The sequence below is a fragment of the Dipodomys merriami genome, unplaced genomic scaffold (assembly GCF_024711535.1).
Source record: "Dipodomys merriami isolate MVZ:Mamm:240054 unplaced genomic scaffold, mDipMer1.0.p SCAF_9, whole genome shotgun sequence".
Taxonomy (NCBI): domain Eukaryota; kingdom Metazoa; phylum Chordata; class Mammalia; order Rodentia; family Heteromyidae; genus Dipodomys; species Dipodomys merriami.
The window spans coordinates 14906346-15050135 of NW_027206512.1; the positions used below are offsets into that span (position 1 = coordinate 14906346).

The window sequence follows — 143790 nt, forward strand, 5'->3', positions numbered from 1 at the left end:
AACAGTGATCCTCAGATCTCAGCCTCCTGAGTAGCTAGGATTACAGATATGAGCCACAGGCACCCAGCTACTTTCTTCCTTTTAATCTTCACTTAGTCTTCTATGTCATGAAAAGTTAATACTTACCACCAGTTCCTATATACTCTTTCTACTCATTTTGTTTTTCTGAAACTAGTTCATTAATATATTTTTCAGAAAGGACTTATGAAACTGAATTCTTGCATACTCTTGGATGTTGATAATTGCCTATGTCTTTTATGTTTAAACATCAGTTTTGTTAGATCTGATCTAACAAATGAGAATATTAGGTGTGGTACTCCATTTTCTTGTGGCATGAACTACTGCAGAAAAATATCTGGTGAGAGGCAAGCATTATTGGCTCATGCCTGAAATCCTAACTACTCAGGAGGCTAAGATCTGAGAACTGCAGTTAAGAGCCAGGGCAGGCAGAAAACTCTGAGACTTTTATCTCCAACTAACCAGCAAACAGCCAGAAATGGAGCTGTGGCTCAAATGGTAAAACAGCAGCTTAAAGTGGAAAAGCTAAGGAACATTGTCTAGCCTGAGTTCAAGCCCCAGGACGGGTGCATGCACATGCATCTAAAGTCTAGTAGTTTTGGTATATGGTATCTTTATGTTGGTCATTGTAGGCTAATATTCTCAGGTACACTATGCTCTTTCAATATGTAATTTCAATATTTCTAACATTTTCTTTAGTTATAGGTATTAGATTTTCGGCCTACCTTATTCTTTTCTCCTTCCTTCATTCCTTTGTTCCTTTCTTCCTCTTTCTTCCTTGAAAATTTGTAATGCAGGATGCCCTTAAGCTCTCATTTCTCTTGCCTCACCTTCCCAGGATTCTTGTAATTCCCATACCTGGGATTATAGACTTGTGCCACCACACCAGGCTTGTTCTTTTCCTCTCCCTAGAAACTACTATTATCTATATGTTAGATCTTCTTTGCTTATCTTTAATCTTGGTCTCTTGATACTTTCCTAAAAACTATTTATCTTCTTTTGTCACATCTTTTTTAAAAAATTTCCCTTTTCAGTATTTCTCTTCAGCTATAATCTATTGTATTTATTCTTGGGTTCCCTCTAGTTTAGTCTTCAATACTAAAATAGTATTTTTAATTCTTTCCTGAGTCCTCCCAATTGTTCTGTATATTTATAATTCTAATGATGTTGTTCTTTTATGTTTTATTTTATTTTCTTCTCAGTTTAGCCAGTGTGAAATGTGTATTAAGGTAAAATTTTTAAAAGGAATATTATCTTTGAAAATTTTATTAGTGATTTATTCTTTTTAGTACAATACTTTTTTCTGTGTGTGTGCCAGTCCTAGGGCTCAAAATCAGGTTCTGGTGTTGTTCCTGAACTTTTTTGCTCAAGGCTAATAGTTTATCTCTTGAACCACAGTTCCACTTCTGGCTTTTTAAAGATTTTTTTTTTTTTTTTTTTTTTTGTCTGTTGTGGGGCTTGAACTCTGGGCCTGAATGCTGTCCCTCAGCTCTTCAGCTCAAGGCGAGCGCTCTACCACTTGAGTTACAGCACCACTTCCGGTTTTCTGGTGGTTTATTGGAGATAAGAGTTTCACGGACTTTCCTGCCTGGGCTGGCTTTGAACCTCGATCCTCAGATCTCAGCCTCCTGAGTAGCTAGGATTGATTACAGGTGTGAGCCACCAGCGCCCGGCATACTTCTGGCTTTTTTAGTGGTCTATTGGAGATTAGAATCTCAAAATTTTTCCTGTAGAGGATGGCTTTGAGCTGTCATCCACAGCACCTGAGTAGTTAGAATTACAGATATGAGCCACCAGTAACCAGTTAATTTTTTAAAATTAACTAAATGAGTGAAGAGTCTGTAATGTTTAAAGCAACAGTTTAATCTGGGGGCTGGGAAGGTAACTCAGTGGTAGAGTGCTTGCCTTGCATGCATGAGGCCCTGAGTTCAATTCCTCAGCACCACATTAAGCAGAAAAAGCCAGAAGTGGTGCTGTGGCTCAAGTGGTAGAGTGCTAGTCTTGAGCTGAAAAGCTGAGGGACAGCACCCAAGCCCAGAGTTCAGACCTCATGACAGAAAGAAAGAAAGAATATTTTAGTTGAAGGAAAGCAGGAAAAATAAATTAGAAAGAAAGATTATAAGAAGAAAATGCAAAAATAACAGAGAAATAAATCCACTTCAAAGATTATACAAATAAACATTACCTAACTTTTCTACCATTCAACACTTTTTCTCTAATATCTAATGAGAACAAGTTTTGTTATTTCCTTCCTTCTAGATACTTTCATCCTCATTATACCTTTATTATACCTCAGTAAATGAAAAGTCTTAGAATATTTATTTTCATACTCTTGATGCCTAGTTGAGGTCTATAACATATTAACATACTACTGCTTCATTTCTTTTTAACATACCTTTATTTATTTATTTATGTATTTATTTTTGTCGGTCGTGGGGCTTGAACTCTGGGCCTGGGCACTGTCCCTGCGCTCTTCAGCTCAAGGTAAGCACTCTACCGCTTGAGCCACAATGCCACTTATTGCTTCCTTTCTTTATCCCCACCTAATTCCTAGATTTTACTAAGATAGACTGGAAGGTTTTATTCCCTTTTAGCAAGGTTCTTCATGCAGCATGCTTCATCTATTTTAAGACTTGAAAACATTTATAATTTCCAGTTATGTTATGATTCCCATATCATTGTATATACTCAAAGCAATTTACCACAAATTCCCCATCTCTGCACTTTCTTTCTCTTGATATGAGGCCTGTGATATGCTTGTTTTAATGTTGGGTAGCATTCAGTCTGAAATTCCTAAGAAGCATATTGGTGAATCACTGCATATTTAGCAACTTCTATTACTTTGTTGGATGGGATTTTGGCAGAGTTCCCCTTGGTGACTTGTAAATGTTGTTCTGTGGTTTTCTAACTTCCAGAATTTCAGATAAGAAGTCTAATGCCAGTGTTCTATCACTCTGCCTTGTTCCTCTTGCCCCATGTGTGTATTATATAGTCCTTTCTTGTTCCCTTTGTTCTCCCTTCTCCACTCAGCATCCTCTCTCTTTTTTTCTCCTGTCATAAGTAACTTATTTGCGTGGTTGTTGTTGTTGTTGTTGGTGGTGGTGGTGGTGGTGGTGGTGGTGGTAGTGGTGGTGGTGTGTGTGTGTGTGTGTGTGTGTGTGTGTGTGTGTGTGTGTGTTAGTATATTTGTGCCAGCCCAGGGTCTTGAACTCAGGGCCTGGGGGCTTTTGCTGAGCTTCTTTTGCTCAAGGCTAGTACTCTACCACTTAAGCCACAGCTCCACTTTTGGCTTTTTTTTATTGGAGATGAGTCTTTTTTTTTGGGGGGGGGGTCCAGTCGTGGGGCTTGAACTCTGGGCCTGGGCGCTGTCCCTCAGCTCTTCAGCTCAAGGCTAACACGCTACCACTTGAGCCACAGTGCCACTTCTGGCTTTTTTTCTTTATGCTTATGTGGTGCTGAGGAATCGAACTCAGGGCCTTATTCATGCAAGGCAAGCACTCTACCACTGAGCCACCTTCCCAGCCCTGGAGATAAGAGTCTTACAGACTTTCCTGCCCAGGCTGATCTCAGATCAAAGCCTCTGAAGTAGCTAAGATTACAGGCATGAACCACTGGCATCTGGAAATAAATAACTTATTCTTGCCAGTAGCTGGCAAAAAGGAGGCTGAGAACGGAGGATAAAGATTGGAAGCAAACCCAAGCAGAAAAATCTCAGAGACTTATTTCAAATTCACCAGCAAAATTCCAGAAGGAGACTTATGGCTTGAGTTGTAGAACATTGGCCTTGAATGAAAAATCTAAGTGAGAGTACAAAGCCCTGAGTTCAAACCCTAGTACCAGTGTGTGTGTGTGTGTGTGTGTGTGTGTGTGAGAGAGAGAGAGAGAGAGAGAGAGAGAGAGAGAGAGAGAGAGAGAGAGAGAGAGAGAAAGAGAAAGAGAGAGAGAGAGAGTGTGTGAGTGTGTACATGCACACAAGTGCAGCGGTGCACAGACACAACATAATCTTTCCACCTGGACTTTGTATGTTTTTTGTTTGTTTTGTGTTAGTACTGGGGTTTAAACTCAGGGCCTTGAGTTCTCTCTGGCTTTCTTGCTTAGGGCTGGCACTCTGCCAGTTGAGCCATGCCTGCAATCTGACTTTTTCCAGGCTGTTTGGGTTTGAAGGACTTCTCTGCCTGGACTGGCTTTGGATCTCAATCTTCCAGGACTCCTCCTTCTGAGTATCTAGGATTACAGACACAGGCCACCAGTGCCTGGCTTTCACCTGGGCGTTTTTAACATCTCTTTACAGGAATTTCCTACACTATTCTCAGATGTATCTTCATGTGTTCAGAGATTTCAGTCACATACAATATGATTGAATCTCAAAAGCCCTCGACTGAGTCAAAAGAAGTTAGACATTTAAAATTATAGGCACTATAGGTCTATTTATATGAAGCTCTAAATTGGACAAAACTAATGGTATTTGGAGGAAGCAATGAGAAACAATGGGAACTTAAGGAAGTGGAAGAAGGTGATGGAAGGTTCTAATGTTGATACAAGTATGGGTTGCATGAGTGTATAGACTTACAGTATTCAACAAGCTATCCACATAAGACCAGTGCATCTCACTGAATATCAGACCTCAAAAAGAAAAGGAACAAAATCTTGCCTTTTAATCTATACTCTTTTATTCTATACTTGTGTGACGTATTAAATCTAGTCTTAAGTATTTATATCTGTGCACTTGTATTTATTTGCAATTTCAAGTCTGTCTGGGGTCTTTATTAGGTGTCACTGTTTTCATTGTGGCTGCTACCTCCTCTAAAGTACATTTCCATTTCTGTTGTCTACAGGACAGAGCTCAGGTTGGTTTGCAAGAGAACCTTAAATGTATTGATAATTAGTAGGAGTGACAGAAGGTGGTATTAAGTAAAGTAAGTAAATGCTGGGTGCTAATGGTTTACACCTATAATCTTAGCTACTCAATAAGCTGAAGTTAGAGGATTGATTCAAAGCCAGCCTATGCAGACAAATCTGAGAGACTCATCTCCAATAAGCCAGCAAAAAAATAGAAAAGGTATGGCTCAAGTGGTAGAGTGCTAGCCTTGAGCAAAAAGCTAAGTAAGACCATGAGACCTTGAGTTCAAGCCCAAGTATTGGCACAAACAAACAGGTAAAACTATCCTGGGTAAAAACTCAATGAGCCCTTTGTACCGTGGACCCTCCAACTACAGTGAAATATGGCCTGGAGGTACTCCTGCTTCTGTTCTAGGTATAAAAAGCTGAATAGAGTATTGCTCCCACATACCACAGTAGCAAATCAGATAAGTATTTGAGCCAATCAAGAAGCCTGAGGTCTCTGAGCTACTGAGTCTTGAAATCTAAGGAGACACAAGTGCTTCTAAAAAGATGAGAGTCAATATTGTAGAAGTATATTATATACATGTATAGAAAAAGTACAATGAAACCTCTTTGTACAGTTAATTCACAGTAATAAACTTTATTAAAAGGAAATGAGACACAAGCAATGTTTATATGTGGCAGAGCATGGAAAGGAAATGAACAGTCATATAAATAGGGAAGAAGCTCAGTTAAATTCTTCACTGGACAGAATACTGGGGAAAAATAATTTAAAAGCAGGAAGGAGTCAGGCTCTAGTGCCTATAATTCTAGGAGGAGGCTGAGATATGAGGATCATGGTTTGAATCCAGCCCAGGCAGGAAGGTCCATGACACTCTTATCTCCAATTAACAACTAGAAAACCAGAAGAAGTGGTGTTATGGCTCAAGTGGTAGAGTGCTAGCCTTGAGCTGAAGAGCTGAGGAACAGCCCCAGACCCAGAATTCAAGCCTCATGACCAACAACAAGGAGGAAGAGGAGGAAGAAGAGGAGGAGGAGGGGGGGAGGAGGAGCTGGAAGTGGAGGTATGGCTCAAGATGTACAATGCTATCCTTGAGCAATAAAGCTCAGGGACAGTGACAAGGCCTTGAGTTCAAGCCCTAGGACCAGCACACACACACACACACACACACACACACACACACACACACACACACACAGGGTTAGTTGGGCAAGGTAGTACATCTCTATAATCCCAGCACTTGGGAGGCTGAGGCAGGAGGATCATGAGCTTAAGGCTAGAGCTACATAATGAATTTAAGGCCAATCTAGTCTATATACTAAGATCTCATTTAAAAATACTAATAAATGAAAAATAAAAAACAGGAAAAATGTGTTTTGGTTCATGGTTCCAGTCCATGGCCACATGACCCAGGTGCTTCAGCAGGTCAGGGGCTTTGAAGCACATGGCAGAAGAACACTGAGCACTTAATGACATCATGGTGACTAGGAAGGAGGGAGACACAGAAGAAGGGAGGGGAGAGACAGAGAGGGAAAAAGAAAGAGAGAGAGGCTGAAGAAGGAAGAGAAGAAAGAGGAAGAAGAGGAGGAGGATGGGGTGGGGTGGGAGGGATAGGTTTGAAGAGGTTGGAATTCTGATACACCCTTCTGGGTCACACTTCCAATAATATAAACAGGAGCCCTAGCTCCTGTTTCCACCACCACCCAGCTCATAGCCTGTACCATGTATGTGGCCTTTGGGAGACATTTCATTTCCAAACCATAATGATGACTAAAAATTGAGTATGTGCTGGCATGCTGTAGAATTTCATGAGAGCCATGATCATAGAAGAGTTCACCACAACTGTGCTCTTCTCTATGGACCCCCACCAGGGTACTGAGAACAAAGACACAGCACTGTAGAAGAGAAGCACTGTAGAAGAGAAAGTCTAGTGGGATGATGGTAGTGGGAAGAGGCCAAAAGAATGGAATAGAAAGAGAAAAGCAAATTCCCTAAGCACAAAAGACTTAATTGATGGGAGGAGGCCTCGAATCTGGTTTCCCCCAAGGATTGGGTGGAGACCCATCATCATTGGAGGGATCCGAAAAGGAAAACTACTTTTACCTCTGGAGGAAAGACTGCAAACTATCTTAGGTCCAGACCATGAGGCTCTATGTTAGGGAAATCCAGCACAGAAAAAGTCCCATTCAAGATGCTGGGATACAAATCCTGCCAAAGACCAAAGTGGAACAAGATCACAGAAAAGCTATGTCCCTTCCTTCCTGACTCCACCCTCCCCGCCCCCCCCCCCCCAAACTCAAAGAGTCTAGCAAGCACCAAATAACAAGCAGTTTACTTAAAAAGAGATCCTGTCAGTCTCAGGAGCACAGAAAACATAAAGCTGAAAATGGAAGAGCAACAGTGAGAAAACAATCCTACCCCAATCATAAATACAGAATCCTAATCCTGGAGACTTTTTCTCAACCTATAGCTGGGTTCAGTGATGTGTACCTGTCATCCTAAGTATGTGGAAGGCTAAGAACAGGAGGATATGGCTCAAGGACAGCTTAAGCAGAAAAGTCCATGAGACTCCATATCCATGGAGGAAAACTGGACAAGGTGGCAAAATCAGAAAGAGGTTTAAGTGCCATTGTAATGAAGTTTCTATCTAACATCCAGTCTTTTTTACTGGCAGTTATCTTCTTTGAGGAAATTTGGTGGATATACTTCTTGAAACAATTTGTGTCCAGGTTGAAACATTTAAACATCAACAGCAAGGGCTAGAAAGAGGAAACTTCTCCCCTCTGTTAGTCTGAGTCCTCTTAAGTGTGCATATCCTGTATCAAGGTATTAATCTTCTCAGATGACTGACATTAACAATACCTACTTCCTTTGAGGGGAAACCCCATTCCAAATTATGACTGGTTATATCCCTAGCACATTAAGTATACCAGAGCATCATAGAGGATTCTGTACTTCACCTTAATCACCTAACAAAAAACCACCAACTACTAGAGGGATACAGAGATTTTTGTAGTTGTTGTTTTTCTGCCAGTCCTGGGGCTTGAACTCTCTGTGCTCAAGGCTGAAGCTCTACCACTTGAGCCACAGCACTGTTTCTTGCTTTTTCTGTGTATATGGTACTGTAGAAATGAACCCAGGGCTTCATGCTTGCTAGACAGGCACTCTAGCACTGAGCCATATTCCCAGACCCAATAAAGAGATCTTGAAGTTGGAATCACTAGTTCAATGGTCAATGACTCCTTTTACTGTAGTGAACAGGCAGAAGTGCAGAAGTGCAGTGGGGATTGTAATTCTTGCATTAAGGAAAATTTGTCATTTGGGTTTAAAAGTTTTTAAAGTGTATCTTTTAAAACAAGCAGCCAAGAGGCAATGAGTGACACCTAGCCTCAAGATTTCAAGAGATTTTTCAAAATGTAACTAAAAACTATGACAGTCAGCTGTCATACATGCTGGGACAGGCCCTGGGGAGGAGTCCACACATGGTGAAAGAAGGCAAACTGCCACAAATGCAATTCATCTAACCCTAAAGAGTTGGATTGGGTGTGTGCCCATTCCATAGGAGGGCCCGAGTGGCCCATCTTTGTCCTGTCCCTTTTCCCTGCAGAGAGACACTGGAAACATGATGGTTAAAATTAGTGATGTGATGATCTGATTAGTATTGCTAAAACTGCCCCTTGGATGTGTTAAAATTAAAAAGGCCTTAAAAAGATGGTTAAAAAGTTTATCTGTATAAGGTGATTTGCTCTCAATGATATTCTGCAAGTGGATATGTTTTTTTTTAAGACATAAAAGTTTTAAGCCTAGTTTCTTGGTCCAGTGGTGGTGATTGTAATTCTTGCATTAAGGAAAAATTATCATTTGAGTTTAAAAGTTTTTAATGTGTATCTGTTTTAAAACAAGCAGCCAAGAGACAATGAGTAACACCTAGCCTTGAGATTTCAAGAGATTTTTCAAAATGCAACTAAAAACTGAAGTATAAAATATTAAAACAGAGATTAATAAGAGGCTTAAAAACTAGGAATGGATTTCTGGATATAAAGTTTAAAAGTAAAATTGTTCTTAACATTTGCCTCCAAGTGCAAAAAGGAAAAATTAGGCTTACCAAAATAATTGCTTAATTGCTATTTCAGTTTGCTCTTATAGGTTTTTTAGTAACAGTTCCCAGCAGACCCACAAAAAGGAGTGAGGATTCTAGTAAGTTTGTCAGATATAACTTTGGCTCTTAATAAGTTCCAGGTAAGAGCATGCTTAAAAGTTACTTCTATGTTGACCACCTTGTTGCTTTTAATTGGAGTAAAGTAGCCTTTTATGGCTCATTGATCTACAAACTGGTTCAAAGCCAGCCTGTGCAAAGAAAGGTCCATGTGAGACTGTATCTCTAATCGGCCAGCATAGTCTGAAAAGTGGAGTTGCTTTGCAGCTCAAAGAGGCAGAATGCTAGCCTTGAGCTAGAGAGCTGAAGGACAGCACTTAGGCCCCAAGTTCAAGTCCAGTGACCAACTAAGGTAAATGCCAATGAGGCATTTATCCCAGTGTGGAGAAGACACTCCTGGGACAAAAGCAATGGTGGAGCATCCAGAGGCAGTAAGACACTGCTTGGATGGAAGAAATAATGCTAGATCCTAGAGCCATTTTTGTGTGACCCTTCAAAATTGGTCAGAGCCAGAGGGTCATGAGTTTGTAAGCATGCCTAATGTCCATGACTATCTACCTTGTAAGGGACAGGAACTTGCCAGTCTTCTGTGATAGTAGTAAAAAGCTAAGGTTGTAAAATGTGGGGGATAGTTTAAATCCCAACCCCTGTATGTGCCAAAAGCCCTAATTGACAGTAACTTTTGAGCTGACACCAGCTACATGAAATTCATCTGCGCAGGAAAAAGTTTGTAAACCTGAGAGTGTGTCCATATTGACATCTGTCTGAAGGCCTACACAGGTAACTTAGGCATTGTTAGGGTCACTGGAGATCAGGTTTCTAAGCCATCCAGAAAGATGCTTTTGCAAAACAGCATGCTAAACAAGTTACACTGCTGTAGCCAGAGAAAAGGTCTGCTGTTGTCAAAAGTTAAAATATTGTTCTTAATAACATCTAACCCTGGTAATCTCTTTGTAAATAGGCTGGGTAGGATCAATGCCCCTGATTCAGCTTGAAGAAGTTACAGAAGATGAATCTTCACCCATCATCCCCTTTTAAGATCAAGGGACCAGAGTCACTTTTGGATTGTCCTGGGTTATTGTCTAAACAGTCTTAAAAACCAGTGGGGCCACAGCCTGCCAAGCCTAGGTACTGTATCCTTAACCAGTCTGTGTAGGAATTTGCAGCCCAGCATGAGGTGTGACAGTCCCTTGGAGCCACTGAGAGACCCTGCTGCTGCTGCTGCTGCTGCTGCTGTACACACTAATAGGTAAAGTTCAACAACAGCCTGACAGTCACCTGGAGGAAATCTACATAGCCACCTGGACCACCTCCACCGTGGTAAAAGTAGACTGAACTCCTGCCTGATTCCATCACCTGCAACTGCTTCCTGATGGAAAGCTGCTTTGAGTCTGCTAAAACTAAGATCTTGTGGGACATTGTTTTGGTGATATCTGGTAACCCTCTCTACTCACACAGTGGATACTGGGGGGCAAGGACACCACTAGCTTAACTTAGGCACTTCGGGGCATAGGGACTGGAAGACTCAGCCCTGCTCTTAGCCTTAAAATCTAGCAAGCTTCTCCACCCCAGTGGTGCCTTGAGGCTGTTCTGAGATAACTTGGTTCCACAAGCAAAAGGGGGGAAAATGGGCAATTTTAAATTCAAGCCGCAAAGAAACTCAGGGAAAGAAGAGGGTAGTAAAGAAAGCCTTGGGAAAGAAAAAAAAATTTTGGTCTCCTGGTTAAGAAAGGATTTGAAAAGTAAGGATTGTCTTAAAATGTTTGTATCTTGTATCGAACTGAAAAGGGGAAGAAGACAAACCCCAGAAAGTTTAACTATGTAGCAAACAGTATGAGTGTGTCTTAAAAATGGAGCTTATGAGTACAGCTGGTATAAGTTAGCTGTGATATACAGAGTCAGGACTGGTAGAAGGAAAAAAAACAAAACATGAGGATCTTGGAAAACCTGAGTGAGGGGCTTTGTATACGTCCCACACCAACCTGGACATTGGATGGCTTTACAACCCTTATAGATAATGCCCAATAGATAATGCCTCTGGCTGGACTCCTGATATTGTTAATTCTGATACTCACAACTGGTCTTTGTGTGATTAACAGATTAGTAACAAGCGGTTAGTAAAGAGCGGTCCGGGTACTGGTTCTCAGATCTCAGTTCAGCCCATAGATGAAGTTAATATAAAACTAGATATCAAGGGACCGTGATTGGCCCCCTTAGTCACTAGTAGAGGGGGGAATGTGAAGCCTAAACAAAATACAGCAATTTTAGGTTTGGATTCGTTTTGTCCGGGAAATGTGTCAGCAACCCCTTGATCCCCTTGAGCCCAAATTCTTTATGGTAATTTCCACTAACTACATATAATCACCAGATAACAGGAAAAACCCAAAGTTCCAGATGCTCCTGCAAGTTAAAGACTACTCGGTCATGGTTTAGACCATCTGGTTTAGCCAATCATTTTGAAGAGCATCAACCCCATGAACCAGCCAATCCCCAGTACCTGGTCAGTTCCTGCCACCGGTTATGCTAATCATCTTTTAGAATTATTTTATGATTTTCCCATTGGTGTGATATCATTTGTTAAGTGTTACAATGATACATAGAAGTCCCTAAAAGCCCTATAAAAACCCTGCTAGAAGAAGGCTCTGGGCTCTCAACTCTCACTGGCTGCGTCAGTGATGGTTGTCTGTGGGGATCCTTATCGGAGCATAAGAATAGTGTTGGACAGGTCAGGATTTGCTGGGAGCTGGAGTTGCAGGCCTAGCAGAATATATCAGTGTCACTGGATGCCAAACAGTAATGCATTAAATCAACGATAACCCTCTTCTCAACAAAAAGCAAATAGAAAGAAAAGAAATATGCCGAACACGGTGGCAGATGCCTGTAATCCGAGCACCTGGGAGGCTAAGGCAAGATATTTACTTCAAGGACGTAGACTACACAGTGAGACCATGTCTCAAAAAACAAAACAACAACTACAAGGAACTAATGACAAAAAGGAAATATAGCTTCTCAAGATACTAAGATCTGGAGGATGATGGTTTGAGGGCAGTTTAGACAGAAAAAATAACTACACTCCATCTCCAAAATAACTAGCAAAAGGGATGGATGTATGGCTCAAGTGATAAGAGGGCTAGCCTCGCAAATGTGAAGGCTTGTGTTCAAATGACAGTACTAGCAAAGAATAAAGAAAAGAAACTGGTGGGTGCAGGTAGCTCATGCCTGTAATCCTAGCTACTCAGGAGGCTGAAATCTGGATCACAGTTGAAAGCCAGTCTGGGCAGGAAAGTCCCTGAGACTCTTATCTCCAATTAACCACCAGAAAACCCTAAGTGGCTCTGTGGCTCAAAGTGGTAGAGCCCTAGCTTTGAGCAAGAGTTCAGGGGCAGCACCCAAGCCCTGAGTTCAAGCCCCAAGAATAATTAACTGTAATTAATTGAATACTCCCCCCCCCTCTTCTCCCCTGCCACCCAGTCCTGGGGGTTAAACTCAGGGCCTGGGCACTTGTTCTGAGCTTCTTTTGCTCAAGGTTAGCACACTCCCCAGCACCACTTCTGGCTTCGTGCATGCTAGTCAAGCACTCTATTATTAAGTCACATTCCCAGTTAACCCCCCTGGTTTTTAGCTGAGTCACCAGTTGGATCTTATAAATACTGGGAAAAAAACAGATGAAGGAAAGGATGACTGAATGCAAACAAACAAAGGATAAAGGGGGAACCAATGCAACAGTGATACTCACAAGACACTACCTTGGAAATGATCTGTACAACTTGGCAGGGGGCGAAGAGGGAAAGTGGGAGAAACATGAGGGAGGGGGTAACAAGTTCGACAAGAAATGGACTCACTACCTTACTTATGTGACTGTAACTCCTATGTACATCAGTGGCCCTTAAAAAAAAGAAAAATCATTGTACTATCTTAGGAGTATATGTATTGAGAAAAAAGCAAAACATCCCTTTCAAAGAAGTCTCAATGGTCCCTTTTTGAAGATTGTTTTGAAATTCGTGTCTAAAAAGCAGAGTGATTTAGCATTTGCGAGTACTGATCAGCTCCTGATCCAAACACATCGAATATCAGGGGCGGCCGGAAACCTCGCCTATAGCCCAGACTGCCTAACAAGGATTGCCAGAAAGTGCGAGCGACAAGTCCCTCCCCACCGCAGGCGCGAACCCAGCCTCCCGTCGCCTCCTGCCCCGCCTCGTCTCAGTCAGGTGGACCATTCCGTGCCAAAGCCTGGACCAACCACAATCCCCCGCCTCGCCCCCCCCTCGCCGCCGAGTCACGTGCTGCTGGAGCGTAACTCGGAGCCTTGCGGAATGACGCGGGCTCCGGTTGTCAAGGGGCGGGGCCAGGGGTGCGGAAGGGGCGTGGCGGAGGAAGCCAGTCGGGGGAGGCGGGGCGTGGAGGGTAGGGGCTGGGCGGAGGGGTGGGCGGGGAGGGGCCGCGCGGGCGGGCCCAGCGTATTATGGGATGCGGCGGTGGAATGGCGCTGGGCGCGTGATTTTGAACAAACCCCGGTCTGTGTCTCGGAGGCGCCGCCGCCGCCGCGGCTGCTGGGAGCCCGGGGAACGCGGCGCGAGAAGAAGGCGGCGGCGCCGCCGGCTTTGGTGAGTGTCAGTCCCCGAATTGAGGGCTTGGGCGAGCGGGCGGGAAGGGGCGCCAGCCCCCGCTGCGTGCGGGCGCGCGGGCGGAGAGCGCCCGGCCGCTGTCTCCGGCTGCCCGGGGCCGGTGGGCCGCGGAGCGGGAACCCGCCGGTGGGGAGCGCCGGGCGGGGGGCGCGGAGGGCCCGCGGGGCCCCGGGAGCGCGGCTGTCACTCGGCCGGCCCCGCGGGCTGGAGGGAGGCGGCTGTTGACACGCACACGCAGCTCGGCCGGAGGAGCCGCGGCGGCGGCGGCCCCGGCTTCTGGAAATCGGTTTTGCTGCTGTGTCATTTCGTCGCAGCCCCTCCTTTCGCCGTCCCCGTCCACCTACCCCCCCCTCCGCCCCTTCGTATGGGCGCCCCTCGGTGTGGTGTCCGTTTCCCTCGCGGAGCCCACCAGCCAAATGTCACCGTGTCCCCGAGGTGCTCGGGCAGGGAGCGGGCTGGGACCGAGCTTGGCCAAGCAACGGTAAACAGCCCCCGGACTGCGGGCTGGACGCGGCGGTGGGTGGGCACGTCCAAGATTAAAGGTGAAGAGATTGGGAGCCCGGTGGCCCTCCGCGTCTAGCAGGCTGCATCCGCAAACGAGGCTCGGAGTGGGTGGTACATGGCCCTCAGTTAAGTCTCAACCTGCTGACCTTTTTCTATGGAGTTGTCATCCAGACAAGGTAGGGAAATGGAATGACTTCTGCTGACTCTTCTTACAGCAACTTAAAAAAAAAAAAGTGACAGTACTATGGCCTTGTTGGCAGCCTTGAAATTCAGTTTGCTCCCTTCAGCTAGGTCTTGTAGAGTTTATGTGTGTAGTTGAATGGACGACAGTTGTATGGGTGCTGATTAAATCTTCCTGAAAGTAACAGAGGTAGCTGACTCTGTCAAAAGGTCGGTCTTACCAGAAGGCTTGCGGGTCGTTTTCTTACCTGATGATTTAAAAAAATACTTTTGCTCTCGTAGTTGCTTGTTCAGCTGACTCGTGAAAGGGGCTGTTAGGGGGTGCACAGGTAATTCTGGGGTCCTGTTCTAAAACAGGCTGTGTGTTTTCACTGCAAATATGTCAGTGGCAGAGAGTGTTTAGTTTCGAGTTTTAGTTGAACAACATGGGGTGAATTTAGCTAACCGTCTATATTTTAGAATGAAAGTGTCCACAGTGGGAGCAACGCATTTTATATCCAGCGTCGCACTGTCATCCTAAATCACGGACAAGTTGGAAGTCAGTGTCCATAGACGAGGTAAATAAGTGGAGAGGAGAATGACCAGATAAGTGGAGAGGATAAGAGGATAAAAATAAATTTAGTAATCAAACATGTGGACCATTGTATCTGCTTAAGTATCCGTGCTTGTAATTCTCAGGGGTGCCAGAGATCAGACGTGCGTTGGGGGAAGAGCTCCTTGCTGTCAAAGTAGTTTCGATGGTGGAGTAGAATTTCAGAGTTAGCGAGTTGACATTAAAGGGCTCCATAGTGTCTTCCTGGTCTGAGATGGATACAGTGAATGAAACACTTCCCACTGGCTTTCAAGTGCCTTTCTGAAAATGAAAGTGTCTGGGTTCTTTATTGTCCTCGTACCACCTTCCTCAAGGCCAGGGCTTTGCTAAAAGGAAAGATGCCGGACATGGGACCCCGCGCAGTGCGACGCCGCTCGGCGCGCCCGCGGAGACCGGGTGTCTGGTCTGGGGGTGAAAGGTCTTGGCCCAGCCCCGCAGGTGAGCACTTGAACCCCGGCGCGCGTGTGAAGGCTGGCAGGGCCGGCGGGAGGTGTCCCCGGATATGTGGGTGTGCGCGGCGCGGCGCGGCGCGGCCGGGAGGGCGGGCCGGGGCGGGGAGGAGGAGGAAGAAGGGGGAGGTGACTGACGGCGGCGGCGCGCCGGCCCGGGCTGGGCTGCCGGGGAAGCTGCTGAGCTGTGATGGTGATGACGAGGTGAAAATGGCGGATCTTTCGAAATACAATCCCGGCCCCTGACATACCAGAGGCGGCGGCGGCGGCGACCTCGCCACCCGGGCTCCCTCCTCGGCTCCTGGTGACCCTGTAGCACTCCAGTCCGGGCCAAGTGGGAAAGGAAGCAACTGGGCAGAGCTACTGTACACGGGCAAAACAAGCACTACCCGGACTCGGGATTGCCCGGGACCTTCTGGAGCCCCCACCTCGGAGCCCCAGGGAGGAGCGAGCGGCAGCCGCTGGAGGTAGAGGAGGACGGGGTACCCGAGGACTTGGCTGTCTGGAGGTCGCTGTTATTTGGGGAGATGTGGGTGGGTGGAGGAGGAACTGCGTGTGATCCGGGAATGACTTGTCCGGAGTGCAAAGGATCGGTAGCCTCGTAATGACATCAACATTATTCTCTGAGTATCAAGAGGGCTCGAGTTTGCTTTTATACCTCAGGCTGCCGCTGAGGCCTAGAGGAACCGCTAGTGCTTATCATGATTTCCTGATGTGATACCAAAATATCCACTCTGACGGGTGTTGTGGGCTTGGTGGTATCCAGCAGTCTTATGGGGTTGCATGTTCCTTTAGGGAGGCAAAGCATTGGCATTTTCTTCTGCATTTTAGGTCCGACTTAGATCACAGTCTATAACTTGTTGGGGGTGTGGAGCCTCACGTTTTTTGAGCATATGGACCAGTTTTGTAGCAATCGATTAAAAACCGTTTTTGCCTTTCTTTATTTTTGATATTATGGGTCTGTCAACCAAAGAGTGGCCTTTATGCTCCTGCCAATTGGCAAATAATAATTGAGATACTGTCAGTCATATTTTATACCCATGCTGTTCAGGGAAATTCTTCACTCGTCCCTTCCAATTTCATGAATTCAGAGAACAAAGTTATGGAAGATTTTACACTAGGCTGTATTCCATGGGAAATTCAATTCAGGAATCTATTTTGGTCATGAGTTTTACTTCCATTGTCAAAGGGAGGCTGCCATGGCCTGATGGAAGCCTTGGTTGTGATTGGATGTGAGACCACTAAGTTGGTAGAGAAAGTGAGACCTCTGCTGTATTCTAAGAGATGATTGACCGTATAATGACACACTTTACATTTCTTAGATTATGTAAAGATGCATATGTATGTTGCAGGATCCCTAAGCAGTCTATTTCCTTGCACATGAAAGGAATGTTACTGAAAGGTTACATAGTAATCAATTTTTTATACATTAATTTAGGATCCTCTTTTATTCTCCACACCTTCAGCAGTGCAAGATTGGTCAGTAACGTTGAGTGTTTGAAAGTAACAGATTAATACTTAAGAAATGCCCAATAGTAACTAACACTTTTGCTTACCTGTAAATTCCCTTGTTCAAATTGTGGAAGATTAACAGACGTTATATAATGCTGTACATTGTATTTTGTACTTAGGAGGGAATTACTTTATGAAAATGTGTGAATAGTTCAGACTTCTGGCTTTTTTTTTTTTTTTTGGTTGGTTGTGGGGCTTGAACTCTGGGTCTGGGCGCTGTCCCTCAGCTCTTCAGCTCAAGGGAGCCCTCTACCACTTGAGCCATAGTGCCACTTCTGGTTTTCTAGAGGTTACCGAGGTAAGATGTCACGGACTTACCTGCCGGAGCTAGATTTGAGCCTCCTTAGTTGCTAAGATTATAGGCGTGAGCCACTGGCGCCCTGTGCTTCTGGCTTTTATTCACTATAAAAATTAATGACCCAAAAAGTTTCAGAGGAAATATTTGAGAAGTGCTTAGAATATCGAATAATTATTAAAATACATGGCATTAAATATTTAATATATCATGCTTAATATAAATATTTCATTAACATATAGTTTGATATTGCATTACATAACAGGAACTGGATCTTTCTTTTTTTCTTTTTTTCTTTTTTGTCGGTCGTGGGGCCTGAACTCTGGGCCTGGGCGCTGTCCCTCAGCTCTTCAGCTCAAGGCTAGTGTCCTACCACTTGAGCCACAACGCCATTTTGGCTCTTTTTCTGCTTATGTGGTGCTGAGGAATCAGACCCAGGGCCTCATGCATGGGAGGCAAGCACTCTACCACTGAGCCAACTTTCTAGCCCCTGGATCTTTGTTTTTTAATTATCCTTCTCATGTTGCAATTATTTGGTTCATGCCAACTGAGTTTATTTAGTAATAGAACTAAGATTTAAAAGCTAGATATATTAAAGTGTTTTCAAATTAGTTTACTTAGTTTGTTAGTTTGTTAGAGTCAGGTTTTTACTTATATTGCCCAGGCTAAATTCTGACTCACAAACTACCTGTCTGAACCTCCCAGGTGCTGGAATTTTAGGTGTGTACTACTATGCCCAGCTTTAGGTTTTCTTTCCTGTTTTGCAAACTGTTATATGTTGCACATCCTAATCTGAAACTCTAAGATCCAAAATGTTTTTACTCAGAAAGCTTCCGATTTGGGAGCATTTCAAATTTGCTGAGTTGGTTATGCTTAACAGTAAAGTTGATGCAAATATTCCAAAATCTGAAAACTTGGAATACTTCCTTTTTGAGAATGGATATTCAGCTTGCACTGGGTATCTTTTATGGGTCATACACTATGCTGGAGATAAGAGCTGAAAATAACCTCAATATGATCATCTCAGGGAGTTTTCAGTTTAAGAACAGTTAGCATGGGGCTCAGACCTGTGATCCCAGCCCTCAAGAGATGCAGTTAGGAGAATCAAAAGTTCTAGGCCAGCCTGAGCTACCCAGTGAGACCCTGTGTTAGAAGTCTTCCTCAAAAAGGGAAGGGAAAAGAGGGGGGCTTATTGCTAGAGGTTTTTGTTTGTTTGTTTTTGTTTTTATTTTCACTAGGATAGTGATAGTCTCCCGAATATTCCTAAGGAGATAAACTCAGTAAAGTTTAGGTGTATGGATGTATTGTAGATGAGGGGAGTCAGGGATAAAAATATCATAGTAGGCTCTAAGCTTTATAAATTACTGTTGGTTGCAGAGGGATATAGTCATTGAGAAGTTGTAATTTTATGTTATTTGAGATGTCACAGATGACACATTCTTAAACTCTGGTGTTTGATAGGATATTGGCTGTCATAAAATGTAGAAAAATCAGGAGAGGCTAATTTATTTATTTATTCGTTGTTTATTATTATTATTATTATTATTATTATTTGGGTCCAGTCGTGGGGCCTGAACTCTGGGCCTGGGTGCTGTCCCTCAGCTCTTCAGCTCAAGGCTAGCGCTCTACCACTTGAGCCACAACGCCACTTCCGGTTTTTTTCTTATTGCTTATGTGGTGCTGAGGAATTGAACCCAGGGCCCCAGGCATGCAAGGCAAGTGCTCTACTACTGAGCCACCTTCTCAGCCCCATGGAGAGGCTAATTTAGAGAAGCAGGAAAATAATTTGTGTTACAGTGTACCTATAATCGTCTTCATAGTGACTTGTAAATAAACTGAGGCTCAGATAATTGCCTGAGATTGCATGATAAGCAAGTAGGGGGTCCAAGATTTGAGAATGAGTCTTTATGATTAGACTCCTGTATTAATCTGTTTTTGTTTGTTTGACACATTTTCCTATGTAGCATAGGCTAAGTTCAAATTCATGATCTTCCTGCTTTAGCCTCAGTGTAGTAATCTCAGGGGTTTTTTGTTTGTTTTGGTGTCTGTTCTTGAGGTGTTGTCCCTGAGCTTTTGTTCTCAAGGCTAGCACTAGCACTTTACACTGCTTTAGCCATAGCTTCACTGATGCCTTTTCTTTGGCGATTAGTTGGCAAGAAGGGTCTTATAGTCTTTACTGCCTGGGCTGACTTTGTTTTTTGTTTTTTGTTTTTTTTTGGTCTGTTGTGGGGCCTGAGCTCTTCAGCTCAAGGCTAGCGCTCTACCACTTGAGCCACAGCACCACTTCCAGCTTTTTCTGCTTATGTGGTGCTGAGGAATGGAACCCAGGGCCTCATGCACGCAAGGCAAACACTCTACCACTGAGCCACCTTCCCAGCCCCTGCCTGGGCTGACTGAACAGAATTTGTCAGATCTCAGCATCCTGAGTGGCTAGGATTATAGGCGTGAGCCATGGGTGCTCAGCACAACTTCATTTCTAAAGGAAACAATTGTGAATCCCCAGTAGTCACCTAAATTATGAAGATATTTAGGTAAATTTTTAGATAAAGTAGCAAAACTATCAAATCAAATTTAGATTGATATTGTTTTACTGAAACTCAATCCTCCCCTCCCCCCTTTTGATACAGTGTCTTACTGTATAGCACAAACAGGCCTCAAACTCGTTATTTGCCTGCTTTACTGGTGCTGGGATTACAGGAATGCAATACTATGCCTGGCTTGTAACTAAATCTTTCTTTGTATTGTAAATATACTATTGTCTGCCTTGACAGACAGTATGCAGTTTTCTATATCATATTTATCCCATGTTTACTCAGTTCCTAAACCACTCTTCTACGTAGTTTGAACAGTACAGAACTTTTCTCTTTATGCTACACGTTAAATGGTTTGCCTTTTACTTGGCAAAAATGTCATTTACTTTACAGGTTCTGTCTCTTTTTCTCTAGTCTGTAGTCTTTCTCATATCCTTGAATTTTCACATCCTTGATTTTGACTGTAGAATGGCTATGTAACTGATTCAGATTATGCTTTTAAAAGAATGCTATCAAAATGAAAGTGTGGGCTGGCAATGTGGCTTAGTGGTAGAGTGCTTACCTAGCATGAAGCCCTGGGTTCGATTCCTCAGTACCACATACATAGAGAAAGCCAGAAAAGTGGCTCTGTGGCTCTAGTGGTAGAGTGCTAGGCTTGAGCAAAAGAAGCTCAGAGACAGTGCCCAGGCCTGAGTTCAAGCCTAGGGACTGACACCCCCTTTCCCCCTCCCCGGCCAAAAAAAAGGAAAGAAAAGAAAATGAAAGTGCTAATCTTTCAAATCTTCAGCAGAAATCAAGTGTAGTTCACTGTTTCCAGTTGAGTTTGAGAAATACAGTTTTGTACCTGCTTTTTGAATTGTTGGTGTTTGGGTTTAGAAAGCAAAGCTAAAATCTAAGTTGTATATATAACTAGTGCACTTAAATACTCACATCATTCTATCTAAACATATCACAGATTACTTGCTCATCAGTTCTACAGCAATGGATCTTGTTATATTCATGTTATGTACAAAAATGAAAATGTCCTCCCAGGTGCCTCTCCTCCTATATCTAAGAGAACATCATTTCTATAGTGGTAATATTCTGTTGTTTTTTGACCTTCTTAAAATATTATCTAGCTACCCAGGAGGCTGAGATCTGAGGCAGTTTGAAGCCGGGCAGGAAAGTGCATGAGACTCTTACCTCCAATTAATCACCAGAAAACAGGAAGTGGTTCTGTGGCTCAAAATGGTAGAGTGCTAGCTTTGAGCAAAAAGAGCTCAGAGACAGTGCCCAGGCCCCAAGTTCAAGCCCCCAGACTGAGCAAAAAAAACAAAATGTAAAAGCATAGAGCACTTGCCTTTTGTATCATATATTTTATTTATTTTACCTCTTTTTCATTATCATCCTAAATCATACTTTCTGTTTATTTTTATTTTGAACTGTTTAATGGCTCTTTCATTGATAAGCCTGTTGTCCCCAATTCAGTCCAATACTGAGATGAGGATGCTTCTCCCGAAGTACAGCTGTGATCATTGATTTCTCACCTGCTCAGGGTAAGGGCTTTAATTTCACAGCATTTCACAAAGTTGGGAAGCAATAACATTAGTTAAATGACTGAAAAAAAAGTTATAAGATAATTAATAAAACCTTGTAGATGTTTTAGATGAATATAATTGTAAAGGATATTATTTAAAATCAATCTTTTGGGAAATGTACTTGAAAACAGTTGCTTAGTTTGTTACTATGATTTATGGTGATGTGGAGACATGCTTACACAAATAGTTATATTTTAAGCCAAACAAATACTGAGTTTTTAATGATACTCTTTCTCTATGATTGTTCATATTTATATTGAGAGGTTATTACTACTTTTTGGTTGTATTGGATTTGAACTGAGGGCCTTGCACTTTAACTAGGCAGGCACTCTACTACATGGACTATACCCCAAGCATGTAAGAGATTATTGCTTGCCAGGTCTTGGTGATGGATAGGGATTTGGTGATGATGAAGACCAACCAGTATATATCCTGGTGTTGTTTGCATTCCAAATAATGGAGGAATAGTAACCACACTGTAAACAAAGAGTCTAGAGCTTTTTGGTGGTGATAGGTGCTATATAGGAATGCTGGAGTAGTGGGATGGAGTGCCTGGGCCTGTACAGATGGTTGTAGGGCTTGAACTCAGGGCCTGGGCACTTTCCTTGTGCCCTTTTGCTCAATGTTAGCACCTCTTGGAGCCACAGTGCCACACAGTTTTTGTGTAGTTATTTTGAGATAAAATTTTCACAGGGACTTTTCTGCCCGAGCTGGCTTTGAACCGAAATCTTCAGATCTCAGTCTCCTGAATAGCTAGGATTATAGGCGTGAGCCACAGCACTTGGCTGAAATTATTAGGTTTTTGACAAGAGTGGCCAAATCTCATTGGATTTAAACCCTTCAGCTGTGATCAACTGCGAAGGAGTAACAATTCATTGGCTTACTTTTTAAATTTAATTTAATTATTTGTTTATTTATTATTGTCAGTTGTGGGGCCTGAACTCTGGGCCTGGGCAGCCTGAACTCTGGGCCTAGGCGCTGTCCCTCAGCTCTTTAGCTCAGGCTAGTGCTCTACCATAGCACCACTTCCAGCTTTTTCTGCTTATGTGTTGCTGAGGAACCGAACCCAAGGCCTCATGCATGTAAGGCAAGCACTCTACCAGCCCCTTGGCTTACTTTTTATGTTACAAATTTTAGTGTTGGAGACATGAAGCATGCAGTGCATTTTTTTTTCTCTGTTCGTAGGGTTTGACCTCAGAGCCTGTCTCTGTCTCTGAGGTTTTTTTGGCTCAAGCCCGGTGCCCTACCACTTGAGGCACAGCTTTTTGGTGGTTAAAATTGGAGATAAGAGTCTTACAGAAGCTGGCACCGGTGGCTCACGCCTGTAATCTTAGCTACTTAGGAGGTTGAGATCTAAGGATCCGGGTTCAAAGCCAGTCCGTGAGACTCTAATCTCCAGTAAACCACTCAGAAAACCAGAAGTGGTTTTGTGACTTAAGTGGTAGAGCCCTAGCCTTGAGCTGAAGAGCTGAGGGACAGTGCCCAAGCCCAGAGTTCAAGCTCCACGACTGACCAAAAAAAAAAAAAAAAAGAGTCTTACAGATTTGTTTACCTAGGTTGATTTCAAACTTCAGTCCTCAGACCTCAGGCTTCTGAGTGTCTGGGCACCACTTTTTGGCTTCTTTTACAGGTAACTCCTCACCAAGTGAATTGATCTAAATCCTTAAGGCTCTCTGGCTCTCTAGTCCTCAACACTGATGATGAGGACACATGTGCTAGTACATAACTTCCATTCCTAAGGGATAAAATTAGGGTGATGATTCATGTAACTATGGTCATGCCTTTTCCTGTTGTGCTTACATGCTCCTTTTGAAAGTTATTTACCATGCCCTGTGTGTGTGACCCTGACTGAAATATATAATAAGGATATATAGTTATAAGGTGGTTGGTAGTCTGCTCAATGACTTCTGAGATACCATGGCTCCCACCTCTACACAGTCCTATATTTTATAGACTGGCTAAACCAGTCAGACCTTTTCTTATTAGAAGTTTGAACTAGTATTCTTTTTATTTTTTATTTTTGGGGTCTGGTCGCGGGGCCTGAACTCTGGGACTGGGTGCTGTCCCTTAGCTCTTCAGCTCAAGGCTAGTGCTCTACCACTTGAGCCACAGTGCCACTTCCGGCTTTTTTCTTTTTGCTTATGTGGTGCTGAGGACTCGAACCCAGGGCCTCAGGCATGCAAGGCAAGCGCTCTACCACTGAGCCACCTTCCCAGCCCTGAACTAGTATTCTTAATTCAAAGTTACTCCTGTAACTTTTGGACTCTTTATTTTTTCCTTGACAGAGTCTAGTTCAGGCTGGCCTTGAACTTACTTGAAATCCTCCTACCTCTTCTAACTCTCCTACCCTCTCAAGTGTTAGGATCACAGTGTGTTACCACACTGGGTTACTTTTAGAGTTTCTTCTACTTTAGGACAAGTAAAAACATTCTGTGTGCTAGAAGTGTGGCTCAAGCAGTAGAATTCCTGCCTAACAAGTATGAAATCAGTTCTGCAAAGAAGAAAAAGCGAAACCAAAAAAATTAGTAACAGCTTTAAAGTATATGAAGCAGAGTCACAAAACCATTACTCTTAGGGATTTTAACACTCTTTCAATAGTTGGTTGAATTATTAAGAACTCAGCAACTTACTTTTTTTTTTTTTTTTGGGTCTGGTCGTGGGGCCTGAACTCTGGGCCTGGGCGCTGTCCCTCAGCTCTTCAGCTCAAGGCTAGCACTCTACCACTTGAGCCACAGCGCCACTTCTGGCTTTTTTCTTTTTTGCTCATGTGGTGCTGAGGAATCGAACCCAGGGCCTCAGGCATGCAAGGCAAGTGCTCTACCACTGAGCCACCTTCCCAGCCCCAGCAACTTACTTTATTTGGATATAACACCCTTTTTGTAGCCTAGGAGCCTCCAGTTTATGATCCTTATTTCTTAGCGTATTGATTGCAGAGGTTACAGGAGTGTACCACCACATCCAGCTAAAAATTAGTGAAGATGTTAGAAGTCTGAAGAATACCATCCTACTGGATTAACACTTATAAAACACTTTGCTCAGTGAATACAGGATACATTTTCAAGTACACATGAAACATTCATAAAGACATATCATATACTGTGCCCTAAAATCTATTTCAAATGTGGAAAGATTCCCTGTATTGTGTTCTGTCAATAATAAAATTACATTAGGAATTGATAAGATACTTAGAATACCACCAGATATTTAAAAGTTAAATGCTGGCTGGGTGCCAGTGACTCACTCCTGTAAGCCTAGCTACTCAGGAGGCTGAGATCTGAGGATCACAGTTCAAAACCAGCCTGGGCAGGAAACTCCATGAGACTCTTACCTCCAATAACCCACCAGGAAACCAGAAGTGGCGCTGTGGCTCAAGTTGTAGAGCACTTGCCTTGAGCTGAAGAGCTGAGGGACAGCACCCAGGCCCAGAGTTCAAACCCCATGACCAAAAAAAAAAGTTAAATCCCACCACCTTTTAGCCTGCCATCCATGGATCATACTTGTAATTCTAGCTATTCAGGAGGCTTAGATCTGAAGATCATGGTTTAAAGCCAACCTGGGCAAACAGATTTGTGAGACTTCAATTAACCACCAAAAAGTCAAATGGCACTATGGCTCAAGTGGTAGAGCACCAGACTTGAGCAATAAAGCAAGGTAAGAGAGTTTAAGCCCTGCGGTGCACGTACCCCGCTCTCCCCCATCCCTCCAACAAAACCCAGTAACTTAGAATGCTTAAAGAAATGCAAAAAAGAAAATGGTTTCATAGTATAAAATCCCAACAAGAAAAAGAAAATAGGGGGATAATAAGAATATAAAGGTGAAACATAGCCGGGCAACAGTGTCTCACGCCTGTAATCCTAGCTCCTCAGGAGGCTGAGATCTGAGGATCTCGGTTCAAAGCCAGCCTGGGCAGGAAAGTCCATGAGACTCTTAGCTCCAATAAACCACTAGAAAGCCGGAAGTGGCACTGTGGCTCAAGCAGTAGAGTGCTGGCCTTGAGCTGGAGAGCACAGGGACAGCGCCCAAGCCCAGAGTGCAAGCCCCACGACCGACCAAAAAAAAAAAAGGTGAATCATAGCTTCTGTCTGAAGACAGAATATCTTGAGGCTTAGCTGGTAGCCAAGAAGTTTTGGTTTATGCAGGATAATTGATGGTGCTTTGGTGGTTGTTGCCTATACCAAACTCTATGGCTTCTGTTGAAAGGCAGTGGGGTTGTGGCTACCCAGAAAGGAAGAAGCCCTCAAAGCTTTGGGGGTGGGGGTGGGGGATGATGTCAGTCCTTTAATAGAGAACTTTGAGTTGAAAATCTTAGTTCATTTGAGCTAAAAGGGTAAGTGCTTCTTCTGTGTCTTGATTTTTCCTCCTTGCTGCTCCTTGACTTCTGCTTTAAGGAGAAAGATGCGTACAGATTGGGCAGAGGTAACCTGTCCTTGCAGAAGACCAGTGGCCAAACTGGTGTCCAAATATGCTAGGAGAACTTCAAAGAGAGGAAGGAGTAAAACTTTTTGGATATAGGCACCTGCGTCATCTTACCTCATTACATTTGTGGAGCACTCATATTGAGCTGATAGGGGTATAAGTAACCTGTGAAATAAGGGCGAGTCAGTGTGACATCTTGGGTAGAGTCCTTTTTGGCTTTCAGTGCCGAAGGACGAATAATTAGTGTTGGTGTTTTCATATGCTTATACAGTGAATAACCATAGAACCAAGTGGATTCTTCTCATCAAGAGTCATTTGTGAAGTGAGGCTGGAGATAGAATTTACCTAGGAAGCCTAAAGCCCTGGGTTTACTTCCTAGCCACCTGCCTTCCCCCCCCTCACCAGTATCCGCTCCCCCGAAAAAAAAAAAGGTTTAGTACTTTGGCATTCTGAATCTGTAGTGATTTCTTTGAGCTACGAGTTATTGCAACCGCATCCAATTCAACCAGAAGACTGAAAACTGTATTTAAAAATGGCAAAGACTTTAGCAGACACTTTTTAAATGAAGATACACTGTAGACAATGTGTACAAGAAAAGTTCTTTGGTATTAATCATCTGGGAGTTACAAAGTAAAACTACAAGGAAAGGTTTGGGGATATGTGACTCAATATAGAGCACATGCTAGGCAAGCACATACAAGATCAAAGAAAAAGACCTGTGTGTGGTGATACACACCAACAATCAGAGTGCTCTAGAGACTGATGGATGGAGAATATGAGTCCAACTTCATAATGAGAGCTTGTCTCAAAAAGAGAAGGAACTACAATGGTGTCTCACTTCATATACATTAGAATGTTTAAAACTTAGAAAGGGTAAGATGGCATATTTCTGTAATCTCAGCACTCAGGCAGCTGAGGTAGGAGGATTGTGAGTTTTAAAACAACCTGGGTTTACATAGAGAGACCCTGTCTCAAAAACAAAGTGATAAAGTGATAATTAAAAAAAAAAAGATGACACTAATTTTTTTTGGGGGGGGTCCCAGTCATGGGGCCTGAACTCTGGGCCTGGGTGCTGTCCCTCAGCTCTTCAGCTCAAGACTAGGGCTCTACCACCTGAGCCACAGCACTACTTCCAGCTTGTTTCTTTTTGCTTATGGGGTGCTGAGGAATCGAACCCAGGGCCTCATGCATGCAAGGCAAGCGCTCTACCACTGAGCCACCTTCCCAGCCCATCGATGACACTAATTTTTGATGAGCATATAGAGTGGCTAGAATTTTCATACTCATTGGTGGGTATTTAGATTATGTAATAATTTCGGTGTTTCATATATACTTAAAAATAAACTTTTTTTTATGACCCAACAGTTCCACTTCTAGATATTTATTCAAAAGCAATAAAAAAATACTAACAGGTTCATAGCATTATACATTATAGTTCTAAACTGTATAAACAGTTCAGATCCCTATTAAGGTGAATGGATATACAAATTGTAGATTAGTATCTACAATAATGTCTGCAGTATTATTCAGAACTTCTAGTCAGTGCAGCAATCAAGATAAATGTCAAAAAACATGCTGAGAGAAAAGCTCATGCTGTGTGATTATTTTATGTCACAATTATATAACACAAGAAGCCCCTGACTTACAGTAGTCTACCTATGATATATATATATATTTTGGTTAGATGGTTGTGGGACTTGAACTCTGGGCCTGGGCTCTCTCCTTGCGCTCTTCAGCTCAAGGCGAGTGCTCTACCGCTTGAGCCACAGCACCACTTCTGGTTTTCTAGTGGTTTATTGGAGACAAGAGTCTCATGGAGTTTCCTGCCTGGGCTGGCTTTGAACCATGACCCTCAGATGTCAGCCTTCTGAGTAGCTAGGATTATAGGCCTGAGCCACCAGTGCCCAGCTGCCTATGATTTTTGACCTTATAATGGCACAAAAATGTAAGTATAAAATATAAAAGTAAGGTATTGGATTTTGATTTTTTTCTTGGGTAAACAATAATGTTCTGCAATCATCCCTTTAGATACTATGCAGTGTATTGAGCACAGCTCCCTAGTCAGGCAGGTGATCACAAGACTGTGATTGCTTGTCTTGCCAAGCTATGCTTTGAGTAGGTTAGGTGTATTATGTGTGCTTTGACTTTTTTTTTTAAAGAATTTATTTTTATTAAAGAGGTGATATATAGAGGGGTTACATTTACTGAGTCAGGTAATGAGTACACTTCCTTTCATACTGTGTAATCTGTTCCTCATTCTCTTCCATTCCCTTCTTCCTATCTCCACCCACAAGTTATAGTTCGCTTTCATCAATGTTCAGTGTGCTCTACTGCTGTATTGTTTCACCCTGTTTTCTTGGATTCTGGTCCTCTTCCTCCAACCCCCTCCCCCCCTCAAATATGCATGTGAATACATATATCAGGTAAAGAATACAGAATCATAGGTTTACTGGGTTATGACCCCATCATAAGTTGAGGAGCATCTGTATATGATTCCACTTATATGAAGTGGAATCCTATAGGCAATGGAACATATTTAGTATGAGCAAAAAGGCCAAACTAGGGCTGGGAAGATGGCTCAGTGGTAGAGCACTTGCCTTGCATGCCTGAGGCCCTGGGTTCGATTCCTCAGCACCACATAAGCAAAATGAAAAAAGCCGGAAGTGGCGCTGTGGCTCAAGTGTTAGAGCGCTAGCCTTGAGCTGAAGAGCTGAGGGACAGCACCCAGGCCCAGAGTTCAGGCCCCATGACCGGACCCCCCCCCCCCCCCAAAAAAAAGGCCAAACTAGATATGGTCAGTAGTTGTGTAGGATGGGATTTCAGGATAATTAGTTAATTATAATTTTTTTCCCCACTTTGGAACACTAGTGGTAAGTGGTAAGAATTTAAAATAATATGATTTGTAATTAAAATGGTAAACTTTGGTTTGAAAACCTGAATTTGAATCATGGCTCAAACCAACTATTTGACCGTTCACTAGCTCTATGACCTTAGGCAAATTATTATTTAACCTTTTTAAAGTTTTCATCATCAAATGGAGATGAAAATGGATTGTCATGAGGATTAAGTTATGCCATCAATGCTACAGAATGTAGTAACTGCTCAGCATTGGTGATAATCGCAGTATTTACCAATGTTAATAAGCATACTTTGTTACTCATAAGTGTTACTTTGAATATTAGAATGGTTATTGTATTTTTATATGTTTACAAAGGTGCTGTAATTCCAGCACTCAGGAGACTGAGAAAGAAAGATGAGTTTGAGTCAATCTGTCTATATGTGGGGGTGGAGCTGGGAGGAAGAAAAGAAAAAGTTGCTGATTAGGTTCTTGTGGATCTTTGATGTTCTCTGATCACAGTAACATGTTACTGCTATTTAGTCTATCAGGAACGTGATGTACTGTAATACATGAAGACAATGGAACTCACTCTTTTACTGGATGTCCTATACGACTTTTGGCTAAAAGTCAAATAATTATTTTATTCAAGGGGATTGGCTGTACACTTCTTAAATAGTTCCTCTTGTAACACTTTGCATGGTGGAGTATGAACTGGGAGCCTGGGTGCTATCCCTGGGCTCTTTTGCTCAAGGCTGACGCTCTACCAATTGAGTCACAGTTCCACTTCTGGCTTTTTATGGTTAATTGGAGATGAGCCTTATAGACTTTCCTGCCTACTGGCTTCTAATCACAGTCCTCAGATCTCAGCCTTCTGAGTAGCTAGGATGACAAGTGTGATTCATTGGGGCTTGACTGTAATTGATTTTTTGGGGGGTGGGGGGATTGGTTGTGTGGCTTGAACAAAGGGCCTGGGTGCTGTCCCTGCACTCATTTTCCGCAAGACTAGTACGCTTTGAGCCACAGCATCACTTATGGTTTTCTGGTAGTTAATTTGAGATAAGAATCTCATAGATTTTCCTGCCTGGTTGGTTTTGAACCTCGATCCTCAGATCTCAGCCTGAGTAGCTAGGATTACAGGCATGAGCCACTGGTGCCCATCGGATTATTGGAGATTTAAAGTTATTTTCTTAGATGTTGGTATTTAAATCCTTCTTTGTGTAATTTAACAGTTTTCAAGTCTTGTAATGAGAGAAACATTGGAAAGAAATAAGATGATCAGGATAATGATAGACCAAAAGATTTTGTGATAGGGCATTGGAAAAGAATTGGGAATGATTTTGTAACATTGTTGTCTGAATGTGATGTTGCCTTTGAGTTGAAAATGATACATAAGAATGTTTGCTTCGGTTTTGCATTCCATATAGCTTACTTTAGATTCTTGAAGCTAAGAATTTGTTAAAAATGGGGTTAAACTAAATAAGCACCAGGAATATCTTTCATTTAATTGGATATCACCTTTAAAAATGGCTATTTTGTTATTTGAATTTTTCTGGATTTTTTTTCTCCTAAATCTGTTTTGAAAACTAGTAATTTACTCATTTTCAACTTTTATTACAGCACCTGATCACCTTTGTAGCAGGAGAACGATCATGGAGGTGGTGCCAGCTGAGGTGAATAGTTTGCTTCCAGAGGAGATAATGGACACTGGTATAACTTTAGTGGATGATGATAGTATTGAGGCTGTTATTGTTTCATCCCCAATTCCTATGGAGACAGAACTGGAAGAAATTGTCAACATACATTCTACTGGTGACTCTGCAGCCACGCCCATTTCCACGGAATCAATCACAGTGTACAGTAACCACACTAACCAAGTTGCAGTGAATACCACAATTACTAAAGCAGATTCTAATACCACAGTGAAACCAGCTTTTCCAAGTGGCCTTCAAAAACTTGGTGCTCAGACTCCTGTGACTATATCAGCCAATCAGATTATTTTAAACAAAGTATCACAGTCATCTGATCTTAAACTTGGCAATCAGACCCTTAAACCAGATGGACAGAAGTTAATTTTAACAACTTTGGGCAAGTCTGGTTCACCAATTGTTTTAGCACTACCCCATAGCCAACTACCCCAGGCTCAGAAAGTTACAACTCAGTCCCAGTCAGGAGATGCTAAGTTACCACCGCAGCAAATTAAAGTAGTTACCATTGGAGGGAGGCCAGATGTGAAACCTGTCATTGGTGTCTCAGCATTGACCCCAGGAAGTCAACTGATTAATACTACAACTCAGCCCTCTGTGTTACAGACCCAACAGTTAAAAACAGTACAGGTAAAAAAAAAAAAAAAAAAAAGAGGGGGCTTACTAATTAAAATGCATGTTAAAAATTAAACTAGTTCATAGATGTGTTATTAATTGCATAGCTGTTACTGAATTCTTTTGAATGTTGCTTTAAGTGTGGCTTATTTGTTCTTGTTCTCAAGTTTGAAATGCCTAATGCTTATGGAATTTTTTTTCCCAGAGAACCTAGAGAAAACTAAAATTTGGTTAAATTCCAAATTATTTTATTTATAGCCTTTTGTTATTTCAAAATGTGTTTTTATTTATTCTTAATGATAGTTTGGTTACATGGATGAGTTGCTGGTATAAAAATGTCAGATTTGCTCCATAAAATTGTTCAGACAAAAAAAAATTGTTTTGATTAACTCATGATCAAAGGCTCACAAGATTGCTGCCCTGAGAAACCCTGGAGCAGCAATAGTGTGTGGTAGCCTGTGTGTGTGGGGATGGGGTGGGGTAGCCTCTGTGTGTGTGTGTGTGTGTGTGAGATTTACAGTTTCACATCCATTGCTATCACTCATGTTTGTAATATGGAAAGAGACAGGGACACATAGGCCTTGTTCTCCAAAGCCTAGCCAACTAGCCATAAGTTACCCCATTCTATCCTGACACCTGTGCAGGGTAGCTTATGTCTCTGAAGTTTTGACCTTTTGAATATTTGAACATTGAAGAAAGAAATAATACTGTATAGTTCTTAAAACACTTTAAAAAAGATACTACCTCTTATTAGTGTGAATAGGATTCTAGATAGAACTTTTGAAGAGCATATATTAGTTTCTAGTTTTTCATGCCCCAAATGGCCTTTTTAGGCTACCACTAACTCTTAGAAATACAATAATTCACTTAAGACTGCATTTCCTGTTAGAAAGGTTTCCTTTTGAAGAAAGTAAGGCAGATTTAAAGGAAGTGTGTAAAGAAGTGGGAAAGTTTGGGAGAATTGTCCCTTCTCAGCTGATATTTAGAAGTGTTTTGGTTACTTTTGGGGCAAGAATTCAAAATTTACTTTTCATGGACTTTGCATTTAAGAACTGTGTAAGTTTTCTCAAACTTTGTAATTTTCCCATGTTCGTTCTGCCACAGTTAATGTGTCATGTTTCTTCTCCTTCACTGTTATTTCCCACTTTTTTTTGCTGAGGAACTATTGAATGAGTTATCCTATCCCCATAAAGCATCTTTTCTGAACTTTTGAATCTTATTTTCACTGGTTTGTCAGAGTTTAGTTGGCTTCTGCAATGTGGATAATAATCATGTTCATAAGAAACTAATAACAGAATCAGTATGTCTTATTTTTCACTTTTAAGATCACTGTGTGTGTGTATGTGTGTGTGTATATGTATATGTATATATATACATACATATATATATGTATATATATAGTTTCAGTCACAGGTGTATTTGTACCTACTAGTTTTCAACTATGATTTTCTACATAATGACAATAAAAGCTAAGACTGGGGTTGAATTCTTATGACTTGTTTTTTATTGTTGTTACTTTTATAAAACCAGATTTTATTTATTAAAAAAGAATTTTTTTTTTTGGTTGGTCGTGGGGCTTGAACTCTGGGCCTGGGCACTGTTCCTGAGCTCTTCAGCTCAAGGCAAGCCCTCTACCACTTGAGCCACAATACCACTTCTGGTTTTCTGATGGTTAATTGGAGACCAGAGTTTCATGGACTGCCGGGCTGGCTTTGAACCATGATCCTCACATCTTAGCCTCCTGAGTAGGTAGAATTTACAGGTGTGAGTCACCAGCACCTGGCTTAAAAAAGAATTTCTATTTACAGTTATAATAGAAACCCAAAAAAATCTGTTTAGAATATAATTCTATTTATCCAGTTATTTTAGGTAGCCAACTCAGATCCTCCCAAGTCAGAAGTAACTTACAAAGCTCTTAAATATTTTGGAAAACATAAAAACCTTTACCTATATTTTTTCCATTTTCAAACTTAGAATATTTGATTTGTTCCATGGTGTGAATATTTTTTTTTTTTTTTTGGTCAGTCGTGGGGCTTGAACTCTGGGCCTGAGCACTGTCCCTCAGCTCTTCAGCTCAAGGCTAGCGCTCTACCACTTGAGCTACAGTGCCACTTCCAGTTTTCTAGTGGTTTATTGGAGGTAAGAGTTTCACAGACTTTCCTGCCTGGGCTGGCTTTGAACCTCGATCCTCAGATCTCAGCCTCCTGTGTAGCTAGGATTACAGGCATGAGCCACCGGCGCCGGGCTGAATAATATTCTTTTGTTGTTTTCCTAGATAGTCCTGTTTTCTTTAATCAGAATGTTTGAGATTGTTGGGGTATGGCCAGCAGGACTACTGGAAAATAAACCCATCTTCAAAAGTGAAGAAAGAGGTGCTGATACCACAGGCAGTAAAGTATATAGGGATATTTATATTTACTCATATTTTGTGTGCCTGGTGTTCAGGAACAGTAAATAATGAATGAATCACTGGGATATAACGCTTTACTAGCTCCTGAATCTATCCAGCACAGTGTTAAAATTATTTACATAAATTATTTGAGGATATTTTCAGCTCCCTTTCTTTCTTTCTCTTTTTTTTTTTTCCCCTCCTTAATCTGCTGGCTGGATAAATTTGTTTAAAAATGGGCCTCATGGACTGGGAAGGTGGCTCAGTGGTAGAGCACTTGCCTTGCATGCATGAGGCCCTGGGTTCGATTCCTCAGCACCACATAAGCAATAAGAAAAAAGCCGGAAGTGGTGCTGTGGCTCAAGTGGTAGAGTGCTAGCCTGGAGCGGAAGAGCTGAGGGACAGCGCCCAGGCCCAGAGTTCAGGCTCCACGACTGGACTCCCCCCCCAAAAAAAATGGTCCTCATGCTTGGTTTTAGTTAGTAAAGGAATTTTTTTCTAAGGTAGTTTAGAATTCTATTTTTTTTTTTTTTTTTTGTCTATTATGGGGCTTGAACAGCCTGGGTGTTGTCCCTCAGCTCTTCAGCTCAAGGCTAGCACTCTACCACTTGATCCACAGTTCCACTTCCGGTTTTCTGGTCGTTTATTGGAGATAAGAATCTCATGTCCTTTCCTGCCTGGGCTGGCTTTGAACCGGGATCCCCAGATCTCAGCCTCCTGAGTAGCTAGAATTACAGGCATGAGCAATCAGCGCCCAGCTTGGCTTAGAATTCTTAATGCAAAAATTTTGGTTCTTTAATGGAACTGGCAGTTGTTATTTTCAGCAATATTCCCCTGAAGAAATTCAACCTCAGTGGCAGTATGACTTCATTTGAATAATTAATGTGTTTTTGTTTCTTTCTTATATTTTTCCATTTTGGTAAGTATTTGGAAAGAATATGAATATGAAAGTCAATTTAAAAGGGAGAAATACTTTAAGCTCTTTTTGTAGTGGAAGTGTTTTCTATCTATATATGTACTTCTAAAAGCATAACACCATAGCATCATTAATACTGTGTAAATAGATGAAATTCCAACTAGAGTTTTAGGTTACAAACATTTGGGATGTATGTATCTCTGGATTATATCCTCTGTCCAAAGTATAGTTTTGAATTCATTTTGGTATGTCATAGTTTTGTAAGCTGGGTATTTTTATTTATTAATGGATTTCCTCTTTAAAAAGTGTTTTGTATTTCTTTTGTTCTATAATTGTTATTCTTTTTTTTTTTTTTTTTTGGTCCAGTTGTGGGGCCTCAACTCTGGGCCTGGGCGCTGTCCCTCAGCTCTTCAGTTCAAGGCTAGCGCTCTACCACTTGAGCCACAACACCACTTCTGGCTTTTTTCTTTTTGCTTATGTGGTGCTGAGGAATCGAACCCAGGGCTCTACCACTGAGCCACCTTCCCAGCCCCTATAATTGTTATTCTTTTTTTTTTTTTTTTTTGTCGGTCATGGGGCTTGAACTCTGGGCTTGGGTGCTGTCCCTCAGCTCTTCAGCTCAAGGAGAGCGCTGTACCACTTGAGCTACAGCGCCACTTCCGGTTTTCTAGTGGTTTATTGGAGATAGGAGTCTCACGGTCTTTCCTGCCCGGGCTGGCTTTGAACCGCGATTCTCAGATCTCAGCCTCCTGAGTAGCTAGGATTGCAGGCGTGAGCCACCGGCGCCCGGCTATAATTGTTATTCTTACGTTTATTTTATTTTAATTTTATGGTCAAGATGATATACAGAGGGGTTACAGTTACATAAGTAAGGTAGTGAGTACATTTCTTGTCTGGTAGTGAGTACATTTCTTGTCTAACTTGTTAACCCCTCCCTCATTTTTCTTCCTTTTTCCCTCTCCCCTATTTTGTGTTTCATATACATCTTATCATGTGAGTATAAGAAAACAATGTATTTGAGTGCAAATTAATCTACTAATTTACAATTTGTGTACATAGAACTGGTATTTAGCTTTGTGGTCTGTTACAGGTTTTGGTATGTTTCTGTCATTCATTTGGTAATATTAATTTGAGTTATTTTCATTATAATAGTACTTCCAAGTCTTAGTTTTTGTATCTGTCAAAAGAGGAAGTTAACATTTCATGTACTTTACAGATTATAATTCTATGAGTTTTATGATAGGTAAATTTTCTGCTTTTGTCTTTCAGAAGCTTGTGGTGATAATTTCAATATAGAGACTTTGTTACTTCTGCTTTCATTGCCTTGAAATGAATTTTAGTTCAGGTTATTAATATGCTTAAATGTAACTTCAGATAGGTGAGGAGTGAAATATAGAATATCCTTCTTTGAAGGAATTTAAAGAGTAATAAACATTATTTTAGTAAATAATGTTTCAGAACTCTTGCTAATGCTCTACCACTTGCGCCACAGCACCACTTCGGAATAGTCTTTGTTCTATCAGATTTGTCTCTTTAACATAGGATTTGACCAATTCAGTTCTTCCTTTATCTACTTATGAAATAGAGACCTAACAGTGAAAATCTCATCAACAGTCTGTTTTAAAATGTGCTGGTATTTTGGATCAGGGGCCAGTGTAATCACACATATGTCTGTGTTGATTACTTTGTCATTTGTACTGTTGCTTTCCTAACTCAATCTTTTTGTTAATAAGTTGTTTTTAAGACTAATATTGCTGTGTCGTTTTTTTATAGTTCAGTATTAAATTGTTAATAATAATTTGGTTTTCATCATAGATATTTCCAAGAGACTATTTTATAGTAAGAATGCAAAGGTGTTGGTATATTTGGGCTTATGGATATGACCATATTGGTATTTTATGAATGGCTGCATTTTAAACGTTTTTAGCCTTAATAAATGTATATAATTGGTTAAATGAGCTGGTTTCACAAGTACTACTATATATGTATCTTTTGTCTAGTTTTGAATGACTAGGTATTTTAAGTAACAAATAGTCTTCAAAGTTATTTATATTTTTCAGATTGCTAAGAAGCCTCGAACACCAACCTCTGGTCCAGTGATCACGAAGCTGATCTTTGCAAAACCAATTAATAGTAAAGCAGTTACAGGACAGACAACTCAAGTATCACCACCGGTCATTGCAGGTTATATTTCTTTATAGTTTGTTATACTATGCATTTACTTTCCTTGAGGCTTAAAAGTGGCAGTCCTGCCATCTTAAAGTGTGTAGTACAACAAAGATAGCTTATTATTGAAGACCAAAGTAATTAGAAATGTTAAACTTGTTAAAGGAATGCTTCAAACAGAATGTCTTATAGAAAAATCATTCCTTTACCATAGTCTCCTTAGGTTTTACCATGAAAGCAGCCAAGTCTTGAACCTAAGTAAAATGGGTTATGTTTATATAGTGTTTAGTGTATGCTGTTCTAAAATCTTTACATATAATATCTTAAGTAGTTCTTTGGCAATCCTAAAAGGTGGGATTTTTTTGTGTGTGTGCTGTTTTTGCCAGTGTGAAAATGGAGCACTTAGTTGGTAAATGGCTGAGCTGGGATTTGATTTTTTTTTTTTTTGGTCCAGTCATGGGGCCTGAACTTTGGGCCTGGGCACTGTCCCTTAGCTCTTCAGCTCAAGGCTAGCATTCTACCACTTGAGCCACAGGGCCACTTCTGGCTTTTTTTTTTCTGCTTATGTGGTGCTGAGTAATTGAACCCAGGGCCTCATGCATACAAGGCAAGCACTCTACCACTGAGCTACCTTCCCAGCCCTGAGCTGGGATTTGAATTTAAGCAGTTCATCTCCAGATTATGTGTACTAAGTATAATAGGTTTAAATTATATTCACGAGAGTATATTATACATAGTTTCTGTTTGAATTTTGTCCAGATGTTTGTTGCAATGAGGTCTCACTAACTTTTTGCAAAGGCTGGCCTCAAGCTATAGTTTTTTGCCTCTGGGATTGTAGTCAGAGCCAATATGACCCACTCGGAGTGATTTTATTTTTACCATGTGTTTGCTTAAAATTTTCTTGACCACTAGGATTAAGTTCAAATGCCATTGTTTTATTAGCATCGTAGGTATTTTTTCTTTTTCTTTTTTTTTTGGTCAATTGTGGGGCTTGAACTCTGGGCCTGGGCACTGTCCTTCAGCTCTTCAGCTCAAGGTGAGCGCTCTACCACTTGAGCCACAGCACCACTTCTTGTTTTCTAGTTGTTTTTTGGAGATAAGTCTCAGTGACTTTTCTACCCGGGCTGGCTTTGAACTGCAATTCTCATAGCCTCCAGAGTAGCTAGTATTACAGGCCTAAGCCACTGGTGCCTGTCAGGATTTTTTCTTCATCAGATCCAAATATACTTTTTTTCCCCCTGTTCCTCATGGCTGATTCATCCACCTCATATTTTACAACATATTGGTTTTCTTATCTTTTCTTTTTTTTTTTTTTTAGATCCAGTCGTGGGGCCTGAACTCTGAGCCTGGGTGCTGTCTCTCAGCTCTTCAGCTCAAGGCTAGCGCTCTTACCACTTGAGCCACAGCGCCATTTCTGGCTTTTTTTTCTTTTTGCTTATGTGGTGCTGAGGAATCAAACCCAGGGCCTCAGGCATGCAAGGCAAGCGCTCTACCACTGAGCCACCTTCCCAGCCCAACATATTGGTTTTCTTATCTGTCTCTCCTACTGTACTTAGAATTTTTCTTTTTCTTTTTCTTTCTTTTAATTTTTACTGTAAAGATGATGTATAGAGGATTACAGTTACATAAGTCAGGTAATGAGTATGTTTCTTTTTGAATAGTGTCACTTCTTCCTTTATTTTCTCAGCTTTTTTCTTCCCAATCTCCCTTCCTTAGAACTTTTCTTTCTTTCCTTCTTTTTTTTTTTTTTTTCTCTTGTTAGTCATGGGGCTTGAACTCTGGGCTTGGGCTCTGTCCCACAGCTCTTCAGCTCAAGGCTAGCACTCTACTACTTGAGCCACAGTGCCACTTCCAGTTTTCTGGTGGTTAATTGGAAATAAGAGTCTCACAGAGTTTCCTGCCCAGAATAGCTTTGAATGGCATTCCTCATACCTCAGCTTCCTTAGTAGCTAGGATTACAGGCATGAGCCACTGGCCCAGCTAGAACTTTTCTTGATGATAGTTCCCCTCCCCCCCCCCCCCAGTCCCAGGACTTGAACTGAGGGGCTTGGACACTGTCCCTTAGCTGCTTTTGCTAAAGGCTAGTGTTCTACCATTTCTACTTCTAACTTTTTTGGTAATTTATTAGAAATGAGTCTCATGGACTTTTCTGCCCCGGTGGCTTTAAACTGCAACCCTCAGATCTCAGCCTCCTCAGTAACTAGTATTATAGGCATAAGCCACCGTTGCTTGACTATCTAGGTCTTTTTCTTTTTCTTTTTAACTTTTGTATGGGTACTGGTGTTAGAATTCTTGGCTTTATGCTCTCTTTAGGCCTTTTTTTGGCACTCTACCACTTGAGCCATGTATTCAAGTCTGGCTTTTTGTTGGTTAGTTCGAGGTAAGAATCCATCCAACTTTGTCTGAACCACAATCCTCAGATCTCAGCCTCCTGAGTTGGTAGGATTATAGGTGTGAGTCAGTAGTGCCTGTCTTGTCATCTAGTTCTTTTTTTTTTTTTTTTTTTTAGTTGGTCGTGGGGCTTGAACTCTGGGCTTGGGAGCTGTCCCTGCACTCTTCAGCTCAAGGTGAGCGCTCTACCACTTGAGCCACAGCGCCACTTCCTAGTTTTCTAGTGGTTTATTGGAGATCAGAGTCTCACAGACTTTTCTTGCCCAGGCTGGCTTTGAACTGTGATCCTCAGATCTCAGCCTCCTCAGTGGCTAGGATTACAGACGTGAGCCATTGGCGCCCGGCTCATCTAGTTCTTTAAAAGTTACTTTTTAAAAAGATTTTTATAAATAGTAGTTGTATGGGGTGGAAGGGATCTCATTGTAATATCACCCATCTATTGTATTGTATCCTGATCAAACCCCTGTGTCTCCTTCATCCCTTCTAATATTTCAACAGGTTTCACTGTTCTATTTTCATACAGGCATATAAATACTTTTACCATAGGAATTAATTTTTTTGTGAATCTTTAGAAAAAAATATTACAAAAGTGATGTATAGCTGGGCACCAGTGGCTCATGTCGATGATCCTAGGTTCTCAGGAGGCTGAGATCTGAGGATTGTGGATCAAAGCCAGCCCGGGCAGGAAAGGCTGAAACTCTTATCACTAGTAAGCTACTCAAAAAAACTGGAAGAGGCTCTGTGGCTCAAAGGTTAGAGTGGTACCCTTGAACATAGAAAGGCTCAGGAACAGAGCCCAGGTCCTGAGTTCAAGCCCCAGGACTGGCAAAAAAAACCAACCAAACAAACAAGTGATGTACAGTGGGGTAACAGCTACATATAAATCAAATGCTGAGTATATTTCTTTTTTGGACAATGTTGCCCAGGAATTAATTTTTTTTAAACTGGCATTTAAAGGAGGCTGAGATTGGAAGGTCATACTTCAAGACCAGCTGGAACAAAACAAAAAAAGGTTTGTGAGATCTATTCAACAGAAAAAACAAAAACAAAAACCTAAGTATAATGATGAAGTTGTCACCCCAACTACAATGGGAAGTGTAAATAGGGGAATCACAGTCCATGCCAGTGCAGTCAAAAAGCAAAATCTTGTCTCGGAACTAACCAAAGCAAAGAGTTGAAGGATTGTCTTAGGTGCTAGGGAACTTAGCAAGCAATCATGAAATCCTGAGTTCAAACCCCAGTACAACAACAACAAAAAAAAAATGGGTGGGGGTTATAGTTAACATTCAGGACTGGGATGGAACTCAGTGGTAGAGTATTTGCTTAGCATGTGCCAGGCCCTGAGTGTTCAATCCCCAGCATATCTCCCTCCCTCCCTCCTACTCTCTCTCTCTCTCTCTCTCTCTCTCTCTCTCTCTCTCTTTCTCTCTCTCCTGAGTGGCATTAAGTATATTCACACTGCTTTTCAGTATGTTGCCATTCCAGTCCATCTCCAGACTTTTTTTTTCATTTGTAGACTGAAACTTTGTAGTCATTAAATGCTATGAATTCCTGTTCCTTCCTAGTCTTCAACCCTGGCAACCATCATTCTACTTTCTCTGTAGATATGACCATTTGTATATGCCTCATACAAGTAGAATCATGTAGTATTTACTTTTTTATGACTGACTTATTTTGCTTGCCATGTCTTCACCATACTTAGCATGTTAGAATTTCTTTTTAAGGCAGAATGGTATTACATTGTATGAATGTACCATATTTATGACATTTCTGTATTTCTCTTTTATTCCATCTTTACTACCTAGCACAAATCCTTTTTTAAACTAGGATTTGTACTCAAGGCCTTGTACTTGCTAGGAAGGTGCTTTACCTCGTGAACCATACCTCTGTCCTTTTAGCCTTCTTTATTTGTTGAATAGGGCCATTGTATATGTTTTACAAGCCTGGACAGTGATTTATGCTTCTCACATAGCTAGGATGACAGTCACATACCACCGTGCCCAGCTGTTGAGGCTTCAAGCTTAGATTTGGTAATATCTTTGGAAAAGAGACTAAATATGCTAGGGATACTCAACAGTTTAGGTTGACTTTCTGGAAATAATTGATGTAGGTTCATTTCATTTGTATAGAACTGTCTTGCAAAACACTGGTGGCTCATACCTGTAATCCTTGGACTAAGGAGGCTGAGATCTGAGACTCAGTTTGGATCCAGACCATTTAGACAAATTGTTGAGATCTTGGTCTCTAATCAGTGAAAAAGCCAAATGGGAACATGAGACCCTGAGTTCAAGATCCCATACTAGCAAAAAACAACAAAGAAGAATTTAACTATGATTTTATATAGTTTTAAAACTCTAACCCTAAACAACACTCCCCTGCCCAGCCAACGAAAGAACACTAGCAGTACATTCAACAAGTCCCTTAAGGAATCAGTAAAATTGATGTAATTGTATTCTGCAAAGAAATTTTGAAACTTATATTTAAAATGATTTTGAAATTAGTAAGTGAAAACTTGACTTGGCATTGTTGGTAAGAAAATGACAAGGAAAAAAAATTACTCAAGCTACTTAGTACTCATATTTTTGTTTAAAGGGATTCTCTCACTTTTTCTTTCCTTCCTGTCCCTCTCTCCATCATCTCTAGCTGTTTACTCGGTAACTAGGAATATATTTGTACTATAACAGTCACTTAATTGGAAACGTTTGTTAGAAGGTCTTAGTGATAAGCTTAATTTTTGTTTCTGAACATTTAATGTGATAGATTGTAATTCCTCAAACTGATAGCCTAGATCAGTCAATATAATCTTGAATGTCCTACCCAGATCATTTCCTAAATGTAAGAATAAAAGTTTAAAATTTTTATTTATGCTTCATGAATATTTGTGTCTGTGGCAGATTTAAAGGGAGACTGTTCTCATCATGGTTAACAGAGGGGCCAGCATCTTCCTTTGTGGCAAAGGAGAAGTACATTGGGAAGCCTTGCTTAGAAGTTAATATTCCGGCCCAGAAATGAGATACCACTTACTTAAAACTCACTAATGACAAATAGTCATATACTCTTAACTACACAGGAGGAATGAGGGTTGGATAGGAAGTTCTACCATGTGCCTGGAGTAGGGAAGAAACAAAATATTTGCTGAGTAGCATAACAACTGTTATATAGTCTTTAAAGAATTTGGAGATTCTGTTCTTGCCTAGCATAAAATGTCCTGATTTTTTGCCTTATTGTAACATGACTTTTAGTTCTCTAGGCCATTTCTACTAACACTACAGTTTTTCAGTGTTGAACCTGAAGTGTTATTGCCCGGTAGAGAACACAATCTGGTCAGAATAGGTAGAAGAAATTGTAGGGGTTTTTGGTTTGTTTGTTTTGTTTTTTTCTTCCTTCTCCTCCCTTTTGGCAATCTGAAATCAGACTGTATGTAACCTGACAATATTCAGGTTGGTCTATCTAATAGGTATTTCATAAGTGAGGATTTAATTTTTCCTTTCATGATTTAAGTTCAGGTAGTCAAAGCATTGTAGAATACAGAGACTGAACTTTTAAAACTGACTTTCAGAAACTGTGTCATCAGGGCACATGCTTAATTGTCCCAATAAACAGATATTAAATATTCTTAAACAGTTTTGCTTTGTTTCTTTCTGTCTAGGTTTACCACAGCTCTTTAGGGACTTGCTTCAATGTTTAAGGTCTCATGTTGATACCTAAGAAATGATGAACACACATTGAAGTACTGTGGTGTAGATCATCATCATTTTTTTTGTTGTTGTTTTTTTATACCATTATTTTAAAAATTCAAACTGATGTACTGCTTCTCATTTTCAGGTAGGGTTCTTTCACAATCTACTCCTGGAACTCCATCAAAGACTATAACAATACCTGAGAGTGGTGTTATTGGATCAACTATAAATTCTACAACACAGACACCAAATAAAATAGCCATCTCACCTTTGAAATCGCCAAATAAGGTAAAAAAAAAAAAAAAAGAAAAGAAAAGAAAAAGACAAATATTGTGATTGATGCCTTTATTTTCTAACTAATCATTAAGATATTCTAGTTTTCATATATTTCCAGGGAAGTAATACACATTCAGTGAATCTTGAGTTTATTTTATAATCAAGGAATTTTAACAACAAAAATTACTTTTAAACACATGAGAACAGTAATCATTTTGCATGCTAAGATGTTTTTCATGCCAATATAAATATGAATGTAGGTTACATGTAGTTTTATGCAAAAATACTGTCTTTGGGTAAGTCACATATATAGTGATATCTAATGCATATATACTATTACATGAAATGTTAAAGTAACTTGATTTTATAGAGATTGAATTACATGATAAAACTCAGTGTTAGAAATTGCTATTGACTGCTGGTAACCTCATTTATCAGTGTTATGAAAACTTAAATATATTTCATTCATAGTATTTTAAAGTATTTTCATGATGTGTTTTCATTTTAAGGTGACAATTTTCTGTTTGGACTTCAGTCAGGTTTAGTAAGCAGTCTTAACTCATTCCCCAAAACATACAGATATCATAAAACCAGCATATAAAAATGCACAAAAAAGGTATGTTTTAAAAATTACATTGTTGCGGCTGGAAAGATGGCTCAGTGGTAGAGCACTTGCCTTGCATGCCTCTGAGGCCCTGGGTTCGATTCCTCAGCACCACATAAGCAAAAAGAAAAAAGCCAAAAGTGGCGCTGTGGCTCAAGTGTTAGAGCGCTAGCCTTGAGCTGAAGAGCTGAGGGACAGTGCCCAGGCCCAGAGTTCAGGCCCCACGACCGGACCCCCCCCCCAAAAAAAAAAAAAATTACATTGTTAAGGTAGAAATCCAAGCATTATTCTGTAAGGTGCCAGCCTCTCTTGTGATTCTGGACACTGAGTAGCAAACTGAGGATTACACTTTGAGGCCACCCCAGCCAGGAAAGTCTATGAGACTTTTATATTCAGTTGATCAAAAAGCTACAAGTGGAAGTGTGGCCATGAACAAAAAAGCTAAAGGGCAGTGCCCCAGGCTCTGAGTTCAAGCCAGAGTACCAGCAAAGCATGGGGGACGGAAGGGGCATGGAGAGAAAGAGGGAGAGAAGGAGGGAGGGACTCATAAATAAAACAAAACACTAAACATTTACCTTCCATATTATATAAATATAGTTTGTTAAAGTAGGCAGATGCCTGCCCAGTTAATATAGACAAACTTTTCTAAAATTGAATGAATTCAGATATTTAAATGCTTGCTGAATGAAATGTATAGTAATATGCACTTGGGCCAAACACCAGTAAGGTAAGTTTTTTAATTTCAAGGAATTTATTAAGGAAGTTTGAAGGAAAAAAATTAAAATTCTCCACAGAATTGTAATGATTAAAGTTGGCTTGAGCTCTGTTCTTTTTCTCTGTGTCTCTATGTATCTGTCTTTCTATATTTCTCTCTCTGTCTATGTATGTGTGTCTGTGTGTGTGTGTAAAGGTATATATAGAGAAGACAATTCAGGTTTTTGTGGTACTGGGGATTAAACTAGAGCCATATGCATGCTAAGCAAATTCTCTACTACTTGAGCATACCCCTAGCTTTTTTGTTTTATATTTTGTTTTTAAGATAGGGTCTTGCCTGGACTGGCCTCAAACTCTTGATTTTCCTACCTCCACCTACTAAGCAACTGGTATGACAAATGTGTACTACTCACTCTGTTCCGAGACTATTTGAATGATTACAAACCTTAATAGTAGGTGAGACTTATGTATGAATGAGCTTTTTGGGTTAAGATAATAGTTTATACAGAAATAAAAAGTGTGACTTATTTAGGGAGCTACACTGTTTTGGTAGTATAAGAGCTTGGGGTGCTAAGGTTAGATTGAAGATCTCATTGTCTTCAGAAATGCTTGTAGGGCAGTGGTTTTTACCCTTGTCTACACATTGTAGTTATCCAGGGAGGTTTTGATGACTGATTTTAATTCACAGTTATTCTGTTTCATCTCTTTTGAGTTTGGTCCAATATTAGCAACTGTGAGAGATAGTTTGGGTTAAGGAAGCCTGGGTTCTGGGAGAGAGTTCAGATTAGTAATCATCATCCCCCTACTGGGTTTACAGGCATGCTGGGTTTATAGGCATATACCACCACACCACCCTTACTTACCTTTTGAGATGAATTATTTTGAACTGTAGAACAGTCTTGGTTTTATTGGTCAAGATTCACAGGTATGAAAAGTTTTATTTAAAGCTGTTATTGACTTAAGCTTCCCCGGGCTCAGGGATTGGTAGTGAAGAAGATTGCACTCTCACTCTTCTACTCCCTTGTTGCCCCTTTCTTCATTTTCTCTTTCTGATTAGAAGGAAGATTTGAAGAGAAAGGATAAAGTGTTACATGACAGGGACTGTTGTTAATATAGCTGTTGCTAATATCTGTGTGTCAGGTGTCTAAATGGAACTTTAGAGTTGAATTCATAGGATGCTGTTTTGGGAGGTCCTTGTGGGTCTGTCCACAGTGCCTAGTTCTCTTGCAGCTACCTGTGCAACTTCCCTTTTAGCTCTTGCTTCCTGTAATCCATTCTATAGTCTGCTAACTGCAGGGTCCTATCAAGATGCCTTAGCCCTTGTTCTGTACTACTTGGCCAATGGAAACTCGTATAACCCCAGGGGTAGGGTGCAATTTACCTAACTGTTGTCTTCTACATTCTTTTCCTGTGATAGCTCCATCCATCTTATTTCTTTTGCTGACTTTTCAGGTCTGGGCCCAGTTTTCTGTGTTACATATTCCCCTATACTCCTGAGAATATGTGACAGCTACTCCTAAAGCCTCACTACATTGTATTGTTGTGATGGCCAAAATGGGCTTGACGGTTTATCTCAATAAGTTATGAACCAAAGATTCAATTGTCACTTGTCCCTTTTAAAATTACTGCCAGTCTTCCCAGAGGTCTTCTTGGATCACCCTTGCCTTTGTTCACTGGATTTTGTGAGAGCCCAGTTAGGTGAATGGTTCTCAGCTTTAGCTGTACTTTTTAAACACTTTGGGCCTCTTATTTCTTCTTCACCTTTCTTCTCCTTTATTCTTCTTCCTCCTCCCCCTCCTCCTCCTCTTTCTCCTTCTACTCCTTCATCCTCTTCTTCTTCCTCCCCCTCCTCCTCCTCCTTCTCCTTCTGCTCCTTCACCCTTTTCTTCTTCCTCCTCCACCTCCTCCTTTTTTTTTCCCCCCAGTCCTGGGGCTTTTAGAGTCTGGGAGTCCTAGGGCTTGAATTCAGAGTCTGGGCACTATCCTTGAGCTTCTTTTGCTCAAGGCTAGCACTCTACCATTTGAGCCACGGTGCCACTTCTGGCTTTTTTGTTTATGTGGTACTGAGGAGTGGAACCCAGGGCTTCATGCATGCCAGGCAAGCACTCTACCACTGGGCCACATTTCTAGCCCCATTTGGGTGCCTCTTCAAGATACTTATTTGCTGGCTTCTCTCCTGCCAGACCCCATTAATTCAGAACATCTAGAGCTGGACATAGGCACCAGATTTAATGTTTTAAGTGCCAACGTGTAGACCAAGGTAAAGAATCACAAAGTTGGAATATGATAGTATGAGCTAGACTAGAGCTATAGGGCTACTAGTGAAGTAAGATAGTAAGATATAAAACCCTAAAATCCTGTTATTCTCTATGTTTGTTTGTTTGAGAAAAGACTTAATGTGTAGCATTTTTTGAACCTCCTGTCTCCTGAGTGCTATGATTACAGCTGTGTACTACCACACTCAGCTTTTTTTTAAAGAAATATAAAATTATTGGGTCTGGGAAGGTGGCTCAGTGGTAGAGCGCTTGCCTTGCATGCATGAGGTCCTGGGTTTGATTCCTCAGCACCACGTAAGCAAAAAGAAAAAAGCCGGAAGTGGTGCTGTGGCTCAAGTGGTAGAGTGCTAGCCTTGAGCTGAAGAGCTGAGGGACAGTGCCCAGGCCCAGAGTTCAGGCCCCCACAACTGGACCACCCCCCCAAAAAAAAGAAATATAAAATTATTTACTACTGTTTACTACTATTCACTATTCCTAATAGAGAAAATGGTATACAATTGGGGATTATTCTGATTACAACAAAGTTGTTTTCCTGGCTTTCGCAGAACCAGTATCTCAAAACTGAAAAGACTGAGCCTCTGTGAAAGGAATGAGTTGGGGTAAAGAAAAAGCATGCAGATCAATAATGATAATTTATGTTATCAGGTCCTAAATTGTGAATATATCTAACCAGCTGATTTATTACATTTCCATGAGCCAAGCCTTAGATATTATAAGAATAAGGATGGCTTACTGCAGGCACCCTTAAATGTCTGCTTGGTCTTGCTTAGCTAATTGAAGAAAACCAAGATTTTTCTAATTTTCTGATCTGGGTGGGGAAATAGTTGATAACAACAAAATTTTTTCAGGGAATTTTGTAACTGTTTTGTAACTATTATGTTTATGTGTTTGTGGCAGAAGCAGGAAAATAAAAAATTTAGGGCCAGCCTGGGCTGCATAGAAAGTTCAAGGCTAGCCTGAGCTGTCTAGCAATTCTATCTCAAAGAAAGAAGGGCTGAGGTTGTAGATCAGAGGTACAGTGCTTGCCTACAATGTAGAATGAACCAGGTTTAATCTCTGAAACTTCAAAACAAACTTTCCCAAACAGAAACCTTCTCTGTAAATGTTTTATGTATACACACATAAATAAATGAAAACCAAATTTGGTCCTTTGATAGGGCCTTTAAAGATAAGTTCTGATTAAGTAATGACATTTAGAAAAACCAGTTATTGAATGCAGAGGAGCTGTACCATGGTATCAAATCTTTTTTCTAATGAAAGAAGCAAGTTGAAGAATCATTTATTGTTTTATTGAAAGTAACTGGTGCTTTTGATGCAAATAAATAATAAAATAATATAAAAAAGAAAACAGCTGCCTTAATATTCTGAACTACTTTCAAAACCAATGAATCCAATTTTCATTATTTTTCACTATTATTTCAAAGATTCAGATCTTACATGTGTTGTATATATGTATATATATTTGTGAGGATATATGTACATATATTTATAATACAATTATTAAGCTTTGTTTTGTGGACAAGAGTGTCTAGTTAGTCTCTCCATAAAAAAAAAATTGAGGAATCTTCTATTTCCTCTTTGCCAGCCACTGTCAGCCTCCTCTGAATCTTCTTTTTTGGGGGAGGTCCAGTCATGGGGCCTGAACTCTGGGCCTGGGCACTGTCCCTCAGCTCTTCAGCTCAAGGCTAGCGCTCTACCACTTGAGCCATAGTGCTACTTCCGGCTTTTTTCTTTTTGCTTATGTGGTGCTGGGGAATGGAACCCAGGGCCTCAGGCATGCAAGGCAAGCGCTCTACCACTGAGCCACCTTCCCAGCCCCTGAATCTTTTTTTTTTACATCATTTCTTTTACGTATTTATTTGCTACTGAAAATTATACTAAAGTATCAAAAATCTCCATTTATTACATCTGAAACATTTGAAAAGCAGAAAATAAGTCAGACATCTTCCTTACTTATTACCCAGTAGAGTTTCCATGGCTTCAAATGACCATTTCACCTTTCCTAGACTTTAGCCAACAAATTACCAACTGGCACTGAGGAAAAAGATCCATCATCCTCAGGTACCAAACTTAGAAACACTGGTGGGTGGGGCCAGGAGGGAAAACTGGGAGAGAGGGAGGGAAGAGGAGGATACTGTCCAAAAAGAAATGTACTGTTTACCTGACTTATAAAACTATAACCCTCTGTATATCACTTTTATAATAATAACTTTTTTCTTTGGCCAGTCCTGGGGCTTTAACTCAGGGCCTGAGCACTGACCCTGAGCTTCTTTTGCTCAAGGCTAGCACTCTACCACCTGAGCTACAATGCTCCTTTTGGCTTTTTCTGTGTATATGGTACTGAGGAATCCAACCCAGGGCTTCATGCATGTTAGGCAAGAGCACTTCACCACTAAGCCACATTCCCAGCCCAAAGCGTCTTTTTTTTTTTTTTTTCTTAAACCAGTCCTGGGGCTTGAACTCAGGGCCTGGGCACTGTCCCTGAGCTTTTGTGCTCAAGGCTAGCACTCTACCACTTGAGCCACAGTGCACTTCCTGCTTTTTCTGTTTATGTGGTACTGAGGAATCGAACCCAGGGCTTCATGCATGCTAAGCTAGGCAAGCACTCTATCACTAAGCCACATTCCCAGCCCATTATAAAAATTTTTTTTAAAGGCAAAAAAAACCAAAACACAAGAAACTAGAAAACTGAATCACAGTACACAAAAGATTTTCAAAATTCTGAGCATATAAAAGTTAGTGTTCTATAGCATTATGACCTTTGTTGACAACAGGCTGAATGTACTTATCAACAAGTGATTGACAGGTGTCAATCACTCCACTAGACACTGCCCTTATCAGCCCCTGAAGGTTCCTCATCTGTAGGTAGGTGGTAACTGCAGGTACATTGGAAGGGCCTTTCCTTCCTCGGAAAACTCCAGTGAGCCAGCTTTCTTTGCCGCCTTAGGGTCTCTCCCTCTCTGCCATTCTGGCTCTGGGCCCGCACGTCCAGCTTGCCAGCTTGGGCAAGATTATATAGCTGGCTGTTGAGAACAAAGCTCTGAATCAGTGCCACCACATTCTGTGAGGAGAACTTGAGGGGACGATGAGAACAGTGGGCCACGGCTCCACGCGTGGTGTTGTCTTCAGTGGACGTCTGAGAAGACGCCTGGTTCAAGGGTCCTGTAAGCACTTCAGTGGGGTCCTCCAGAAGCCCTTGTATCTGCAAAAATCTGTTTTTAAGTGCCAGCTTTTCTTCTGCTCCAGTATCACTCCCAGCCTTGGGAAAGGCAGTGTCAGCCGACTGGTTGTAAGAGCTGTTCTGTCCTTATGCTGGGGAGCTTATGCTGGAACTTCTGGCCCTGGAGACTGAGGCTGGTCCTGGAGTTCAGAGCAACTGCTGCATGTCAGTTGCTAAGGATCCTGAAGATTAGGGCCTCCTCCTCCTCAGCCATCAGGATAGCCCTGGGACTCAGGCTGGTGTTGAAGGTCTCTGAAGGGTCCATGGTGGCAAGGAAGCTGCTCACATGAAGCTCGGCAAAATTATGGGGTTCAAAAAAAGCCAGCTGAGCGTCTTTTTATTGCTTGAGACACATCAGTTGCACACTGCTGTCTGTGATACCAATTACTGATTCAGGATCCAGACCCTAGACAAAACCCCTTGGTTTGTCAGTAGCGTCTCTACTTTGATTTGCCATAATCGAATTCAGCCTGAAAAATATTTTCTTTTTTCATCATCTTTTTCTTTACCAGCTTTTTGAGAATTAAGAAATGATTTGAGGGGCTGGGAAGGTAGATAAGTGGTAGGGTGCTTGCCTTGCATGCATGAGGCGCTGGGTTTGATTCCTCAGCACCACATAAGCAGAAAAAGTCGGAAGTGGCGCTGTGGCTCAAGTGGTAGAACAGTAGCCTTGAGCTGAAGAGCTGAGGAACAGTGCCCAGGCCCAGAGTTCAGGTGCTGAGACTAGCAAAAAAAAAAAAAAAGAAAGATTTGATTAACTCTGGACAATTAACATTTTTTTCAGATTCCTGATATTGTCAATGTCTGTAAATCCCTTCCATTTAAAAAATATTCCACCTTCCCCTTCACTACTCATTGCACTAGTACTTTTTCCACCACCACAAATTCTTCAGGCTCTACCTCTCCAATTTTCTTTCTTTCTTTTCTTTACTTTTTTTTGGGTCTGGTTGTGGGGCCTGAACTCTGGGCCTGGGCGCTGTCCCTCAGCTCTTCAGCTCAAGGCTAGTGCTTTACCACTTGAGCCACAGCGCCACTTCCGGCTTTTTTTTCTTTTTGCTTATGTGGTGCTGAGGTATGGAACCCAGGGCCTCGTGCATGCAAGGCAAGCACTCTACCGCTGAGTCACCTTCCTAGCCCTTTACTTTTCTTTTTTTTGTTGATAATGGGGCTTGAACTTTGGGCCTGGGCTCTGTCCCTGGGCTCTTCAGCTCAAGGCTAGCGCTCTACCACTTGAGCCACAGTGCCATTTCAGGTTTTCTGGTGGTTTATTGGAGATCAGAGTTTCATGGCCTTCTTGCCCAGGCTGGCTTTGAACTGTGATGCTCAGATCTCAGCCTCCTGAGTAGCTAGGATTACAGGCGTGAGCCACCAGCGCCTGGCATCTCTTTGTTTTTTTTTCTGTTTTCTCCACTGAAGCTTTTGGAGGCAATTTTTCATTGCAGCCTGGATGCTCTCAGTCTCAAATTGAGGTCCTACAGCCTTTTTCCCTCCTTTTTCTTTTTTCTTTTTCTTTCTTCTTTTTAAGTAGGAGGTATGTGATGGGGAGGCTGTCTTTAGAGTGTGAAGAAGTTTATAGTTCTCAGCTGTGGAGCCTCACTTTGGCTGTATTTTAACGTAGTAGAATATGTACCATACTTACCTTTTTTTTTTTTCTTTTTTTTTTTTTGCCAGCTTGAACTTAAGACCTGGGTACTTTCCCTGAGCTTCTTTTGCTCTAGGCTAGCACTGTTATCATTTGAGCCACTGTGTCACTTCTGGCCTTGTCTGTTTATGTGGTACTGAGGAATCAAACTCAGGGCTTCATGCATGCTTGACAAGGACTCTACCATTAAGCCACATTCCCAGCCCCTGAGCTTCTTGTGCTCAAGGCTAGTGTTCTACCACTTGAACCACAGCACCACTTTTGATCTTTTCAGAGTAATTTATTGGAGATAAGAGTCTCACAGATTTTTTTTTTTTGCCTAGACTGGCTGAGAACCACGATCCTTAGATCTCAGCCTTCTGTGTAGCTAGGATTAGTAGGACAAGACTCTCTGGTTACCCCTTGTAATTGTTTGCCACTATTTTTTCCATTTTATAGTCTATCTTTATATTGTTGTTTTCTTTGCTGTGTAGAAGCTTTTTATTTAGTATTAGTTTATTGGCTACAAGTATCTCATAGACTTTTTTTTTTTTTTCTGGTCAGTCATGGAGCCTGCACTCTAGGCCTGGGCACAGTCCCTCAGCTCTTCAGCTCAAGGCTAGCGCTCTACCATTTGAGCCACAGCACCACTTCCGGCTTTTTCTGCTTATGTGGTGCTGAGGAATTGAACCCAGGGCCTCATGCATGAAAGTCAAGCACTCTACCACTGAGCCACCTTCCCAGCCCCAATGTAGAAGCTTTTTAATTAATCACTTTTGTCTACTTTGCTTTTGTTCTTTGGGCTTTTGGATATTGTTAATTCCATTGTCCTAAAACATTTTTCCTTTAGTAGTTTTATAGTTTCAGGTCTTTTTTTTTTTATATGTGATGATCTGTTTTGAGTTGAGTTTTGTAACTGATGAGACATAGGGATCTACGTTCTGCATATGGATATACACTTTTCCCAACACTTCCATTGAAAACATTTCTTCCTCCAATTCATGTTCTGAACAGTTTTGTCAAAGGTCACTTGGGTGCAGATTTGTGGATGTACTTCTAGTCCATTGGTATGTGTGTGTCTGTTTTTATGCCAATTCCATACTGTTTTGATTAGTATGTTTTGAAGTCAGTTGTGATGCCTACTGCTTTATTATTTTCCCTCAAGATTGCTTTGGCTGTTCAGTTGTGTGTGTGTCTCTGTGTGTGTTTCCACATAAATTTTAGGATTTTAAAAGTAATTCTACAAGTGTCATTGGTGTTCTTTAAAAGTATACAAAGGGGTTTCAATTCAACAAATCAGCTTATAATACATCTTCATCAGTGCACCTCTTCATTTGTTCTCTCCCATTTTTCTGAACCCATCCCCTTGCCATTAGTATTCTGATAGGGTAGTATGAGCTATCTTTCTCTCTCTCTTTACCCCCCCCCCTCTCTCTCTCTCTCTCTCTCTCTCTGTCTGTCTGTCTGTCTGTCTGTCTGTCTCTATCTATTTATAAGTATGGACATTTCAACAATAGTGTTTCTAAAAAAAAAAAATAGTGTTTCTTCCTTCCAAACCATGAACATGGATGTGTTATTTTATTTGTTTTGTTTTGATGCCTTCTAGTTTTTTCAATAAATTTTTTTTTTTTTTGTCGGTCGTGGGGCTTGAACTCTGGGCCTGGGCGCTGTCCCTCAGCTCTTCAGCTCAAGGCGAGCGCTCTACCACTTGAGCTACAGCGCCACTTCCGGTTTTTTGGTGGTTTATTGGAGATAGGAGTCTCACGGTCTCTCCTGCCTGGGCTGGCTTTGAACCACGATCCTCAGATCTCAGCCTTCTGAGTAGCTAGGATTACAGGCGTGAGCCACCAGCACCCGGCTTCAATAAAATTTTTAAATTTTGTTACTTTGATGTAGTTTGAGACGTTTCTAATAAGTTTAGATAATGAATGACTACAGATTACTAAAAATTCTTATGCATGCAGTTTAGATAGGGTCTAACTCTTTTGGAGGTGAGCTTCTTGAGTTCTCATAATAAAAATCTTTATGAGAAATGAAAAGTCATTTTTGATGGTAGAACACTGACTTTTGGCTTAAAACTGAAAAGTAATTGACATTAATATGTATGACAGTAAAATTCCTTCTGTTTATAAATGCTTGTCTGTAAGAACAATGTTTATATAGAGATTAGTATAATGTAGTCTTATGCTCTTTTACTCAAGCAACATTTAATAACAAAAATAGACATAATTTTTAAATGAGTTCCATTCATCAAATAAGATAATTCTATTTAACTCATTTTATGCTACAATAGTCATAATTTGTGTTATGTTAGTTAATTATATTAACTCAATATAAATGAAAAATTTTAATTTAAGTTGGTTTTTTTTTTTTTTTTTTTTTTTTTTTTTTTTTTGGTAGTGGGTCCTGAACTCTGGGCCTGGGTGCTGTCCCTCAGCTCTTCAGCTCAAGGCTAGAACTCTACCAAGTGCCACAGTGCCATTTCCGGCTTTTTGTGCTTATGTGGTGCTGAGGAATTGAACCCAAGGCCTCATGCATGCCAGGCTAGCAATCAACCACTGAGCCAACTTCCTAGCCCTTGGAAATGTTTTAAAATTTTCAATTTATATATCTTTTGCTTCAGAAAACATGGTAGAAAAATTTTGAGCATAAAATGCTGGATTGTGTTAACATTTTTAGAGAAGATAGAATTCAAATACAAGTTCACAGAGGGAGAAGAAAAATACACATTTTGACTGTTAAGTAACAGTTTAAAAAGAAAACTGGATTTATATTTATATTATCAATATTATCATTTGAATAAAATTATTATGTTATGGTCAGAAGGCTGAGGCAGGAAGATATGAGTTTGAGGCCAGGAAGATTATAGAGCTAAGACTATTTCAAAACTTTTTTTTTTTTTGCAAATTCTTTATTATGATTAAGTGATTGCATAATTTCCCAAATTTCACAGTATTGGGGGATAGTGATGCTTAGTTAAAGTCACAAACACATTCAAACTTTCATGAGGCAAATGGTCTATCATGGTCTATAAAATTTATGAGTTCTATGAGCTTTGACAATACAGTTATTTCTTCCACATCGGGTGATACGTACATTTCTTTTCTTTTGCATAGTGTCAGCTGTTCCCTCTTTCCCACTCATTCCCTCCCTCCCATCACTGCCATTGAGTTTTGCTTAGTTCGTTTTGATCAATGTCCAGTGCAGCTGATGGGTCCCACTGTTGTATGTTTTTCCCTGATTCCCTCTAATTCTGTGTCCTCCTCCTGGTTTCCCTCCGGTGTGCCATATCACATTTATGCCATATATGTGATCAGCAGCATGGGGTTATTTAGTAGTGATTTGACCAGATGAGTGGAGGTCTTTTGTTTCTCAAGTCTTAACTTTGTTGTATTACCTTACGTTTTGGATTTAACATCCACTTATCAGGGAGACCATGTGACCTTTGTCTCTTTGCTCTTGGCTTACCTCACTCGACATGATTTCTTTTAGTTCCATCCATTTCCCTGTAAATGGCATTATTTTGTCCTTTCTAATGGCTGCATAATGCATAATATTCCATTGTATCTAGATACCACAATTTTTGGATCCATTCATCTGTGGTGGGGAATCTGGGTTGTTTCCATATCCTGACTATTGTGAACAGTGCTGTAATAAAGATGGAGGTATATGTGTCCTTGTATATTGGTTCCTGTTGTTCAGGATAGATGCCTAGGAGTGGTATGGCTGGGTCATAGGGGAGGTCACTATTTAGCTTTCTGAGGATTCTCCAGACTGCTTTCCAAAGTGGTTGTATAAGTGTACATTCCCATCAGTAGTGTAATAGGGTTCCTCTTTCTCCACATACCCTCCAGCATTTGCCATTGGCTGACTTGAGGATGTGGGCCATTCTGACTGGGGTAAGGTGGTATCTCAGGGTTGTCTTTATTTGCATTTCCTTTACAACCAGGGATGGAGAACATTTCCTCATGTGTTTCTTTGCTGTTTTTATCTCTTCTTCTGAGAAGTCTCTCTTTAGTTCCCTTGCCCATTTAGTAATTGGTTTGTTAGGTTTGGGAGGGATTAGTTTCTTGAGTTCCCTGTATATACTGGATATTAACCCCTTGTCTGATAAATTGCTGGTAAATATTTTTTTCCCAGTTAGTTGGTTGTCTTTCTAGCTTGGTTGCTATAGCTTTAGCTGTGCAGAAACTTTTTATTTTAAGGTAGTCCCATTTGTTGAGTCTCTCTCCAATTTGTTGTGACCCTGGGACTCTGTTCAGGAAGTTCCTGCCTGTGCCTATAAGTTCAAGTGACTCTCCTACTCTGTCCTGCAGTAGTTTCAGAGATTCAGGTTTGATGTTAAGGTCTTTAATCCATTTTGAGTTGATGTTGGTGCATGGTGATAGGCTGGGGTCCACTTTTAGTTTTCTGCATGTGGCCACCCAGTTTTCCCAGCACCAGTAGTTGAAGAGGCTGTGCTTCTTCCACTGTACGTCTTTGGATCCTCTGTCAAATGTCAGCTGACTGTAGGCATGTGGTTTTATTTCTGGATCTTCTATTCTATTCCATTGGTCTTCGGGTCCATTTTTGTGCCAGTACCAGGCTGTCTTTGTTATTATGGCTCTATAATTTGAAGTCTGGCATCAAGATCCCTCCCATGTTGTCTTTTTTTTGCCTAGAATTGTTTTGGTTATTCTAGGTCTTTTCTTGTTCCATATGAATTTTTGGACCATTTTCTGTATTTCAGAAATGTACATCATTGAGATTTTAATGGAAATTGCATTGAATTTGTATATTAATTATGGCAGTATGGCCATTTTCACTATATTAAGTCTGCCTATCCAAGAGCATGGAAGATCTTTCTATTTCCTGGTGTCCTCTATAATTTCTTTAAGTTTTTATAGTTTTCATTAAATAGATCTTTTACATCTTTGGTTAGGTTAATTCCTAAATATTTTATTTTTGGGGAGGTTATTGTGAATGGGGTTGTTTCCTTTATTTCCCTTTCTGCTTGTACGTTGTTGGTGTACAGGAAGGCAACTGATTTTGTGGGTTGATTTTGTATCCTGCTTCTTTGCCGTAGTGGTTTTTGGTCAAAACTTTTTTTAAAAAGGGCTGGAGTGGCTTAATGGTAGAGTGCTCAAAATTAAAAAACAAAACAAAAACGTAGGCACCAATGGATCATGCCTATAATCCTAGCTACTCAGGAAGCTGAGATCCGAGGATCACAATTCAAAGCTAGCCAAGGCAGGAACATCCATTAGACTCTTATCTCCAATAAACTACTCAGACAAAGCCAGAAGGGCCACTATAGCTCAAGTGATAGAGCACTAACCTTAAGCATAAAAAGGCTCAGGGATACCCCCCAGGTCCTAATTTCCAGGGGAGCAGGGAACAAAAATAACAGAAGAAAAACAAAAAGTTACTGTGTTTATTTGTTTTGATTTGATGGAACATATTTTAAAAATGATGCAATAATTTTATTTTAAAATGTTAATATTTATAATAGACTAGGTTTTACAATTGGCTAAGTAAAACTTATGTTCTTTCCAGTGGTTAGTTATATTCTAGTGAATTGGGAGGGAAAAAGATGGGAAGGCAGCAGACCCAAAAGTATGTGCATTGTATCCATTCACTTCTCTAGGTAAAACTCAGTTACATGATCTAGCCTTACTGAAACAGAGATCAGGAAATATAATTTGGCTACAGACCTAGGAAGCAGAAGAGAATATGGATAGCAGTAAGCCATCTGCAGCATAATTGTTCAATATTATTTGCACAAATGTGCTTTATTACCATAGACAGTTGGCATTAGATAGGCAGGACACTGGGAGATTGAATAATGATGAAGCCTCCCTATTATGCAAAGATATTCTTCTAGCCTGTAATTACAGTGGCTATCAAGTAGTATTGCTGTCTGTGTGTGCCCTGGGCTGTGGCTATGGGAACTACAGAAAAGCTTACCGTGATTGGGCAGCTGAAATTGAATCCAAGTTAAATAATGGGTAATGCCATGATTGCTAAAGTGTGTGATGTAGAGGTGGTATAAAGTACGGAGAGGAAATAAGTCCTGGTAATCCAAAGTCTATAGCAAATGCCTACTATGTATTAGAGCTCATGCTCTTTTAGGGGAAATACTTGAGAGCAAAAATAAGACATGGAACCTAAAGTCTGTAGGTAGTGGGGAAGGGAGTATTACAGTAATGAATCAATAGTTGCACAAACATCAAACCATAAGATTAAGAAAAGGTCCATGATATCACAAGATTCTTTATACAGGGATTCGACTCCTGTTAAGATGGTTAGAGGAGGCATCCTTGAGTTAAGGCTTTATATGGATTTTTTTTTTTTTTTCTTTAGAGTAGATGATCCTTTAAAGTGAAGGAGCGAAGGGAAAGTCTGTGATGAACATATGGGACTGTAAGACACCACTTTGATTGGAATTGGTAACTCTTTGGAAGCATTGAAAAAGACTTAGGGCCAGATTATGATTATTCTACAAAACAAAGCAAATGTAGGCTTACTTTGTCATTAAATGGAATTTGGGATGATTCTGAGACAAGAGATAATAAACTGGGCACATTGGTAGCACGTGGAAAGCTGAGGCAGCAAGATTGCAAGTTTAAGACCAACCTGGACTAATAGTAAGATGTGTCTTAACAATCAAAAATGAGACACATAGTAAAGTAAGAAAGTGGAATTCACATCATATTTGTTACACTTGTGTGTCAGGTGTATCTAAAGCAAGCAGAGGCTATTGAGTATGTTTTGAACTATGGAAGCCATACTCAAAGGAAGTGATCTGTCCTGCAAAGCTGAAAGGTAACACAGGTTGGGGAAGAAAGTAGTTTCAGAAGTTGCTTGCAGGGGCTGGGAAGGTGGCTCAGCACCACATAAGCAAAAAGAAAAAAAGCTGGAAGTGGCTCTGTGGCTCAAGAGGTAGAGCACTAGTCTTGAGCGGAAGAGCTGAGGGACAGCGCCCAGGCCCAGAATTCAGGCCCCAGGACCGGACTCCCCCACCCCCCAAATAAAAAAGAAGTTGCTTGCTTTTGCTGTGAAGCTCTTACGTGATTAAATCATAGAGGTAATGAATACAAGTTTGGGATTTTTTGGTGGTGGGGAGGGAATAATACTTTGGTTTGAACTCAGGGTTTTGTCTTGTCTAGAAACATTCTTTAGGACTTAAGCCACTGTTTGAGTACCTGTTGGGTTCTAAAGCCATGTTATTTTGCTTTATTTTTCACATAAGGTCTTACAGTTTTGCCAGGGCCGGTGATCTGCCTGCCTATGCCTTTCATATAGCTGGGATTATCTACCTTGTTTAGCTTTTTTTTTGGAGATAGGATCTCACCAAATTTTGCCCAGGCTGGTCTCAAACTCAGTCTCTGTCTCTGGCACTTAGGTAGCTGGGGAGAAAAAAAAAATTCAACTGGTTTAAATCCTTTAGCTTTTAGGACTATGGACTTGGCCGATTGTCCTGCTTTCATCTCTGTTACTCTGCTTAGTTTGGAAAACTCCTGTGGCCTACAGGTCTCCTGTACTTTCAGGCCACGTGTTTTGTAGGTATTTTCTTCAAACCTGTGGCTGCACTTCTCATTTTCTGACAAGTAGGATTTTTTGTTTGTTTGTTTTCCAGTGCTGAAGATTTAGCTTAGAGCCTTATAAGAGGTTTGTTTGTTGGTTTGTTATGGCCAGTCATGGGTTTGAACCCAGAGCCTGTGCACTGTCCCTGAATTTTTCTACTCAAGGCTAGAGTCTACCACTTTTTTTTTGGGGGGGGGGTCCGGTCGTGGGGCCTGAACTCTGGGCCTGGGTGCTATCCCTCAGCTCTTCAGCTCAAGGCTAGCACTCTACCACTTGAGCCACAGCACCCACTTCCGGCTTTTTTCTTATGTGGTGCTGAGGAATCGAACCCAGGGCCTCGAGCATGCAAGGCAAGTGCTCTACCACTGAGCCACCTTCCCAGCTTGAGTCTACCACTTTGAGTCACAGCTCTACTTCTGGTGTTTTGGAGGCTAATTGGAGATCATAGACTTTCCTGCCTGGGCTGGTTTTGAACTATGATCCTCAGATCTCAGCCTCCTGAGATAGGCATGAGCCACCAGCACTCAGTGTTTTGTTTTTGTTTTAATTTAATGAAGTGTGATCTTCTGGCTTTTAAAAAATGGATTATGCTCTTGGTAGCACCATCATGAAAAGTCTGTGAAGATGGGGCTGGGAAGGGGGCTCAGTGGTGGAGTGCTTGCCTTGCATGCATGAGGCCCTGGGTTCAATTCCTCAGCACCATGTAAGCAAAAAGAAAAAACCAGAAGTGGCGCTGTGGCTCAAGTGGTAGAGCACTAGCCTTGAGCTGAAGAGCTGAGGAGCAGTGCCCAGGCCCAGAGTTCAGGACCCACGACCAACCAAAAAAAAAAAAGTCTGTAAAGAGTCATAGCTCTGATTCTGGAAAGTCATTCAACTTAAGATCAACTGAAATTTTTTCTACTTTAAGTCTTATGTGTTTTTTGTTTGTTTATTTTTGGTTTATTATCTTGTAAGAGAGTCTTACTATATAGCCCAGACTGGCCTCAAACTCTCAGCTTCCCAAATATTAAGATTAGGGGCTGGGAAGGTGGCTCAATGGTAGAGCGCTTACCTTGCATGCATGAGGCCCTGGGTTCGATTCCTCAGCACCATATAAGAAAAAAGAAAAAAGCCAGAAGTGGCGCTGTGGCTCAAGTTGTAGAGCAACTAGAGCTGAAGAGCTGAGGGACAGTGCCCAGTCCCAGAGTTCAGGCCCCATGACAGGATCCCCCCCCCCCAAAAAAAAAACCCCACAAAAACCAAATATTGAGATTATAAGTGTGTACTACTGTACCTGGCTTGACATTTTATAGCTTACATTTTATGTTGAATTTATGATCCAAAACTCTCAGTCCTCTTGCTTCAGCCTCCAAAATATTGAGATTATAGGCAAGTAGGAGCACTTGGGAGACTGAGGCCAGAGGATCTCAAATTCCAGGCCAGCTTAGGTTATATAGTAAGACCAGTCTAAAAAAGGAAAAAAAATTATACTTTAGTCAAAATATCAATAGTCTCTTCATGTATGCTTTCTCCCTTCCTGGAAACTGCTGTTCCATGCTCTGTATGATTTTCACTGCTTAAATTATCTCATAAAAGTGGACCAATAGTATTTGTCCTTAATTCATCCACATTATAGACATATCAGAATTTCCTTCATTTTTGATGCCAAACTGAAACTCACTGAAGGATGTTGAATAATAGAAAGTAAGGGGTTGGGGAAAGTGAGGCAATCAAGTGGGTCAGTCTGTTGAAAGAACTGCATAAGTATATTTGAAAAACCATAGTGAAAACCCCCTTTGAACAATTAGTATAGATCTTAAAAAATGAATGTAAAACAGATCCAGTGTGCATGTTGGTAGCAGTGGAAGTGGGAAGGGTAAGTGGAGAATATGGCTAAAATGCTTTTTTGTGCATGTGCAAAAATGGAGCTTCCTGAGACTGGTTTGGGAAGGAGAGAAGGAAGAGTGAGGGGAGAGTAAGTCTGATCAAGGTACATTGTGAGCATATATAATCCTGTGAGCAAGATAGCATCACCTTGCCTTAAAAAAAGGAAACAAGAAAAGAAAATTTTCTTGAATGTGCATGGAAAGTTTTTCTAGTAGCAGAGTATGTTCTGAGAAGTGTTCACATAAGGAATAGCCAACTTGTAACCATTCTTTCAAAGAGTGAAGTATTTCTATGCTGGCTGTCTTTATGCAGGCTTAAAGCATTAAACCTTAAAGGTTGCTTGGTATTTTAGCTGCTAAAAGTGAGGTTTTCCCCAGTGGTTGTTAAGGGTAAAGTATGACTACCTTCAAGGGAAATTCTGTTGTAGAACAATTTTTTCCCCTGATTGTGATGTTACTTACATGAATTTGTAAGTCATAAAATTATATAGAATAATACATAAAAAAGCACATATGAAAACTGGAAAAATCTAAACACAGTCTGGTCTTACAGTTCAGTCCATAGGTATTATTATACCTGATGTCAGTGTCCTGGTTTTGATAGTGTTTAGTAAGAAGTTATTCATTTGAGAGTATCAACTTTCTCAAAATACTGCTTATGCTTCTGTTTAATATTCTAAAAGTACATTTGTGTATCTTTGTAGCAAATGTGGAACTTCATTTGTTAAGAATGCTATTCAGTCAGTTAATAACTATTCATCTTACCTCTACAGTAGGAGGCAGTAGAATGTTTTTGTTAAGAGATTGGATTTTGGAGCTGGAGCTGGTTCACATCCTGGGCTGCGCTACTTGTTGGCTCTGTGACCCTGGGAAAGTTACTTAACTCTGAGATTTACTTTCTAGAATGACCATAAGAAAGATGATGCACATAGCGACTCACTTTACTGAGCATCGTAATATATGATAGGTTATCATTTGAGCTCTATAATTTAACTCATTCTGTCCTTCAAACAACCCTATGAAAAAGTACCATCTTCACACTTGCTGAAATTTCCATAGTCAAGATCACACAACTAGGAAACTGTGGAGCCTAGATTAAAACCTTGGCAGTCTGGATTTTCTGTTTTTGGCTATACAGAACTAGCTTGCTGAAGACCAACCTTCCTACCAAGGGAAACTAAAAAGCAGAAATATATTTTAAAAGTCTCTTTGGAGGTACTGTAGTCATCCCAAGGGAGCTAGGCTTTAGCAGAAGAGAGAATCCTAGAGAGTTTTCCTTCTAGACCATATGCTGATCTGTAGTTATGGGAGAAAGACTAAGAGAATAAGTGAAAGTGGCCATGGAGAAATTGAGGGCTGATCAGGACTGTCAGCCTGTAGGTCTCATTGACAAAAGTTAGAGTTCAGACCCTAAGAAGGAGAAAACCTTATAAACACCTAAGTCCTTTTACTGGGGGGGTCACTGAAGTGGTGGTCCATGGAGAAAGAATTGGTCTTTCAAGAATTAAAGCCCAGATTCTAATCCCCTCCATTTGTGATTAGCCTAGTAGAATCTGCCCTTAGTCTGAATTGCCAACCAGAAGGCAAAGTGACATCTTTTTAGCTAAATAACATCTGTTAGAGCCTCAGGTTATCTCCTGAATTTTTCACTAGTCAGCTGAGGAAATTATTCACAACTATAAGATAGATATAGGTATTAGAGTTATCAGACTCAGATGTTAATAAAAATAACTAGGATTAGCTGGGCGCAGGTGGCTCACACCTGTAATCCTAGCTACTCAGGAGGCTGAGATCTGAGAATCACAGTTCAAAGCCAGCCTGGGGAAGAAGGCCATGAAACTCTGATCTCCAATAAACTACCAGAAAACCAGAACTGGTCCGGTGCTGTGCATCAAGTGGTAGAGTGCTAGCCTTGAACTGAAGAGCCGAGGGCTGGGAAGGTGGCTCAGTGGTAGAGTGCTTGCCTTGAATGCATGAGGCCCTGGATTCGATTCCTCAGCACCACATAAGCAAAAAGAAAAAAGCCAGAAGTGGTGTTGTGGCTCAAGTGGTAGAGTGCTAGCCTTGAGCTGAAGAGCTGAGGGACAGCACCCAGCCCCAGAGTTCAGGCCCCACAACCGACAAAAAAACAAACAAACAAAAAGAACTGAAGAGCTGAAGGACAGTGCCCAGGCCCAGAGTTCAAGCCCCACGACCAATGACAACAACAACAACAACAACAACACCTAGGATTAACACATTCAAGAATATTTCCTCAAAAAATGAAAAATAAGACTACCATGTAATCCAACTCTGCCACTTTTGGAACTGTTTGTCATAATGCCAATCTGGATCTCCTGTTTCCCCTCCCTATTCAGAATAACCAAGGTGCCCATCAATTGGCTGAGACTGGGAAGATCATAATTCAAGGTGGTGATACATGCCTTAGGTCATACAATGTAGAAAGTATAGGATTTTGCCTGGGACTGACACTGGGTGGGTGATAACATTGTACTATATTGGAATTCCTGCTAAATGAGTAGATTTTTAGCTACTCTTGCCACAGAAGCACAAAAGAACTGTATGAGATTCTGGATTTGTTCATTTGCCTCACTGTTGTAACCATTTTTCTTTTGTATGTATTCTGGTAACATTATATTGTAGACTTAAAGTATACATAGTAAAATTCATTTATGAGGAAAGATATACTATGGAAACTTAGTAAGCCAGTCCTTGCATTTACTCTGTTTTTGGAACTGCCTCTGTGCCTGTTAAGTGTCCAATAACTACAGCTATGTTTGAAGCACTTTGTTCCTTAACCTAGTGCTATTTCCCACATTTGAGATGACCTGCAGCAAGGACTCTCTTGCACACAATTGAACACATTTGTCTTGTAGGTTGCTTATCTTTACAGTAGCTTACATGATTATACATATTACCTTTTATGTTTCAGTTTTCATTAATTTCAGTGACGGTTGTGCATACTGTTTTCTTTTATCCTTAACTTGATTCTGCCTTTTGGTTCTGCTGCCTAGTGATAACATGTGAGTTATTGTATGTGGATTTAGGGTCTGATACTAGAATTCTCCCCCCCCCCCCCCCCTGCCCTTCCTGGTTCTGGGGCTTGAACTCTGGGCCTGGGCACTATGAGCTTCTTTTGCTCAAGGTGAGTGCTCTACCACTTCAGCCACAGTACCACTTACTAGTTTTTGTTATTTTTTTTTTAGTAAGAGTCTCATGGGGACTTTTCTGCCCAGGCTGGCTTCTAACGCCAGTTCTCAAATCTCAGTGTCCTGAGTAGCTAGGATTACAGACATGAGGTACCTGCACCTAGCTGATACTAGAATTTTTTTTTTTGGGTCCGGTCGTGGGGCCTGAACTCTGGGCCTGGGCACTGTCCCTCAGCTCTTCAGCTCAAGACTAGTGCTCTACCACTTGAGCCACAGCGCCACTTCCAGCTTTTTTCTTTTTTCTTATGTGGTGCTGAGGAATCGAACCCAGGGCCTCATGTATGCAAGGCAAGCGCTCTACCACTGAGCCACCTTCCCAGCCCCTGATACTAGAATTTTTTAACTAAATAGTACTCCATTTTTTTTTCTGGGATTTTTCTGAACATGTTCAAAATGTCAGATTCTTTTTTTTTTTTTTTTTTTTTTTTTTTTTTTTTTTGGGGTCCGGTCGTGGGGCCTGAAAACTCTGAGCCTGGGTGCTGTCCCTCAGCTCTTTAGCTCAAGGCTAGCACTCTACCACTTGAGCCACAGCGCCACTTCCGGCTTTTTTCTTTTTGCTTATGTGGTGCTGAGGAATAGAACCCAGGGCCTCAGGCATGCAAGGCAAGTGCTCTACCACTGAACCACCTTCCCAGCCCCAGTAGTTGGTACTTTTGTACCTGGGGGATGGGTATATAATAAGCTTTTCAAAACTGACCAGACTTAAGGATACAAAAGGGGCCTTGTTTTCCTCTAGAACATGTTGAATATAAATTTTAGAGTAACTTTAGTAGAAATATATCTATTCTCTTCTCTCTCTGTTCAATGAAGTTTAGTTCTGAAAGTTTTAAAAATACATATTACAATTTTACCTGACAGTATCAAAGCTAGGTACCCATTCTTGCAAATTAACTAATTTCTTTCTAGCAAGTTTTCTGACCTGAACTATGGAGGAAATGAACTACTGGCAATTGAAGGTAGAACTTATTAATTTTGGTTTTACCCTTGTATTCATTAATGTTCTTTTTACTTTTTTTTTTTTTGTGACCAGGTTATTCCTTCCAAGAGCTTTTGATGACCTGCAGGAATACATTTTGAGCAATTATTTCAGCAATTGCAACCAGTTGCCATGAGGAGGAAGGCTAAGACCCAGATTAATGATAGCTGTGTTGTGTTGTGTTGTGTTGTTTAATAGGCAGTAAAGTCAGCTGTGCAGACCATCGCTGTTGGAGGAGTAAGCACATCACAGTTTAAGACAATTATTCCTCTGGCAACTGCTCCCAACGTCCAGCAGATTCAAGTGCCTGGAAGCAAGTTTCATTATGTACGGCTGGTTACTGCCACAACAGCCAGCAGCTCAACCCAGCCAGCCAGTCAGAATCCCAGTACGAACACTCAACCTCTTCAGCAAGGTTAGTCAAAAAAAAAAAAAAAAAAACAGCAATGGATGCCGCGCGCGCGCGTGTGTGTATTGGGGCTTGAACTCAGGACCTCACACTGCCCTTGACTTTGTTGTTCAAGGCTGGTATTTCTACCACTGAAACCATAGCTCCACTTCCAGCTTTTTATTGGTTAACTGGAGTCTCACAAACTTTTCTGTACAGGGTAGCTTTGAACCTTGATCTTTATATTTCAGCTTCCTGAGTAGCTGGGGGTTGCAGGCATGAGGCAACAATAGATGCTTTTAACATGATGAAAGAACATTGATCCTTTTCTTGCTGAACTCTTAATTAAGTGTGATCATTCAGCTGATAGTTTGAGTCAGCAATTGCTTCAGAAAATAGGGAAAAAGGATCCTATTGTATATGACTGTAAGGTTTTAGTCTGCCAAGAACTGATAGCTAGAGGGGCAATGTAATACCAGATAATCATATTTGTTCATTAACTTGTGGCTATTTTATTGCTGTTTTATATATTTATTATTTAGTTTTTTTGGTGGTATAATTTGAACTCAGAGATACTACAAATAGTACTCGAGTTAATCAAATATATTAACATGCTTTTTTGAAGATCTGCTTTTCCATAATAATTATTTTTAAAAATTATGATTACAAAGGTGATATACAGTGGGGTTACAGTTACATAAGTCAGGTGAAGTGTACTTTTTTTTTTTTTTTTGTCAGTTGTAGTGTTTGAACTCAAGCCTGGGCTCTGTCCCTGAGTTCTTTTGCTCAAGGCTAGCTCTACCACTTTGAGTCATAGCTCTACTTCCAGTTTTTGAGTAGTTAATTGGAGATAAGAGTCTCATGGGGACTTTTCTGTCCAGGCTGGCTTCAAACTACGATCCTTAGATCTCTGTCCCCTCAGTAGCTAGGATTACAGGTGTGAGCCACCAGTGCCTAGTAAGAGTACATTTCTCTTTGGACAGTGTCACCCCTTCTCTCGTACTATCCCAGTTTTTTCTCTACAATAATGATTTATTTAAATGCAAAGGGAATTAGGCTATGCATCTCACCCTAAAAACAACATTGACTGTAAGGTCCAACAGTACTAGCTGCTGACTCCTGCAGGCAGTGAAGTATGCTTACCTGACTGCTTCAGGATGATATGCTGTATTGTTGAAGGAACAAATCAATTTTAGGAAGTAAAAGCATCAAACACTTGCCAGAATGGTGAAACTAGTCTCAAGAATTATTTATAGTTCTTTCTAAAGACTAAAATATTGAAAATTGCACTAGCCTTTGTGAAAATTTCATCATTATTGGTAATGAAACGAGGAATAGTATAAAAGAAATTAACTCAGGGGGCTGGGAAGGTGGCTCAGTGGTAGAGCACTTGCCTTGCATGCTCGAGGCCCTGGGTTCGATTCCTCAGCACCACATAAGAAAAAAAGCCGGAAGTGGCGCTGTGGCTCAAGTGGTAGAGTGCTAGCCTTGAGCTGAAGAGCTGAGGGACAGCGCCCTGGCCCAGAGTTCAGGCCCCACAACCGGACCCTAAAAAAAAAAAAAAAGAAAGAAATTAACTCAGTAATATTTATACTTTCTCCTCTCTTGGGTATTATATAGTGTCTGTTTTCTGACCACTTCATTTCATGTAGTGTTCTTTCTCAGTCATTAAACACAGGCATGGCCAGGCAGGAGGATTGTGAATTCTAGGCCACCATGAGTTACATACTGAGACCTTGTTTCAAAAAAACAAGGAGGAGCCGGGTGTTGGTGGCTTATGCCTGTAATCCTAGCTACTCAGGAGGCTGAGATCTGAGGATCCTAGTTCAAAGCCAGCCTGGGCAGGAAAGTCCGTGAAACTCTTTTTTTTTGGGGGGGGGGTCTGGTCATGGGACCTGAACTCTGGGCCTGGGCACTGTCCCTCAGCTCTTCAGCTCAAGGCTAGCACTCTACCACTTGAGTCACAGCACCACTTCTGGCTTTTTTCTTTTTGCTTATGTGGTGCTGAGGCATCGAACCCAGGGCCTCATGCATTCAAGGCAAGCGCTCTACCACTGAGCCACCTTCCCAGCCCATCTGTGAAACTGTTATCTTCAATAAACCACCAGAAAACAGGCACTATAGCTCAAGTGGTGGAGTTCTCACCTTGAGCTAAAGAGCTGAGAGACAGTGCTCAGGCCCAGAGTTCAAGCCCTATGACCGACAAAAAAAAAAAAAAAAAAAGGAGGGGGGACAATTAACAAAGTGGTAGAGCACTTGCTTGTTCCTAGCATGTTGAAGACCCTGGGTTTAGTCCCCAGCAGAACTATCAAAATAAAAACTCAGTGTAAACTCAGTTTACTCATGTAAACTTGGATACCTGAGTTTTCTAGGGGTACACACACGCATGTTCCTGCATAGGCATGCATGCAGGCTCATGTGTGTGTGTTTGTGTGTGAAGTCTATAACATAATTCTTTTTTTTTTTTTGGGTCCGGTCATGGGGCCTGAACTCTGGGCCTGGGCGCTGCCCCTCAGCTCTTCAGCTCAAGGCTAGCGCTCTACCACTTGAGCCACAGCACCACTTCCGGCTTTTTTCTTATTGCTTATGTGGTGCTGAGGAATCTAACCCAGGGCCTCATGCATGCAAGGCAAGTGCTCTACCACTGAGCCACCTTCCCAGCCCCTATAACACAATTCTTACTGTTTAGTGGTTCCATCTCATTCCTTTCACTCTCACCAGGTCTGCACTTCCACTCTTAGTGTAGTTACCCCTGGTGCTCATCTCTTAAGCTCTTCTGCCTTATCTCTCCCACCCTCTCCTCACCCGCAGTCATGGGCCTTGAACTCTGTGCGCTGTCCCTCAGCTCTTCAGCTCAAGGCGAGTGTACTACCACTTGAGCTACAGCGCCACTTCCAGTTTTCTGGTGGTTTATTGGAGGTGGGAGTCTCAGGGTCTTTCCTGCCTGGGCTGGCTGATTCTCAGATCTCAGCCTCCTGTGTAGCTAGGATTACAGGCGTGAGCCACCGGCGCCCAGCTGCCTTATCTTATTCCTTGAAGTTGATTGTGTTTACATACTGTGGCCAAACACAGCTTTCAGTATTGTTCTAGTAATTTCAGTATTGTTCCAGTAATAGTTCTGTACTTAAAAATGCTTAGAGTGGTGCTGTGGCCCAAGTGGTAGAGCGCTACCCTTGAACATAGAGTCTTAGGGACAGTGTGCAGGCCCCAAGTTCATGCCCCACAACTGACACACACCAATAAAGAGAGTAAAGGAGACCTTTAGTTTTGGGGCTGGGGATGTGGCTTAGTGGTAGATTGCTTGCCTAGCATGCATGAAGTCCTGGGTACGATTCCTAAGTACCACATAAACAGAAAAGGCCAGAAATGGCAGTGTGGCTCAACTGGTAGAGTGCTAGCCTTGAGCAAAAGAACCTCAGGCACAGTGCCCAAGCCCCGTGTTCAAGTCCCAGGACTGGGAAAAAAAAATCCTCAGACACTTCTCATTGGCTATAAAGTTAAAACTATAGATGAAGTATACAAATACCTATTTTAGCATTCAGAGTCCTTGTGTTTGAGTAGATACAAACTCTAGATCCTAGCCAAAGTGTCTGTTCATGAACATGTTATGAATATGCATTATGGCTTGCCTATGTGCACAGAATGCCCTGCTGCAGCCCACATGCCCTCTTTCTGCATTCCCATCCTCTGCCAGTAAGGTGGATATTCTCTTTTGAAATCCCATAGCAGTTAGCTTCTTTAATAATATTTCATATATGTGGCCTCTTGCTTAATCTGATCTACTAGAGTATAATCTTGAGAGCAGGTGTCTTATTATTTGTTTTCCAGGAACACAGGTCACAGTGCCATTTATTTAATAATGTTTGGAATACTAACAGTAATAATAATGGCAACTGACATTTATTGAGCACTTACTATCTGGTTGGGCACTATTCTAATCAATTTTCACAAATTAATGTGCATAACCCTTTATATAAGGTACATACTCCCCATATTGCAGATGAGGGTACAGGCTAAAAGGTTTAAGTAGTTAGAAAGTAGAACACCCCTCCCCCCCTTCCCCCTTCCTCCATCCTCGCCCCCACCCCACCCCACCCCCACCCCAAAATAAAACTAATAAACCAATCAATAAATGAGCATTGCTAAGGAGAGACTTCTCAGGGAAGAAGAGGTAAGAATGGCAAAGAAACATAGGAGGAAATGCTCAACATCCCAGGTAATGCAAATCAAAACAACTCTGAGATTTCATATCACCCCAGTTAGATTGGCCAACATTATGAAGTTGAACAACAACAAATACTGGCAAGGATGCTGGGCAAAAAGGAACTGTACTTTGTACTGTTGGTGAGTATGTAAAATAGTTCAACCACTCTGGAAAATGGTTTGGAAATTCCTCAAAAAACTAAACAGAAGTCGGGCACCCATGGCTCATGCCTATAATCCTACCTTCTCAGGAGGCTGAAGTCTGAGAATCATGGTTCCAAGCCAGCATTGATAGAAGAGTCTGTGAGACTTTTTTTATTTCCAGTCCTGGGGCTTGAACTCAGGGCTTGGGCACTGTGCCTGAGGTTCTTTGGCTAAGGGTAGTACTCTACCACTTGAGCCATAGCACCACTTTCTACTTCTGTTTATGTGGTACTGAGGACTCCATCCCAGGGCTTGCATTCTACCACTAAACCACATTTCTAGCCCCTGTGAGACTCTTTATCTCCAATTAATCTCAGAAAAAGCCGGAAGTAGCACTGTGGCTCAAGCGGTAGAATGCTAGCCTTGAACAAAAGGATCCAGGGACAGCACCCAGGCCCAGAGTTCAAGCCTCATGACTGGCACAAAAACAAACAAACAAACAAAAAAACTAAACATAGAAGTTCCCTATGACCCAGCCATATCACTCTTGAGCATGTGCCCAGATCATTACAAGTCAGGATATAGTAAAGATGTTGCATATCCATGTTTATTGCTCTATTATTCATAGTAGTTAAGTTATGGAAACAGACCAGATGCCCTACAATAGATGAGTGGATCAAAAAAAATGTGTTACCTATACACATGGAATTTTACACAGATTAGAAAGAATAATACCATATAATTTTTAGGAAAATACATGTTAAGTGAGGTAAGACAAACTACACATTTTTTCTCATGTGGAAGCTAGATCTAAAATACAACTGGAGATGATAGCTTATATAGGGCTCTAGGCATTTACACACAAAACAGACTAAAAGAGGATACTGTTACAGGGCGAACCCAATGGTATAATTCTTCTGAAGATCTAAAATATTATTTATCAAAACAAGTTCCAGGAAATGGAAATAGATTTTTTTTGTTATTTGTTTTTGTTTTGGGTTGTTGTCTTTTTAGGGTGGGCAAAAGGGAGGCACAGAAATGGAGGGAGGAAGGGTGAACAAATGTAGTCATGGTATTCTTTATACTCTATGTGGGAAATAACAATGCAGCTTGTGGACAGGGACAGGAGGGAGAAACTGGGGGAAAGTGAAAGAAGGGGATGGTATTGTCCAAGAATTGTACTCATTACCTGACTTATCGAAAAGTAATCCTTCTGTCCAAGCAAATAATAATAGAATTTTTAAGAAAGAAAGTAAGCTAAGGGGGCTAAGGGCCTGGCTCAAGTGATAAGAGTGTGGGTTTAGGAATCTCAAGGCACTGAGTTCAAATCCCTATACCTCCCCCTCACCAAAAAAGAAAAAAAGAAACCCCAATACCATCCCCAAGAAAGTGAAAGGAGAGAAAAAAGCAGGGGGGGGGAGAAGGGGAGGTAGAAGAAGGGGAGGAAAGGAGAGGAGAAGAGGAGGAGGAAGGAACAAGCATGAAGAACTAGTGTTTGAATTCACAGTTTTAAGATTTTTGGAATCCATATTAATATGCTATGCTGCCTTTTAATTTTTATTCTATAAATACTGAATTGTACATGAGTGCCTTTTTCTCTGGTGTGAACAGAAACAGCAGTTACAAGTAGTAGCGTGAAACAGTGTTATTCTTCAGGCTCATGCATAGAAGCTCTTTTTTCATTTTCTAAATTTCCTTTGACTAGATTTAATGCTGAATGTATACACACCTCAATAAAATTCCTCAAACCTTTAAATATTTCCTCATAAAATATATAGATTGTTTAAGTTTTCTGGTAGATGGGGTAAATAATTTTGAAAGGTAACTATCCTAATCAAAGATTAGTCAAAATTGGAAACAAATGCCTTTTTTTTCATAAGAGCAACTTGAGATAAAAGTTTTGAATATTGTTTTCTATAAACAAGTTGTTCATCTTTTTTCTTTTAAAAAGCTAAGCCAGTGGTGGTTAATACAACACCAGTACGGATGTCAGTTCCATTTGTCCCAGCTCAGACTGTCAAACAGGTGAGTGTCACATGATTCTCAAATCTCAAGAGATTTCTACTGACTTAAATAGCTACAAAACTAATTTTGCAGTTATTCATCTATATTTCCTTTTCTTTAGGTTGTTCCAAAACCAATCAATCCAACTTCACAAATAGTAACTACCAGCCAGCCACAGCAACGACTTATCATGCCTGCCACACCACTGCCACAGATCCAGCCCAACCTCACTAACCTACCCCCAGGTACCGTCCTGGCTCCAGCTCCAGGAACAGGAAATGTGGGTTATGCAGTGCTTCCAGCACAGTATGTTACTCAGGTGTGTTGAAAACCAAGTCATTGCATTTCAAAAGGCTAATTGTCTATGAGATGTCTAGCACTAGCTAGCATATTCTGGAGCTGCTAAAAAAGAAAATACAACTTGGTATGAAACTTGGTGTTTCTAAAAATCCTGAAATGATAGCTAAAACATTTGCTTTGTTTCTGTGTATCTTCAACATTTAGAAATAAAGAGCACAATTTGGAGCAGTTTGGCAGGAGAGCAAAACTATATGAAGGTAGGGCAATAAGTTGAAGTTAGCTAGGCCAATGGCTCTTGCTTATAATCCTAGCTGAGATCTGAGAATCAAAGTTTGAAGCCAGCCCAGGCAGAAAAGTTAATGAGATTCTTATTGCTAGTTAACCAGCCTGTTCTCCCCCCAAAAAAAGCCAGAAGTGGAGTTGTGGCTCACTAGTAGAGCATCATCCTTGAGTAAAAAATCTGAGGAACTATGCCTATGCCCTGAGTTCAAGCCTTAATACTAGCACACAAACAAAAAAGTAAAGATGAAGTTAAAATCAGCAAGGTTCCAATGACTGGAAAAGACTCACTATAGTTGTCTTCCTTACACATGTGACTCCACTGACTGGTGCTTAAAAAATAACTTCAATGCTGGTGCTGGTGCCTCACACCTATAATCCAAGCTACTCAGGAGGCTGATATCTGAGGATCATGGTTCAAAGCCAGCCCACCAGAAACCAGAAACCACCAGAAAACTGGAAGTGGTGCTGTGGCTCAAGTGGTAGAGCACTCGCCTGAGCTGAAAAGCTGAGGGACAGCGCCCAGGCCCAGAGTTCAAGACCCACGACCACCAAAAAAAAAAAAAAAAAAAAGAACTTCAGTAAGCAACGTTTCCAAGAGACATAATCAGTGATTATCCATTATCATCATCTTGTTATCTTTAGAATGGAAGCCATGTAGGCTAGATGGGCCTAGGACTGTGATTTCCCTGAAGCAGGAGGTTTTCATGGAAGGATTCAGCAAATTATCACTTTGTTACTGGATTCTAGATTGTTGAATTGATGAACTCTGCTTATAAGTGAGGAAAAGGAAACACAAACACTCCCTAACAAGCTGGATGCCTGTGGCTCAGGCTTAGCTACTCAGGAGGCTGAGGTCTGAGGATCACAGTTCAAAGCCAGCCTGGGCAGGAAAGTCCATGAGACTCTTATCTCCAATAAACCACCAGAAAAAATGGAAGTGGTGCTGTGGCTCAAGTGATACAGTGCTAGCCTGGAGCTGAAGAGCTGATGGACAGGGTTCAAGCCCCACGACCAAAAACAACAACGAAAAAGTAAATTAACAACTGCCTAGGTTACTTTAACAAAATGTATAGTTAGCAGGGAGCTGGTGGCTCACGCCTGTAATCCTATCTACTTAGGAGGCTGAGATCTGAGGATTGCAGTTCAAAGCCACTAGAAAACCGGAAGTGGTGCAGTGGCTCAGGTGGTAGTGTACTTGCCTTAAGCTGAAGAGCTGAGGGACAGTGCCCAGGCCCAGAGTTCGAGCCCCATGACCAACCAAAAAAAAAATGTTTAGTTAGATTAAAAATTACTGTTCAGCAGTGAAACCTGTTGAAATTGATTTAGGAAGGAGCCAAGGTTCAAGGGAGAATGATCAAGGGATGAGATTGTTCATTGTTTTTATCATTAGCATTTGTTATATTTAGAAATTAGCGTAAAATTGAAACAACTCTTCCCCAAACTTCTCATTCTCTGATTGGTAATATGATGATTAATTCATAGAATGCCCACTTTTTTTTTTTGTCAGTTGTGAGGCTTGAACTCGGCCTGGGTGCTGTCCCCGGGCTCTTCAGCTCAAGGCAAGTACTCTACCACTTGAGTCACAGCACCACTTCTGGATTTTCTTGTGGTTAATTGGAGATAAGAGTCTCATGCACGGTCCTGCTCAGGCTGGCTCTGAACCATGATCCTCAGATCTTAGCCTCCTGAGTAGCTAGGATTACAGGCATGAGTCATCGGCACCTGGCCAGTGCCTACTTTTTTACAGGCAGGCATACTTTTTAGCTCAGGGAGGCTATTCTAATACTTGTGGGTATATTCAACATCTCTAAAGCATTTAGTACTGCAAAGCATTCAATTTATTTCACCTTGGTGTTGATCAGAGTTCTTAGAAAAGCTTTATGAGGTAATGTTTGTATGAAACTCTCCATTTTTTTCTTCTTATTTTGGTAATTGGATTTTTTGTTCTCCTTAATCATTGTATCTGAAAGTATTTTTGCAAGTATGACTTAAATTTACCTTTCTTAACAGCTACAGCAGTCTTCGTATGTGTCTATAGCAAGCAACTCTAACTTCACTGGAACATCTGGCATCCAGACTCAGGCAAGGCTTCCATTCAATGGGTGCGTATTTTATTTGTTTTTTTTTTTGTTTTTTTTTGGTCGGTCGTGGGGCTTGAACTCTGGGCCTGGGCGCTGTCCCTCAGCTCTTCAGCTCAAGGCGAGTGCTCTACCACTTGAGCTACAGCGCCACTTCCGGTTTTCTGGTGGTTTATTGGAGATAGGAGTCTCACGGTCTCTCCTGCCCGGGCTGGCTTTGAACCGCGATCCTCAGATCTCAGCCTCCTGAGTAGCTAGGATTACAGGCGTGAGCCACCAGCGCCCGGCTGGGTGCGTATTTTAAAAACGTGTAAGTTAAATTGTTGAATCAGTACAACATTAAATATTCATTCCATACTATAGCCTATTTGATTATCCCCTTAAAGCTATGTTAGCATTCCTCTAAAATACTTACTTTGAAATACTTGAAACAGATATGTGATAGAAATGGTCAAAACCCATGCACCCTTTACTCAGATAAGTCTTTGAACCATTTGTCCCCTTACTCCTCCCTCCCTTAACTTTTTTTTTTTTTTGGGGGGGGGTCCTGTTATGGGGCCTGAACTCTGGGCCTGGGTGCTGTCCCTCAGCTCTTCAGCTCAAGGCTAGATCTTTTTTTTTTTTTTTTTTTGGGTCTGGTCGTGGGGCCTGAACTCTGGGCCTGGGCACTGTCCCTCAGCTCTTCAGCTCAAGGCTAGCACTCCACCACTTGAGCCACAGCACCACTTCTGGCTTTTTTCTTTTTGCTTATGTGGTGCTGAGGAATGGAACCCAGGGCTTCATGCATGCAAGGCAAGCGCTCTACCACTGAGCCACCTTCCCAGCCCCCTATTTTTTTTTTTTTTATGTTGGGTTTTGTTACTGTTCTTTATCTGTTAATTGCTGTCTTTGCATTATCAATTTAGAAGCTGTGCTTCAGTTAACTACAGAAAGCCCTCATGTCTCTTCTGCATACCCCTTTTCACTTCACTAGCTTTTATAATTGAAGCTCAAGAGTTTTGAGCTGTTTTTAACCTCTTTTTGCCAAAGGAAGACTATTTTTTTTTTTTTTTTTTTGGTCCAGTCGTGGGGCCTGAACTCTGGGCCTGGGCGCTGTCCCTCAGCTCTTCAGCTCAAGGCTAGCGCTCGACCATTTGAGCCACAGCGCCACTTCCGGCTTTTTTCTTTTTGCTTATGTGGTGTTGAGGAATTGAACCCAGAGCCTCAGGCATGCAAGGCAAGTGCTCTACCACTGAGCCACCTTCCCAGCCCCCAAAGGAAGACTATTATAGAGCCTACTGATCACTTCTTTAAAAAATGTAAATGGAGGGGCTGGGAAGGTGGCTCAGTGGTAGAGCACTTGTCTTGCATGCATGAGGCCCTGGGTTTGATTCCTCAGTACCACATAAGCAGAAAAAAAAAAAAAAGCTGGAAGTGGCACTGTGGCTCAAGTGGTAGAGTGCTAGCCTTGAGCTGAAGAGCTGAGGGACAGCTCCCAGGCCCAGAGTTCAGGCCCATGACTGGACCCCCCCCCCAAAAAAAAAAAATGTAAATGGAGCCAAGCATTGGTGGCTCATGCCTATAATCCTATCTCCTCAGGAGACTGAGATCTAAGGATCACTGTTGGAAATCAGCCCAGGCAGGAAAGTCTGTGAGACTCTTATCTCCAATAAACTATTCAGAAAAAGCTGTAAGTGGTGCTGCAGCTCAAGTGGTAGCATATTAGCCTTGAGCACTAAAGCTTAGGGACAGTACCCAGGCCCTGAGTTTAAAAGCCCCAAGACTGGCCAAGAAAAAAAAAAGTAAATGGAACATATAACAAATTCCATTAAAGATAGATACATTTGTGAAGTTTACTTTTGGCAGAAATTTGTAGATGGTAACATTTTTTAGTTTTAACTAATTATGTTAAGTTTATTGACATGTTTGTCTTTATTTGTGTTTGAGTAGCATAATCCCATCAGAGTCTGCCAGTCGGCCCAGGAAGCCCTGCAATTGTACAAAATCTCTGTGTTTGAAATTGTAAGTGTTTTTTGCTGTTGTTTGCTTACTTGATACAATCAGAAATAGTCTCAGGACTAAATGTAACTAATTAGAGATTCTTAATAAATTAATTTTACAAGTGAAAGTATTTTTAATAAGCATACAGGTAAATGTTTGAGAATAGTACTTAAATATCCTTTCATTGGTTCAAAAAGAAATAATGTATTTATTATGTGTTTCATAATATACTCCACAACTTGAGTTATAAGTAGTTTATGTTTTTGATTGGAATAAATACATCTTGTTTAGAACCTTGGTATTTGGTGTCCTCCATGAACTGTGACCTTGGGGTGGTTTGGAGGATCATTGAATGATTAATTTGCTCATTTGAATTAAATGAACAGATCTGATATGACAGTTCCATGCAAAGCTGTAGAGCTTAGAATCCCAAAGCACAATAGCTTAGTTGAGTGAGTAGATGATATCAACAAAATGTAGCCATTTATTTTCTCCAAAATTTTGAAACAACTTATTTGGGGCTCATAAAGTCATATAATTCATGTGTTGACATATTTATTGGATTAGATTTTAATGTTGAAATTCTAAGAGTTGGTAAGTAAAATTTTGAGCTCTAGTTTGTGGTTGCCTGTATGTTTTAACTCTATCTAGGTGGCTCTGAGTATATTTCTGAGGTGTACCATATGTAATGTGATACACATAAGACACAGGACTCTATAGGATCAAATAATTACTGTTTTTATTTACTAATGACTTTTAAAATTTACACTCGTTTTATCTTCCAGATATTGTGATTGCTTTGCCAATGGTGAATTTTGCAACAACTGCAATTGTACCAATTGTTACAACAATTTGGAACATGAAAATGAAAGGCAAAAAGCAATAAAGGTAATTTTTTCATTTAGCAGACAAATAAATCTCTTTTTACCTTTTTTTTTTAAGGACTCAGTTGTCTTACCATGAAAAATATTAGTTCCATTTTCAGTGCTTAATCTGATTCAACTTCCACTTCTATTTGATCTGTTTTGATAGGCATGCCTTGACAGAAATCCAGAAGCCTTTAAACCAAAGATAGGGAAAGGAAAGGAAGGAGAATCAGATCGACGGCATAGCAAAGGGTGCAACTGCAAACGGTCAGGATGCCTTAAAAACTACTGTGAATGTTATGAGGTATGATGCTGTTTGAGGAATAACCCAATCATCCTTTGGGAAGGGTTTTAGAAAGAACCTGCTACAAAAATTTAGTGGGATATTTGGAAAATACTTTATTGTGGTTTGAAACTATGCACATGTTTAAGAGCCCTTGTTGGAGGAATGCCTCGTGGCTTTCCAAGCAGGGATTGAGAGGAACATTACCTTGGGCTCATTATTACAGCTTAAATTTCAGTTGCTGCTTACCAATTCATAACTTTTCAATCATTAATATCTGAAAGAACATAACCCAAAGCCCCAGTATATTGAATTTCCAAAAGAAGCAATAAAATGGAAATGATGTAGTAACTATAGCAGTGCTTCTCAGTGGAGGGCCAGTGCTGACTGTTGGTTTCCCTGGCCCTTTTGGAGTCTTAAGTGGGTATAAATGTTCTATCTGGGGTATAGTCCTGAAATGAGAGATTGTCTTGAACTAAGATTCTTGAAGAATATTGCTGTGCGGGAAACTAAATCACATTAAGAAGTTTGTGGGTCTGGGAATGTTGCTTAGTGGTAGAGTGCTTGACTTGTATGCATGAAGCCCTGGGTTCCATTCCTCAATACCACATAAACAGAAGAAGCCGAAAGTGTCGTCGTGGCTAAAGTGGTAGAATGCTAGCTTTGAGCAAAAGCTCAGCGACTGCACCCAGGCCTCGAATTCAGTCCCCTGGACTGACAAGAAAAAAAAAAAAGTTTGCTTTGTGGTCTTGAACCCCAGGAAAGGAGAAATATCAAATATAGTTAGATGAAGTGAGGTGACTTACAGTGTCATAGTCAGCAGTCATTTACCAGGGGCTAGCTTTCTTCTCTGTAGAAGTGATAGGCACCATACAAGTCCTCTTCTCTTTGCCTGAAGACATTGTACATTTTATTATTTTCTCCTTCCTTCCTTCCTTCCTTCCTTCCTTCCTTCCTTCCTTCCTTCCTTCCTTCCTTCCTCCCTCCCTCCCTCCCTCCCTCCCTCCCTCTCTCTCTTTCCTTTCTTTCCTTCCTTCCTTCCTTCCTTCCTTCCTTCCTTCCTTCCTTCCTTCCTTCCTTCTTTCCTTCCTTCCTTCCTTTCTTTCTTTCTTTCTTTCTTTCTTTCTTTCTTTCTTTCTTTCTTTCTTTCTTTCTTTCTTTCTTTCTTTCTTTCTTTCTTTCTTTCTTTCTTTCTTTCTTTCTTTCTTTCTTCTTTTCTTTCTTTCTGCTCAAGGCTAGCACTCTAACAGTTGAGCCACAGCGCCACTTCCAGCCTTTTCTGCTTATGTGGTACTGAGGAATTGAACCCAGGGCTTCATGCATACAAGGCAAGCACTCTACCACTTAGCCACCTTCCCAGCCCTTATTTTCATTTTTGAAGCTTATATGGCCATCTAGTCATGTCAGGAAAGTCATGGATTCCCTAATTGGCTTCTTACTCACCTCAGATATCCACAGACAGTTTTTTGGGGTGTTTTTCTTGTAAGAACCTCCTTTTTAGTTTTAGCAGAAAGCTTTGCTGTGTACTTGGGAAACTGTCTGCATATCATGTACTCTTCTATAAAATACATAATATTGAAGATGTCATTTACTGCATTTTCTTTGTCATGAATTCTTTCTGAACTTACTATTTAGAAAATCAACAAAGCCTTGTGCCGGTGGCTTATGCCTGTAATCCTAGCTACTCAGGAGGCTGAGATCTGAGGATCGCTGTTAGAAGCCAGCCTGGACAGGAAAGTCCATGAGACTCTTATCTCCAATAAACCACCAGAAAACTGGAAGTGGTGCTGTGGCTCAAGTGATAGAGTGCTAGCCTTGAGCTGAAGAGCTCAGGGACAATGCCCAGGCCCAGGGTTCTAGCCCCACGACCAGCAAAAAAAAAAAAAAAAAAAAAAGTCAATGACTTCTCAGAACTAAAGGTAGTATAGTAGAGTAATATTTCATTTTTCTGTCAGTATTAATGAACACTTTATCCAGATTATTTTTGAAAAACACTTAAATGACTTCTTGTTGGAAGCCAGATTTTCATTCACTGGTAGCATATATTGACTTTGTTCTGTTGGGTTACCTGATAAAAATAGTTTATAAACCATATCATACAATGATGTTAATGGAAATGTAAGAACTAACATATGGATAGTTTTGTTTTTGAAAATCCTCAAACCAAGTTTGCTAAAAGAAAGGAAAATAGTAATAAAAAAAAAAAAAGAAAGGAAAATTGCTCTAAATCTAGATCAGGATGGCAATTCCCTTTCATGTACAAGCTTGGCATATGAGATGCAAACACATGAACTAATCATTTAAGTAAACTGATGAAACAAGTCTGTGAGTTAATAAAAGTAGAAAAAGAAGTAGGATGGTTAAAGTGAAGAGAGACATCTGTCCTGGTTGTCCTTAAGAAACTATCAGAGTAGACAACATGTTTAATAGCTAATTTGTCATTCCAAAATTCAAATGGAAAAACTTGGGAAATATGTAACTATGGATTATAGTGGTTATTTGGATTGCTATGACTTTTTTTATTTTTTATTTATTTTGGTCAGTTGTGGGGCTTGAAATTAGGGCCTGAGTGCTGTCTCTGAGCAATTTTTGCTCAAGGCTAGCACTCTACCACTTAGAGCCACAGTTCTACTTCTGGTTTTTCTTGTGGTTAATTGGAGATAAGCATCTCACAGACTTTCCTGTGTGGGCTGGCTTTGAACCTCAATCCTCAGATCTCAGCTTCCTGGGTGGTTAGGATTATAGGTGTGAGTTACCAGTGCCCAGCTGTCAGTACGAAGTTTTTTTAATGTTGTCTGACAGTTTATGTTAACTTTTTTTCTGGCAGTCTTGGGGTTCGTACTCAGGTACTCAATCTTGCAGAACAAGTGCTCTATATTTGAACCACACCTCTAGTCCTGTTTGCTTTTTTTTTTTTTTTGGTCAGTCATGGAGCTTGAACTCTGGGCCTGGGCACTGTCCCTGAGCTCTTCAGCTCAAGGCAAGTGCTCTACCACTTGAGCCACAGCACCCACTTCTGGCCTTTTCTGTGTATATTGTGCTGAGGAATCGAACCCAGGACCTCATGCATGTGAGGCAAGCACTCTACCACTGAGCCACCTTCCCAGCCCTCCTGTTTGCTTTTGATCTTTTTGTTTTGTTGTTGGTGGTCGTGGGAGCTAAACTTACGGCCTGGGTACTGTTTCTCAGCTCTTAGCTCAAGGCTAGTGCCCTACCACTTGAACCATAGCACCACTTCCGGCTTTTTTCTGCTTATGTGGTGCTGATGAATCGAACCCAGGGCCTCATGCATGCAAGGCAAGCACTCTACCACTGAGCCACCTTCCCAGCCCCTTGATCATTTTTTTAGATAGAATCTCAATACTTTTAACCCAGGGCCAACCTCAGACTATATTATTCTGTCACTTAGAATTATAGATGTGAGGCACCTTGACTGGGAATTTTTGTTGTCTTGAGACATTGGTTTAAAATTAAATTGGCTTTTTAAAAAATCTCATTGGTTTGCATTTGGACATCACATTCAAGGTCCTGTCATATGGCTTCAAGACTGAGTTAAATGAGTATCTGTAACCCTTCTTTATTTTTCCCCTACCATCCCTTCCTTTCCCACCTTCCCCCCTGCAAAGATGTAAAGTTCATTTTCAACATATTGTCTTGTACATCTCATTGTTACAAAGCATTTTGTTATTTCCCTTCCCCTTCCCAAATTAGAAAAATGTATATACAAGATGCAGGACACAGGAATTCAATACATGTGATTTGTTTGTTTGTTTCTTTGTATGTTCTCCCCCCATGGTACAACCCCGTCAACATTTTTTTATTTTATTTTTTATTTTTTTTATTTTTTTTTGTCAGTCATGGGGCTTGAACTCTGCCTGGGCGCTGTCCTTCAGCTCTTCAGCTCAAGACGAGTGCTCTACCACTTGAGCTAGAGTGTCACCTCCAGTTTTCTGGTGGTTTATTGGAGATGGGAGTCTCACGGTCTTTCCTGCCTGGGCTGGCTTTGAACCATGATCCTCAGATCTCAGCCTCCTGAGTAGCTAGGATTACAGTCGTGAGCCAATAGCGCCTGGCCCCGTCAGCATTTTTTAAGTGCTTATTATGGCTCACTGGGGAAGGATCCATCCCTAGTAAACAACACTTAAATCTTTTCATGTGGACTGAGGTTGTGGTTACATGAATGGAAGACACTGACATGGTAACAGTGACTTCATTGACATACTTTTATTTTTTTATTTTTTTTTAAATTTTATTTTTTGTTGGTCGTGGGGCTTGAACTCTGGACTTGAGCGCTGTCCCTCATCTCTTCAGCTCAAGGCTAGTGCTCTACCACTTGAGCCACAGTGCCACTTCTGGTTTTCTGGTGGTTTATTGGAGATAAGAGTTTCACAGACTTTCCTGCCCTGCCTGGCGTTGAACCGAGATTCTCAGGTCTCAGCCTCCTGAGTAGCAAGGATTACAGGCATGAGCCACTGGCCTCCGGCATGACATACTTTTATATGTAATGTAACATTCATACTCCTGAAGAGTGTGTGGTGTTCATATTGGGGAGATATGAATACAAACATTGGTTAGCCTTGCTCAGACGTAGCCACAAGCCCCTGATTGTGTAGGCTTTGTTAAAAAAAGATCTTTCCATCAGCCCTTCTGTCAGCTGACCAGATAATGAATACAATTGTGTGTTAAATCTGCTTACAGTGATTTTTGTTTTGATTTGGAAACTTTTCTTTTGTAAATCTTATAGGCAAAAATAATGTGTTCTTCAATATGTAAGTGTATTGGCTGTAAGAATTTTGAAGAAAGCCCAGAAAGAAAGACATTGATGCACTTAGCAGATGCAGCTGAAGTAAGGGTCCAGCAGCAAACGGCTGCGAAGACGAAGCTGTCTTCTCAGATTTCAGATTTGCTTACTAGGCCAACGCCAGCTTTAAATAGTGGAGGAGGAAAGTAAGTTGATAGTTTTGATTTCTTCTTCTTTTTTTTTCTCTCTCTCATATTCATTTTGATAAGGAAGGTTTCTCTTTAGAAGGTCAAAGTTGAGTTGGTTATTTTAAATTCTGGTTTTTCCATTTTCCTTCCATCTTTCTTACTTGTGAAGGAATTTATGGTAACAGAAAACCCTATAAGACCTGTTGTGCTATTCTAAAGTACACAGTAGTGTTTTAATTTCTGTGTTTAAAATATAATTGGTTTTATCTCTACTATTTGAGTACTCTCAAGCAAACCAGTTTTTATTTTTTTCAGCGTATGCTCTTTCTCGTATTTTCTTGCCTTCTCTTACTTTTTCCTTGTTCTTGGGGCACTTCTCCTATTCTGTGAGACCACCATGACACTGTAACATTGAAATATGGTTGTTATCTCTTTAACTAGAATGCTGTGCTCCTGAGTAAAAAGCTTTGACCTTAAGTCAGGCAACTGGGCACAGTTGTGAGTGCCTATAGTCCCAGCTACTTTGGAGGCTAATGCAGAGGATCACTTGAGCCCAGGAGTTTCATACCAGTTTTATCAATGCAGCAAGAGCCCATCTCAAAACCAAAATAAAACCAAACACACACACACACACACAGGCACGCACGCACAAACACACACACACAAGCACACGCACACAAACACACACGCGCGCACACACACACATGAGAAATAAATTAATTGAAGATCTGTACTCCCAGGTGTTTTTGAAAAGGTGGAAGAGGGAGGAAGGTCAGAGTTTAATACATTCTATGCTGTTTAGTACTGAGTTGAAAAAACAAGTAGCTCTACTTATAACCTAAGTTTTCTTACCCTTAAAATGGCTTTTACAGGTGGCTGTGAGCAATGAAGCATTTTCATTATAGGTGTTTGTCAGTATACCAAAACAGTTTATAATTTGGACTTAAGTTTATTTATTAGATGTTAATTTGAAGAATTATTAAGAGAATAGACCTGGCATTTATTATTTAAAGATGCTTAAGTAGAAATAAGATCCAGCTGGGTGCTAATGGCTTATGCCTGTAATCCTAGCTACTCAGGAGGCTGAGATGTGAATATTGTGGTTTAAAGCCAGCCTGGGCAGGAAAGTCTGTGAGACTCTATTTCCAATTAACAGCCAGAAAACTGGAAGTGGAGCTGTGGCTCAAAGTGGTAGAACACTAGCATTGAGCAAAAGAGCTCAGGGACAGCCCTCAGGCCCTGAGTTCAAGCCCCACAGTTGACAAAAAAGAAATAAGATCTGATTTGTTGCTTAGAAAAGTAAGGCCCTCCCTCCCTCCCTCCCTTCTTTCCTTCCTTCCTTCCTTCCTTCAATCCTCCCCTTCCCTCCCCTTCCCCTTTCTCTTCCCCTTCCCTCCCCTTCCCTTCCCTTCCTCCCCCCCCTTCCTTCCTTCTTTCCTTCCTTCCTTCCTTCCCCTTGAACTCAAGGCCTGGTTCTTTTTAGACCTCTGCCGCTCGAACCACAGCACCACTTCCAGTTTTTTCTGAGTAGTTTATTGGAGATATGAATCTCATGGACATTACTGCTTGGGCTGGCTTTGAACCACAATCCTCAAATTTCAGCCTCCTGAATAGCTAGGATTACAGGCATGAGCTACCATTGCCTAGCCATAAACCTTTTTTTTTTTTCCCCTACAAAGTATTTTAGCCATTAGTGGTTTTTTGTTTTTGTTTGTTTTTGGTTTGGTTTTATATATTTATTTGAGACAGGTTCTTGCTGTGTTGCCCTGTCTGGCCTTAAACTTAATGATCCTCCTGTCTTGAGCTTCCAGGATTGAGTTCAGTATGTTGCCACCATTGGTTCTAAGGATTGCCCTGTTGGTTCTAAGGAACTGTTACCACTGAAACATAATTTGGAAATTGTCTTGACTGCACACAGTGGTGGGTTGACTCTTTAGGGAGTTGACATGGGTTCCTTTCTGGTCTTAATGATCCTTTAGATGATGGAATCTAATCTCCTTGTGGAGATTAAATATATTGGCGGAGTAAAATATTTTTAATTTTCCCATTTGGGAGAATGTTTATAGATATGAACACTATACACTATGGGATTAGAAACATAGTTCAGGGTATGTGCAAGGAGGCACCGGGTTTGAACTTTCATGCACAAAAGAAATAATGTACACTGTAATCCAGGATGTTTTTTTAAAAGCTATGAAGTTATACCAGCACTCTAACAAGTCTTTGAGTGTTTTACCTTTGATTCTTTGCCTTTTCTCATTCTTGTTTATAGTTCTAAATATTTTATAATAGGCACTTTTATGGTATTTGGCCAGTATTACTAATTAAACACTGTAGTATTAACATTGTGGCATTAATATTTTTAAGTGCTTCCTTATACATTGAAGATTTCTATACAATTGAGTGGCAGCCTGAACTTTTGTCATGTTGGGCCATAATTTAGTCCTGCAGTGTTCTATATTGGCCAATTATTTACAGGCTGTTCAGTTCATGGATGATTAGGTTGCAGTATTTACTGTGTCAGGCTTACACTTGACTTGGCTATAATATAGAAAGCTTCAGCACAGATTACTACTTAGCAGTTCAAGTCTGTGTCATTGACACTGTGTAGAATAGTATTTGACTTTCCCTTCGTTTTCTTTGTTGTGGTGGAACAATGCAGAATTTGGGTATGCTTATTTGTTTTTTTTACAAACAATGCAAAGAAATGTGTTAAAATGTATTCAGTTCCCAATATTACTCATCCAGCAAATACTCAGGGAATATCTGTGAGTTGCTCACTGTTGTAGGCACTGGAGAAACAGCAAAATTATCAAAACATTTGTGGAGCTTATAGTCATGAATTGGGTAAACTCCACTTTCAGAAGTGTCCAGTATACTGGTACAATTATGTCTCTTATTTAATCAGATGATCTTGTGTAGGTAAGAAATCAGGTGTTTTATAATAAATCATATATTTCCTGAACTACCTTTTAAAATGTGCTAGAGGATGAGAAAAAAATCTAACTTTATTCAGCTCTTTAATGTGTGTTTACAATGCAAATTTTGATGCTCATGTGGGTGAAGTGTAGAGTGTCAGCTGAGATTCCCAGAAGGGTTTACCCAATCACTATCATTATCATCTCACTCTCTCTCTCCAAAATCATTTCAGGTTACCATTTACATTTGTAACGAAGGAAGTAGCTGAAGCCACATGTAACTGCCTTCTTGCCCAGGCTGAGCAGGCAGACAAGAAGGGAAAGTCAAAGGCTGCAGCGGAACGGATGATACTTGAGGAGTTTGGACGATGTCTGATGAGTGTCATCAACTCTGCAGGAAAGGCAAAGAGCGACCCCTGTGCCATGAATTGCTAACTCCAGCCCAGGAGATGAGGAAGGGAGCTGTACAGGAAACTTAATTTTTTGCAAGCTAGTTTAACGATTACTGTATTTTAATTCAGTCCTTGTTTTAAAAAAACCTGAAATAATATTGAAAGAGAAGAAATTTTAAATGAGGAAATTAGTACATTTTAAATAATAGTTAATTCTGCTTATGCCCCTTCTAAATTGAATTTAACTTAATTTTTTTCCTTTATTGTATTATATAGATGTTTAATTTGCTTGAGTTTCTTAAGAAGTAGATGTTCTGTCCTTCTGATTTTATTGATAAAAAACACTTATAAATTACTGTAATATAATTTATAATGTATGGTGTTGTATGACTTTATTCAATAGAAGAAGCCAAAGCAGCATGGGTATTACCCAGTCATCTTTGGTTCTAGATCTAGAATATTTCAGATATGCAGATAGAATGTCTACATAACAAATTGTTATGAAGCAGATTCAAATGACATTTTGTGTTAGAAGAGCACTATCTTTTTAAGAAAAAAAATCATCTTTTTAGGATAGATTCTGAAAATACCAACAAGGGCAGTAATCCCCATGTACACTTTTAAAATGAAAAAAAAACTGTTAAAAAAAAAAACAAATCCACAATAAGGTATTAAGGGGCAGTAAGAGGATGTCATGTACTCTTGTGAGGAATGGCTCACCTGCACTAGGTGTCCAGTTTCCCTCTCAGAGGTGGTGCATGTTGGAACAGTTGTCATGTGGAAGTAAGAGGGCTGTGAAGAGAAGCACACACCATTACATTGAGACAGGACAGAAGGGATCCCATATAATAAGGATCAGGCTCAGCATTGGGCTTGGAAAGAGAAGTCAGGAATTTTGAGGTTGAAAGAGATGAATTTAGGGAAGGACTTTTCACAGATCTTTTTGTAGACTTTGGAACTGAGACATTTCAGACAATACCTGTGTCTGATATACTAAAAATGGGCCACCTAACAAAACTTTCAGAGATGTAATGGGATTTGATTTTATAAGGAATCTTTAATATGGTTTACTTTAAGCCAGTGAGTTATTAAGATGAAGTTGGGTGTTTTCATATAACTAACATAACATAAATCATTTTTAGTAATTCAAGAGCTCTATGAATTTAAGAGCCTATTGTAATAGGAGTTTGATTTTATGAAAGGAAAAAACCATGTTGAAATTCAGACATTTTGTTTAATCCTCAGTAATTATTACATTTCCTTCAAGGACTATAGTTGTATGTATTAAGTATGTATATATGTTCATATGAACATGAAAGATACAGGCAATAGAAAAAATTCAAAAGAGGATTCCGTTATTCATTTAAGTATCCTCCTTTAGGTTTATAAAACTATAGTGCAGTAACTTTAAATGTAGATAATACAGATGTTCTTAGCACCTCATTCTAGTATGTCTAATTAAAATTGTATAAATGTAAATTAGTGTAAGGATAAAATATGTAATCAAGTTATTTTTCAACAGATTGCAATAAGTTTTTGGTCTAAACCTAAACTTTGTTCATTTTGTATATACTCTGTTTAATTCTAATTACATCATTGTGATGTGTATTTATATACAGTGTGCAGAAATGTTTGTGAAGTTCTCATTTAATTGTAGATTATGTACGATGGCATTGCTTAAGAATGTCTTGCTTGTAAAAATTTAAAGGTGCAATCAAATGCTACTAGTTTTTGATTTTCAAGAAACTAAAATATTAAGCTTTTCTTCCTGTGTAGTACATACTAAACAACTTTTTGTATTTAGGCATTTGCATCAAACTTCTGAACAAGATTAATAGTCACATTAATTCAACAATTTAAAAAGACTATTTGGGGAGGGCTGGGTATATAATTTTTTTTAGCTCTATTTACATCCCAAAGTAGAAAAGATTAAATTTATATTTCCTAGAGCTATTCAAAAAATACACTTTTCTATATTGTAAAAACAGGACAGGAAAGAAAATCATACATAAAATAAACATTTATACTATTCTGTAAAAAAGTTTTTGCATTTATTTTTAATAACATTACTTTTAACCTTTCAACATGCAAGAAACCTAATTTTATCTGATTTTCAGGTATATTTGACATTGCTTCTAAAAACATACAACACAAGAACTAATTCTAATCACAAATTGCTTTCAAATGAGATCATCTCTACTTTTGTCTGTTTCCTTCTAGGATTAGTAACTTCCATCTCCATTTACTTTTTAATGTGTGATATTCTTTATATATATAAATATATATATATATATATATATAATTGTTATTGTAGAGGTCATATACAGAGGGGTTACAGTTACATGAATCAGGTAATGATTACATTTCTTTTTGAACCATGTCTCACCTCCATCACTTTTTCCCAGTTTTTCCTCACCTACAAGATGTATAGTTCATTTCCCACATAATGTCTAGTGAGTTACCCCTGTTGTATTTGTTCACCCTTTGATGTGTGGTATTCTTTTCATAGTGTCTTGTCTTTGGAGAACGGAAAGCAACCTGCAGGTCTTCCCTGGAAAATGGAGCCTTAAATGCAGCAGGTATAAGCAAGTAGACCCAACGATTCAGCCTCAGGTTTTGATATTTGAGAATTGGTATTTTCCCAATCTTATGTACAATGTGAATAAAAATGCCTTTAGAAAAAATTTTCATTTTTGTTCTATAATACTAGTAATAAGAAACTGAATGTTTTTAGTCTTTCTGTGGTTATACTGTACCTCTTAGTGCTTACATAGGAATCCTAGAGCTACCACTAAAGTCCAAGAAAGCCAGTAAGCTAGTCTTTTTTTTTTTTGTTGGTCGTGGGTCTTCAACTCTGGGCCTGGGCGCTGTCCCTGAGCCCTTCAGCTCAAGGCGAGTGCTCTACCATTTGAGCCACAGTGCCACTTCTGGCTTCTGCTTATGTGGTACTGAGGAATCAAACTCAGGGCTTCATGCATGCAAGGCAAGAACTCTACCACTGAGCCACCTTCCCAGCCCCTCAGCTAGTTTTTACCATTGATGCTAATATGTATTATGAAAATTACCTAAGCATTTTTTCTTAAGTTTTCCTTTTTCTTTTCTTCTTCTTTTTTTGGGGGGGGTCCAGTTGTGGGGCCTGAACTCAGGGCCTGGGCGCTGTCCCTCAGCTCTTTAGCTCAAGGCTAGCGCTCTACCACTTGAGACACAGCGTCACTTCCGGCTTTTTTTCTTTTTGCTTATATGGTGCTGAGGAATCGAACCCAGGGCCTCATGCATGCAAGGCAAGTGCTCTACCACGAGCCACCTTCCTAGACCCTCTTTTCTTCTTTTCTTTTTGCCAATCCTGGGGTTTGAACTCAGGGCCTGGGCACTGTCCTTGAGCTTCTTTTTTCTCAACGTTAGCATTCTACAACTTGAGCAACAGACCCACTTCTGGCTTTTTTTGTGTATGTGGTACTAAGGAATAGAATCTAGGGGTTCATGCATACTAGGCAAGCACTCTACCACTAAGCCATATTCCCAGCCCCTCTTAAGTTTTCTTTAATTCACAATTTAGCATTCATTTGTAGGCCAAATGTGAGCTTTTAAAAAAAAATTCTAGATGATTTTTCCCCCATGCTGCGATTAAACCTAGGGCCTTTGCACATGCTAGACAAACATTCCACCTGCTGAGCTATCCAAGGCCAGACCAGGAGATTTTATGTGATGAATACTATAATAAGATTTTGAAAATTAAGTATTTCAAGCGAGGTGCTGATGGCTCACACTTAAAGTCCTGGGCATTCAGAAGGCAGATACTTGAGGATCAAGGTTTCTAAGTTAGCCTGAGTGGACAAATCTCAGGGATTCTTATTTCCAATTAATCAGTAAAAAACTAGAACTGGAGGCATGGCTCAAATGGTAGAGCTGGAAACAAAGTGAGGGAAAAAACCAGTGATGTGAGCCTTTGAGTTAAAGCAACAGGTCAACAGTAAAAAACAAAATATTTCCTTTTCAGTTGTAAATTTTGGGACAGGATATATGACATTCTTCGTTTTTACTCAAAAGCATTAAGTATATTCAAAAAGTACATGTTTTATTATAAGACCACAAGGACTTTGTGATAGCAACTGAAATCTGGCAGTGTAAAAAAAAGAACAACACATAATGACCAAGTAGAATCCAACCTAGGAACATGACTGGTGATAAAACAGTAAGAAAAATCAATGTAATCAATATACAAGAAAGAAGGGAAATGGGACTAGGTGCATTGGCTAATGCTTGTAATCCCAGATACTTGGGAGGCAGAGATTTTGGAAGATCATTCAAGGCTAGCTCGGGCAAGAGTTACTGAGTTCCTCACAGCAAACAAGCTGGATATTATGTAATCCTATAGTTATGTAGAAGCCAGCGTAGACAAAAACACAGGAATATACCAGAAAAATAAGCCTAAAGGATTTGTGGGGAGGGATTAAATAGACTCACATTTACTAAGCAGGCACTCTACCATTTGAGCCAAACCTCATCCGCCTTTTCCTATCCATTCTTGGTTTGAAAGGGTTGGTGTTATTTAAGATGCCAATTCTTGCCTGTAATCCCAGCTTCTTGGAAGGTGGAGATTATGGCTTGAGGACAGCATGGGCAGACTAGAATTAAGCAACTCTCAACTAACAGACTAAGTAATCCCAGCTACATGGGAGGGATAGGTAGGAGCATTGCAATCCAGTCTGACTATAGTCATGTAGGACATACCTACATTTGTCTTATATACCTAGGATTGCTAGGTCTCAGGTAACTGATACATCTTTTGGGGCGAGTGGTGGGGAGTACTTATTGTTGAACTCAATGCTTTGCAACTGCTTGGCAGATTTTCTGTCACTGACCCTTACCCCATTTTACCTCTTGAAAAATTCTCAAAGCACAGCTATGATCTGTAGTATTTTACATTCCCACCAATTGTGAATGAGGGTCCTAATTTCTCCACATTTTCTCCAGCACTTGTCTTTTTTAAAATCCCCCACCCCCCTTTTTTTTGTTGTTGCTCATAGGGCTTCACCTCGAGGCCTGGGCTTTTTTGCTCAAGGCTATAGCTCTGCCGCTTTGAGCCACAGTGCCAGTTCTGATTTTCTCATGGTTAATTGAAGGTAAGAGTGTCAACAGACTTTCCTGTCTGGGCTGGCTTTGAACCATGATCTCCAAATCTCTGCCACTTGAGTAGCTAGTATTATAGGTGTGAACCATTGGCACTTGTCTTACTTAAACTTAGGAACTGGGCGCTGTTCCTTAGCTTTTTTTGCTTAAAGCTACTTCTTTACCACTTGAGCCATGCCTCAACTTCCAGATTTTGGATATTAGAGGTAAGAGTCTCATGGACTTTGCAGACGGGCTTCAAACAATGATCCTGAGATCTCAGCCTCCTGTATAGCTGGGATTACAGGTGTGAGCCACTGGAGCCTGGTTCAGCACTTCTTTATTCCAGGCATCCTAGTTGGTGTGAAGGAAAAGGGACATCTTACTACAGTTCGTTCTGATGGTTAATGATGCTTGGTATACAATTCCATTGCCATTTGAGTATCTTCTTTAACATGTCTATTAATATTCTACCCATTTTAAATTTGGCTTTGCCCTATTATTGAGTTATAATTCTTTGTACAATCCAGAATGAAATCCTTTTATGAGATGAATCATCTACACGATTTTCTTTTCATTCAGCTTATGTTCTCAGCTGACTTTCATGGGATCCTTCTGAAGTACAAGGTTATAATTTGAGTGAAGTCCCAATTTATTTTCTTTCATTCTTGTTCATTTGGTCTGTTAGCTAAGAAACCAATACCTAGTCCAAGTCTCAAAGATTTACTTCCTTTTAAGTTTTATAGCTTTACTTTTTACAATTGGGTCTTTTTCTGTTGCGAGTTCATTCTTTGGCACGTGTTTATCCAGTTGTCCAAGTACTATTTGTTGGAAAGATAGATGAAATTAAAGAAAAGCTGGGTGCCGGTGGCTCATTCCAATAATCCTAGCTATTTAGGAGGCTGACATCTGAGGATCACAGTTCAAAGCCAGCCTGGACAGGAACATCCATGAGACTCATCTCCAATTAGTCACCAGAAAAACCAGAAGTGGTGCTGTGGCTCAAGAGGTAGAGCACTTGCTTTGACTGAAGAGCTCAAGGACAGCGCCCAAGCCCAGAGTTTAAACCCCATGACAACAAAAAAAAAGTAATGAAAGAGAATATTTTTGCTGAAAAGATGCAGAATAGATATTATAATTAACTACACTAACCAAATAGGAATAAATCGTTTATTTCACTGTAACGACTCAGATAAACCCAACAAGACTGTTTGCTTTCTGAAGTGCAGTGAAGGAAATAGTCTCATGTTCATCATTTATCTGTGAGTTACTTGCAAAGTAATGCAAAACATTAAGTATAAGAAATGTTAGGGGCTGGGTAGAGTGCTTGCCTTGCATGCATGAAGCCCTGGGTTCGATTCCTCAGCACCACATAAGCAGAAAAAGCCGAAAGTGGCACTGTCTCAAGTGGTAGAGCACTAGCCTTGAGGTGAAGAGCTGAGGGACAGTGCCCAGGCCCAGAGTTCAGGCCCCATGGCTGGCAAAAAAAAAAAAAAAAAAGAAATGTTAGTACATTAGTCAAATACAACAGGAAAGAACAGCAGACATTACAGATGTGGACCACAATTTAAATAAAGATCAGGTATACAACCTGTATTTAGATAGGCAACAAGTTAAACGTATTGGTTTGCAAATAAAAAGTACAAACCTAAAACTTAAAATAGAAATCATCAAAAGATGAACAGGAAAATGCCTTATAGAGTACTAAAGTAGCTGATAGTCTCTGGAGAATAAAGCCACCGAATGTAAGTATCCAAACAGTAATATTTCCAAATATATGTTCATGTAGGTACATGAAATAATATACTTAAGATGCAAACATGCAACACATTTTTACTATTTCATTTATTCTTTAAAGATGATACAAAGGAACTGCCCTGTTTTAACCTGTCTCTTGATAACATAGGCCATAAAGCAATCTTGCTTGTGAACTCATGCAGAACTGTACTCTGAGAAGGAAACTGAGAAGTCTAGTTTAAAATTCTTGCTAAAACTTTAGTATAAAAATATATATAGTAAGGCAATGAGAAAATAGTACAGTAGTTCTATAGCCCATTTAGTATGTTGAAACACTTTGTAAATTTTTTAAAACATATTTATTTTGTGGGAGGGCAGATATGGTGGTTTATGCTTTTAATTCCAAAGGAGGAGGAAGAGATTCAGATTACAGTTTGGGATAATCCAGAAAAAAAGGATCAGAAATCGCCACCTCAGTAAGTGGAGTGTGGTGTTTTGTACACTTGGGGTCCCAGCAGCATGGAAGGCAATAGGCAGGAAAACTAGTCCAAGACCAGCCTGGACAAATAGGAGACTGTAAAAAAAATCTCAAACATAAAGGGCTGGGGGTGGGGCTCAAGCATTGTAAGGTAAATCATCCCAGAAGTCACATTTTAAAATATTGAATATTGGAGTCTTTTTTTTTTTTTTTTTTTTGTCGGTCATGTCGGCCTGAACTCTGGGCCTGGGCGCCATACCTGAGCTCTTTAGCTCAAGGTTAGCGTTCTACCACTTGAGACACAGTGCCACTTCCGGCTTTTTCTGCTTATGTGGTGCTGAGGAATCGAACCCAGGGCCTCATGCATGCAAAGCAAGCATTCTTACCACTGAACCACCTTCCCAGCCCTGGAGTCTTTATTATACAGTTAACAGGCTGCAGGCCACCAGTTGTTACAAAGGTCTGCAGCACACAAATACACATAACACAGCTAGGAAACATGCTAAAGAGGGAAGAGATGAACAAAAACAATACCAACAAGCCGATTCAGCTCCACTGGAGAGCTGAATTGGGATGCCATGATGTCTGGAGACAAGCCAGGAGACAGGACACAGGATTACACAGACACACGTGGCCTGGAGTCCTCATGGCTAGGCAGGTCCAGGCATATATAGGTCCACACGGGGGAGATCCTCAGGAAATTCCCAGTCCCAGGCAGTGAACTGACAGATTCAGTAATCTATCAGCCAAGTGCCTGCTCCTGCCTCCAAGGTCTGGGCATGCCCATTACCTTGGAGGCAGGTGATGAGTGAGGAAGGGGTTTCCTTCCTCCATCATGAAGACAAGATGCCAGACCCTACTATCCACCATGTGGCCAATATGGCACTGGCCAGACCTGGCCTCCTTACTTCACAAGCAGTAGAGTTATTTGTCTACCAAAGTGTATGGACCCAAGTTCAAATCTTGCCAATTTCTTTTTCCTTTTTTTTTTTTTTAACTTTAGAATTATCAATGCATGGCTCTATTTCCAGTTACTTGAGAAGCAGGCAGGGATTACCAGTCCTGGCCAAAAGAGGGTAAAATTCCATCTCTACAAATCATCTGATTGTGATAGTTCCTGACTGTAATCCTGATTCCTGGGCAACTCTGCAGTAAGATTTCAGTCTGAGGCCTTCTCTGGCAAAAAGTGCAAAACCCTCTTTGGAAAATAACTAAAGCAAAACAGGATTGGGATTCAGGACTCCAAACTCCAGTACTGCCAAACAAATCAACAAACAAAACCAATTCCAGGCTGGGCGCCGGTGGCTCACACATGTAATCCTAGCTACTAAGAAGGCTGAGATCTGAGGATCGAGGTTCAAAGCCAGCCCGGGCAGGAAAGTCCATGAGGCTCTTATCTCCAATAAACCAATAGAAAATCAGAAGTGGTGCTGTGGCTCAAGCAGCAGAGCGCTCGCCTTGAGCTGAAGAGTGCTGGGACAGCGTCCAAGCCCCACGACTGACCAAAAAACAAAAACAACCTCACACACACACACAAAAACAACCAATCTCACAACCTGGAATTTAAATATTTTAAAAAATTTCCTCGAAGGTACTTTTCCACTCTACAATCCTATAATTTATCAGCATTTCCATTGTAGTGGGGAGGTGCAGTGAGACCACTCAATCCACAGTGAAAATGTAAAAGATTTTATTGAGTGAAAAGTGCTGATCTGCCAGGACTGCACCTGGAGTTGGGATCCCAGGAAACAGCCCTGAGGGCCAGCCCATATTGGCTTTTAAGCATTTTGGGCTAGGGCAGGGAAAGGGGAAGCCTGGGTGTTGGTTTTAGCCAATGATTGTTACAAGAAATTCACACCTGAAATTTAAATTTCCGCCAAGCTTTTGCTGGTGGGAAGCAGGGGAATAGAACAAAGGGTGGTGATGGTTCAGCTGGTTAGGGCTGGCATTGCTCAGAAAATAGCAAAAGCAGAGTTAGAGTTACAGAGTTAGAGTTACAGTTACTAGCTAAAATAACTAGTTACAAGGGAAGTCTTATCCACAACATACTTACATTTATATCTTAAAATCATTCATTATCCATTTTACACAATCCAAGTCAAATATTCCATCTTTACTTTCTTCACCATATCACCATCTCATCTTACACTCTTCCCACTCCAGAAGCTCTTTTTTTCCCCCATAAAAATGCTTCCCAATTGTTTAACTTGTACTTCTTTGTGGGCAGGCATCTCATTTACCCACAGTTCTCCTTAAATATGCCTTCCACATTGATTTGAATAACCTATACCAATCTGGACAACAAAATCTGAGTTCAGGTTAGACTGGTCTGAACTTGTGCTAAATACAGCTTCCTTGCCAGGCCCGGATTCAGTGACAACCCGGCCAGTCTTGCAAAATTCATTTAACAAGTAGTGAACAATTTCAAAGTTAGGCAAGCCAGGCAAAACCTGGCCTGTACTCTACCTTAACCACGAAGCCATGCACTTTAAAAGGAGCGCTCACGCTCAATGACGTTTACCCCACTCCCCTCTCCCCCACTTGTAAGTAGCCGAAGCTGGCCTAGAACTTGGTATCCTCTATTTCTGCCTCCTAAGTGCAAGGATTACAGGCGTGTCCCAGAATAACACTGGGCTTCGATGCGATCCTCAATTGAATAACAAGATCAAGGAGAGCAGAACCGCTTTTGAACAACCTCATTCAAAGATAACAGGTAACCGGATGACAGAAAGAAGGGGCAAAACTAGAGGTGAGCCCTGAATCATTTGAGAACCAAAGACAGATTTCCCTGGTGGCCCAGTCACGCTTGACGTGGCGTAAACGTCGTGACTTACTGCCGTCTCCGCCCACCGTTCTACAGCCCCGCCCACAGGCCAAGAGCCTGTCAGGCCCGACGCAAGCCTCCCGGCCCCGCCCACCCTGCCGACAGTCCAGCCGGTCCGTAGGTGCGCTCACACGCACTGGGGGAAGTAGAGACAGCGCTCCTGATGCAGCACAGCGTCGCAGATCCTGTAAGCCCACTGCCTAGCAACTTCGGCTCATCTTGTGTCGTGAGGCTCCCATTTCAGATTCCCGTGATAGCTTGAATCACGATAAAATTGAGCCCCTCCCCTTGACGTTTACGACACCAGGGAAGGAGGGCTTTCCAGGCGCGGTACTTCCGCCTTGTCTCGCGGTAGGCGCAGAGCTTGTTGCCGTAGCCAATCGGAGGCTAGGTAGTGTCGCAGCAGCCAATTAGAAACGCAGGGATCACTAGCAATTTTGCTGTTGCCTCCTGAGTTCCTCTCAGCAACTCAATTCAATCCGTCTCCATCGCGTCTTTGTGAGGCTGATATTGGGAATAAGAGGCCATGAGGCAGGGCCAAAAATGTAGGCCGAACCAGGGCAGGCTGATGGATTTCTGGATATGGTTTCTAGAACTGATGAGGGTACACCGAGAAAGGGACTGGTGGCGGGATGGAGGTAGGGGGTTGGATAAAATGCCGTGGAACCAGGGAAGAAAGCATGGAGGCCTAAGTAATTCACTGAGGTGCGAATCTTTCCCATATGTTTTGTCCTGTAGGTGGTGATGGGGAGATCACATAGTCGCGTGTGGCAGCGTAAGATTCCAGAGGAGTTTGGATGAGGATGCGCCGAATCTTATTTCAGTGGCGGATCCTTCTCCGAAAGACGTTTCGGCACCGTGTGGGAATGAGGCCAGCGGGGTAAGGCACTTGGGGATCTGGGAAGCTGCGGTGCCGTGGGAAATGGTGCGGCGTTGATTGCTTTCAGGATTGACAAGGTTTTACAGCAGCGTCTCATTTAAACCCCTTATATTTACACGCTGAGACTTCAGTTTTGATAGAAATAAGCAAAGGGGTCAACTTATTTTGTGTTTGGCAAGGAGACTCAGCAAATTAACTGGCCTTTTTTCTCCCTGCATAATGTTAGAAGCCACTTAAATAGTCGTGTTGGTCACGTTTTCATAACTTCCTCTAGCTTTGTAGAACAAGATTATTTTTCTCTTTATTTTGTTTAGATCCAGTTTAAAATATTACTGTCAAGGTATTACACCTGCTTTTCATAGTGATGATTCTACCTTAATGAAATTAACAGCGTTTACTTGTGTCTCGTTAATAGGCACAGGGCTAAGAATAATCGTGGGATGCCCACGGCAAATGCTTTGCATATATAGGTGAGTATAGGGATGTGGGTTGGAATACTTTTCTAATACTCATCCAATTAACATGAATTAGGATAAATAAACAATAACATTGTTGCTAGTTATCTTTGAGAAAAAGCTACATTTTTTTTAACAGTTTTTGAGGAATCAAACCCAGGGCCTCATGCACGCAAGGCAAGAGCTCTACCACTGAGCCACCTTCCCAGCCCTTTTTAACAGTTTTATTGAGAGTTGGAATATCAAACAGCAGGTACTCAGACAATTGGCAGTGGTCACCACAGTCAGTATTTTGCAGTGCTGGGGATGGAAGCCAGGACCCTGTACACGCTAGGCCAGCTCTGTACCACACTGAACCTCATTATATATTGTATTGGTCAGTCCTGGGGCCTGCATGTTGTTCATTAGCTCCTTTGCTCAATGCTAGGGCTCTACCACTTTGTGGTACATCTCCACTTCAGTTTTCTGGTGGTTAATTGGAGATTAGAGTCTCCTGGACTTCCTTGCCTGGGATGGCTTTGAATCATTACAACTCAGCCTCCTCAGTAGCTAGGATTACAGATTCCCAACTCAGCCTCCCAAGTAGGTGGAAGTAGGAGTTGGCCGATTTTTGAATGTTTTCATTGTGCTATAAAGAAACCAATTCTTGATAGCTAGCCCTCCCTCTCTCTGGTCCCTAGAAACAGCTAACTTACATTCTGTGTGGATTTGCCTGTTCTGTGTTCCTCACATAAAATGGAATCAAAGTTTAGCAAAATTGTAGTATATCCATCAGTTGATTTACATTTACTTTTTGTTTCTGTCCCTAGGGCTTGAATTCTAGGCCTGGGCACTATCCTTAAGGCTTTTGTGCTCAAGGCTAGTACTCTACCACTTGAGCCACAGCTCCACTTGTGGTTTTCTGGTGGATAATTGGGGATTAGAGTCTTATGGACATTCCTGCCCAGGCTGTCTTTGAAATGTGATCCTCAGATCTCAGCCTCCTGAGTAGCTAATTACAGATGAGAGACACCAGTCTATTAACCTTTCTGTTGCTGTGGGGGGGGGGGGGGGCGGGTACTGGGGCTCTTTCTTGAGCCATGTTTTCAGCCCTACTTTGGCTTATTAGTATTTATTGTCTGTTATGAATGATATTATGAACATTGGTTTACAAGTTTTTGTGTGGACCTGTTTTCTTTATTGTATACCTAAATGAGATTTGCTAGGTCGTATGGTAACTAAGTTAGCGAGCACTTCCAGATTATTTTCCAAAACAGAGTGAACTGTTTTACCTTCTCACCAGCATGATGAGAACTCAAATTTTCACCATATGGATGAGAGTTAACTGTGCCACGTTTCATTGGTATGAAATGGTGTCAGTGTAGTAGCCACCTTTTTGTTAAGGATGCAGAAGTGTGCGGGAAACCTGTTAGAAGGTGCTCTTTGAGTTTAGAGACAGTAGCTTAAGATGAATTTCTCTTTTTTTTTGGCTGGTCCTGGTGCTTAAACTCAGCACCTGGATGCTGTCCCTGAGCCTCTTTGTGCTCAAGGTTATAGTGCCCTACACTTGAGCTACAATGCCACTTCTGGCTCTTTTGAGTAGTTTATTGGAGATAAGGGTCTCGCAGGGACTTTTCTGCCCAGGCTGGCTTCAAACCATGATCCTCAGATCTCCTGAATAGCTCCTTCTCCTGAGTAACTAGGATTACAGCCAGGAGTCACTGGCACATGGCAAGATGAATTTTTTTTGTTGGTGGTGGTCGTGGGCTTGAATTCTGGACTTGGGGGCTGTCCCTCAACTCTTCAGCTTAAGGGTAGCGCTCTACCACTTGAGCCACAGAACCACTTCTGGTTTTCTGGTGCTTTATCGGAGATAAGAGTCTCAAGGACATTCCTGCCTGGGCTGGCTGTGAACCTCGATCATCAGATCTCAGCCTCCTGAGTAGCTAGGATTACTGACGTGAGCCACTGGTGCCTGGCTGCAAGATGGAATTTTTGATGCTTAAGAAAACTATGCATGGGTTGGGAATGTGGCTTAGTGGTACAGTGCTTGTCTAGCATTCATGAAACCCTGGGTTAGATTACTCAGTACCACATAAACAGAAAGAGCTGGAAATGGTGCTGTGGCTCAAATGGTAGAGTGCTATCCTAGAGCAAAAGCAGTTTAGGGACAGTGCCCAGGGTCTGAGTTCAAGCCGAAGGATTGGCAAAAAATAAACAAAAACACCATGCATTTGAAATTAGACGGTGTGAGTTATGATCATTAAAATACTTTTAAAGTGATTACTACTTGAAGAGTACTTTTAAAGTTGCAGTTGAGCCTAAGCTAATGGACTGCTGTTAAAATGGGTTCAAAGGTAACTTAAACTGCAAAGAAGCTGATACAGGAGGGAAGAGAACTAGTTCAACATCTGCAGTGATGGCTCTTTTCTGCTTAATTGAATTCTTTCTCAGTGTAGGCTTTTAAGTTTTAATTGCAAATGAGTTACCAAGAACTGCTTTTAGGTAGTAAAAAATTCTTAATAGACCCAATGAGTAGAAACTACTGGATTACTTTACAGAAGCCAGAAAGGAGGGTGGAGGTGTATGTGTGGATGTCACTGCTCTAGATACTTAAGTAGTAATGCAATCTTTGTGCCTTTTAAGATTCTCAAGTTGATTATTTGGTTACATCCTTGCTTTGTATTTTTGTGTGTGTGTCAGTCCTGGGGCTTCAACTGTCTTTGATCTTTTGTGCTTAAGGTTACTGCTCTACCACTTGAGCCACTTGAAATCCTCAGATCTCAGCTTCCTCAGTAAATAGCAAGCATTACAGGCATGAGCCACCAGCACCCAGCAACATCTTTGCTGTGTGTGTGTGTGTGTGTGTGTGTGTGTGTGTGTGTGTGTGTGTGTGTGTGTGTGTCTGTGTGTCTGTGTGTGTCTGTGTGTCTGTGTGTGTCTGTGTGTCTGTGTGTGTCTGTGTGTGTGTGTGTTGGGGCTCTAACTCAGGGCCTGTGCATTGACCCTGAGCTCTACTACTTTGAGCCACAATGCCACTTTATTATTTAGAAACTTCATATCCGATGATTAAACCTTTCACTGCTGTTCACATAATGAACTGTTGTGATTACCAGATACTTAAATGAGGATATGTGAACTTTACAAAACCTAGTGTTATTAGAAGACATTGACCTTTGCACAAAACGACTTAAAAGAAAATATCTCTTTTTCAGAAATTATACTCTTGGAAATATCTGGACAAGATAACACAGATCTTGGAAGGTAATGGTTTGAAATATGCAGAAAAGGGAGTATACCTTTCTGTTTTAGAGCTACTAAGTATTCTTGGAACTTTAGCATTGACTTGAAAATGGACAGTTCTCTCAGTAAAAAAGATGACTAAAAAAAAGGCTTTAGTGAAATCCAAATCAGTTTTATGTATAGAAGTGTTGTTAACTGGTCACATGGGAAAGAATAATGACAATTGACCAGTTAATATATGCCAAACATTGTATAAAGCTTACTACACCGGGAGAAGTTTTGTTTTGTTTTTGTTTTGTTTTTAACAGGTTATTTCTTACTATAACCCTGTGAAGGCAAACATGGACTTTGAAAGCTTTGAGGTTTAAATTTGTGTTGTCCTGAATCTTTTTAGTTAATTTATAAGTTGTACAGTTTGCTTTTTGGGTATGAATATGGAGTGGCCCTCTAGTAGTCAATACTAAATAGTTCAAAATAAGGCTGGTCAACGTTGGCTTGTGGTTGTATTCCCAACTTCTTGAGAGGTGGAGATTGAGAGAATTGAATTTCAAGGCTAGTGAGGAGTCGCACGTCCCAATCAATCCAGGTCTGGTGATGCATACCTATATGGGCAGTAGGTAGGAAGGTTGTAAGCTGAGACTGGCCCCAGGAAAAAAGTTGAAATCCTACTGAGAAGATGTTTTAAAAAGAGAAAAAAAAAAATTTAAAACACTCACTATCTCAGTTGTGTGAGTTTGGGTGGTTCTGGCTCAGGGAGATTCAGTCCCTGACTGATAATACTGAGGGAGAGGAGGGCATCAGCTTCCAGGCTCACTTGGCAAGCTTTGCTTCCTTTCTGGCTATTCTCTGTAGAATTTAATTCTTTGCATGTATACTTTTTTATAGTCTGACTGTCTTAAAAAAAAACAAAAACCAGCAGCTAGCTTCCTTTAGAGAGAAAGATTGATCCAAACAAACTGTCAAGATGAAAACTTGTCTTTTAAAAGTTGCTCTTGGTACATTGTAAGAGAGAAACTAACTACAAAGGTGTGAATACTCACCCTTGAAATAGAGGGAGCAGTTCCAATCTATTATATTCAAGGATTTAGTGTTTAACTCAAGTAAATTTAGAAGTAAAGCAGTTCCAATTTATTAAAAAATTTAGTATTTAACTCAAGTAAATCAGAAGTAATGGTTCCCATCTGTCGTCTTTCTCCACCCCCCTGTCGTGGGGCTTGAACTCTGGGCCTGGGTGCTGTCTCTCAGCTCTTCAGCTCTTGGCTAATGCTGTATCACTTGAGCCACAGCACCACTTCTGGTTTTCTGGTGGTTTATTGGAGATAAAAGTCTCATGGACTTTCCTACCAGAACTGGGGACTGGCTGTGTACCATGATCATCAGATCTCAGCCTCCTGAGTAGGTTTCTAAGATGTATAATTTATTTTTGGTCTACATAGATGTAGATATAGATGTTATATAATTGATATGATTTTCCTTTTGTGAAGTTTCTAGAAAACGAGAAAATTTATTTTAGTCAGAATTGTACCTTGATAGTTTTGAGGTAGTAGTAGAGAAGCTAATTTGAACTAGAATTATTGCTATAAATTGGGTATGCCACTATATTGCCAGGATTAAATTTCTGTTAAGAGTTGTTCAAGTATATCACCAAAGAAATATTTGCTCCATGAAGCATAGGGCAAATAAATGTGTAGCTATTCAGCAACATGGAAACACTTTGTTCTTTTCCCCAAAAGCCTGATTTTTATTTACCATAATTAAATATTGCCTTATTTTTCTGTTGCTTATTTCCCAGTCTTTGAGGTTTTGCCTCTGAGACCAAAATATATACCATGTCAAGCAATCAGAATGCCACTGGTAGAATGTATGTAGTGCTAGAGACTTAGAGTTTGTCTTTTCCTTTTATCACTATTCTTCAGTTTCCTTGCTAGGAGAAACAATGCTCCCTTTTTCTTTTGAAGTAGTAGTTTCCTTCTGAAACTTTGTCTAATTAAAAAAGCATTAAACAGTTTTATATAAAGTGTAGTGACCCTTTCCATGTCAGGCCTGATGTTGAGAAGTTACCTCAAGATGACATGGATTTACTTGAAATAAACTTTTGGGTTTTTTTTTTTTTTTTTTTTTTTGGTGTTGGTCGTGGGCTTGAGCTCAGGACCTTGGGCAGTGTCCCTGAGCTTCTTTAGCTCAAGTCTAGCACTCTACCACAGTACCACTTCTGACTTTTTCTTTTTCAATTTTTTTTTTGGGGGGTCCAGTCGTGGGGCCTGAACTCTGGGCCTGAGGGCTGTCCCTCAGCTCTTCAGCTCAAGGCTAGTACTCTACCACTTGAGCCACAGCGCAACTTCCGGCTTTTTTCTTTTTGCTTATGTGGTGCTGCTGAGGAATCGAACCCAGGGCTTCATGCATGAAAGGTAAGCGCTCTACCACTGAGCTACCTTCCCAGCCCTTCTGACTTTTTCTGAGTAGTTTGTTGGAGATGAATCTCTTGGACCTTTACTGCTTGAGCTGGCTTTGAACCTTGAACCTCAGGTGTCAGCATGAGTTACTACATGCATGAGCCTGTAATCGTCAAATGCTTGAAATAAATAAGCACCTGTATTGAAATAAACATCGGGGTGTGTTTGTGTCTGTGCTGGTCCTGGGGCTTGAACTCAGGCCTGGGTGCTCTTCTGAGCTTCTTTGTGCAAGGGCTAGCACTCATCCATTTGAGCTATAGCTCTACTTCTTGGGCTTTTGGGTTGTTAATTGGAAATAAGAGTCTCACAGACTTTACTGCCCTCTCTGGCTTTGAACCACAGTTCTCAGATCTTAGCCTCTTGAGTAGCTAGAATTAGGCCTTAGCCACTGGCGCCCAGCAAAAGAACCTTTCTTAATGTTATTTTTTTCCACTAATAGTAAAATCTGAGATCTTATGTATTCTATATTATACAATTAAAACATTAAAGTATACACTTGCTAGATAATAAAGAACTAACGTGATGAAAAAAACCATTAGTAGAGCTTCAACATGAGAAAGTATAAATGTCCAATGATTAAACTTTTCCACTGCTGTTCACATCATGATTTGTTGTGATTAATGTATGTGGATGAGGACATTATAGGAAAAGGAAATCATGAGATTTAATTATATAATATAATTTTAGTGATTTGCCCGTATGAATGTTTTTCTGTTCCAGGAATAAAATTGAAAAGTATTTTCTTAGAAAGCATCATCAGTCAAATTTATTTGATCAAGAATTTGAAGATGTATATAATAAGGTAAGAGCTTTATTTGGTCAATGGAGAGTTGATATTTACTAGAGAATAAGATGATTAATAGATAAGATTTTAGAAATGCAATTGGCAAAGGTCAAAAAGTCCTCTTTCCTTAAAAATAATGATACAACCTTTTTTTTTTTTTTTTTTTTTTTTTTTTTTTTTTTTTTTTTGCCAGTTGTGGGGCCTGAACTCGGCCTGGCTATCCCTCAGCTCTTCAGCTCAAGGCAAGCTACTCTACCACTTGAGCCAGAGCGCCACTTCTGGATTTTCTGCTTATGTGGTGCTAAGGAATCGAACCCAGGGTCTCATGCATGCAAGGCAAGCACTCTACCACGGAGCCACTTTCCCAGCCCCATGATACAATCTTTTATTTTATTTTTTATTTATTTATTTATTTTTGGGGTCCGGTCGTGGGGCCTGAACTCTGGGCCTGGGCGCTGTCCCTCAGCTCTTCAGCTCCAGGCTAGCGCTCTACCACTTGAGCCACAGCGCCACTTCCAGCTTTTTTCTTTTAGCTTAATGTGGTGCTGAGGAATCGAACCCAGGGCCTCAGGCATGCAAGGCAAGCACTCTACCACTGAGCCACCTTCCCAGCCCCATGATACAATCTTTTTAGTCCCTGAAATTGGTAAAAAATCATGACTCCTAAATATACCAGGGAATAATAGTCCTATCAACTGAGAACAATAATAGGAAGGAACAATACTGGAAAGAAGAGAAAGCTGGGAATCAGAATACCAGTTCTATCACTGATTAGGCATGTTTGAGACATTTTTCAAATTTGATTATATATATATGTGTGTGTGTGTATATATATATCTAATAACCTTTGTAAGGGTGTTGTGTATGATTTATTATGACAGTACTAGGGCTTGAACTCAGGGCCTTATGCCTTCTCTTAGCATTTTGGCTTAAGGCTGGAAGTCTGCTTGAGCCACACCTCCACTTCCAGCTGCTTGCTGAATTTGTCTGCTCAGCCTAGCTGTGAACCTTGATTCTTAAATCCTAGGTTCCTGAGTAGCAAGGCTCCCTACCTATATTATATTTTTGTATTTTTTTATTCCTTAAATTTATACAAACCTAAAAGTTGATTTTGAAGCCCGTATGCAAAGATTTATGAAACATTAAAAAAAACAATAAAGGGGTTGGGAAGGTGGCTCAATTGTAGAGTGCTTGCCTTGCATGAATGAGGCCCTCGGTTTGATTCCTCAGCACCACATAAACAAAAAGAAAAAAGCTGGAAGTGGCGCTGTGGCTCAAGTGGTAGAGCGCTAGCCTTGAGCTGAAGAGCTGAGGGACAGAGCCCAGGCCCAGAGTTCAGGCCCCATGACCGGACCCAAAAAAAACAAAAAACAATAAAACACTGAATGGCAGTCTCTGTCTAGCTAAACATGCTATTAAGTGGCAAATGGCATTGCTATTACTATTTGTGCTTTGTGATGGTTGTAATTCAGTGGTTTGTTGTTTTTTTCTTTGTTTGTTTTTGTAGATCCTGGGGCTTGAACTCTGGGCCCAGGTGTTGTCCCTGAGCTCTTCAGTTCAAGGCTAGCTAGCACTCTACAACTTGAGCCATAGTGCCACTTTCAGTTTTCTGGTCATTAATTGAAGATATATTGTCTTATGGACTTTGCTTCCCTGGGCTGGCTGTGAACCACGATCCTCAGATCTCAGCTTCCTCAGTAGATAGGATTACAGGTGTGAGCCACCAGCACCTGGCTGTAATTCAGTTTTAAATAAAAAAAATCTGAGAAAACTTCATTTTTATTTGATCTAGGATTAGATTTGTTTAGTAGTAGTCATTAAAATACGTTTAAATAATTTAAAGTAATTAATATTTGTTTGCTTTTTTTGTACAGGTAGTCCTGGAGTTGCAGTTTTCCAACGTATGCTTAGGACCACATGTAAACCTAGTCCTCGAACAACATGGTTAAAATTTCAGTATTAGCTGAAACTAGTTTGTTATTTCATTAGTTTACAGATCATTAGTTTTATTGCCCTCTTGCTCAGATTAATCTCATGACAATTTATAAAAATGAGTAATTAAAACGAGCAACAAACTTAACAGGACAGCAAAGAAATAAAAATGATACTGCAAGTAACATTGGATAATGACTACAAGCAAAACTAGGCTTGTATGAAGCTATAGTTAATGAACCGTATGGAAAAAAGTCTGATGCTTTTTAAAAAAAAATAAAATTGCTTCAACATCTTTTTCCTTTTGTTTTATTAAGTAGTATAGGCAACATCAGTGTTGATAGTTTAAATTGTGCTAGTAACAAAGCTACTTATGGTTAATGAGATGCTTTCTTCTACTTTGGATTAAAATTATAATAAAGAGCATATCTCAACTTTGGCCAGAGTTCAGGGAAGGTTGGTGTTAGTTGGTGCACTGAAAGAGATAGTTGCAAGTGAGTACTTTTTCTAATGAAGGCTAGTCAGAAGTTGGTGTGAATCAATGTTAAATTATGTGGTGAAATTGCACGATAGTTAAGACCATCTTGTGCAAAATCTTTGCAGGATTTGGATGTTGTATTATAAGATATAAACAAAGGAATGTTGGTACTGCCTCCATTCTAGGCAGCTCTAATGCAGCCAGAGGAACAGTGTAGGTGAAATGTTGCAGTCCATCATGGAGGCTAAGGTGTGGAACACCCTATAATCACAATTTCCAGGAAGCAGAATTTTATTCAGTCAGATTCACTGGATTCATCATCACAAACCTATTTGTCCTAGTGAGCGTGGCTGTGACCAAAGATCTCAGAAAGTAATACTAGCAAAACTTTCACATTAGGAAATTCTTAAGATACTAGATGACATTTAAAGAACAAAGGATGAAAATTTGATTGATAACATAGGGAAAATGCTCCCTTTAAGTGTAATGATAATGCAAGTACTGATAATGATGCTATAAGTTATAAAACACTTGGTCATTTTCTAATATTCTAAATGACAGTACTAAAAATTAGAAATTACTTTTATATTTCTAGCCAATAGCAAAGAAATTGTTGATACTGAAAGCTCTCAATTTCTCAGATTAAGATAACATTGCAATTGAGTTTCTCACTGGAATTTGTGTCATTTATAGTTCAAACCTTGTGTAATTGAAGTATTTTTCTATAAAGGACCTTGTAAGTTGAAGGTTTGAAGGTTTTAGCTACTTTTTTTTAAAAAAGACATAGATAACAATCATTGAGTGTGAATGTATTCCAATGAGATGTAAAAAGAAATTGTATAGGTTTCTGGTTCAAAATTTCTCATGTGCATGTGTGTGCCTGTACTAGGCTTGAATATAGGACCTGGGCATTGCCCTTTAGCTGGACCTCTACTACATGAGCCAAAGTTCCACTTGCAGCTTTTTGCTGGGTTAACTGGACACTAAGGAGAAAGTTCGAAAGTTTATCTGTTCATGTGAATCTCCTTTAATTTTGATTATGGCTCTACCAATTTTTGAACTCATGGACTTTCAGCCCGCTTTTGTTGGTCATGGGGCTTGACCTCTGGGCCTAGGTGCTGTTCCTCAGCTCTTCAGCTCAAGGCCTAGTTAATGCTCTACCACTTGAGCCAGGACACCAATTCCAGTTTTCTGGTGGGCTAACTTTGAACAGTGATCCTCAGATCTCAGCCTCCTGAGTAGCTAGGATTACAGGTTGAGCCACTGGCACCCGGCCAGCCTGCATTTTTTGTTGGTTAATTTGGAGATGGAGTCTTGCACATTTTTGCCTGGGCATTGCATGGATCGATCATCTTTAACATCACAGCATCCTGAATAATAGTAAGTTAGCCTTGAGTTACAGGTATCTTGTTCAAATATCCCCCTTTTTAAAGTCAGGTTTTTAAAAAAATTTTTTGCTACTTCTATAGATAAATTTAACTTTGCAGTGTAAATTATGATGGAAGGCATTTTTATAACAATAAAAATGGGCCACTGTAAACTAATCTAATTATCAAACCTGTAGAAGTAAATTTGGTTTTTGTGTGATCATACTTGCAAAAATGTTTTCTAGTTTTGACCATATTTTACTGTATGATATGTTTGTATATATATCAGCACAATTTTTTTTTTTTTTGTCCATGGTAGGCAAGCACCCTACCTGCTCTTTATTTTTTGAGACCCTATGTATTTCACAGGCTGGTTTCCAACTCAAGACCCTTCAGTTTGTGACATCTTAATCTTGGTGTCCACAAAATAAACATTAACTTCCAGTTAAGGCATGTAGGAAAGGTGCTAAGGGTTGGCATTAGGCGATGACTACAGTGTAAGAAAATTAGTTAAGGAAGTCCACTCCCCAACCCCTCCCGCCCGGGCTGGCAAGGTGGCTCCATGGTAAGAGTGCTTGCCTAGCATGCACTAGGCCCTGGGATTGAAGCCCCAGCACCACATGAGCAGAAAAAGTCGGAATTGGGCCTTTGCTCAAGTGGTAGAGCCCTAGCCCTGAGCTGAAGAGCTGAGGGACAGAGTTCAGGCCCCACAATCGACAGGGGAAAAAAAAAAAAAAAGGCCTCTGCCTTGTCCACTGTATATTTACTACCTAAACTAAAAGTTAATGTAGGCAACACACAAGACTAGGTAGGTATTAGTATTCGTTTTTAGTACGCTTGTAGGCATTAGTATTCCTTAAACGAAATGCTTGGGACTAGAAGGACTTCAGAGATTTCCCAAGTTGGGGTATTCCTATAGATCTGAAATGGTTGAGGATCCCTGGTGCCAAATGGCATCACACTGGCGACTCTGATGGGCATCAAGGAAGAGTACTAGAAGGATTGAATACCGCGGGATGGTAGGTAGAACTGACATACCTTCCCCATTGACGCTGCGTGTTGGAGTATGCCTACGGTTGCCTGTGGATGTGGCCATTTCGTGTGTTTTTATAGTTCTCAAAGCACACAACTATAAGCCCAGTAAGCAACTCAAGGAGCCCAGTCACAAGCCAATAACGTCCTCGCAGCCCGATCTTCCCGTGGTTTGCTGCGGGCAGTGTGCCGCCGACGCCTCTTCATCAAGTGCTACGTGGCGTCCCCGTGGCCGCCGCGGTGCCTGGCCCCGGTGGCTACGCCCAGAGGGACTAATCCTTGATCCTTGGTCTGGCGACCTCATCCGCATCCAGAGCGCCAACCCTCAAAGTGTCTGTGACCCCTGACCCCGCGATCGGCAATCCAGAGCCCAGCCTCTCCCGTGGCGCCCCCGACTCCGCAGCGGCTCCCGGAAGTGCTGTGGCGGGCCGGGTGGGCGGGGCCGCATGTCGTCTCCGGAAGTGTCGGCAGGCAGGGCGGGGCTGCGGCTGCCACGTTGGAGCGGAACGTGGTGGTGGTTTGGCCGGGGAGGAGGGGCGGCGGCGAATCCTGGGAGAGTCCGAAGGGCGCTGCGCTAACGCCGAACAGGTCTCGGTGGGTGCTCGTCAGGCCCGTGGCCGCTTGACTTCCTCGCCGGCCGGCAGACTTGGAGGTAAAAGTGTAGGCCGCAGCTGGGACCCCGGCCTCGCTCTCCGCCCGCCCCGTCAGGCTGAGGCCCGGTCCCGGGTGACGGCGCGCCCCAGCGCCTGCGGGCTCGGCGGGACAGCGTCTGGCCTTCCAGGCCGGCACCCGCCGCCGACGATTCCCGAGCTGAGCGCCAGGTCCCCCGAGGCTTAGCACCGCGTGTCGCCGCGTCGCAGGGAGTCGCCGCCGGGCTGCTCACCGGAGTGTGAGGTTAGGAGACCTTCGGACCCCGTGCACAAAGAGCTGAGATCCCCCCCCCCCCCCGGGGCGAGGGAAGGAAACGAGCCTCCGAGGATTCCGTCGACTCGGGCTTGGTTGGGATTTTCGTCTGTGTTTGGGCGGTTGCCAATTTAAGGGTTCAGAGGTTGGAGCGGAAGGTCACTCATCATTTAGGGTTGGAGTATTTGGGGGGGGGGAGCAGTTCATCGTCGTGAGTCACCACCCGTCCTTGGAGTGACAGGGAAGTGCCATTGAGCATCGTAGGCTTTCGCTGACAAATTGTGATGATCAGTTACATGGTGGGGTAGCTGTGAAATAAATCCAAATACTGCCCGGACCTGTGGGCCCGAATCAACTTTTCGGTAAGCTCGGAGCACTCATTTTACATCGGTTCCCTCTTGACATTGTAATGATGCGCTGTCGTCCCCTAAACTACAGAAAAACTGGAAATTGGTTCTCCGTCGTCAGATGTAACTCCATTTAATTAATAATGAGCTCTTCCTGGTTATCACCGTATCCTCGTTTTTTTCCTCCCATCTCGATAGTTCTCGAGCTGGCTAACAACATTTGGTCTCCTTTTTAGTGGTGGTTCTGTGCTGGCTTTCCCATTTTTGCCTTAGTTACAGTTCCGGGGAAAGTTTATAGGCTTTAAGAACTTTCGAGTCGTTTGAACTGTTTTTATAATTGTTGACTAATGTTGCACACATTTGCAGTTGTTCGGGAAATGTTGAATTTCAGATCACTTTTGGATCATCGGATTATTTTCCGAACTAGCAATATAAGAGTGAAAAGAAATTTGTAAACTAGAAAAGCCCAAGTTGATAGGCAATCTTTTAAGATTCTGCTCCCTTTTGAGAATATTAAAATACTGGATCATTGCCTAGAAAAACATGTATATACATCTACAGTTTTCTGTGTGCTTTCATGAGCTTTACAAATCCCAAGTAAATACTTACAAAGTGATAGTACTAAATTTAATTTTTACATTTTTAAGAATTGAATGTAAATGTTATATTGCGGTTATAAACATCTCCATTCTTACGTAGGCTAATTTCAGCTCAGAAAGTTTCATCGTCCAGCAGATTAGTACATTTAATTCAATAAGCAATGCAGAGTTGCTTCCTTTGCTTTGTGTTAGTGAACAAATGTTCCCATCTTTAAGTAGCTATTTTGCCCAGATAAGATGGATCTTTACTAAAATGAGTGCCAGGAAAGGATTAGATTGCTACTTTGGAGTTAAAAGTGTAGTTTCCATTACCGCTTTTTCTTTTCACTTTCTGAGGGATGGATGGGTCAGCTATATGTATACATAGCATATGAAGATTGGCTAGTTTTCAAAGAATAGTACTCTTTAGATTATAGTTGTGCTTTTTTGCCGCTTGAAAAGGAGCAGAATTTTCATTTAATTGAATGCAATTATTGTGGACAGTTATTGAGTGAAAAGTAAGGACCATTGGTGTTCCTTAGCTGTGTTCCTGAAGATAAATTGAGTTAGACTTTTAAAATTGTGATTTTTATAATAGCTGTCCTTTGTGAACATTTATTTACTATATACTAGAGACTGTTCTACTAGAGTAGAACTCATTTAATTCTCACAAGAGATGCTTGTAGGTACTCTTAATGTATTTATTTTACTGAGAGAGGAGCCAAGATACCCATAAGGATAGTTATCTCACCAGAATTAGAGCTGAGATACCAAAATTGAGATTTAAATTTAGGGTGTGTTTCACAGCACAAACTCTTAACTGCTGTTTTATAGATTTTCTTTTCCTGGTGATATATGAATAATTGTGTTCTAGGGTTGGGAAGGTGGCTCAGTGGTAGAGTGCTTGCTTGCCTTGCACACATGAGACCCTGGGTTTGATTCCTCAGCACCACATAAGCAGAAAAAGCCAGAAGTGGTGCTGTGAACCTTGAGCTGGAGAGCTGAGGGACAGCACCCAGACCCAGAGTTCAGGCCCCATGACTGACAAAAAAAAAATTGTGTTCTACTTTTATAATGAATATGTTCTATATAAAGTATGTTTGAATCAAGCAATTATAATTAGTGTAATAGTGAGAATTCTAAAATGTAAAGAACAAAATTATGCACAGCCTTTTTTTTTTTTTTTTTTTTGGTGCTGAGGCTTGAACACTGGGCCTGGGCGCTGTCCCTGAGCTCTTCAGCTCAAGGTTAGCACTCTACCACTTGAGCCACAGTGCCACTTCTGGTTTTCTAGCATTAATTGGAGATAAGAGAGTCATGGACTTGCCTGCCGGTGCTGACTTTGAACTCAGCCTTCTGAGTAGCTGGGATGAAGACGTGAGCCACCGGCGCCCATTACACACAACTTTTAAAGCTAGTCTTATTTTAAAGTAAATATTGTTTCATCTATACAGTCTTTATGATTTGAAGAAAATCTTTTGCAATGAAATGAGTGTTTCTAAGTGAAGGAAATACACTGGGATCCAGTAAAGCTGTATTTCATAATATTTTTAGTTTGAGAATGAGTGCAATACGTAGGTAGATTATGGTAACTTTACTACATAGTCTAAGCCTTTATGTAGTTTAGTGTGTGGGGGGGAGTGTTTTTATACAGTTATCACTAAACCTTGTATTCAAGTGGAGCTTCTTCTAATAGAACATTGAGTACTAGAGCTAAGAAATAAATTTAATAAATCTTTGAATTTCCACTTAACTGGGGTAGTTCTTGTGACTGTCTCTCTGTTGCACATTAACTAAGCACTCACTAAATAGCTCTTGTACCTTCACTGCTAGAGATGCTGTAATTCTAATCATTTTAAAATAGTTATCTTGTTTAGAAATTATTCTGAAATCATGAACTTTTTCCTCCACACAATATTTCCCCCTGTGTCTTAAGTAGTAAAAGTTCCTCTAATCAGCTAAGAATTCAAAAATGGTTTTATCTAAAACTGGTCTTTCAAGATCATCAAGGTATTGATGTGCCTTTAAATATTTAGATTAAAAACATCTGCATAGTTAATACTAAATTAAGCAGTTTGATACTCAAAAGATAAAAATTGAGATTGAAAAATTAACAAGATAGCACAATAAGTAGTATGTAAAAAACCTGAATTGGATGATAGACAGTAGATGCTCATCAGATATTATGAAGTATCTAGTTAAAGCAGAGTGGCATTTTATTGTAAGATGCCTCACTTGTGGTACTGTCCCTTATGAACAGTTCAGAGCTTATTTAGGTCATTGTAGGTTGGATCACAGGGCAACTTTCATGAATGAGCTGGAACTTGAACTTACTATTTAAGTTTAAAAAGAGAGGACTCCTTGCTTTACCTTAGGATAAAATTGTAATTCTTCATCCAAAATAACCTTGAGTGTGCTGTTTTAATCAGCCTCATGAAGTTTTTTATTTCCCCCCCATCCTGGGATTTAAACTCAGCCTCATGCTTGCTAAGCTGATGTTATACCACTTAAACCACTCTGCCCATGGAACTGCTTCTAGTAGAACGTTGAGTACTAGAGCTAAGAAATAAACATAATAAATCTTTGAATTTCCACTTAACTGGGGTGATACTTGTGAATGTCTCTCTGTTACACATTAACTAAGCACTCACTAAATTATCCTTGTATCTTTGCTGCTAGAGATACTGTACTTCTAATTGTTTTTAAATAACTATCTTGTTTTTATTTAGAAATTATTATGAAATCATGAACTTTTTCCTCCTAACAATACTAGTGTGCATTGCTTGTTTTTGAGATATGGAATAGGGCCTTGCTTTACGCTTGGATTAATCTGGACTGCGATCCTCCTATTTGTACTTTCGTTTATTGCTACAATAACAGAGGTGCATCACCAAGCCCAGCTTGATTGAGGAGGAATCTTGTGAACTTTTATGCTTGGGTTTTCCTTGATCCTGCATCTCTGCCTCCCAAGTAACTAAGATTATGGTGGTATTGACAGATATGACAGCCAACCTCTCACATGGCTACAAGTACATATTTTTAAATCACTAACATACCACAACTAATCTGTACAAGTAAGATATATTTGTAAGTAAAATATATTATCTCTCAAATCTCACAACATCATTAGGTAGTCATTTTTATTCCCCTTTCCCCCCCCCCCCCCCGTTTTATAGATACAGAAATTAGGGCTCAGAAAAGCTTAATAATGTGTTCAAGGTATGTATTATATCTAACAAGTAGCAGAACTTGTGAGGATTGACTGCAGATTGTCATGATTCTAACCATATAATAATAACCTCTTAATCCTACTTTTTCCTAATCTATTAAACTTTTTGGGATACTTTTCTATTTATATTAACCATATAATCTCTTAATCCTACTTTTTCCTAATCTATCAAACTTTTTGAGATTCATTTCTATTAGTTTCATTACGCACAGTAGCTTCTTTGCCACTAGTTATTTCTTCCAAATGTTAATTTTTTCCTGTGATAAAAATTGAATAACCAAACTTGTTAGAAGTAATAAGGGGCCAGGTACCCATGGCTCACACCTGTAATCCTAGCTACACAGTAGGCTGAGATCTGAGGATTGAGGTTTGGGCCGAAAAGTCTGTGAGACTTATCTCCAATTAACGACCCCAGACCCCAAAACCGGAAGTGGTGCTGTGGCTCAAAGTGGTAGAGCACTAGCCTTTAGCAAAAGAGCTCAAGGACAGAGTCCAAACCCTGAGTTCAGGCTGTAAGACAACAAAACTGTTTAAAGAAGAGGAGGAGGAGGGGGATGGGGACGGGGGGGGGGGGAACAGGACGGGGGAAGGGAGAGAAGGAAGAAGAAAGATAAGCACTTGGAATTTGGAGGTAAACTTATGATCTCAAATCTTGGCTCTGCCTCTTTCTTGCTAGCATGCAGATTATTTTCGGTTCTGCTCCTTAATTTTTCCACCTGTAAAATCTACAAATAGAAAATATTTAAATATGCAAGATTCAAGCATAGTGTTAGTTTAAGGTCACTCTAGGAAAACTGTTAGGAGTATGAAGTTAATCCTGTAAAGATGAGTATGGAAACTGACAAATGTTCTGTTGCAGAGCATTGAATATATTTGACTGAGGCTAAAAGTGGGTATAAGGAAGAAAGAATAACCCCTAAATGTTACATTGTATGGTAGGAATTTGATTATCCAACTAAGTAAAAAGAAGTAGAAAGAAAACAGGAAGTAGAAAAAGGGGTTTGGATGCCCTGTCTGTGATGGCGGGAAGTCAGAGGACATCATTTAAAGCTGACAAATCAGTTAGTAGAAGTTTAAGCATATTTAACAGTGTAAAGATAAACACTGAAAAAGATAGTACTATAAGTAGTGCAAGGGGGACAATGAAGATTATACAACCAAATTGCATTGTGCTGCTAGTAGGAATATAGATTTCAGGCTAGTAAAGTCTGTGTAGATATTAACTGTAAGGTATATAAAATAGGTTTTATTAGGCAGCCAATGAAGAGAACACCATCCACTATTCAGGCAGGAAAAGAAGTTTATTTACCAAACTGCTGCCCCTGCCCTGCAGGGTGGAGAGGTTTGCCTGAAAAGGAAAGGTGTGTGTGTGGGGGGGGGGGGTGCGGGGACCCACTCCTGGGCCAGGACTTATCTAGGCCAGGGACAGGAGGAGGTGTGGCCAGGTAGGGGAAAGGTATGGCCACACTGGATCTGGATGTGACCTAGCAGGAGGCAACTGCTTCCAGGTCTGCCAGTTACCTAGGTAACAGATACTGGATGGAAACTTAGCCAGGAGGGAGGGAGGTGTCCCTGTTCAGACCTTACATTAAGAAACAGCTGAGCACCAGTGGCTCATGCTTTTGATCCTAAATACTTAGGAGGCTGAGGTATGAGAATCACTGTTTGAAGCCAGCTAAGGCAGGGTAGTCTGTGAAACTCTTGCCTCCAATTAACTACCCAAAAGCCAGAAATAGAGGTGTGGCTCACATGGTAGAGTACTAGCCTTGAGCAAAAAAGCCAGAGGACAGTACCCAGGCCCTGAGATCAAGCCCTAGGGCGCCCCCCCCCCCACACCCTCCACACACACACCCTCCACACACACACACACACACACACACACACTCACACACACACACACACACACACACTTCCTCCCTCCCTCCATCCCTCCCTCCCTCGTTCTCTTCCTCCCTGTCTGAAATCTGAAACATTTCTGGTCCCAGGCATTTGGGATAAGGGGTATTCAATCTATATAATCTATAATTAGAATAGCCCAATATTTGTCTTAAAATAGTGTTACAAAGTTTTTACTTTTTGTGGTACTGGAAATTGAACATAGGGTTTTGTACATGTTAGTCAGTGTTATGTTAATGAAATATATTGTCAACCCAGATAGGTTTGTTAATGCTGAATATTTCCAGCAAGCAACAGCAAGCAACATCTAAGTTCATTGACATTATTGGTACGTGAACATTGCTGATATTGTATGATTTGTTCATTATATGTTGTGTTACATGTTTAATGTCTTTTATTTAAATTTTACTTTTTCTTTAATTATTATATAAAGAAAGGAGTTTACTTTTAACAAAGCAGATTATGAATACATTGTGTATTGATCAGTATCACTCCTTTTATATTTCATACATTTCTTTATATTAAATGTTCTATTTAACAGAATGAAGTTAAAGGAAATAGATCGTACAGCCATGCAGGCATGGAGCCCTGCCCAGAACCATCCCATTTACCTAGCCACAGGTAGGTTCAAAACAGAGAAGATGGCATAAGTAAACAAATTCTTATCTTTTACCTCTAGTTTATTCATAGTTGTCTTTTAAAATGTGGCTCATCTCCTGAAAAATCTCTTTTCCAAGTAAGATACTTCCATTCTCCTTGGCAGCTAAGTTGGATGACCTTATGTGTTCTCTTAACACCTTGTACATTATAACATTGATTGATCAGGACATGTGTCACATATCCTTTCCCACTGTCCAGGGATTATTTTTAATCTTTCAGTGTAATAGGACAACCGATATATAAAATACAGTTTGAATGAATGAAGAACAAATTTGATATAAGAACTTTATTTTTTGTGTTGGTACTGGGTCTGTCCCTGAGCTTTTTTGCTGAAGACTAGTTAGTGTTCTACTACTTGAGCCATAGCTCTACTTCCAGCTTTTTGCTAGTTAATTGGAGATAATACTTAGAAACTTTTCTGTCCGGGCTGGCTTTGAATTGTGATCCTTAGATCTCAGCCTTCTGAGTAGCTTGGATTAAAGATGTGAGCCAGTGGCAACCAGCTAATGCATCATTTTTATATATAAAGAGAGGTAGAGTTATATATTGTGTATGGCTATAAGTACATATAGTAAATAATGGTGCTGTTTCCATATCTACAGGCTTTATATAGATATATATATACATATACATATATATATATATATATACACTACTCACACAACATCGTCTAGCACTGTGCTACAATCTCATTTCTGGAGTAATTGAATCATATTCTCAATAGCATATGAATACTAATACAGTATTCATGAACAAAGTAACAAAACTGGTTTTAATTTTATGCCATTTTCTTTTTTTTTTTTTATTATCTATCTTCCAATATCCCATTCAGAATGTGAACTTTCCATTTGACTTTACGCTTTACTTTACTTTCCATTTTTGCTTTACTCTTCTGTTGTTTTTTTTTTCTGTTCTATAGCATTTTTTTTATTGTAAAGATACTATACAGAGGGTTACAGTTACATGAGTGAGGTAATGAGTACACTTCCTCTTGAACATTGTTACCCCCTCCATTGTTTTCCCCCTACCATCCCCTCCCTCCCTTTCTTCCCCGAGGTTCTTTTTTTTTTTTTATTGTGATTAAGTGATTACATAATTTCTGGAATTTCACAGTATTGTGGAATAATGATGCTCATTTAAAGTCACAAGTTCATTCTAACTTTCCTGGAGCAAATTGTCTATCACAGTCTGTAACATATAACAGTGTTCACATGTTATATACATATATGTGATCAGCAGCATGGGGATATTTAGTAGTGGTTCAACCAGATGAGTGGGAGTTCTTTGTTTCTTAAGTCCTGTTAGTTTTGTCGTATCACCTAACATTTTGGATTTAGCATCCACTTATTATTTTTTCATGTTTAAATATTATAAGTGTATTTTCTGTAGGAACATCTGCTCAGCAATTGGATGCAACATTTAGTACCAATGCTTCCCTTGAGATATTTGAATTGGATCTTTCAGATCCATCGTTGGATATGAAATCTTGTGCTACTTTTCCTTCTTCTCACAGGTATGAGGTTCACCCTTATTTGAATTATGTGATTAATAATATGATGTAATTGATGACTACTTCAGTCTGTGATTATGTAATTGTTATAAAGTAAGCATTAAGTGTTTTTAAAAGTATGTTTTTGTGAAGATGAAAGGCGTGTTTATACATTCTGCTGACTCTTAGTGCTGATTCTAATGTGTAGGGTGAGACAAAGAAGCTCAGTTTAGGTTTTTTTCTTTTCTCATAGTAAAGTAAACTTCATTGGTATGTCATATCTCACTTGTTCATGTAGCTATGTCTAGGGAAAGGAGTAGTTATGTTAACTATGATGTCTATGTGATTATTTCTTAATAGCAAGTTATTTTTATGTTGTTCTTTATTCTTTTTTTGGGGGGGTGGGGGAGTCTGGTCGTAGGGCCTGAACTCTGGGCCTGGGCCCAGCTCTTCAGCTTAAGGCTAGCACTCTACCACTTGTGCCACAGCGCCACTTCCGGCTTTTTTTTCTGCTTATGTGGTGCTGAGGAATCGAACCCAGGGCCTCATGCATGCAAGGCAAACGCTCTACCACTGAGCCACCTTCCCAGCCCCTTCTTTGTTCTTATCTATATTTAGAAACATACTTTTTTTTTTTTTTTTTTTTTTGGCCAGTCCTGGAGCTTGAACTCTGGTTCTGGGTGCTGCCCCTCAGCTTCTTTTACCACTTGAGCTACAGTGCAACTTCTGGCTTTTTTGGATAATTTATTGGAGATAAGAATCTCATGGACTTTCCTGCTTGGGGTGGCTTCAAACCTTGATATTTGGATCTCACCTCGTGAGTAGCTAGTATTATGAGTGTGAGCCACCAGCACCTGACTAGAAACAAATTTCATAAAAATGTGTTGACGTGGTTTCTGGTGCACTGAGTATTTAAATAACCCTGTTAAGTACTTATGCTCTATCATAATGCAGAAAAGGGTGCTTTCATTGAGTAATAACATAAGCATATTGTCTCAGTGTTTTAGCAAGTTTTAAAGAGATTGTATCTTACCTAACAATATAGCTTAAATCATGGAGTTTTATGGGCTCTCTTATAATTATGTACTACACACACACGCATGCACGCACGCACGCACACTTTTAGAGCCGTCTGTTGTGATGGCAATCCAGGATATTTTTTCTCCTCACCACCATCTGTCTCACCACACCCCTGTATGCCACCTTTATATCTTACCTCTTTTATTCTCTATCACAAATCACAGATGTAATTTTGATACCACCATAGAAATCCATAGAAAATTTCAGGTAACTCCCCTAATACCAGCACTGTTTAACAGAATACCTTTGGCTATTTCATATGGAATGTACTCTTTTTCAAGAAAAGTTGATGGTAGCAGCTCTATTTTATAGACAGAACAAGAGATTAAATAACTTGCCCAGGGTCTCACAGTTTCTAAATTGATAAAACATATTTAAGCTGGTATCTTTGACATGTAAGTAAACTTTGCTACTTTGTATTATCCCTGTAGGAATCTTTATGCTAGCCAGCTCTAGTGGTTTACACTTACAAGCTTAGTTACTCACTGAGGCTGAGTTCTGAGGACTGAGGTTCAAAGCCAGCCCAGGCAGGAGACTCTTACTTCCAATTAACCACTAAAAAACACAGAAGTGGCCCTATGGATCAAGTGGTAGAGTGCAGCTTTGGAGATTAAAAAATCTAATATGCATATGCAATTATAAATAAGAAATAAAATGCCCATTTCACTGAAGTCATGCAGTTACTAGAAGTTGAGGAGAAACATGTTTTTATAGTATTTAGAAAAACATAAAAGTAAAATGTGTAATTGCAAGTTCTTTTCTACTAGTTTCTACAAATTCTGTTTGGCTTCACAAATAAGTTACTGTGTTCATTTTCTCCTAAAGGTATCACAAGTTGATTTGGGGGCCTCATAAGATTAATCCCAAAGGAGATGTCTCTGGAGTTCTGATTGCAGGTGGAGAAAATGGAAATATTATTCTTTATGATCCTTCTAAAATTATAGCTGGAGACAAAGATGTTGTCATTGCCCAGAATGACAAGCACACTGGTCCTGTGAGGGCCTTGGATGTAAACATTTTCCAGGTTTGGTTTTGATATTTATTCCTAGTTCTTAAAATATGTACTACACTTTTGAAATAAATTTATGAACCTACGATGCTTCAATCTTAATATTTATGCTAAAAAAAAGGTGCCTGTTCCCAAAGAAGCATAGGTCCCATGGTTTCCCTTATTTGCAATATCTAGTATAGGTATGAGTCAAGCGGAAAAGGTCAGATAATGTGATGCTAGGAAAATGAACCCTTAAATATGTATTTTAATGTTTTCGTTTCTTTCATGCATGTATTTCTAATACATTTATAAGATTATTTCTTTGTTGCTTTGTATGTCCCTCCCCCACAGTGTAACCCCCGTTTTCACTATATTTGATGTCAGTATAACATGTGGAGTAGATGGGGACAAACAAGTCGTTTAAGGATTCAGGTGGACCTGTTGCAACAATGAGAAGTACAAAATGTCATGTCAAAACCAGCATTACAATGCCGGTGTGGGGGGGGGAGGGGGGTATAATTGGGTGGGGGGAGGGGGGTAAAATTGGGTGGGGGGAGGGGGGAGGCGGGGAAGGGAAGTGAAGGGTAAACAAAGGAGGAGGCTGCAATGCTTGGTAAGAAATGTATCCATTATCCTGCCCATGTAATTGTAGCCCCTTTGTACAGTATGTTCTCAAATAAAATAAAATACAATTTAAAAAAAAAAAAAAAAAAAAAAAAAAAAAAGGTGCCTGTTATAGCTTGATGAATGAGTTTACTTTGAGAATGGTAAGTTCAAAGTTACGATCAGGATGAGTAATACTCCTTGGAGGCAGCAGGCTAATAGGTCTGTAGGTATTATGTCATCTGACTGGACAGTTTTAATTTAATTTCAGAGATTAGAAACTTTGGCTTATAAAAATTCATGATTGCGGGCTGGGAAGGTGGCTCAGTGGTAGAGCACTTGCCTTACATGCCTGAGGCCCTGGGTTCGATTCCTTAGCACCACATAAGCAAAAAGAAAAAAGCCGGAAGTGGCACTGTGGCTCAAGTGATAAAGTGCTAGCCTTGAGCTGAAGAGCTGAGGGACAGCGCCCAGGCCCAGAGTTCAGGCCCCATGACCGGACCAAAAAAAAATTCATGATTGCAGTCTGGGGTAATTTTGCTTTTAGAACTTTATTTTTTTTTACTTGGTTGATTAATACTTCATTTGTTTAAGGGCACCAACAGTAGTCATTTTTATTCATAAATGAATGTCTAACTCTTATAAAATAGTGGTTCAATAAATATTACTGCTTGAAAAAAAATGTGCTAGTTCTGCAGTATGCTGGTGCTATGGTATCTAGGTAAGTTATATTGACTGGGAAATTTTGTAATTATGACAGATATTATTTACAACTCTATGAAATAATAATGAAAATTTAGCATCAGTATTACTCTGTGTGTGTGTATGTGTGTGTGTGTGTGAGAGAGAGAGTGTGTCTGTTTATGTTTATGTTTATGTGTGGGTGATACTGGAGTTGGATTCAGAACCTCACTCTTGCTAGATAGCCATTCTGCTCTTGAATCACATCTTGAATCACATCCTTTTGCCTTCATTAGGTTCAAATAGGATCTCACTTTTTCCTTGAGCCAGCCTAGAATAATCATTTTTGTTAGGCATGGAGCTAGGATGACACATGTCAAACTCAGCTTTTATTGGTTGAGATGTGGTCTCAAGAACTTCTTATTTGGCCTAGCATTGAGCTGTGATCCTCCTGATCACAAGTAGCTAGGATTATACATATTAGCCATCGTGATGGTGGATTTAACTATTTGTTTTTTTCCCCCTGCTTTCCAATTTAGCTATTCCTGAATGCAATAATTGGTGAACTTTTTTGTCTCATCCAATCAAATGCAAAGCTACAGAAAATAATTTTTTTATATGATTAATATGATTGATTAAAGTTTATTCATGTAATTACTTTTTGTAATATCTTTAAACTTAATTCCATTCTCAGACATATTTTTACTTTAAATAGTTTTGTAATATGTTTCTTTATAAAGAACTCTCCCTCCACCTTTTATTTTTTAATGGTACAAAGGATTGAATCCAGGGCCTTGTATATAAGGCCTCCTATGTAAGCCCTCTGAGTTATATCCCTACCCCTCTAAAAATTTTGATGAAGAATTATACATAATTATTTAAGGACTAGACATGTGGGGGTTTTTTTGGGGGGGGGGGAGGGTCCCGTCTTGGGGCCTGAACTCTGGGCCTGGGCACTGTCCCTCAGCTCTTCAGCTCAAGGCTAGCACTCTACCGCTTGAGCCACAGCACCACTTCTGGCTTTTTTTTCTGCTTATGTGGTGCTGAGGAATTGAACCTAGGGCCTCAAGCATGCAAGGCAAGCGCTCTACCACTGAGCCACCTTCCCAGCCCTGTGTTTTTAACTAAATAGAAAACTGCATGTGCTAAAATAGACATTGTCTTTCTCTGAGCAGTTATTTTGAATTTTCTTTATTCATAAATACTAATTAGTTATTTTTAAAAGTATTAAAGTGATTTGTTAATATTTCCTTTCTAAATTGTTACAATAAAGGTGATTACCATTTCATAAGTAGTTATAATTTGTATTACAGACTAATCTGGTAGCTTCTGGTGCTAATGAATCTGAAATCTACATTTGGGATCTAAACAGTTTTGCAACTCCTATGACACCAGGAGCTAAAACACAGGTAATGTACTGATTTTGAACAATGATATCAAAGGAACCAGAGTAGCTCTTCTAAACTTACTTGTTTCAGTTTTTAATTCTTTTTCATACAGATCATTGCTTAGATGTCATTGATTTTTCTTCAGCATAGTAAAGTATTAATATAATAACTTTAAAGTGTCAGTACGTCCCTTTAAAGTAAGATAGTAAGTAGATCCTTTATTCAGAACTTACCACCTGCTAGATACTTTTCATTATAATAGACAAAGAAAAGTATACAAAATGGACCAATATCTTTAATAATTTACATATAGTATTATTTTTAAAAATTCTCTGGATTTTAAGATAAGCTATACTTTCTGTATGTTTCCTGTAAGTTGGGTAAGAACAGATTTTCCCTGCTCTTCCTTGAGTTTTTCTTTATTGTATAATGGCTGATTTTAGAGGCCACTGTAACTGAGCCAAACATTTTGACATTCTTAAAGGAAGCATAATGGTAACATACCCTACCTTATTTTTTGTTGTAGTCCAGGCTATAAACCTTTTCTGCTTAGTTGTTGATCATGTTTGCCAGTATCTGCCTTGCAACAATTGTAATTAAATAAATAGTACTTGGGTTATAGCAGGGGTTCAATAAATGCATGTTACATGAGACTATTTGAAATGACACACACACACACACACACACACACACACACACACACACACACACACATATGTATGTATCTGTACTTTTTAAACGGTATTGTATGTAATTCAAATTTCAAATGGATAAATCAAATTTTTAAGTAATTATTTTCTAAAATAATTAGGCACTGGTGGCTTGCACTTATAATCCTAGCTACTCAGGAGGCTGAGATCTAAGGATTGAGGTTCAAAGCCAGCCTGGGCAGGAAATACATGAGACTTTTTTTTTTTTTTTTGGTCGGCTGTGGGGGCTTGAACTCTGGGCCTGGGCGCTGTCCCTCAGCTCTTCAGCTCAAGGTGAGCGCTCTACCACTTGAGCTACAGCGCCACTTCCGGTTTTCTGGTGGTTTATTGGAGATAGGAGTCTCATGGTCTCTCCTGCCCGGGCTGGCTTTGAACCGCAATCCTCAGATCTCAGCCTCCTGAGTAGCTAGGATTACAGGCATGAGCCACCAGCGCCTGGCTACATGAGACTCTTATCTCTGGTTAACACCCAGAAAACTTGAATTTGCGTTGTGCCTCAAGGTGGTAGAGTACTAACCTTGAGCTAAAAAGCTCTGGGATAGCACCTAGGCCCTGAGATCAAGCCCCACAACCAACTACAACAGAAACAACAGAATTAAATTTTATAATTAGGTTTGATTATAATCAAGAAGTTGTCTTTAATAGTTTATTCCTTATAGCCCCCAGAAGATATCAGCTGCATTGCTTGGAACAGACAAGTTCAACATATTTTAGCATCAGCCAGTCCTAGTGGCCGGGCCACTGTGTGGGATCTTAGGAAAAACGAGCCAATCATCAAAGTCAGTGATCATAGTAACAGGGTAAGTATGTGATTTATAATGAACATGTTGTGTTTCTGATTATTTTTCAGAGAAGACAACAAATCTAAATTTTATCCTGTCTTTTCATTGATACTGGAGTGAATCGAGTTCTATGGAGTTCTCTTCCTTTAGGAGAAGCTATAAAATTCCTGGCAAACCAGGTTGCATACTATTAATGATGAAGACAGTTTAGCAAAAGAAGTATCCAGTGACATGGTTGTTTTTGCTTGCTTAGCTATTAGAAGCATTGCAGTAGCTTCTTAAAATTCATCGTTAGTGTTTCTTAGGATCATAGGAATTTTTCTTGCTGTTAGAAATGTAAGTGTGAACTTGTGATTTCCAAAATTCTATCTTTATCTCTTCCTCTGATTAGGTAAGAAATAAAGTAAGCTAAAATTTCTCTCCCACTTACTCAGTATATGCAGATGTAAGCCCATTAAAATCTCAACCTTACAATTTTTTAAAATTTTTTCACATACTAGAAATAATTTAGATACAATTCAGAGATTTCTTTGCTTCTATTATATTGATTAATTTGAGATTTTTTAATAAAACAAGTTTGCCTAAGAGAAACAAATGTTCTTTTTTATTTTGTTGGTTGTGGGGCCTGAACTCTGGGCCTGGGTGCTGTCCCTCAGCTTGTCAGTGCAAGACTAGCGCTCTACCACTTGAGCCACAGCACCACTTCCAGGTTTTTCTGCTTATGTGGTGCTGAGGAATCAAACCCAGGGCCTCATGCATGCAAGGCAAGCACTCTACCACTGAGCCACTTTTCCAGCCCTAAGTTTGCCTAAGAATACCTACATTTTTTTTTGTTGTTGGTCCTGGGGCTTGAACTCGGGTGGGCGCTGTCCCTCATCTCTTTAGCTCAAGGCAAGTGCTCTGCCTTGAGCCACAGCACCACTACCGGTTTTCTGAGTGGTTTATTGGAGATAAAGTGTCTCATAGACTTTTCTGCTGGAGCTGGCTTTAAACAGATCCTTAGATCTTAGTCTCCTGAGTACTAGGATTATATGTGTTTTGTTTTAAGAAAACAAAAATCTGTTAAGAATATTTCTTTAGAAAAGGGTATTTCATTCAAATGCATCAGGAATTTTAAAACAAGTTTCAAAGGTATAAAACATACAAAAATCATTTTAGTCATCTTTCTGGTACATAAAAATATGAACCTCTAGACAATTATCAATAATTTTGTCTCATATGGAAGTTAGATGGTAGTTGTTATCCAATCATTTTTCCTTTATTTTTTTGTAAACTAAGATGATTAATAAAATGTGAATTTTAACTGTCCACAGATGCATTGCTCTGGGCTGGCATGGCATCCTGATGTTGCTACTCAGATGGTTCTTGCCTCTGAGGATGATAGATTACCAGTGATCCAGATGTGGGATCTTCGATTTGCCTCTTCTCCATTCCGTTTACTGGAAAACCATGCCAGGTATGATATTATTATTCTAAGGAACTTGATTGCTTATGTTCTAAAACATACTATTTTACATTAGCAGGTTTTTGTTTACTTGTTTGTTTTATTTTTTGTGCCAGTACTAGGGATTGAACAAAGGATGCTGTCCCTGAGTGGTTTTGTTCAAGGCTAGAGCTCTGCCACTTGAGCTACATCTTCACTTCTGGCTTTTTGGTGGTTAATTGAAGAGAGTCTCATAGACTTTCCTGCTTGCGGTGGTTCTGAATCTTAATCATCAGATCTCAGCCTCCTAAACAGCTAGTATTATAGGTGTGATCCACTGGCTTCGGGGTGGGGTGTGTGTGTGTGTGTGTGTGTGTGTGTGTGTGTGTGTGTGTGTGTGTGTGTGTGTGTGTGTGTGTGTGTGTGTGTGTGTGTGTGTGTGTGTGTGTGTGTGTGTGTGTGTGTGTGTGTGTGTGTGTGTGTGTGTGTGCGCGCGCGTGTGTCTGGGGGGGTGGGGTGTGTGTGTGTGTGTGTGTGTGTGTTTGTGTGTATGTACCCGCACATGTGTGTTTAATTACTTTTTAAAAATTTGAAATAGCTGGGTGCCGGTAGCTCATACCTGTAATCCTAACTACTCAGGAGGCTGAGATCTGAGGACTGTACTTTAAAACCAGTCCGGCAGGAAAGTCCATGAGACTTTTATCTCCAATTAACTACCAGAAAACTGGAAATGGTGCTATAGCTCAAGTGGTAGAGCTCTTTCCTTGAGCTGAAGAGCTGAAGGACAGCCCCAGACCCAGAGTTTGAGCCCCATGACCAAAAAAAAAATAGTCTTACTACATTGCCTAAGTTAGCTTTGAACACAAAATCCTCCAGCTTCAGCCTCTTAAATAGGTATGTGCCACCCTCCACCTGACTAGATATTTTTGAGGTTTTTTTTCTTAAATATATTAATTTTATTTAACTTTTTTTTCTCTTGCCTTTTTTATTTTATGAAATTACTTTTTCGTAGTTTTATGTTTCACAACAAAATTGAGCTCTGTATACTCCTGGCATTTTCACCCACAGAATCTCTCATTTATAAACACTTCCTGCCAGAGAGGTTGATACATTTATTACAGTAAACCCATTGTTAATGCATCTGGCCAACCAGAGTTTGTAGTGTATATTAGGTTGACTCTTGGTGTTACACATTCTGTGAGTTTAGACAAATATGGAATGACATGTACAATGTAGAATAAACTAGTTTTTAAAAATAAGTGCAAAAAGGAAGAATTTTTAGACAAAAAAATACAGCCTTGAAAGTTTCATGTCATTAACCTTGGCTGTACATGCTGTGCTGAGAGAAAACTAAGTCCTTGAGTTTGGTTATCAAGAAGGTATCTTCCAAGGCTGCTTTCTGCACAAGAATCTCCAACTATCACATTAAATATGAAAGCTGAATTTTCAACCCTGCAGTCACATACTCCCACCAAAAGTTCTTTTGAATGCAGCAAATTTTAGTTAACTTCTTGTAGTTCCCTCATGATGAGCAAGGAAAATGTATATGCTACTGATGAATTAGATGAGTTTAAAAATAATTCCAATATCAACCTTTTCTCTTCCTCGTCAAACTTGGTGTAAATGGTTTAGTTTTGTTTTGAGAAATCATGTCATGAGATTGCCAGGTTTCTGGTGGCTCACTGGCTACTCAGGAAGCTGAGATCTAAGGGTTGTGATTTGAAGCCAGCCCAGGCAGGAAAGCCAGTGAGACTCTTTATTTCCAATTAACTACCAAAAAAAACCAAAAACAAAAACGCGGTGTAGCTGTGGCTCAAGTGGTAGAGCACAAGCCATAAGCAAAAGAAGCTCAAGAATGTGCCCAGACCCTGAATTTAAGCTCCAGGACCAGCCCCCACCTCCCAAAGAAAAAAGCCACAAGATTGTCTCTACTATAAAGTGGTATATAGGTCATACTATAAAAATAATGATTTTCTAAATTGCTAATATATTACACTTTTAGACAAGTCTTGAAATGTGTTATATAATTTGATCTTTGTTAAGGTCATCAGAATTATGAAAATGAGTCTTTATAATAGTAATTTGGTGTATTGTTGTCACTGGTATTTGATACTTAGAGAGTTTATGAAAATTTTTCCAATATTGTTAAGTAGTATTTTCTGATTTCTTTTAGGGTGTTTTCTTTTTCATTTAGGGATATATAGACTTAAGTTTCAAATCATGTAGCTTGTCTTCTCTATTAGCTGTAATTCTAGTTTCTAGTAGAGTCTCTAATATAGGCATCATTATAGTAAAGACAAAATACTGATAATGACTTTGGATAGGGGGATATAGGGAAATTTTTTTTTGTGCGAATCTGAATTTTCAGAACGTTTACCAGAAACAAAAGTTTTTTAATACTAAGGTTTAAAACATCATAAAATCATTACAACTATAAGCTCATATCCTAGAATTTAGTTTGTAGTACTTATGTGATATTCTGAAGTTTTTTCTTTTAATCTTGAATACTTGTCTACTAACAGAAGATAGAAAATATAAACAAACAAAAAGAAAGGATCAAGTAGTTGCAATTTTGCCCTCCACAAGTAAATTTTATTATATTTATTTAATTTGTTTATGTAATTCTTATAGATCTTTTTACAAATAATAAGATATTTAAGCATATAGTCAGCATTTTTTTTTTCATTAATCATGAAGACTAGAAGTCATTTCTTTTTTTGTTTTTGTTTTTGTTTTGGAGGGTTTTTTGGCTGGTCCTGGCTTAAACTCAGGGCCTGGGCACTGTCCCTGAGTCTCTTTGTGCTCAAGGCTAGCACTCTACCACTTGAGCCACAGTGTGACTTCTGGCTTTTTTGTGTACTTTGTTGGAGATAAGACTCTCATGAGGACTTTTCTGACTGGGCTGGCTTCAAACTGTAATCCTCTGATCATAGCCTCCTGAATAGTTAGGATTACAGATGTGAGCCACTGGTGCCCAGCTTAGAAGTAGATTTCTATTAACCTTTATTTCTGGTCTAGGAATCAAACCCCAGGGTCTTGTATTTGATATAGAAAAGCAAGCACTCAAACACTGAGCTACAACCCCAAATACTCTACCATCTAGTTTTATCTGTGTACTTTCTCATCAAAAGACAACCTGATCCAGGCATGATCCTGCCTGCCTTCAAGATGGAGGATCTGCCTACCTTATCCCAGTCAAGTTTGAGGCCAGCTAGGCATACTCAGTGAGACACTCAGCAATAGACATAGTAGTGTAATCCCCAATTCCAAAAAAGCAGAATAAAACAAAAATCCCACTTGTTATTTATTATTACATATTCCATGCTGGACATTTGTTTTCAATATTTTGCTATCACGCATTTTTTCTCTGTATTTAACATCCTATTTATAATGATCAAAGAGCATTCATTGCCTCCTGGAAAAGTTACACTAAATTATACTTCTGTTAACATTGTATGAGTCTCCATTCTAGACAAAAATAATTTAATTTTGGTTTCTCAATATTAAAAATTTCCTTAGCTCTTTGTATATTTTCTCCTTCTGTGTTTTTTTATAGGGGAATTTTGGCAATTGCATGGAGCATGGCAGATCCTGAACTGTTACTGAGCTGTGGAAAAGATGCTAAAATTCTCTGTGCTAACCCAAACACAGGAGAGGTATGGGGAGGAAAATGTCTCTCAACCTTATAGCTGTTGTAATTTTTCTGATTGAAAAAGCTGAGATAATATTCCTGATAAAAATCTCTAAAAGAATCCAAATGGAGCTAGAATGCCATTAAACTAGTATTTTTTGGCTGTACTAGAGTTTGTACTCAGGATTTTGCTTTCTAGGCAAATATTTTATCACTTGAACCACACTTACTGCTCTATTTTTTTATTAATAGTAGGATGGTTTCCCTTACATTTGGAACTGTAGATTCTAGTAAGGTAGATAATTAAAAGTGCTTTTGTAGTATAGCTAAGTGGTAGAGTGTGTGTCTAGCATGCCCAGGGCTCTGAGTTTGATCTCCAGCACCAGTATATACAGACACATGCTCTGAGTACTCTAGCTTGTTTAGTTATTTTATTTCTGGTTTAATATTTGAATATGATATTTGTAAGAATATACAAACATTAGGAACTTTAAAATTAGGGAAGCAAAAGGTAAAAAATAAAAATAATAAGTTTTACCCCTAGTAACTTGTAAAACAAGTAAATAACTTGCATTTTATACTGTGTCTACCCCTGTAAGTTAAACATTTATGGAACTGTTTAATGATCATTTTCATATAATTTAATAATGAATTTTGCATGTGACTAGTATGTGTTTAGAATTTGAAGGAGTAGATGTTTAATGTATGGTATAACTAAAAAAAGATTTTTAAAAAATCTATCTGCAAATTGGGAATGGACAAGTCTTCAGTTTCATCAATAATCAGTATAAGCCTTGAAGACATGAGAAAGCTAGATACTGTTGCATTTTAAATGTCATGCAAAGTCCAAGTCAAGGACATTTGACTTTTGTTTTTGGTCAGTCATGGGGCCTAAACTCTGGGCCTGGGCGTTGTCCCTCATCTCTTCACCTCAAAGCTCTACCAATTGAGTCACAACACCACTTCCAGCTTTTTCTGCTTATGGGGTGCTGAGGAATCAAATCCAGGACTTCATGCATGCAAGGCAAGCACTCTACCACTGAGCCACCTTCCCAGCCCCCTTGATTTTTTTAATGCCTAAAACCCACACTCCTGTGAATTATCAGTTACCACACTTATAATTAACAAGTGTAATACCATTGTAAAGATGTTAGTCAGCTCTTTCTATGATATTTTGTCCCCTTCTAAAGAAAAATGTTAATGCCATATCCTGTTATTTTTGTGCAACAAAAGGAATAGTGTATACATAATTTCTCTCTAGACTGAAAGCTGTGTCGGTCAATGAATGCTTCCTTTTTAAAATTGATTTTTTTCTTGTTGTTGGTCATGGGGCTTGAACTCTGGTGCTGTCCCTGAGCTCTTTCGCTCAAAGCAAGTGCTCTGCCACTTGAGCCACAGCACCACCTCCAGTTTTCTGGTGGTTAATTGGAGATAGTCTCATGGACTTTCCTGCCAGGCTGGCTTTGAACCTCGAGCCTCAGATCTCAGCTTCCTTAGTAGCTAGGATTTCAGGTGTGAGCCACTGGCACCCAGCAAGATTGATTTTTAAAAATATGACCCTGAATATTTTGAATGCGTGTATTTGGATAGTATCAGGCAAAAACAATTGGACCAGGGTACCTTTATATGGTCTTTCAGAACAACTACTGCTACTAAGTCAAGAACTTCAGTTTTTAAGGTGTTCAAATTTAGTTAAAATGTTTGGTAGCATTCTAGAAAAGTTTACTAAATTATACTTTCATTAGCAGTGTTGTATGAGTCTCCATCCTAGACAAAAATAATTTAATTTTGGTTTCTCATGATTAAAAATTTCCTCATCTCTCTATATATGTTTATCTGTGTACTTTCTCATCAAAAGACAGCATAGTTGGCTGTTATGATGGACCATTCTCATACTTAAAAGTAAAATTGTACAATTTGTTTCTTCTTTTTGACAGTCCTAGGGCTTGAACTCAGAGCCTGGGCACTGTCCCTGAGGTTCTTTTGCTCAAGGCTAGCACTCTGCCACATGAGCTACAATGTCATTCCGGCTTTTTCTGTTTATGTGGTACTGAGGTATTGAACCTGGGGCTTCATGCATGTTAGGCAAGTTGTAGTATCACTAAGCCACATTCCCAGTCCTCATATAGTTTCTTTTCCTGGCTAAAGACAGTTTTGTTTTGTTTTTTTTAAGAAACTGTTTGATGGATGTGAAAGGTCCTGCCTATAATCCTAGCTACTTGAAGGAGATTGGCAGGATTGTACTTTGAGTTTTGCCACAATAAAAATACATAGACCTTTGAACAAAAGAAAAGACAACCTAAGGATATGATTCTAGTAGTAGAGCAGCTGTCTAGCAAGAATAAGACCCTGAATTTATACTCCAGTGCCACAAAAAAAACTGTACTTTTGACATTATTTCAGCAAAAAGTATCTATATCCTTTTCTGACTTTCGTTTATTTTTTATTTTTATTTATTTACTTTTTGCCAGTCCTCGGGCTTGAACTCAGGACCTGGGCACTGTCTCTGAGCTTCTTTTGCTCAAGGTTAGAACTCTACCACTTGGGCCATAGTGCCTCTTCTGGCTTTTTCTGTTTATGTGGTACTGAGGAATCAAACCCAGGGCTTCATGCATGCTAGGCAAGCACTCTACCACTAAGTCACATTCCCAGCCCTAATTTATTTACTTTTATCCTAGGTGTTGTATGAACTTCCTACCAACACACAGTGGTGTTTTGACATTCAGTGGTGTCCTCGAAATCCTGCTGTCTTATCGGCTGCTTCCTTTGATGGTCGTATCAGTGTTTATTCTATCATGGGAGGGAGCACAGATGGTTTAAGGCAGAAACAAGTTGACAAGGTAATAGAACAATGTTGAAGCTGTTGCTTATCACCCTTGAAGAAGATACTGTATAATTATTTTGAAAATGACTTTAACAATGTTGATTTCTAGACAATTATGTGTTTAAAATTTCTTGGGTATGGTTTGAAAGAACTGCAAAATAGTGTGTATGTTACAGTTTCCTACCTTTTTTCTTCTTTTAGCTTTCTTCCTCTTTTGGAAATCTTGATCCCTTTGGCACCGGACAGCCTCTTCCTCCATTACAAATTCCACAGCAGACTGCTCAGCATAGTATAGTGCTGCCTCTGAAGAAGCCACCGAAATGGATCCGAAGACCTGTGGGAGCTTCCTTTTCAGTAGGTGGATTTTACTTTATGATTCATAGAAACAAAGGAATTTTCTAGTAAAGAGAGTCATTCAAATGGCACAAGTTTGGGGTGAGATGTATTTGTGAGCTGTTCATATATTATCCTACCATTTTTGTGTGTATGTGTGTGACAAGTCCTGGATCTTGAACTTGAGGCCTGGGCTGTGTTCCTGAACTGTTTTCTTAAGGCTAGCACTTCACTATGCAGCCACAACTCCAGCTTTTTTATGGTTAATAGGAAGTAAGAATCTCACTGACTTTCTCAGCCGCTTGAGTAGCTAGGATTACAGGTGTGAGCCACTGGCACTCATCTCAATTCATTCATTCACTCATTTAGTATCTGGGGCTTGTCTTGGGGTTTGAACTCAGGGCCTAGGTACTGTCCCTGAACCTTTGCTCAAGGATAGTTCTCTACCACTTAGGCCATAGTTCAACTTCTGGCCTTTAAGTTTAAATTGGGGGTAAGACTCTCATGGACTATTCTGCCTGAGCTAATTTTGAACCATAACCCTCAGATATCAGCTTCCTTAGTTGCTGGGCTTATAGGCGTGAACTACCAGCTCCTGGCTCATCTTCTTTTTCATGTCTATCCCTAATGTCCATTCCTAAATATTTTCTTTTTGATGCTGTTGTGATAGTTTTCTTAATTTCCTTTCAAACTGTTCATTGTTGGTATGTAGAAACAGATACATTTTGGGTGTTGATTTTGTTCCCACAACTTCACTTATACATATTGCTTCTAACTGGACTTTGGTGGTTTCTTTTGGCTATTCTTTATATCAGATGTCATCTGTGAATAGATAGATTTTTGACTTTTCTTTTTGAAGTTTTTAAGTAGTTGTAAAAAGGAGGTGCCATTTAACAAATAAGTTTATGAATATAATGCATCTTGATCGGTGTCACTCCCTTTAACATTCATACCCTACATTGTCCATCCCTTCCCTTACTTTTCTTAATTTTGTGGTATATACAATGAATTTTTTTTTTTTTTTTTTTTTTTTGGTCATGGTGTTTGAACTCAGGGCCTGGGCACTGTCCCTGAGCCCTTTTGCTCAAGGCTAGTGCTCAGTTTGAGCTAAACACCACTTCTGGTTTTCTGGTGGTTAACTAGAGAAAAGAATCTCATGAATTTTCCTACCTGGGCGGGTTTTGAACTTGGATCCTCAGTTCTCAGTCACCTCAGTAGCTAAGATTACAGATGTGAGTCACTAGTTACCCAGTTTACACTATGCTTTTTTAATTTTCTTGCTTTTTTTTTTTTTTTTTTTTCTTTTTCTTGTTCCTTAACTTTGGCTAGGACTTTCAGTACAATATTGGAAGTGGTGAGAGGTCCATCCTTATTACTAATCTAGGTTTGTTTTTTTTTGGGGGGGGTCCGCTTGTGGGGCCTGAACTCTGATCCTGGGCGCTGTCCCTCAGCTCTTCAGCTCAAGGCTAGCACTCTACCACTTGAGCCACAGCGCCACTTCCGGCTTTTTTCTTATGTGGTGCTGAGGAATCGAACCCAGGGCCTCGAGCATGCAAGGCAAGTGCTCTACCACTGAGCCACCTTCCCAGCCCCTTATTACTAATCTTAGATGACAAACTTTTAGCTTTTTACCATTAAGTATAATATTAGATTTCGATTTTCTCATATTTGACCTTTATGTTGAGAAAATTTCCTTTTAGTACATTCCTGCTGCTAAAATAAAATGCCACAGAGTGTATAGCTTACAGACATTTACGACATTTATAAACAATAGAAATTTACTTCTGATGGTTTTGGACTATGGAAGTCCATGATCAAGCACCAGCAGGTTAATGGTAATGATGACCTGGTCTCTGCTTCTGAGATTTCATTGTTTCTGCATGCTCCAGAGGGAGCTGTGTGCTAAAATATGAGAAGATAAAGTCCTTGCTAGTTTTTGCCTGTTCTTCTATAAGGCTTTATTCCATTCATCCTCTTGACTAAATTGCCTCTTAAAGGCCCCACATCAAATACTACCATATTTATTTTTTGTTCCAACGTGAATGCTAGAGGTTAAGCATACTTTCTTTTTTTTTTTTTTTTTGGTCCGGTCGTGGGGCCTGAACTCTGGGCCTGGGTGCTGTCCCTCAGCTCTTCAGCTCAAGGCTAGTGCTCTACCACTTGAGACACAGCGCCACTTCCGGCTTTTTTCTTATGTGGTGCTGAGGAATCGAACCCAGGGCCTCTTGCATGCAAGGCAAGCACTCTACCACTGAGCTACCTTCCCAGCCCAAGGTTAAGCATACTTTCAACCCATAGCACTTTTTTTTTCTTGCCCGTCTTGGGGATTGAACTATGGGCCTGGGTCTAGGCCTGGGCACTTTCCCTGAGCTTCTGTGCTCAAGGTTAGTGCTCTACCACTTAAGCCACAGCTTCACTTCTGGCTTTTTGTGGCTAATTGGAGATAAGAATCTCACAGACTTTTCTGCCTTTGTTAGCTTCTAACCTCAATCTCAGATTTCAGCCTCCTGAGCAACTAGGATTAGAGGCATGAGCCACTCATGCCCAGCTTCCATAACACCTTTATTCCTGCTTTGTGAACTGCATTGTGAAATAATATTGAATTTTGTTTGGTATCTTTCTTGCATCAATTGACAGAATTGAATGATTTTATCCTCCTTTTGCATCGTGTACATTGTACTTTGACTGATGTTTATATATGTGAACTAGACTTGAATCCCATAGGTGAATCCCAGTTGGCCCTTGTGTAGATTGAAAGGCCATATTCCTTTCAGTGTACTATTGAATTCAGTGTGCTGGTACTTATTGTAGATTTTTTTTTTTTTCGTCGGTCATGGGGCCTGAACTCTGGGCCTGGGCACTGTCCCTCAGCTCTTCAGCTCAAGGTTAGTGCTCTACCATTTGAGCCACAGTGCCACTTCTGGCTTTTTCTGCTTATGTGGTGCTGAGGAATTGAACCCAGGGACTCATGCATGCCAAGCAAGCACTCTACCACTGAGCACCTTTCCAGTCCCTTATTGTGGATTTTTTGCATCAGTATTAATAAAGAATTTTGGTATCAGAGTAATACTGGCCTTATAAAATGAATTTGGAAGACTCCCCTCCTTGTCTAGTTTTTGGAAGTGCTTGGGAATTGGTATTAGTAATTCTGTAATGTTTGTATTTTCAAGTAAAACTAGTCCTGGTCTTTTCTTTGAGGGAAATTTTGAATTATTGATTCAATCACCTTAATAATTAGAAATTTGTTCTTACTTTGTTTAAATGGTAGTACAAATGGGTTTTAATTGAAAAGTCAGGTTATAAGGACAATGTATCTTGATCAGTGTCACCCCTTCCATTGTTCTACCTCATCTTTCCCATCCCATCCCTACCCTCCAGTTACATAGTTCAGTTTTTGCATAATGTACATTGAGTATAATGACTATTTGTTCACCTTTCCTTTCCTTTTTTAAATTTTTTTATGCTTAGTATAGGGTATATTTCTAGGAATTTATAACTGTAGAACATAGGAGAATGTAAGCCACATTCATCCAAATAGATGTATGAGTAGCCCATAGTTGATTATTGTAGCAAGTTTACAATAGACGTTTTATGATGATTAAATGTGACCCCATTCATTTTTTTCTCTTACAGTTTGGAGGCAAACTGGTTACCTTTGAGAACATTAAAGTGCAGTCTCAGCAGGGAGCTGAGCAGCAGCAGCAGCAGCAGCATGTATTTATTAGTCAAGTGGTAACAGAAAAGGAGTTTCTCAGCCGATCTGATCAACTGCAGCAGGTTGTGCAGTCTCAAGGATTTATCAATTACTGCCAGAAAAAAATTGATGCTTCTCAGACTGAGTTTGAGAAAAATGTGTGGTCCTTTTTGAAGGTAAACTTAGTATTTGAGACCGTTTTATTTCATTATTTGTAAAATTATCTGTCATTCTAAAATCTCTCTTAAACATTTGTAAAAGTATGATTTTAGGAATTTATGGTGAAATTTAAGAAACTAGAGCTTAGGGTAGTATTACATGCTTGTAATCCCTGTAATTGAGAGGCTGAGAATGGAAGATCTTGAGTCAGGCCAGTCTTGCTTATATAGTGAACTATGACTAAAACCTAATAAGGTGTACACTTTTTTAAATCAGTTCTTGGGCTTGAACTCAGGACCTGGGCACTGTCTCTGAGCTTTTGTGCTCAAGTCTAGTGATCTACCAGTTGAGCCTCAGCTCCACTTTTGGTGTATAATTGGAGTTTCATGGACATCAATTAAAATCATCTGAAAATTCTAAGAAAATTTCTATTTATTTATTATTTATTTATTTAAGTATGTGCTGGTCTTTGGCTTGAATTCAGTTCCTGGGCACTGCCCCTAAGCTTTTTTGCTCAAGGCTAGCACTCTTCCACTTCAGCCACAGTGTTGCTTCTTGCCTTTTGGTGATTAATTTGAGATAAGAGTCTTAAACTTTCCTGCCTGGGCTGTTTTGAACCATGGTCCTCAGAGCTCAGCCTCCTGAGTAACTAGTATTATAGGTGTGAGCCACTGTCACCAGGCAACATCACTTCTTCGGTCAAAAGATTTCTTCCTTCTTTCCTCTGGCAACCTGAATTGAAGTATTTTTTAAATAGTAAATACAAAGATATATTTAAGAAGATAATATTCAGTAGGCCTATTTTAAATTAGAACATAAACATTATACTAGAAACAAAATGTTTAGTATCTAATAGTAAAATAGTAAAGGGAAATAGAAGAAGAGAAAAGAGAAGAGGAGAGGCTGGATATACTTCTTATCCTTTCAATAAAGAAGAATTTCAGGAAGGGAAGAAATCCCTTTCAAAGAAGTGCATTTTTGACAGCAGATCAAAACAAGAAAAATGTCCTGACTGGTCAATTTACTTCTAATCTAATATATAGTTAAATTCTAAAATTATAGGCTTTACATTTTATAATTAAGCATGAATTTTGATAAAGAATTTTAAATTACAGAATGTTTCATATAGTGTGAGTTTTGCACTCATGTAAACTGAATGTGTTATACTTATAAACTTATACATCGTAAATCAGCTTTTTTCAACCAGGATAATTAGTTACCAGTATACTTAATAGTAGCGAGTTAATGAAGTATAGTGGAAAATACCTAAAAAGTAATCCTAGTACTTGAGAGGCTGAGGCAGGAAGAATCATGAGCTCAAGGCTAGTAATAGGCTCCAGGTCAGCCTTAGTTATATAGCTAGACCCTGTCTTTTTATTTAAAAAAAGAAATGAAAAGGCAAAAAAAAAAAAAAATAGTTTAAAAAAATCACTCTTTAGATTCTTTTCTAACAATCTTGAGGATGATAAGGTAGACTTTCAATATTTGTAATAATTTTGCTTAGCATTTAACCAATTTTTATAAAAATATACTTTAAATGTAAGTCTTTGTTTCAAAAATGTTTTGCTTTTTGGTTAGGTAAACTTTGAGGATGATTCTCGTGGAAAATATCTGGAGCTTTTAGGATACAGAAAAGAAGATCTTGGAAAGAAGGTAAACTTTTGGGAAAGTTAAGTGTCTGTTCTTTAATAAAATATTTGTTTATCTATTTTAATAAAGTTCTTCACAAATTTTCTCAAATCTGAAAGTAAACATTTTAGAAGAATTGATGTTAGTTAGTTTGCTAAAATTTGGAATGCAAAACTCTGCTTTGTACCTGGATTTAGAATTTGCGAGAACTAATCAAAATTGTCAGAAACAATTTGGCCTTGACAGATAAGACACTGTGAGTCTCAAATAGAAGTAACATTGAGATTTTAACAGGTTATGTACAGTGGCCTTGTGTGGGAAAGAAACTTAGAAATCCCCCTATGTTCTGTATTTCAACTTACCACAATTTTCCATATTAGTTGTGCTTATTTATACTTTTGGCACACATTTTTCGAACTTTGTTGAGTTAATCTAGCTAACAAGTAAGTATGTATTTTACAACATAAGTGTCAATTATTATTATTATTTTTTTGGGGGGGTCCGGTCATGGGGCCTGAATTCTGGGCCTGGGTGCTGTCCCTCAGCTCTTCAGTTCAAGGTTAGCACTCTACCACTTGAGCCACAGCGCCACTCATGCGCTTGTAAAGCAAGTGCTCTACCACTGAGCCGCCTTCCCAGCCCCAGAATTGTGAATTATTGTACTGAATCTTAGTAAATAGAAATCCCAAGTGATTTGCTCCATAGTTTAACTTTAAAAAAATCCCTTTTAGGATGACATTGTCCAAAAAAGAAATGTACTCATTACCTGACATAAAATGATAACCCTTCTGCACAACACCTTAATAATAACAAAGCAATTATATTTTTAAAAGTCTCTTTTAAAAAGATGAAATCAAGCCAGGCGCCCGTGGCTCACGCCTGTAATCCTAGCTACTCAGGAGGCTGAGAGCCGAGGATCATTGTTCAAAGCCAGCCCACACAGGAAAGTCGGAGACTCTGATCTCCAATAAACCACTAGAAAACCAGAAGTGGTGCTGTGGCTCAAGCGAAAGAGCACAAGGACAGCACCCAAAGCCCAGAGTTCAAGCCCCATGACGACAAAAAAAAAAAAAAAAAGATGAAATCAGCCAGGTGCTGGTGGCTTATGCCTTTAACCCTAGTTCAGAAGATTGAGATCTGAGTATTTGGATGTGAAGCCAGCCCTGGGCAGGAAAGCTTGTGAGGATCTTATCTTCAATTAACTACTAAAAAACAACAACAATAAAAAGCCAGAAGTGGAGCTATGGCTCAAGTGGTAGAGCTAGAGCCTTGAGCAAAAAAGCTCAGGGATGGATAGCCCATGCCCTGAGTTCCAGCCCAAGAACCAGCACAAAGCAAACAAATAGCCTCCCTCCACACACACACAAAAAAACACCCTCAAATCAACCTATCCCTAATAAGAACTTCTGTGGATTTTTGCCAACGAAAAATAGGGTAAGAGGTGAACATTTATTGTATGTCATGAAATAGAATTCCAGTTAGTAGGTGAGTTGTTATTTTTATTTCAGATTGCTTTGGCCATGAACAAAGTGGATGGATCCGATGTGGTAAGGAGGTCTTTAAAAATAGCTACCTTCTGAGAAAAAAGCAAATAACTACCTTCTAAAAGTTGATTAAGTTGTAAGAAAGAAGTATAAGAACTTTATCTGTTGATGTCTTTTGTGCCTTATGGTGTAAAAATAAATGCTAATCCTAAATATTTTAACAAAAAGTCAAAATTCTCAGTTAAGTTTAGCTGGGAAAGCATTCCTTTATTTTGGCATAGTTAAATTTTGTAAAGGAAGAAAATTGGAATCAGATGACTGCTTAGATACTTGGAGTAAATGTCTCTCGCAAATGGATGACATTTGGTAGGGGAAAAAAGGAAAGATTTTAGCAGTAATTATTCGTTGCTTTTCCTGCAATGTTTCTCAAGTAAATTTACTTGGTATTGCTTCTTACCATCAAACTAGCTCTGGATGTTATTGGTTGGGTCTTTCATCTTCCTTGTTACTAATAAACTTTTAATGCTACCTTCTTCAACTTCCTGTGTGATTGTTTTGTGTACCAAAGGCTCTTAAAGACTCTGACCAAGTAGCACAGAGTGATGGGGAGGAGAGCCCTGCTGCTGAAGAGCAGCTCTTGGGAGAGGTACTTATTTTTTTTCATATTATATTGGACAAGGATGTGATATTTATGTATCTCACATTGAATCATAGAAAATTATCTTGACTACCTTACAAAATGAAGTTGTAGCATATTGTTTTCCTAAAACTATTTACAGTAGGAATCTGTTTACCTAGACTGACAGAAATATCACCTCTGAACTCTAGGTCTCTTACCTTGCTTGTGGATTGTATAGTTTAAAAGTAACAACTCATTTGAAGTTAAATGGATTTGGTCAGATGGCAGTTAGCATGTTAAAATGAAGAGATCTTATTTAGAAATCTGTTTATTGCATGTCAACTTATTTTTTTAGCATATTAATATTTAGGGACCATTACGTATAGTCTAGGCTTTAAATTAGCCCTGAACTTGGAATGCAAATAAAAAATACTCCTTTGAACTAAACTGATTGTCATGATTTACTGTTCATTGCTCCTTAGTTATACTAGTTATACTTGATAATTGTTGTAACTAATTAAGAGTCCTTGAACACAGAATTGTATCATTTTTTCCTTTTTAATTTCTGGAGCACCTTAACCACTAATAACTAATTCTATAATTTACTTTTCTTGTTTCTAATTTTGTTTCATTTTGGAAAATTAATCAACAAGTTCTTCTCATCTCATCTTTTTCTTTTTCATTGCTCTTTGTGATAGGGGAGTATCTTAAATATGGAATATTTTATATAATCATTTAAGTTATAAAAACAATTCATCAATATACTTAGACTTAAGATTATTATTAAAAGTATTTTTCCCTTAAAATCAATCTCCTAGCATTTAACAGAGCAACAAGATAGGGATAAAAATCTTAATAAAATTTGAACTCATTTGTGGGAATGCCTAGAGAGAATTGTAGATGTATAAATATTGTATATTTGTTTTTAATTACATTAACTATTTTAAGTAAAAGATTTGATAATATATCATGAATTATAAGTAATAATGCTTGAAAAATTGTGTTTAAAGGGATAAATCTACACTTTTAACAATTTTGTACCATTTGACCTTGTGTATATTTTAGAAATCCAATAAAAGCTGTTTGTAGAAAGCTAATTTGAAAAAGTTAAACAAGGAAAGTTTGTATTTGTGCATTGTGTATGATACTGGGGATTAAAACCAATGACTTACAAATGCTTTCAAATGCTTTTATTCACTTGGGGAAAGTTGACTTTTTTTTCTTTGGTGGGTAGTGGCGCTTGAACTCTGGGCCTGGGTGCTCTTCAGCTCTTCAGCTCAAGGCGAGCACTCTACCACTGAGCCACAGGGCCACTTTCTGGTTTTCTGGAGATAAGAGTCTCATGGACTTTTCTTCCCTAGGCTGGCTTTGAACCGCCATCCTCAGATCTCAGACTCCTGAGTAGCTAGGATTACAGGCATGAGCCACCGACACCCAGTTTATAGTTGATTTTTTGTAATACAAATATTAACTAGTTAAACATGAAGTTATGCTATACTATGCAGTAAAATGTTTCAGTTCCACAATGCTTTTAATTTTAAGAATTTACATTAAAATATACAGGTAACACACAAGCACAGAAGATAGTTTGTCTTGTAGGAGAGCAGGATTTTTTTGTGTTTTTTTTTTTTTCTTTTTTGTTGTTGCTGTTTTGCTGGTCCTGGGCCCTCTTCCTGAGCCTCTTTGTGTTCCTGGCTAGTGTTCTACCCCTTGAGCCACAATGCCACTTTCAGTGTTTTCTGAGTAGTTTATTGGAGATAAGAGTCTCACAGACTTTCCTGCCCTGGCTGGCTTTGAACCATGATCCTCAGATCTCAGCCTCCTGATCTAGGATTACAGGTGTGAGCCACTGGCACCCAGCAGTATTTTTCTTTAAAAAGAAACAGTTTAGAATATTAGTATAGACTTTACAAGTTGAACATTCCTAATTGAACTAGAATTTGGGATTTGAATTATTTCAGATTTCAATTTTTTCCTGTAAATATTCAAACTATTGCCCTACAAGTTCTCTCTCTCTCTCTTTCCCTCCCCCCTCTGTATAACCAGTTTAACCTGTTCTGTCAGATAGGACTAATTTGGGAGAACATGAAATATATAATTGGATTTGGGTATATTTAAATATTTACAAATACTATATTTTCTTTATGGTGCTAGAGATCAAACCCAGGGCCTCACATATGCTGGGCAAGTACCCTACTACTGAGCTGCACCTATCTGCAGCCCCCTATATTGCTTTCGAGGGTTTAGTTGTTGTTGTTGTTTGTTTTTGTTTTTGCTGGAGCTGGAGCTTGAACTCAGAGCCTCAAGTTCTTACTAGACTTTCTCACTCCCAGCTGGTGCTCTACCAATTTTCCATGCCTGCACTTCCACTTCCAACTTTTCTACTGGTTAATTATAGATAAGACTCTCTTGTTTTTTTTTCCTGCCTCTGGTCACTTCAAAACCAAGATCCTCAGATAGAAGCCTGCTGAGTAGATAAATTGTAGGTGTTAGCCACTGGCTCCTGGCCCTATATTGCTTTTGTGCTGAGAAACATCAAGGATTTTTTTTCATGATTTAATTAAAAAACGCTATAATCAAACTTAGTAGGCTGGAATGTATAAATGTGTAGAAGTATGTTTATTTTAAAATTTAAATATAATTTAAATCATGTACATTTTGAATGTTTAAAACTACTCAGAATAGGGTATCTAAGAAAACAGATTCTTCATTGTTTGTTTGTCTGCCTGTTCTGGGCCTTAAACTCAGGGCCTGGGCACTGTCCCTGAACTTTTGTGCTCAAGTTAGTACTACTTCTTAGAGCCACAGCTCCATTTCTGCCTTGGCTGGTTTTGAACCATGATCCTCAGATCTCAGCCTCTTGAGTAGCAAGGAGTATAGGTGTAAGACACTGATGCCTGGCTGATCCTTCACTTTTGGTAGTAACTTTGCTATTCAGAGCTGGAGTATCTTAGAAAACAATATTTCTTCACTTTTTTTTTTTCTTTTCTTATGCTAGTCATGGGCTTGAACTTGGGGCCTGGACTCTGTCCCCTGAGCTTCTTTGGCTCAGGGCCAAGTCTTTTACCACTTAAACTACAGGTCCACTTTTGGCTTTTTGCTGGTTAATTAGAGATAAGTGTCTCATAGACTTTCCTGGCCAGGCTGGCTTCAAGCTGTGATCCTTTGTTCTCAGCCTCTTGAGTAGCTAGGATTACAGGCATGAGTTAGTTATTGGTGCCTGGCAGATTCTTTACTTTTTTTTTTTTTTTTGTCGGTCGTGGGGCTTGAACTCTGGGCCTGGGCGCTGTCCCTCAGCTCTTCAGCTCAAGGCGAGCGCTCTACCACTTGAGCTACAGCGCCACTTCTGGTTTTCTGGTGGTTTATTGGAGATAGGAGTCTCATGGTCTCTCCTGCCCGGGCTGGCTTTGAACCGCGATCCTCAGATCTCAGCCTCCTGAGTAGCTAGGATTACAGGTGTGAGCCACCAGCACCTGGCAGATTCTTTACTTTTGATAATAACTTTTCTGATACCTATAATGAATAGGTACATTTGTATTTGGTTGTGGTTTTCCTTCCTTCCTTCCTTCCTTTTTTTTTTTTTTTTTTTTGGTCAGTCATGGGGCTGACTGGATGTGCTGCCCCTGAGCTTTTTTGCTCAAGGTTAGTGCTCTGCCATTTTGAGCCACAGCCCTATTTCCAGTTTTATTGGAGATAAGAGTATCATGGAAGTGGTGCTGTGGCTCAAGTGGTAGAGCGCTAGCCTTGAGCTGAAGAGCTGAGGGATAGTGCTCAGGCTCAGAGTACAGGCCCCACGACCGGACCCAAAAAAAAAAAAAAAAGAAGGTGGCTCAGTAGTAGAGTGCTTGCCTTGCGTGCATGAGGCCCTGGATTCGATTCCTCAGCACCATATAAGCAGAAAAAGCAGGAAGTGGCTGAAGTGGTAGCGCACTTGCCTTGAGCTGAAGAGTTCAGAGACAGTGCCCAGGGACAGAGTTCAGGACCTACAACCGACAAAAATAAAATAAAAGAATCATGGAGCTGGACGCCAATGGCTCACACCTGTAATCCTAGCTACTCAGGAGGCTGAGATCTGAGGATCATGGTTCAAAGCCAGCCCAGGCAGGAAAGTCAGTGAGACTCTTCTCCAGTAAACCACCAGAAAATGGGAAGTAGGGCTGTGGCTCAAGTGATAGAGTGCTAGCCTTGAGCTGAAGAGCTGAGGGACAGCGCCCAGGCCCAGAGTTCAAGCCCCACAACCGGGGGGGAAAAAATGAATATCATGGACTTTTCCTGGCTAGGCTGGCTTTTGAACCATGAACATCAAATCTCAGCCTCCTGAGTAGCTAGGATTTATAAGCTTGAGTCACCAGCTCCTGGCTTGAGTTTAACATTATTTCTGATCACCTAGGATTTTTTTCTGACTGCATAAGGAG

At 40.1% G+C, this 143790-nt stretch overlaps 2 protein-coding genes and 1 long non-coding RNA gene across 36 annotated transcripts in view; all 3 read left to right on the forward strand.

Moving 5' to 3' along the window:
- Nucleotides 1–13474: 13474 nt before the first annotated feature.
- Nucleotides 13475–86148, forward strand: Lin54 (lin-54 DREAM MuvB core complex component). 7 transcript variants are annotated; one of them, XM_070012791.1, is made up of 13 exons: nucleotides 13475–13621; nucleotides 30155–30870; nucleotides 36221–36344; nucleotides 42543–42685; nucleotides 64923–65139; nucleotides 71411–71484; nucleotides 71585–71782; nucleotides 74056–74147; nucleotides 76053–76124; nucleotides 76889–76991; nucleotides 77136–77273; nucleotides 81997–82199; nucleotides 85333–86148. In XM_070012791.1, exons 2-13 carry the CDS (start codon nucleotides 30187–30189, stop codon nucleotides 85532–85534), a joined length of 2250 nt encoding a protein of 749 aa, XP_069868892.1. In that variant the 5' UTR covers nucleotides 13475–13621; nucleotides 30155–30186; the 3' UTR covers nucleotides 85535–86148. The 7 variants fall into 7 exon arrangements, with proteins under 7 accessions (XP_069868892.1, XP_069868896.1, XP_069868890.1 ...); XM_070012795.1 differs by having other exon boundaries at nucleotides 30155–30207; XM_070012789.1 differs by lacking the exon at nucleotides 13475–13621 and adding an exon at nucleotides 14027–14322.
- Nucleotides 86149–95755: 9607 nt separating this feature from the next.
- On the forward strand, nucleotides 95756–105652 carry LOC138820574 (uncharacterized). Of its 5 annotated transcripts, none has more exons than XR_011369919.1 (7): nucleotides 96091–96184; nucleotides 96378–96519; nucleotides 96935–96989; nucleotides 100169–100217; nucleotides 102575–102604; nucleotides 103370–103451; nucleotides 105308–105652. It is a non-coding gene; the product is annotated as an uncharacterized lncRNA (long non-coding RNA). The 5 variants fall into 5 exon arrangements; XR_011369920.1 differs by having other exon boundaries at nucleotides 102588–102604; XR_011369921.1 differs by lacking the exons at nucleotides 96091–96184; nucleotides 102575–102604 and adding an exon at nucleotides 95756–95826.
- Nucleotides 105653–108740: 3088 nt separating this feature from the next.
- Sec31a (SEC31 homolog A, COPII coat complex component) overlaps nucleotides 108741–143790 on the forward strand; it is a 71200-nt gene continuing 36150 nt past the window's right edge. For 9 of the 24 annotated variants that reach the window (XM_070012762.1, XM_070012766.1, XM_070012767.1 and 6 more), the window contains exons 1-14: nucleotides 108741–109136; nucleotides 115737–115816; nucleotides 117245–117368; nucleotides 119250–119448; nucleotides 122013–122108; nucleotides 123457–123597; nucleotides 124893–125035; nucleotides 128559–128658; nucleotides 131312–131473; nucleotides 131659–131811; nucleotides 135424–135660; nucleotides 137222–137296; nucleotides 138781–138819; nucleotides 139325–139402. In XM_070012762.1, the coding sequence (XP_069868863.1) occupies nucleotides 115738–115816; nucleotides 117245–117368; nucleotides 119250–119448; nucleotides 122013–122108; nucleotides 123457–123597; nucleotides 124893–125035; nucleotides 128559–128658; nucleotides 131312–131473; nucleotides 131659–131811; nucleotides 135424–135660; nucleotides 137222–137296; nucleotides 138781–138819; nucleotides 139325–139402 (1626 nt within the window). In that variant the 5' untranslated portion in view covers nucleotides 108741–109136; nucleotide 115737. Of the gene's footprint in view, nucleotides 109137–109363; nucleotides 109508–115736; nucleotides 115817–117244; nucleotides 117369–119249; nucleotides 119449–122012; nucleotides 122109–123456; nucleotides 123598–124892; nucleotides 125036–128558; nucleotides 128659–131311; nucleotides 131474–131658; nucleotides 131812–135423; nucleotides 135661–137221; nucleotides 137297–138780; nucleotides 138820–139324; nucleotides 139403–143790 lie in introns of those variants that run through there. The other 15 variants (XM_070012772.1, XM_070012775.1, XM_070012786.1 and 12 more) reach the window with 4 other exon arrangements.

What these genes read in the sequence shown, in the direction of transcription:
- Lin54 (XM_070012789.1), top strand. Translation starts at nt 14,301, where the DNA reads ATGGAGTTGTCATCCAGACAAG. An exon ending in CAGCACAGTATGTTACTCAG is followed by an intron (nt 71,783 to 74,055) that starts GTGTGTTGAAAA and finishes CTTTCTTAACAG; the next exon opens with CTACAGCAGTCTTCGTATGT. An exon ending in GCAAGGCTTCCATTCAATGG is followed by an intron (nt 74,148 to 76,052) that starts GTGCGTATTTTA and finishes GTGTTTGAGTAG; the next exon opens with CATAATCCCATCAGAGTCTG.